This window comes from Saimiri boliviensis, chromosome 14 (genome assembly GCF_048565385.1).
Source record: "Saimiri boliviensis isolate mSaiBol1 chromosome 14, mSaiBol1.pri, whole genome shotgun sequence".
NCBI classification, from domain to species: Eukaryota; Metazoa; Chordata; class Mammalia; order Primates; family Cebidae; genus Saimiri; species Saimiri boliviensis.
In genome coordinates this window covers 17,579,416-17,701,311 of record NC_133462.1, presented here as the reverse complement: position 1 = coordinate 17,701,311, position 121,896 = coordinate 17,579,416, and the positions used below count along the sequence as shown (strand labels likewise).

The window sequence follows — 121,896 nt, the reverse complement described above, 5'->3', positions numbered from 1 at the left end:
CTTTGTTCACTGATTCATCCAGCAAGTACTTGTAACTGTGTACCAGGTACTGATCGAGGCACTCAGGAAGACACAGCTATAAACAAAACAGAGATCCCCAGTCTCCCAGAACTGACATTCTAAGCCTGTGCTGTCCAAAACGGTAGCTCGAAACCTTGTGTAGCTAGTGAGTATTTGAAATGTGACTAGTCCAGGCCAGGTGTGGTGGCTCATGCTTGTCATCCCAGCACTTTGGGAGGCCAAGGCAGGTGGATCACCTGAGGTCAGGAGTTCGAGACCAGCCTAACCAACATGGAGAAAGCCTGTCTTTACTAAAAACACAAAATTTACTGGGCATGGTGGCACATGTCTGTAATCGCAGCTATTTAGTAGGCCAAGGCAGGAGAATCACCTGAACCAGGGAGGCGGAGGTTGCCATAAGCCAAGATCACGCCACTGTATGCCAGCCTGGGCAACAAGAGTGAAACTGCATTTCAAAAAAAAAAAAAAAAAAGAAATGAAAAGAAATGATGTGACTAGTCCAAACTGCGATGTGATTAAGTGTAAAATGCACAGTAAATTTCTTTCTTTCTTTCTTATTATTTAAAGACGGGGTTTCACCATGTTGGTCAGGCTGGTCTTGAACTCCCGATCTCAGGTGATCAGCCCGCCTTGGCCTCCAAAGTACTTGGATTACAGGCCCGAGCCACCAAGAGCAGCCAAATGCATAGCAAATTTCAAAGCTTTACTATACACATACACAAACACAAACATAGAAAGTTTTAAATATCTTAGTAACTTTTTAATATGGATACTTGTTCAAGTGATAATATTTGGGATACATTGGGTTAAATCAGACATATTGCTATTCTTCTTCTTTTTTTTTTAAAGACGGGGTTTCACCATGTTGGTCAGGCTGGTCTTGAACTCCCGACCTCAGGTGATCCGTCCGCCTCGGCCTCCAAAGTGCTTGGATTACAGGTGTGAGCCACTACACCCAACCAGACATATTGTTATTCATGTTAACTTCATTTGTTTCTTTTTAGTTGTTTAAATTGTATCTACTATGAACAATGAAATAAATACATTGTATGTTAGCAAGTGATGCATTATTTGGGGAAAAAAAATCAGGACTGGGTGCGGTGGCTCTTGCCTGTAATCCCAGCACTTTGGGAGGCTGAGGTGGGAGGACTGCTTGAGGTTACGAGTTTGAGACCAGCCTGGGTAACAAAGAGAGACCCCATCTTTACAAAAATGTTAAAAATTAGGGGCATCCATATGGTGACCTCCCGGGAGCAGGGGACCACCAGGTTGCCTAAGGAGGGGTGAACTGGCCCAGGTCGGAAATGGAGCAAGTCAAAACTCCCGTGCTGATCAGCAGTGGGATCACGCCTGTGAATAGCCACTGCACTCCAGCCTGGGCAGCATAGTGAGACCCCTTCTCTTAAAAAAAAAAAAAAAAAAAAGAGGCCAGGTGCGGTGGCTCAAGCCTGTAATCCCAGCACTTTGGGAGGCTGAGGCGGGTAGATCATGAGGTCAAGAGATCGAGAACATCCTGGTCAACATGGTGAAACCCCGTCTCTACTAAAAAAATACAAAAAATTAGCTGGGCATGGTGGCATGTGCCTATAATCCCAGCTACTCGGAAGGCTGAGGCAGGAGAATTGCCTGAACCCAGGAGGCGGAGGTTGCGGTGGGCCGAGATCGCGCCATTGCACACAAGCCTGGGTAACAAGAGCGAAACTCCGTCTCAAAAAAAAAAAAAAAAAAAAAAAAAAAAAAAAAAAAAGAAAGAAAGAAAGAAAGAAATGGGTTTTCACCGTGTTGGTCAGGCTGGTCTCAAACTCCTGACTTCGTGATCTGCCCGCCTCAGCCTCCCAAAGTGCTGGGATTACAGGTGTGAGCCATCGCACCCAGCCCGGACCTTCCTTCAAAAACAAAACAAAACACCCCTGTTCCTCAAGCAAGATGCCAGGCGCACCTGGGTCAGTCCAGACTCCTAACCCGTGTGGTTTAGGAGCATCAAGGAGGAGGGAGGTGTTCCAGGAAAAGGGAACAGCCCCTCTCTGGGCCTTTGCACTGGCTCATCCTGCTTCCTGGAATGCTCTTCCTAATATCACTGCTCTTCCCCTTCCTTCCTTCAGGCCTTTCTGCAGATGTTACCTCAATGAGGCTTTCTCTGACACCCATCTCTAAAACTGCAAAGCACAGGAGTGTGCCACCAAGCCTGGCTAATTTTTCTTTATTTTTTTGGTAGAGTCGGTGTCCCACTATTTTGCCCAGGCCGGTCTCAAACTCCTGGGCAAGCGATCCTCCCACTTTGGCCTCCCAAAGTGTTGGGATTACAGGCATGAACGGCGGGGCGTGAGGAGGGGTGTGGAACCCCTAATCATGATTGGGCCCTGGCACAGTCTCTTCTGCCCACGGCTCCTTAAAGGGGAAGTTGTCCTGTGGGGAGAGGTGGGAGCTGTGTCAGAAGGGCACCAGGTCTCTCCCTCCCTTCCACCTGCAGCCGGAAGGGCAGTCACCTGGGCTCTGGGATGTTCCTTTCTATGCAGCGTCCGCCTGCGGTGCCACTGGTGCAGGGAGGCGCGGGCCTCGGAGCTGAGCCCCCGGGGCGCGCGGTCCGTTTCGGGCTGATAGTGGGCAATGTGGTGCAGCGCCCCAAACCACGTGGTCAGGTAGTACCCGGCTGGGGATAGGAAAGGGAGGTCAGCTTGGCCCTCTCGGCTTCCCTGTCCCAAATCCCCCTGCAGTTTGCCTGCTGTCCCTCCTGCTGCCGAGGGGAGGCTGTTTGGGATCCCGGAGGCCCTGGATCTTTGGGTTCCAGAATTCTGGAGTTGGGGACTCACCCTCTCCGCGCAGCTCGTCTGGATCCAAGAGCTCCATAAGAAACTCCACGTCCAGCTGCGTCTCCCCAATGTCCGGGCTCCAGATGAGTTCCTCGGTCAGCGCCGGCAGGAAGGCGTCGGCCCCCAGAGGATCTGGGAAAGCCCAAGGAAAGGTCCTGAGACGGATGTGGGCGCGCAGACACCTTCCATCCGATCCCCAGGACCGCGAGGGCCCACTGCCCCTTCACCTGTGGGGCACGACAGCGCCTCCTACCAGAATCCCCAGGACCGCGCAGACGCCTCCCACCAACGCTACCCGCTCCCTCCACGTGCGCCTGCACGCCCGCCTCCCGCCCGCCTCCCCTCACCCTCGAGCCGCTCTCCACCACACTACACGTTGACCCCTCCCTTACCTTGGTTCTCGCCCTGAGCCAGGCCCTCGTAGACATCTTTGCACACCTCCAACAGGAGCGCCACCTTGCGACGCGGGGCGCAGGCGGCGTGGAGGTGCGCAAGGCGCGCGTGGATGCGGCTCCGCAAGGCGGGGGCGGGGCCCTGACCCTCAGGCCCCGCCCCCTGTGCTCCCGGAGGCCCCGCCCCCGCCCGCAGGGCTGTCTGTCGCCTCCGCAGCCGCCGCAGCTCCGGCGCTCGGAGCGTGCGGAGTCGCGTCCACAGGGCCGGTTTCAGGGGCTCCAGCACCGCCTGGCACACGGCCGTCTCCAGCGCAGGGCCTGCGAGGGGGTGGGGGACGGGTGAGCGCAGGGCCGCCAAGTTGCTCCGCGTCCAGCCACCCACGCGCTCCACCAACCCACCCTGGCACACTGCTTCCCCTGGCTCTGGTCCCCTGGTCCCCTGCAAGTGTAAACATGGGTGTGAACACGTGTGGAAGAGTGACCCTGGGTGTGAACTTGTGCTCAGGACAAGGGAGTATGGCTGTCACACGTGGGCGATAGAACGCGTGGGATGTGTAGGAAGGGCATGTGGGTGCAGAAGGAAATGTGTGTGCACGTCGATGGAGAGAACATCGCACACTTGAACCCATGGGGGCTCCCTTCCCATCCTCCCATTACCTGGATCTTCATCCTTCTTGGATACCCCAGGACCCTTGCTCCCAGAGACAGCCTGGATGTAGGGGTCCTTTGCCAGGTGATCTTGAAGGTCAATAAGGAGCTGCCGCACATCCTGAAGCAGCTCTGTGGCCGGGTCCCCAGGCCTGTGGGGACCCCCAGAATCCGAGGCGATGCGCAACCGCAGACTTCGGTACTTCCTGGCCACGTAGCTGCTCCGAGCCCTGACCAGAGCTTGGATGTGAATGGTGAGCATGTCCTGGGGGCCTTCCTCTTCAGGGTCCTCCTCCCTTGCTTCCTCTCTTCCTTCAGGATCTTCCTCCTCCTCCAGGAGGCTGGCAAGAGCCGGCCCAGGATGGCCCACTTCTGGGCTGAGCGGGCCTTTCACCCAGGAGACTCCGTGAGGCCCAGGGTTCCTGGGGGCTGGATGTGAGGAGGGCATTGGGTCCCCTAGAACAGGGGCAGCAGCTCCCTCCTCCCTCAGAGGCCCAGCCCCCACCCCCCACCCCAGCTAACCTGGATCGTATCTCTGGGCAGCCTCTGGCTCTATTTCTTGGGGGGTCTGCTCCTTCCCCCAGCCTCTGTGGGTCTCCAGGTAGAGTTGGTTAATAATGGAAAGCACCTTCCCTGGGGTGGCCTGTTGGATGCTGCCGATATGCAGAGGATCTGGGGACAGCAGAAGTGAGAAGGTGTCCTGGGTATCTGAGAGACCAACCCCGGTCCCTTCAGGGCACCAGGAGACTTACTTCCCACCTTCATTGCTGGAGGTGCTAAGGCTTAGCTCCTGGCCCTTCCTCACTCAGACCCAGGAGTTCAGGCCCCCAGTCCCCTCCTCACTTAGGCCCAGGAGTCCGGCCCCCCACTTCCCTCCTCCTCCAATTTCCTCCTCTGTTAGAACCCAGGAATACATGCCTCCATTCCCTCCACCCTCTGGGACTACAAAGTCCAGGCCCCCAGCTCTCTCTAGCTCCCAGTTCTATATTTCCCTCAAACCCAGTAGTCTGGGTCCCGGATCCCCGTTCATTTCCTTGGAGCAAGGAAATCGGCAGGTTGGCTGTGCCCTCCTTTGGAGAACCATGCCTCACCTTGGTGTTCATCTCCAGGCCCTAGAGTGGGAGGAGGCAAGAGCAGGGTTCTGGGCAGAACATCCCTGAGAATAGAGAGGTGGGAGCCACAGTGTCAGTGGGGTGTCTTAGGGAAGGGTCCCCTTTAGTGCCTTGGATGGGTGACCTGTACCTGCTGGCTGATAGAAAGGCCAGGAGATGGGGCAGGTCTGGCATGCAGAGGTTGGAGGAGTCCAGGGTCACACCTGGGGTGGGGGGAGGAAGAAGAAGAAAGTAAACTTGAGTGGTACAGTCCTGTTTCCTGGGACTCTCTTGGTCCCCCATTCCTTCAGAATCTCCGCAGGGACCTTCAGAACAGGGAAGTTCCCACTACTCGGAGTCCCCATCTTTGCTCTTTTTTTTGAGATGTAGTATCACTCTGTCACCTAGGCTGGGTGCAATGGTGCAATCTCAGCTCACTACAACCTCTGCTTCCTGGGTTCAAGCGATTCCCCTGCCTCGCCTCCTGAGTAGCTGGGATTACAGGCGCCCACCACCACGCCCAGATCATTTTTGTATTTTTTTTTTTTTTAAGAGACGGGGTCTCGCTATGTTGCTCAGGCTGGAGTGCAGTGTGCAGTGGCTATTCACAGGCGTGATCCCACTACTGATCAGCACGGTAGTTTTGACCTGCTCCGTTTCCGACCTGGGCCGGTTCACCCCTCCTTAGGCAACCTGATGGTCCCCTGCTGCCGGGAGGTCACCATATTTTGATGCCGAACTTAGTGTGGACACCCAATTGGCATAGTGCACTACAGCCCAGAACTCCTGGGCTCAAGCGATCCTCCCACCTCAGCCTCCTGAGTAGCTGGAACTATAGGCACACACCACTGTGCCTGGCAATTTTTTTTTTTTTTTTTGAGACGGAGTTTCGCTCTTGTTACCCAGGCTGGAGTGCAATGGCGCGATCTCAGCTCACCGCAACCCCTGCCTCCTGGGTTCAGGCAATTCTCCTGCCTCAGCCTCCTGAGTAGGTGGGATTACAGGCACGTGCCACCATGCCCAGCTAATTTTTTTGTATTTTCAGTAGATACGGGGTTTCACCATGTTGACCAGGATGGTCTCGATCTCTCGATCTCGTGATCCACCCGCCTCAGCCTCCCAAAGTGCTGGGATTACAGGCGTGAGCCACCGCGCCCGGCAATTTTTGTATTTTTAGTAGAGACAGGGTTTCACCATGTTGGGCAGGCTGGTCTCGAACTCCTGACCTCATCATCCACCCACCTTGGCCTCCCAAAGTGCTGGGATTACAGGCGTGAGCCACCGCGCCTGACCATCCCATCTTTACTCTTTCATCCCACTTATACCACGAACTAGGATTCGTTCATTAGACAAATACTAATTGAGCCCTTAGTCATTTCCAGGCACTGGAGATACAGTTATCAAAAGGCAGACAAGTTCACTGCCTTCTGGTAGCTTACCTTTTAGCACGGGGCAGAGGGGGGAAAGGCAGAATATAAGTGAGTAAACAGTTGGGGCATGGTGGCTCACGCCTGTAATCCCAGCACGTTGGGAGGCTGAGGTGGGCGGATCACCTGAGGTCAGGAGTTTGAGACCAGCCTAGCCAACATGTTGAAACCCCATCTCTACTAAAAATACAAAAAATTAGACAGGTGTGGGTGGTGGATGCCTATAATCCCAGCTACTCAGGAGGCTGAGGTGGGAGAATCACTTGAACCCAGGAGGCAGAGGTTGAAGTGAATGGAGATTGCACCATTGTACTCCAGTCTGGGTGACAGAGCAAGACTCTGTCTCAAAAAACAAACAAATAAATAACGTAACGTAACATATAAAATAAATAAATAAAAATACAAAAATTAGTCGAGTGTGGTGCTGGACACCTGTAATCTCAGATACTTGGGAGGCGGAGGCAGGAGAATCACTTGAACCTGGGAAGTAGGTAAGCCAAGATTTTACCACTGCACCCCAGCTTGGACCACAAAGTGAGTCTCTGTCTCAAAAAAAAAAAAAAAATGAGTAAACAAAGTGGATATCGTCGGCTGGGCGTGGTGGCTCAAGCTTGTAATCCCAGCACTTTGGGAGGCCGAGGCGGGTGGATCATGAGGTCAAGAGATCGAGACCATCCTGGTCAACATGGTGAAACCCCGTCTCTACTAAAAATACAAAAAAAAATTAGCTGGGCATGGTGGTGCGTGCCTGTAATCCCAGCTACTCAGGAGGCTGAGGCAGGAGAATTGCCTGAACCCAGGAGGCGGAGGTTGCGGTGAGCCGAGATCGCGCCATTGCACTCCAGCCTGGGTAACAAGAGCAAAACTCCGTCTCAAAAAAAACAAAACAAAACAAAACAAACAAACAAACAAAAAAAAAAAACAAAGTGGATATCGTATTGAGTGCCATAAAGGAACTGGACTGACTCAAAGTGACCAAGGGGCTGGGCATGGTGGCTCATGTCTGTAATCCCAGCACTTTGGGAGTCCGAGGTGAGTGGATCACCTGAGGTCAGGACTTTGAGACCAGTCTGGCCAACATGGCAAAACCCGTCTCTTAAAAATACAAAAAACATGGCCAGGTGTGGTGGCTCACACCTGTAATCCCAGCATTTTGGGAGGCTGAGGTGGGCAGATTACGAGGTCCGGAGATCGAGACCATCCTGGTCAATGTGGTAAAACCCTGTCTCTACTAAAAATACAAAAATTAGCTGTGCATGATGGCTCATGCCTGTAATCCCAGCTACTAGGGAGGCTAAGGCAGGAGAATCGCTTGAACCAGGAAGTCGGAGGTTGTGGTGAGCTGAGATCGTGCCACTGCACTCCAGCCTGGTAGCAGAGCAAGACTCCATCTCAAAAACAAATAAACAACAACAACAACAACAAAAAACCCCACCAAAACAAAGCAAACATTGAGTCGGGTGTGGTGGTGTGCACCTGTAATCTCAGCTGCTTGGGAGACTGAGGCATGAGAATTGCTTGAACCTGGGAGGCAGAGGTGGCAATGAATTGAGACTGGGCCGCTGTGTTCTATGCTGAGTGACAGAGTAAGACCTTGTCTCAAAAAAAAAAAAAAAAAAAAGAAAGAAAAAAGAAAAAGAGGCCAGGCGCGGTGGCTCAAGCCTGTAATCCCAGCACTTTGGGAGGCCGAGGCGGGTGGATCACGAGGTCAAGAGATCGAGACCATCCTGGTCAACATAGTGAAACCCCGTCTCTACTAAAAATACTAAAAATTAGCTGGGCATGGTGGCGCGTGCCTGTAATCCCAGCCACTCAGGAGGCTGAGGCAGGAGAATTGCCTGAACCCAGGAGGCGGAGGTTGCGGTGAGCGGAGATCGCGCCATTGCACTCCAGCCTGGGTAACAAGAGCGAAACTCCGTCTCAAAAAAAAAAAAAAAAAAAAAAAAAAGAAAAAGAAAGTGACCAAGGGGCCATCTTTTAACTACGATGGTCAAGAAAGGTTACATTTCTGCAGAGGCCGGAGGATGGAGACCAAAGCGACCCCTCCAGGAGGAGCAGCACGCAGGAAGAACCCACGCAGAGGTCCTGAGGCTGGAACACACTTAGCATGCTAAAGACACACAAAGGAGAACGGTGTGTCAGGGGCAGAGTGAATCGAGAGGGGAGACCCCCTTGCCTCCTTCAATTTCACTTCCTCCCTCCCCCTCTTCCAGATGTAAAGGAGGGTGAAGAAGGAAAAAAAAAATGAAATAAAATATCAAAGAGCTGGGAAAATGACTCCGTCTTTAGTTCCCAGCTTCTCTGCTATCTGTTAACCTTGAAAGAGCTACAATAGTTCTCTCTGCAGGCTAGAGCCTGGCACTGGGTCACGTCCCCACATCTTCACGGACCGGGCTCCCTCCTGGAAACACCTCTGCCAACGAACAGCTTGTTGCTTTTGTCTTATCTCTGTAAGCCCCCTCCCCTGCTGGTCCCCGCTTGCACTGCACATGAATTAGCAAATACATGAAGCCAAAAGATTGTAAGGTTGGACGTCCAGCAAATGGACAATGACATAGTTCCGCCTCAGTTTCCCCTTTAGCATTGTAAGCCTATAAAAGGGGAGAGAAGCTGCAGCTTAAGGAGCTCTGTGAATGAGGCTGTAGCCCCCTGCAGCTCCTGGCTGAATAAAAAGCCACTTCCCTCCTCAGTTCGGTGTTTGAGAGGTTTGTTCTCCGCCGTTCCTGCTTCAGAACGAGGGTCAATAGATGGAGAGACAGGCAGGGGCTAGATCACACGCACAGATCGTGACAAGGACTTTGCATTTGTGTATAAGGATGTTGTATGTTCTTTGCAGGGTTTGAGGCAGGGGTGTTTAACATCTGATTGACATTTTAAAATATGTTCTGCTCAGAATGGATTTCAGGAAGGAAAGGAAGGCAGTTAGGAATATTTATCAGATACTTTGGAAGCAAAGCTGACAGTTTTTATTTTTTATTTCAGGCAGCGTTTCCCTCTGTTGCCACAGCTGGAGTGCAGTGGTGCGATCTCGGCTCACTGCAACCTCCATCTCATGGGTTCAAGCTATTCTCATGCCTCAGCCTCCCAAGTAGCTGGGATTACAGGCGTGCGTCACCAAGCCTGGCTAATATTTATATTTTTAGGAGAGATGGGGTTTCACTATGTTGTCTGGGCTGGCCTCGAACTCCTGGCCTCCAGCGATCCACCCACCTCAACCTCCCAAAGTGCTGGGATTCCAGGTGTGAGCTGCCCCTCAAGTCTAGCTGACAGTTTTTAGTGATCAATTGACTGTGGGCTGGAGACTCAGGGAACGTGCCTTACCTCCAGGAATCTTCTGGATCTGGTAGGTGTTGACTCCTCCTGGTAAAGGTCCTGTCCTCAACACCAGGACCTGGCTGGGGTCACGTCCCGTGACCAAGAAACTCTGGGGGACAGAGACAAAGGCCAGTGTGACAAAGGTGTGCACAGATGCCTGTTCCTTTTGCCTGATTAGCATCGATTTCCCTTATTTTGGGTTCTGCACCCCAAATTTCCTTTAGGGAAACTCCCTACTGTCAGTCCATGAGGGTCGGGCTGATTTCCCCTAAGCCGTTGGGGTAGGCCCAAGACCTGATCTAGCCAGTAGGATTACTGTGCTCTCTGCCCAATGTTTGGTTCAGGAAAGGGTACGTGACTCAAGCTCAGCCAAATGGACATCTTCCACAGGATTCTTTTTTTCTGAGACAGTCTTGATCTGTTGCCCAGGTTGGAGTGCAGTGGCATGGTCTCAGCTCACTGCAGCCTCTGCCTTTTGGGTCCCTATTCAAGCCATTCCCTTGCCTCAGCCTCCCAAGTAGCTGGGATTACAGGCATGTGCCACCATGCCCAGCTAATTTTTGTATTTTTAGTAGATACGGGATTTTACCATGTTGGCCAGGCTGGTCTTGAATTCCTGACCTCGTAATCTGCCCGCCTTGGCCTCCGAAAGTGCTGGGATTACAGGCGCCTGCCACTATGCCTGGCTAATTTTTGTATTTTAAGTAGAGGTGGGATTTCGCCATGTTGGCCAGTCTGGTCTCAAACTCCTGACCTCGTAATCCACCCACCTTGGTCTCTCAAAGTGCTGGGATTACAGGGTGAGCCACTCTGCCCACCCCCACTTAAAAAAAAAATAGAGATAGGGCCTTGCTATGTTGCCCAGGTTGGTCTTGAACTCCTAGCCTTAAGGGATCCTCCCACCTCAACCTCCCAAAGTGCTGGGATTACAGGCATGAGTCGCCACACCTGGTCAGCCATCTGTATTTTCTGAATCACTTGTGAAAACCTTTGTTTTTCCTGTGAAATAAACAGATGCAATTGGTGCCTCCTTCCTTCCTGCCGGGAATGCACACAGGTGCTTGGGCCTGGGGCAGCCCCAGGGCAGCTGTGAGGGAAGTCCGAGAGAATTACAGCTATGCTGGCCTCCATGTCATTGAGCTGCTGATCTAAAGCCAGAATCCGCCTTTTTAGCTATGTTAGGAAGATAAAATGCTCATTTGTTTAATCCACTGTAGGACATGTGTTTGTTATTTTCGGTCCCAAATATCCAAAGTTTCCTGCAGTTGAAAGCGAAGCCAAGAAATCAGATGCAGAGAAATTTACAGAAGTTCTGAAGTCCAGGATCTAGTCCTTCTTGAAACGACTTGTATTTTGTTGTTGTTGTTTGAGACAGGGTCTTGCTGCATCACCCAGGCTGGAGTGCAGTGGCACGATCTCAGCTGACAGCAGCCTCGACCTGCTGACCTCAAGTGATCCTCCCACCTCAGCTTCCTTAGTAGCTGGGACTGTAGGCATGAGCCATCACACCTGGCACACTCGGCCTTTTTGGTCTGACCAGTTTGTGTCGTGTTCATTGCTAGTAACGAGCAGAGTCCTGATCTAGGGTGTTGTGGGAGTCAGGATGGGCCCCCAGCTGTGAGTACTCACCCCCAGTGGCCACAGCCCCACGAGGGCTTCTGCATCCTGGGTATCCAGCTCTGGCACATGCCACACCCCCCATGTTCTCTGCAGGCGAAGAAGTGGCTCTAGGGTGCTCAGGACCCCTAGAGGGGTCCTGTCTGCTTTGTCCACCTGTGATGGGACCAGCCTGGGATGGACAGTGTCCAGGGGGTCAGGGGTCAGAGGTGGGCAGTGGGACATGGAGGTGAGGTCAAAGGTACAGGAAGGGGCAAGGCAGAGGCTTAGAGAGCAGTTCAGCATTCTGTAGTGAGGGAGGTGTTGGATGGAAAGGGTTTCTGGATATAGGGAAGGAGGGTGGAGCCTCAGCCCCAGTAGCCCTCACCTCTCCCCATCTGTGGGGACCTCAGGTGCCTCGTCCTCTGTCTGGGCCATCCTCAGGATGCAGGAAGCCAGTGAGTCATGGCCTGGCCTCTGACAGGGAAGAAGATAAGACTCTCAGAGCTGCTCCAGCCCCTGGGTCATGTTTGAGATACTTAAAATCACTATCAGAGACCAGACCCTGGCCAATCAGAATGGACCCCAGAGGCTGCTTGCTGCTTTTATTTATTTTTTTTGAGATGGAGTCTAGCTCTGTTGCCCCGCTGGAGTGCAATGGTGCAATCTCAGCTCATTGCAACCCCGGCCTCCTGGATTCAAGCCATTCTCCTGCCTCAGCCTCCTGAGTATTTGGGATTACAAGCATGCATCACCATGCCTGGATAATTTTTGTATTTTTAGTAGGGACGAGGTTTCACCATGTTACCCAGGCTGGTCTCAAATTCCTGAACTCAGGTGATCCATCCACTTTGGCCTCCCAAAATGCTGGAATTATAGGCATGAGCCACCGTGCCTGGCCAACAGGGGTTAATTCTTTAGTCCCGGATGGTGGGGAATCTGCGGATCCCAGGAGAGAGGACAGTGGGTCTTGGGGTGTGGGGAGAGGACTCAAAACAACAGCTCTTTATTAAGTGATAGGGAATATTTGAAGATTTTAGCAGCTACGGCAGCTGTGTGAATGTGGACCAGCCCTTGACAAAACGCAGTGCCTGGGAAAGTCCTGGGCGCACAGTAGGCAGTGCATACATCAGCAGGGAAATGCAATCCCCTCCTCCTCCCTTCCCATACCTGGGGTCGGGGGTGGGGACCATTGAATGTCCTCTCCCAGCGCTTTTTTTTTTTTTTTTTTTTGAGACGGAGTTTCGCTCTTGTTACCCAGGCTGGAGTGCAATGGCGCGATCTCGGCTCACCGCAACCTCCGCCTCCTGGGCTCAGGCAATTCTCCTGCCTCAGCCTCCTGAGTAGCCGGGATGACAGGCACGCGCCACCACGCCCAGCTAGTTTTTTGTATTTTTAGTAGAGACGGGGTTTCACCATGTTGACCAGGATGGTCTTGATCTCTCGACCTCGTGATCCACCCGCCTCGGCCTCCCAAAGTGCTGGGATTACAGGCTTGAGCCACCGCGCCCGGCCCCCCAGCGCTTTTTTATGAAACATTTCAGGCCCAGAGAAAAGCTGAAAGGATTGTACAGAAAACATCCATATGCCCACTGCCGAGATGCGGGCATGGACATTTTACTCACTCTGCCTCATCGAACATCTGTCCCTCTCCCTCCATCCACCCATCAGAGCCCAGCTCCGACCCAGGTACAGAGTTCTATGTGGGTTATCACTTGGGGTGGCCACTTGTCCCTGCAGCAATCCCTTTCGTTCCATCCATCCATCTTTCCTTCCATCCACCTACCCACCTGCCCTCCCTCCCTCCCTTCATTCCTCCCTCCCTTCCTTCCTTCCATCTGTCCTTCCTTCCTTTTCTTTCCTTCTATCCATCTATCTTTCCTTCCTTCCTTCCTTCCCATCCATCCAATATTTATTGAATACAGGCTGGAATTAGGTGCCTGTGCCCCAGAGAGAGGGTGATCAACAGGACAGGCCCCTCCCCTCAGGACCTTCCATTCTGGTTTGGGGCAGGTGTAGCATATGGATAACTAGCAGCTAAACAAATACATTAGCCTATTGACCAGAAGCCCAGGGTGTTATTAGGAAGGAGAGAGGTGGGGCGGGGGGAGGTGCAGGTGCGCTGCCCGGGGCCACAGCAGGAAGGAGGGGAGAGGAGGGGAAAGGGAGGCAGATGCCTGCCTGGGTACCGTGGCAGGGGAGGAGGCTGTGGGCAGTGCTGGGCAGGGCTGGGAAGGGGGGCAGCTGCCTGATACCAAAGGGAGGCAGAGGGGCTGAAGATGCCAGATGCTCGGTCCCTGGGGGCCCTACCTGTTCTCGGAGAGGCCTGCAGTGGCAGGAAGTGCAGAGAGGAAGCCGAGCAGGGGAAGAGGCGGGGCTGGGGTATCTGAAGTCAACCTTCCTCCCTCTTTCGGGGGCTCAGGCCTTCAGTGACGGGGCTTAGAGGAAGGGACACTGGCAGGGGTGGGAGTCCAGGGGTCAAAGCCACGAGGGGACCGCCGTGAGGACTCTCTGGTCACCCCTCACTCTGAAGCCCAGAGACTTTCCGGTTCCTCAGTGGCCTGAGATCTAACCCCTCCCTTCAGCGATTTCCCTGGCTGCCGCAGAAGAAGCAGGAGGCCAGACCCAACTGTTAGTTGTTTTTGTTTTTAATTTGTCTCCAACAAGCAATGTCTTGTGGCCACCCAGCATGGGAAGTGGGTCCCGTGTGAAGGGGCCCACCACCCACTTTGGGAGTTGAAGGCAGAGACTCGGCAGCCCGTCTGGCTCAGACTCCCCTAGGCTGGGCGTAGGTTTCATTCGGAGGCCCACACCCCCGTGGGGGTAGGTTAGGTCTGGTTTACTTAGCCACAGGCTCCTGGGGGCAGGAGAGAGAGTGGGGGCCCGAAGCTCCCTGTCCTGGAAGAGTTAGAAGTCGGGGTAGGCCCGGCCCCGCGGGGGTGGTTAATGATTAGTGGAGTGGCTAGAGGTGGTGCGGCTGGTAGACGCCTGTCCAAGCCTTGGTCTCTAGGAGGTGTTAGATTTGCTGGGGTTGGAGGGCAGGGTTGCTGGGACCCCAGTTCGGAGGGGGAGTGGTTAAGAGATCAGGGGGTTGTTCCGAGCTCCCCAGACAAGAACTGCAGGTTAAGAGGGGGCCAGGCCTGGTTGGGGCTCAGCTGTCTCTGAGGGGCTGGCCATCCCGCCTGGGAGCTGCCGCTGTCACTGGGCTTTCTCCCTCTCTGTCGTCCCGGCCTCCTCCTTGGCAGCTGGCGGGGACTTCCCGGGGGAAGCTGAAGCGCTGGGGTTGCGGGCCCCCGCCTCTGACTGGGCTTCGATGACGGCGTGCTCCCTCCGGACAAGGTCCTCCAGCTCCTTCTGCGGGGGGAAAGGTCACATAGGTCAAAGGTCACCGTGCATCATGGGGTCAGAGGACAGATGGGGCTGGGAGAGGGTCTAGGGACGGGGCTCAGGACAGGCTGGGGTCGCCTGGCTCCTCACCTTCCATCCGAGGAGCTCAGCGAGGGCCAGGCAGCCCTGTTCGCAGTCACCCAGCCAGGCCACGTCCCTGCGGTTCAGCAGGAGATCAGCGTTCCCAGGCAGGCTCGCCCCTGCCCACCTCACCCTGTCCCTTCCCGGCTGCCCCGACCCCAGGCGGGGCCTCACCTGTAGGCTTTCTTGGAGTCAAAGTCCATGCCTCCGCCGACGCCCATCATCATCCCCAGGAAAGGGTCCAACTGCCAGGGAGGGGGCGGGGCAGGGGTAGGGAAGAAAGAGCTGAGCGCACAGACTTTTTCTTTTTTTTTTTTTTTAGACGGAGTTTTGCTCTTATTGCCCAGGCTGGAGTGAGTGTAATGGCGTGATCTTGGCTCACTGCAACCTCCGCCTCCTGGATTCAGCTGATTCTCCTGCCTCAACCTCCCGAGTAGCTGGGATTACAGGCATCTGCCGCCACGGCCAGCTAATTTCTCATATTTTTAGTAGAGACGGGGTTTCACTATGTTGGCCAGGCTGGTCTCGAACTCCTGACCTCAGCTGATCCACCCGCCTCAGCCTCCCAAAGTGCTGGGATTACAGGTGTGAGCCACAGCACTGGGCGGACTTTTTTTTTTTTTGAGACCACCTCCCCCGACCCCGCTGCCTCCTCCTCCTCAGGCCCTAGAAACCTGGCCTTCCTGTTCTGGGTTCAGCTGGTTTGAGTTGGAATTCTATCACTTGCTCAAAAGGGTGGTGGATGTCCCAGAGGCCTGGAACCTGACCCCTCTGGATTCTAGAGCCCCAGGGTCTGAGCTGAGGAGTCCAAAGTGCTGGGGTTCCACAGCAGGGGTTCCCTCTGAGGAAGCTGGTGGGAGGGAAGGGGGAGGCAGTGAGGAGGGGGGTGTGAGGAAGGGCTCTTACCTGGCCAGCTTTCTCCTTGTTGATGAGCAGGCGCGGGGTGGAGAGGGGTGCCCTGGGGGGAGGGGGAGCTGAGGGATCAGGGTCTGTCCTGGCCCTGGGTGCCCAGCCACCCTCCCAGCTGCAGCCCCCAACCTACTTGCTGATGAGGGAGGCGAAGGGCTGCACCTGCAGGGAGGTGCCCATGATGATGAGGAGGTCCACCTTCAGGAAGTCCTGCGGGGAGGGGTGAGCTCGGGAGCCTCTGCCCAGGCCGCGCCACCGCTCCCTCCCCTGCCCCCAGCAGCAAACCTCTTTGTGCCCCCTCACAGCCAGGGAGGCAAGCTTTCCCGGGCAGGGCTCAGGCTGCCCCCAAGGGGCCCAGCACAGGGGGAGGTGGGGGTTGGGGGGTAGGGAGGGCGGTGCCATGGGCACTTACCGACTGCATGCATGAGAAGAAACGAGCTGGGAGGCTCTCACCAAAAAAGATGATATCTGAGGCCAAGACAGATGGACAGAGACAGTGACATGGGGAGGAAGAGAGGACAGGTGGGGGCAGGGGCAGACCCGGAGGCTGGGGTGGGAGCTGGGCGCAGTGGGGACCGGCCAGGGACACAGAGCCCACTCTCCCCAGGATGGATCTGGGGCACTGTTTAGAGAGACAGAGGTGGCTAGATGTGTGGGGGTGTGGCCTTTGGGAAGGGGTCAGAGGAAGGAGGGGACCCCCACCCAAATCCACCTGGGCAGGACCCTGGGCCGAGGCTCACCAGGCTTCACCACGCTCTGACAATCCTCACACTTGGGCGTCACCTCTGAGAAGATCTTTCCTGGGTGTGGGGAAGGGGAAGACAGAGAAAGCAGTAAGAGGCTCTGCGGGTCCAACACCCCCACCCCCTCCACTGCTAGTATGAGCACATCTCCGTCACGTGGACATCTCCTGGGGTGTCCACTCTGTTTAGGAAACACCTCTTTTTTTTGAGACAGGTCTCGCTCTGTTGCCCAGGCTGGAGTACAGTGGCACGATCATGGCTCACTGTAACCTCGAACTCCCAGCTTCAAGTGATCTTCCTGCCTCAGCCTCCTGAGTAGCTGGGATTACAGGTGCATGCCAGCATGCCTGGCTGAATTTTCTATTTTGTGTAAAGACAGGGTTTCGCCATGTTGCCCAGGCTGGTCTCAAACTCCTGGGCTCAGGCAAATCTGCCCACCTTGGGCTCCCAAAGTGCTGGGATTACAGGTGTGAGCCACCATACCCAGCCTTTTTAAATTTTTTTTGGGCAATAGAGCGAGACTCTGTCTCAAAACAAAACAAAACAAAACAAAAACAAGCAAGCAAGCATTTCTGTCACTTGCAACCCACTGAATTCTAAGTCATTGGCTCGACTGTCCATTTGTTCATTCAGCACACATTCATAGCGCATTGTTTCCACGTCAGTAGTCGGGAATTTTCTTTACACTGTTTCTGTATGGACAGCATGACACTGTGGGTGCTGCCTGTGACGGCGCTGTCGGTGACACATAACGGGGGGCATAGGAATTGTGCACTGCCCCAGCTGCCCGCAGTTGGGCCATTCAGGACTCCTCGGCCCAGGGGCGCTCAGCTGGCATTTTGTCAGAACAGCCGCACTCCAGAGGCCCTTCTGCAAATGCTGCAGCTGTCCTTATCCAACAGGGACACCAGTGGCTTTGTTAAATCAGCATAAAGAATGTCAGAAGTGGCTTTCCATGAGTGGAATAAGTGGCTTCTTGTTTGTTTGTTTGTTTGTTTTTTGAGATGGAATTTTACTCTTGTTGCCCAAGCTGAAGTGTAGTGGCAGGATCTTGGCTCACTGCAACCTCCACCTCCCAGGTTCAAGCGATTCTCCTGCCTCAGCCTCCCAGGTAGCTGGGATTACAGGCGCATATCACCACGCCTGGCTAATTTTTAGTGTGTTTTTAGTAGAATCAGGGTTTTACCGTGTTAGCCAGGCTGTTCTCGAACTCCTGATTTCAGGTGATCCACCCGCCTCAGGGCCTCCCAAAGTGCTGGGATTCCAGGCGTGAGCCACTGAGCCTGGCCGGAATTAAATGGCTTCTGAATGAGCACAATGGGTGTCCGAAATCATCTCTCTCTGGCATTCAAGAAATGTGAATTGGCTGATTGTTTTTTCTCTATATATTCAGTCCTTATATGAACAGTGATTCTGACTCTAGCAGGCCCTGCAGTCTTTAGGGACGGCCCCAGCCTTCACCCTCACCAGGCCTGGGTCCACCTTCTCACGCTGTACGTCCTGCCACACTGTCCAATATGGTAGATAAAGCCACACACAACGTTTACAATTCAGTCAACATTAAGCGGGACTCAAGAATGGGTGCCCACTGCTTGGAGACCCTGGCCCTGCGCCTGCTGCTGCGGGGTGGCCCGCCCTCGGGATGCCCTCTGGCCTCACCTTTCATCCAGCTGAGCGTGTATTCGCGCCGGCAGCTGGGGCTGACACAGTGCGACGTGTAGAAGGTGCCGTGGGCCTCCACCAGGTCCTCTTGCTCTAGCCCCGCTATTCGCTCCAGGGTGTCTACGTTCTGGAGGGAGAGATGGAGGGAAGAGGGGTCCGGAGTGAGCCGCCGCTTATAGGCCAGAAGGCACAGTGGGCAGTCAAGGCCACAAGAAGCAGTGGGCTGGCGGGGACAGGGGGAGGAGGGAGGGAGGAGAAGCAAGTGGCAGGGCGTATCTGAAGACTCTTCTGTTCATCCCGATGGTGCCACTCGAAGGGTGACAGTCATGGCTGCTTAAAGGCAGAGGCCAGGCTGGACTCACGCCTCTAATCCCAGCACTTTGGGAGACCGAGTGAGAGGATCACTTGAGCCCAGGAGTTCAAGACCAGCCTGAGCAACATAGCAAGATCCCATCTCTACGAAAAGTAAAAAATGTAAAAAACAAAAACAAAACAAAACAAAAAACCAGTGGGGGACCCAAACCTGTCTATGAGGCCAGGCTCATGACCACTCAGCCCATGTGGCTATTTTTTCTGCAATTTTGGGCCATTTGCTCCCATTTTTCAGAAAAAAAAGTTGTTTTGTTAGAGCCAGAAGGCTTATTGCCACCTGTCAGAAATTACTGAAATTAACATAAAATTTACAATGTCTCTGTTGTAAATGGAGCCCCCACAGATGTGGCATCCTTGTGCAGTATGCACCCTGCACAGCCACATGTGGCAGCTTTGGGCAAGCATTAACATAAATGAATCAGGAGGGCTTACTTTTTTTTTTTTTGAGACCAAGTCTCACTCTGTCGCCCAGGCTGGAGTACAGTGGTGCAATCTCAGCTCACTGAAACCTCCAACTCCGAGATTCAAGCGATTTTCCTGCCTCAGCTTCCCAAGTAGCTGGGATTACAGGCACACGCCACCATGACTGGCTAATTTTTGTATTTTTAGTAGAGACAGGGTTTTGCTGTGTTTGCTAGGCTGGTCTTGAACTCCTGATCTTGTGATCAGCCTGCCTCAGCCTCCCAAATTTCTGGTGAGCCATCACGCCTGGCCATGTTTTTCTATTTGAGACAAGGTCTCACTCTGTCACCCAGGCTGTAGTGCAGTGGTACGATTCACTGCAGGCTCCAACTCCTGGGCTCAAGTGGTCCTTCTACCACAGCCTCCACATCTGGCTGATTTTTAAAAATTTTGTAGAGATAGGGTTTCACAGGCCGGGCGCGGTGGCTCAAGCCTGTAATCCCAGCACTTTGGGAGGCCAAGGCGGGTGGATCACGAGGTCAAGAGATCGAGACCATCCTGGTCAACATGGTGAAACCCCGTCTCTACTAAAAATACCAAAAATTAGCTGGGCATGGTGGTGCGTGCCTGTAATCCCAGCTACTCAGGAGGCTGAGACAGGAGAATTGCTTGAACCCAGGAGGTGGCGGTTGCGGTGAGCCGAGATCGCGCCATTGCACTCCAGCCTGGGTAACAAGAGTGAAACTCCGTCTCAAAAAAAAAAAAAAAAAAAAAAAGAGATAGGGTTTCACTATGTTGCCCAGGCTGGTCTAGAACTCCTGGGCTCAAGCAAGCCTCCTGCCTCAGCCTCCCAAACTGCTGGGATTACGGTGTAAGCTACTGTGCCTGGCCCTTCCGTGGCTTTCATCCCTGTCTTCCTCTTCAGTAGCCAGGGGTCTTTCTTAATATGGCCTGTTTCATAGACGGCATAGTCACCTATGTTCTTTTTTTCTGGAGGCAGGGTTTTGCTCTGTCACTCAGATAGAATGTAGTGGTTTGATCACAGTTTACTGCAGCCTTTACCCCCTTGGGCTCAAGCCATCCTCCCACCTCAGCCCACTGAGTAGCTGGAACTACAGGCAAATGGCACCATGCCTGGCTAATTTTCTAATCTTTTAAATTTTTTTTGCAGAGATGGGCAGCGGGGTGGTCTCCCTACGTTGCTCAGGCTGGTCTTGAACTCCTGGGCTCAAACGATCCTCCCACCTCAGCCTCCCAAAGCGTTGGGATTACAGGTGCAACCCACCATGCCCAGCCACTGTTTTATATTTACTTATTTTGAGATGGAATTTCACTCTAGTTGCCCAGGCTGGAGTGCAATGCCGTGATCTTGGCTCACTGCAACTTCTGCCTCCCAGGTTCAAGTGATTGTCCTGCCTCAGCCTCCTGAGCAGCTGGGAACACAGGCAGGCACTACCATGCCCAGCTAAGTTTTGTATTTTCTTTTTTTTTTTTTTTGAGATGGAGTTTTGCTCTTGTTACCCAGGCTGGAGTGCAATGGCGCGATCTTGGCTCACTGCAACCTCCGCCTCCTGGGTTCAGGCAATTCTCCTGCCTCAGCCTCCTGAGTAGCTGGGGTGACAGGCACGTGCCACCATGCTCAGCTAGTTTTTAATTTTTTTTGTATTTTTAGTAGAGATGGGGTTTCACCATGTTGACCAGGATGGTCTCAATTTCTTGACCTAGTGATCCACCCACCTCAGCCTCCCAAAGTGCTGGGATTACAGGCTTGAGCCACCACGCCTGGCCAAGTTTTGTATTTTCAATAGAGACAGGCTTTCACCATGTTGGCCAGGATGGTCTCAATCTCCTGACCTGGTGATCTGCCTGCCTTGGCCTCCCAAAGTGCTGGGATAACAGGCATGAGCCACTGTGCCCAGCTGCTGTTTTAAGACAGTGATACTTTCCATATTTTTTTTATTTTTTATTTTATTTTTAAGAAACAGGGTCTCGCTATGTTGCCCAGGCTGGAATGCAGTGACTATTCACAGGTTGGATCCCACTACTGATCAGCACGTGGGTTTTGACCTGCTCCGTTTCCAACCTGGGCCAGTTCACCCCTCCTTAGGCAACCTGGTGGTCCCCCGCTCCCGGAAAGTCACCATATTGATGCCCAACTTAGTGCGGACACCCGATCGGCATAGCGCACTACAGCCCAGAACTCCTGGGCTCAAGAGATCCTCCCACTTCAGTCTCCCAAGAAGCTGGGATTACAGACACATGCCACCATGCCCAGCGATACTTTCCATATTAAACAGGTGAGAATGTTCTTTTCTACACAGACATTTGCACACCCTCATTTTTCTTTTCTTTTCTTTTTTTTTTTTTTTTTGAGACGGAGTTTCGCTCTTGTTACCCAGGCTGGAGTGCAATGGCGCGATCTCGGCTCACCCGCAACTTCCGCCTCCTGGGTTCAGGCAATTCTCCTGCCTCAGCCTCCTGAGTAGCTGGGATTACAGGCACACACCACCATGCCCAGCTGATTTTTTGTAGTTTTAGTAGAGACGGGGTTTCACCATGTTGACCAGGATGGTCTCGATCTCTTGACCTCGTGATCCACCCGCCTCGGCCTCCCAAAGGCTGAGGAACAGCTGGGAACACAGGCTTGAGCCACCGCGCCCTGCCCACCCTCATTTTTCTTAAAACACCCAGCTGCTTCGGAGCAGCTTTCATTCGGCTTCGAGGAACATTGCTAAGGGAGGTGCTGACAGAGGACACCTTTACCCAGAGATGTATGGTCAAGCATGGCCCAGGGCCAATCTGACAAGTTTCCCAGAGACTCCATGAACAATGGGAAGGGTCTGTTTCCCTTCAAGGGCAGAATGAGTGCTCTGCCTTCCTTGCTCCTACCAGCAACCACCTTCTCTCCAAAGCCTAGACAAGAGTCACTGTCGCTGTTCCTATACGCCTGGTAACTATCCTCCCTCACCCTCTGTTATAAATCCTGGTTTTGCCTTTGGGACTTGACTCAATCTATCCACTGACTTCCTCACCTGTGAGTAAGCAAATGTGCATGCAAATAACTGAACAGCGTGTAAGAGAGCCAAAAGTACGCTCTGTGTTATTCTCTGACAACACTTTAATTTTTTTGAGGCAGGATCTTGCTCTGCTGTCCAGGCTGGAGTGCAGTAGCATGATCCTAGTTCACTGTAGCCTCAAAGTCCTGGGCTTAAGTGATCCTCCTGCCTCAGACTCCCAAGTAGCTGGGACTGTGGGGGTGTGCACTGCCAGGTCTTGCTCTCTCTCCTCTCTCTCTCTTTTTTTTTTTTTTTTTTTTTTGAGATGGAGTTTCACTCTGTTGCCCAGGCTGGAGTGCAGTGGCATGATCCTGGCTCACTGCAATCTCCACCTCCCAGGTTCAAGTGATTCTCCTGCCTCAGCTTCCCGAGTAGGTGGGATTATAGGCATCTACCACCATGCCTGGCTAATTTTTTTTGTAGTTTTAGTAGAGATGAAGTTTCACCATGTTGGCCAGGCTGGTTTTGAACTCCTGACCTCAGGTGATCCACCCACCTCAGCCTCCCACATTGCTGGGAATACAGGTGTGAGCCACCATGCCAGGATCAGGCCTGGTTAATTTAAAAATATTTTTTGTAGAGATGAGATCTCGCTATGTTGCCCAGACTTGATTTTTATTTACTTTTTTTAAAATTATTATTATTTTTTCTGCCGGGTGCGGTGGCTCAAGCCTGTAATCCCAGCACTTTGGGAGGCCGAGGCGGGTGGATCACAAGGTCAAGAGATTGAGACCATCCTGGTCAACATGGTGAAACCCCGTCTCTACTAAAAATACAAAAAAATTAGCTGGGCATGGTGGCGCGTGCCTGTAATCCCAGCTACTCAGGAGGCTGAGGCAGGAGAATTGCCTGAACCCAGGAGGCGGAGGTTGCGGTGAGCCGAGATCGCGCCATTGCACTCCAGCCTGGGTAACAAGAGCGAAACTCCGTCTCAAAAAAAAAAAAAAAAAAAAAATTATTATTATTTTTTTGAGACAGGGTCTCACTCTGTTGCCCAGGCTGGCATACAATGGTGCAATCTTGGCTCAATGCAACCTCCACCTCCAGGCTCAAGCAATTCTCCTGCCTCAGCCTCCTGAGTAGCTGGGATTACAGGCACCTGCCACCATGCCCAGCTAATTTTTGTATTTTTAGTAGAAACAGGGTTTCACCATGTTGGCCAGGCTGGTCTCAAACTCCTGACCTCAGGTGACCCGCCTGCCTCAGTCTCCCAAAGTGCTGGGATGACAGGCATGAGCCACCGCAACCGGCCCAGGCTTGATTTTTAAACCATAGCTCATTTTTTGTCTGGAAACATTGTGCTTCCAACTGAAAAATCATCACTGGCATTGTGACCCCCAGGCCTAAATGGTGCATAGGTGCAGATGGAAGGTGGCACTTCCTCTGGGTGAATGTGGCTGCCCCACATCAAAGCACACAGCTTGGCCCATGGCCCCGGGTTGGCTGTCGCCCTTGGTGAGCCCAGCCTTCTACAGGACACCCAGCTCACTTGCTGCCATTCACAACTTCCTGAGTACATTCTCTGTATAGTTTCAAAAATAAATATGTTCCGCTCAAACAATGCTCTCACTTTTTTATTTCCTCATGGAACTATTTTTAGGCTGAGAAGAGTAAAGTGGTGGTGAGGAGGGCTGGGGTACCCTCCCCAACTGTGACATTTATATTTAAACCTGAAAACAAAAGTGAAGTGCCTACAACAGAATCAGACTAAGCTTTTAAAAAGCATGAAGCGCCGGGCGCGGTGGCTCAAGCCTGTAATCCCAGCACTTTGGGAGGCCGAGGCGGGTGGATCACGAGGTCAAGAGATCGAGACCATCCAGGTCAACACGGTGAAACCCCGTCTCTACTAAAAATACAAAAAATTAGCTGGGCATGGTGGCACATGCCTGTAATCCCAGCTACTCAGGAGGCTGAGGCAGGAGAATTGCCTGAACCCAGGAGGCGGAGGTTGCGGTGAGCCGAGATTGCGCCATTGCACTCCAGCCCGGGTAACAAGAGCGAAACTCCGTCTCAAAAAAAAAAAAAAAAAAAAAAAGCATGAAGCAGGCCAGGCAAGGTGGCTCACGCCTGTAATCCTAGCACTTTGGGAGGCTGAAGCAGGTGGATCACCTGAGGTCAGGAGTTCGGGACCAGCCTGGCCAACGTGGTGAAACCCCATCTCTATTTAAAAAGAAAAAAAAAATACAAAAATTAGCCGGGCATGGTGGTGGGCACCTGTAATCCCAGCTACTTGAGAGGTTGAGGCAGGAGAATTGCTTGAACCCGGGAGGCAGAGGGTGTACTGAGCAGAGATGGCACTATTGTACTCCAGTCTAGGCAACAGAGTAAGACTCTGTCTCCAAAAAAAAAAAGCATGAAGCTGCTATGTAGGTGTGGAGATGGAAAGGTCTTCCAGATAGGAGGTTAAGTTAAAAAAAAAAAAAAAAAAAAGGTCAAGTACAGAACCTCTTGTATAGTATAAATATCATGAATATAATTTATTTTATTTCTTTATTTTTGAGATGGAGTCTCTCTCTGTTGCCCAGGCTGGAGTGCAGTGGCACAATCTTGGCTCACCACAACCTCCGCCTCCTGGGTTCAAGTGATTCTCCTGCCTCAGCCTCCTGAGAAGCTGGGATTACAGGCACGCACCACCACACCCAGATAATTTTTGTATTTTTAGTAGAGGCGGGGTTTCACCATGTTGACCAGGATGGTCTTGGTCTTGATCTCTTGACCTTGTGATCCACCCGCCTTGGCCTCCCAAAGTGCTGGGATTACAGGCATGAGCCACCGTGCCTGGCCACTTAAAAAACAAAAACAAAAACAGGATCCTTCTCCGTCAAGCAGGCTGGAATGCAGTGGTGTGATCACAGTTCACTGCAGCCTCCATCTCCCAGGCTCAAGCAATCTTCCTACCTCAGCCTCCCAATAGCTGGAAGTACAGGCAAGTGCCACCATGCCCAGCTAACTTTTGTATTTTTGGTACAGACAGGATTTCACCACGTTGCCCAGGCTGGTCTCAAACTCCTGAGCTCAAAAGATCTGTGTGCCTGGGATTAGACATGAGCCGCCTTGCCCAGCCAGCAATATGCTATTTTCAGTATGTATGTGTAGTTAAATCCATACATTTAATATCGCGAGTGGCAGAGAGGTGCCTGCGTATTTCACATGGACCCCAGAATAAACTTATGCTGACTTTTGTGTGACCGTGGCTCACTGCTGATGCACTGTCCCGGTTACGGGCATGGGTGTCTGCTTCTGGCAGACTTGGGCAGCGACCATGGTGAGCATCCTGACAGGGTACTTCATCCCAGGCCTCAGTTTCTCATCCTGTCTGGTGAGTTTAATCTTCATTTAACAAATTAGCAATCTTCATTTAACAAATTAGCAACAAACTAACACAGAAACAGAGCTGGGATCTTTCTACTCACCAAGAGGATGAATTTACCACCTTTTTGTGCCTCAGTTTCATCCTCTGTCCAGACTGCCGGGTCCAGCTGGCTCCCTGGTCTATCACGCATCCCAACCTCCAGTAGCCTCCAACCAACTCCTCATGCGCCCCCACCACCATTCCCCACTCTCTTCCCACCAGACGTCTCAGAACCAAGCAGCCAGGGTCAGGCCGCAAGGCCTCAGGTGGTCCTGGGCTCTTTCTCTCACGGCCACAGCCCCTTTATCAGCAAGTTCTGTTGTTCCAGCTTCAAAACAGATTCATAACCTGCCCACTTCTCCCCACTGTGATGGCCACTGCCCTGGCCCAGCCTCCACCCGCTCCTGCTTGGACCATCATGGTCGCCTCCTGTCTGGTCTCTGTAGCTCCCTCCTCACTGCTCCCGCAGTCTGTCTGCACCACCACCAGAGGAGCCTGGGAACACCTGAGTCAGGTCACATCCCTCCATGCTCAGAACCCGCCCATCAGGTCAGGCTCTGTGGCTCACACCTGTAATCCCAGTACTTTGGGAGGCCAAGGTGGGCGGATCACGAGGTCAGGAGTTTGAGACCAGCCTGGCTAATATGGTGAAACCCCATCTCTACTAAAACCATTTTTAAAAAATTAGCCGGGCGTGGTGACATGCACCTGTAGTCCCAGCTACTCAGAGGCTGAGGCAGGAGAATCGCCTGAACCCAGGAGGTGGAGGTTGCAGTGAGCCGAGATTGAACCACCACTCCAGCCTGGGTGACAGAGCGAGACTGTCTCAAAAAACAAAACAAAAACAAAAACGAAACGCACCCATGGCTCCATCTCATTCAGGGTAAAGGCCAAGTCCCTCCCTGCAGCCGGCAAGGCCTTGTAGGATCCTTCTTCGCCACCTCCCTGACCTTGGCTCCTCCACTCTCTCCTGCAATCTCCTTAATGCTCACATCCCGCTGCTCGGCTTCTCTTAACTAGACGAATACAGGCTCACCTCAGCACCTGTGCGCCGGCTGTCCCTTCCCTTTCCGGAACACACTCTTCCCCCAGATAACCCCAAGGCGCTCTCCCTGGCTTCCTACAGCTCTTTGCTTAAACGTCACCTTCTCAGAGAGGCCTCCCCTGACCAAGACACCTGTCCAAACGTTTGAATGGACACTTGTGTCTTGAGAGAAAAATAATATCACACATAGCTTCAAAAGTGCTGAATCCTCACAATTCAAAAAGGAGCAAAGACCACCGTCTGTTCCCGAAAACTGGATCGGTGACAAAAAGCGGCAGGGGTTGAAGAACGTGGTGACAGGTTTGAATAAAATGGTTTCATGAAATATGAGAGCAGAGGCCGGGCGCGGTGGCTCAAGCCTGTAATCCCAGCACTTTGGGAGGCCGAGGCGGGTGGATCACAAGGTTGAGAGATCGAGACCATCCTGGTCAACATGGTGAAACCCCGTCTCTACTAAAAGTGCAAAAAAATTAGCTGGGCATGGTGGCACGTGCCTGTAATCCCAGCTACTCAGGAGGCTGAGGCAGGAGAATTGCCTGAACCCAGGAGGCGGAGGTTGCGGTGAGCCGAGATCGCGCCATTGCACTCCAGCCTGGGTAACAAGGGCGAAACTCCGTCTCAAAAAAAAAAATAAATAAATAAAATAAAAATAAAAAATAAAAAATAAAAAATAAAAAAAAAGAAATATGAGAGCAGAAGATTTTTTCTGCATCTTTATGTAATATATTGTTTTGTTTTGCTTTGTTTTTGTCTGGCTCGGTCACCCAGGATGGAGTACTGGAGTGCAGTGGCATGATCTCGGCTCACTGCAGCCTCTGCCTCCTGGGTTCAAGCAATTCACCTGCCTTAGCCTCCCGAGTAGCTAGGACTACAGGCGCATGCCACCACACTCGGCTAATTTTTGTATTTTCGGTAGAGATGGGGTTTACATCAGCACCCCTATTCCCAAACACATGCACTGTTTCTGATTCCCCTTCTGTGCTCCAGGGGCCCATGACCACCTTATATGCTCTGTATGTGGTGTCTCCATTTTGTCCATCATCTCCCTTCTCCCTGCAATAGGGAATCAACTCAGTGGACATTTACTGTGACAGAAGTTGACAAACAAGGGCCAGCAGGGTCTTGGGGCAGGTGTCATGACATCAACCATAGAAAGCGCTTGGCTTCGAGCGAGCTGTTATCATATCTGAGCCACGTTCTGGAATAAAGGTGACCCTCTGGGCAGAAGGTTTATTCTGAGCCCAGAGTCTCCCTATGTTGCTCAGGCTGGTCTCAAACTCATGGGCTCAAGCGATCTTCTGCCTTGGCCTCCCAAAGTGCCGGCATCACAGGACTCCTCGTCTTGGAAGAAGGAGGCCTCCCCTGCCCTCTGCCTCCCACCAGCCCTGGGCAGGAACACCTGCCTCACCATCCCCAGGTGGGAGCACCTGCCCCACCCGAGAAATCTGGACCTAAAGGGAGTTGTTTCTCCCCCTGGTGGTAGCTTTCAGGGCTGCAGGTGCGGAGAGAAAACACTAGAACACCTATTTATTTTCAGTGTTACCTCTGTTTTATAATTCGAGGTTCTGAGTTATGATCTAGAGCTTGAATGAATACTGCTGTAGTGCACCATCTAATTTTTTTGTTTTTCTTTTCTTTTTTTTTTTTTGAGACACAGTCTCACTCTGTCGCCAAGTTTGGAGTGCAGTGGTGCGATCTCAGCTCACTGCAACTTCTGCCTCCGGAGTTCAAGTGATTCTCCTGCCTCAGCCTCCTGAGTAGCTGGGATCGCAGGTGCGCACCACTGCACCTGGCTAATTTTTGTATTTTTAGTAGAGGCAGGGTTTCACCATGTCGGTCAGGCTGGTCTCAAACTCCTGACCTCGTGATCCACCCACTTTGGCCTCCCAAAGTGCTGAGATTACAGGCATAAGCCACCGTGCCTGGCCACATCATGTAATTTTTATACATATTCATAAAACAGGTAGAGGCAGCAACATTTTGTGGTTGTTTTGATCTGTTTCTTGTTTGAGACAAGGTCTCCCAGGTTGCAGTGCAGTGGCACCGTCACAGCTCACTGCAGTCTTGACTTGCTGAACTCAAGCAATCCCCCCACCTCAGCCTCCTGAGTAGCTGAGACTACAGGCACATGCCACCATGGCCAGTTAATTTTTGTATTTCTTGTAGAGACAAGCTCTCCCTATATTGCCCAGGCTGGTGTCGAACTCCTGGGCTCAAATGATCTCCTGCCTTGGCCTCTCAAAGTGCTGGGGTTACAGGTGTGAGCCACTGTGCCCAGAGCATCAACATTTTTCACTGTTAGGGGTGTGCGACTCCCCTCAAGCCAAAAGCCAACAATGTGAGCCATCCTTGCTTGAATGCCCCAGGGTGAGGCCCTCAGCTAAGTACCTGACATGCACGAGCCATGTTTATAATTGGGTAAAGCATAAAAAAGTATAAAAAGGTGCTCCTGGCCAGGCATGGTGGCTCGTTCCTGTAATCCCAGCACTTTGGGAGGCCAGGGCGGGCGGATCACCAGAGGTCAGGAGTTCGAGACCAGCCTGCCCAACATGGTGAGACCCCATCTCTACTAAAAATACAAAAAATTAGCTGGGCATAGTGGCAGGCACCTGTAATCCCAGCTACTCAGGAGACTGAGGTGGGAGAATTGCTTCACTCTGGGAGGCGGATGTTGCAGTGAGCTGAGTTCGTGCCACTGCACTCCAGCCTAGGCGACAAGAGCAAAACTCCATCTACAAAAAAAAAGGTGCCCCTTCCTTAAGGCACAACATCCACTTGTTGAACGCCTGTTATAGTATATGGATTTTGTTAGATGAAGTCACTTTGGAAACACCTTCAACAATGTGCAATCTGGGCTACCTAGAGTGCACAGAGTCCCCTCAGCCATGGGCTCCTTCCATATCACATATACATAGGATATGCTTGAGAGGAGGTCACTGCCACCGCACTGCAGACCTGAAAGGGCAAAGCTGTCCTGGCCCCCGTTTGACAGAGGGGAAACTGAGGCAGAGAGGACATGACTCACTGCAGGTCACGCAGCAAGGAGGGAGTAGGCCGATCCCTGGCCCCTCATTGCTGGAGTCCCCACACGAGCTCTTGGGCACGCAGCTCTGCTCCTCCTCGGAGGACACGGTGCCCGTTCCACCCAGCCATGCTCTTTCCACGACGCTTGCATCTGCCTACCTGTGTGTAGCAGCGCAGGAGTAGCCCCTTGTCCTTCAGCAGGCGTATGAAGTAGTGACAGATGGTCGGCTGCAGGGAAGAACCACAGCACTGCTGATTATCGTAGGGAACAGCCGCAGGCCACCGTCACGTGCCAGGAACTGTTCAAGGCGCTGCAACTGTTTTACCCCCAGGGAACCATCGCCGCAGCTGTGTTGGGGAGAGACTACCGCCACCCCAGTTCACAGATGAGGAAACTGAAGGACAGGGACGGGGACTGTGTTGCCAAAGTCGCAAGGTAGGTAAGCTGCAAAGCTGCGGTTCACCCCCAGGCAGCCTGGCTGCAGGGCCCCAGGCTCTCAAGCACACCACCAATGCAGCTAAGCCTTGCAGCAGCCCTCTTCGGACAGTACCATGAGCTTCACTTCACGGGAGGCAAATCGGAGGCTCAAGGTCATAAGATGAAGACACGAGGAGCCAGGACTTGAACCCAGGCAGTCTGGGCCCAGCATTCATGTGCCTAATGGCTATATAATATTTGTCTGCAGGGCCCTGGGGGGCTTCCCATGCATATCCTCCCTTTCTGTTTCACCCCCGACAAAAAAAAAAAAAAGATCTCACCTTGAACTGCCTAGGATAGAGTTCCTTGGCAAGGGCGAAGAAGGGTTCTGGATGTTTCTGTAGGAGAGACAGCCAGAGGGCCAGATGCCCCAGGTAGGATGAGCGTTGGAACCAGGCAAGCCCCATCCATCCCCTTCACAGACACCCCTTCCTCGGGGGGCACAAACCTTGAAATAGCTGATCTCGAAGATGGCCTCTGGGTAGGGAAGATGGTACTTCTCTAGGTTGTCATAGAGGCCGGTGGATGGAGAGCGGAAGTCGGGGATGCCCGCGGCTGGGGGAGGAGGGTTGGGGAGCAGTCTGTCTATACTGTACTGACCCTCCCAGGCCAGGGCCCAGACAGGGATCCTCCCTGCCCTTGGGAGGGACTCCCCAATTCCTGGGGGGGTGGCTGCTGGGGGAGGAAGGTACTTACATGTGGAGATTCCAGCTCCCACCAAACAGATGACTTTGCGACCTGGAGGAGAGGAACTTATGCACCGTAGGACACCATTTGCTCAGTCCCTACAATAGCACCACCCATCACAGCCCCTGACACCGTTTACTCTATGCCAGGCCCTGGGGCAAGCATCTCAGAGGCATGATGGGCCTTCCAATCATCTGGAGGAGGATGGTGTTAAGATCTCCATTTTTATAAATGAGAAAACAGGCTGAGATAGGGGAAGAAGCCACACAGTTGACTGTGGAAGAGCCAGCCAGCGGGTAAAGAATCCAATGTTGGGCCGGGCACGGTGGCTCACACCTGTAATTCCAGAACTTTGGGCGGCCTAGGCAGGTGGGTCACCTGAGATCAGGAGTTCGAGACCAGCCTGGCCAACATGGTGAAACCCCATCTCTACTGAAAATACAACATAAGCCTGGCGTGCTGGCGTGCACCTGTAATCCTAGCTACTTGGGAGGCTGAGGCAGGAGAATCACTTGAACCCGGGAGGCAAAGGTTGCAGTGAGCTGCGATTGTGCCATTGCATTCCAGCCTGGGTGACAGAGCAAGACGCCGTCTCAAAAGAAGAAAAAAAAAGAATCCACTGTTGGAAAGTACATCAACTTGGACTTGAGAAAAGGCCAGCTGAGGATAAGAACCTCAGGCTGAGCAGAAATGGCTGGTGGCTGGTGAGTAGCCACAGGGCCATAGTACGTTGGCATCTGCCCGTCAGCTGACAGGCACAAGTGTGACATGCTGTGCGTCAGGTGCCTCAGGAGGCAAATCAGAGGCTCAAAGTCATAGGACGAAGACAAGAGGAACCAGGACTTGAACCCAGGCAGTCTGGGCCCAGCACCCATGGACTTAATGGCTACATAATATTTGTCTGCAACTTACGTCCTCCCTGTCCAAGGGAGGAGAGAAAAGGTGAACAGAGCACAAAGCCTGCCGCAGCTTCAGCCCTGAGCTTCGACTCTGAGATGCCATCAGGTCAGTCCTGGTTGAATCCAGTGGTGGCTATATGTGACCTGATTCAGGGGACCTGGGTTCACATCCTGGCTCTGCCACTTGGCAGCTGTTTGACCCTGCACTGAGTCACAACCTTTCTGTGCCTCCATTTCCTCTTCTGTCCAGATCACTCCCATAATGATCTCACCGGTATAATGTGAAGATTAAATTTTTAATTTTTTTTTTTTTTTTGAGACGGAGTTTTGCTCTTGTTACCCAGGCTGGAGTGCAATGGCGCGATCTCGGCTCACCGCAACCTCCGCCTCCTGGGTTCAGGCAATTCTCCTGCCTCAGCCTCCTGAGTAGCTGGGATTACAGGCACGTGCCACCATGCCCAGCTAAATTTTTTGTATTTTTAGTAGAGGCGGGGTTTCACCATGTTGACCAGGATGGTCTCGATCTCTTGACCTCGTGATCCACCCACCTCGGCCTCCCAAAGTGCTGGGATTACAGGCTTGAGCCACCGCACCCGGCCAAATTTTTAATATTTTTTATACTTTTTTTTTTTTTTTTTTCAGAGACGGGGTCTCGCTATGTTGCCCAGGCTGGAGTGCAGTGGCTATTTACAGGTGTGATCCCACTACTGATCAGCACGGGAGTTTTGACCGGCTCCGTTTCCTACCTGGGTCGATTCACCCTTCCTTAGGCAACCTGGTGGTCCCTCGCTCCCAGGAGGTCACCACATAGATGCCGAACTTAACTTAGTGTGGACACCCGATGGGCATAGTGCACTACAGCCCAGAACTCCTGGACTGAAGCGATCTTCCCACTTCAGCTTCCTGAGTAGCTGGGACTACAGGCACGCGCCACCGCGCCTGGTATGAAGATCTCAGTTCCTGGCAAATAGTGAAGTCTCAACTAAGTGCTTAAAAAGAAATTTTTAGGGCTGGGCGTGGTGGCTCAAGCCTGTAATCCCAGCACTTTGGGAGGCCAAGGCGGGTGGATCACAAGGTCAAGAGATTGGGACCATCCTGGTCAACATGGTGAAACCCCGTCTCTACTTAAAATACAAAAAATTAGCTGGGCATGGTGACACGTGCTTGTAATCCCAGCTACTCAGGAGGCTGAGGCAGGAGAATTGTTTGAACCCAGGAAGCGAAGGTTGTGGTGAGCCGAGATCGCGCCATTGCACTCCAGCCTGGGTAACAAGAGCGAAACTCCGTCTCAAAAAAACCCCCAAATTTTTAGAGAGGTGAGGTGAGGGTTGCAGCCTCACCTTTTAATTTCTGTAGAGAAGGGTTCTTGCTTGTTGCCCAGGCTGGTCTTGACCTCCTGGCCTCAAGCTTTCTTCCTGCTTTCAGCCTCCCAAAGTGCTGGGATTACAGGCCTGAACCACCATACCTGGCCTCAATGAATTATGATTCGTCTGGGCTCAGTGGCTCATACCTATAATCCCAGCACTTTGGGAGGCTGAGGTGGGCAGATCACCTGAGGTTGGGAGTTCGAGACCAGCCTGAGCAAACATGGAGAAATCCTGTCTCTACTAAAAATACAAAATTAGCTGGGCGTGGTGGCGCGTGCCTGTAATCCCAGCTACTCAGGAGGCTGAGGCAGGAGAATTGCCTGAACCCAGGAGGTGGAGGTTGTGGTGAGCCGAGATCGTGCCATTACACTCCAGCCTGGGCAAGGAGAGCGAAACTCTGTCTCAATTAAAAAAAAAACGTTATTATTCAACTATTCATTATTATCTCCTCACGGGCACCGTCATGAGCCAGTTTCCCCAGAATCCAGGTGCAGGAGGGTGTGAGGAAGAAATGCTTTGTAGCCACTGCCTGTGTTGTCTTTGGGGCCTGCCCATGCTAAAAGATGGCTGCAGACAGCTGCTCGCCTGCCGCAGGAGAGGGAGGCTCAGGGCAGCGGGCCTAGCTGCCCGAAGAGGGGGATGGCAGCAGCTGGAGGACAGGGACGCTGGAGAAGACGTCCTCAATAAAAGGCTGTTCAGGACCCTCAAAGGGTTGATTGTTCTAGTCGAGGACCGCTGAGGGCCTGGTTTCTCAGACTTTGGTGACCTCAACTCATGGCAAGAAATAGAAATTTCAGGCCGGGTGGGATGGTTCATGCCTGTAATCCTAGCACTTTGGGAGGCGGAGGCGGGCAGATTGCCTGAGCTCAGGAGTTTGAAACCAGCCTGGGCAATACAGCGAAACCCCGTCCCTACTAAAATACAAAAAATTAGGGCCGGGCACAGTGGCTCAGGCCTGTAATCCCAGCACTTTGGGAGGTCAAGGAGGGCGGATCACCTGAGGTCAGGAGTTCGAGACCAGCCTGACCAACATGGGGAAACCCCGTCTCTATTAAAAATACAAAATTAGCCGGTTGTGGTGGTGCATGCCTGTAATCCCAGCTACTCGGGAGGCTGAGGCAGGAGAATTGCTTAAACCTGGGAGGTGGAGGTTGTGAGTGAGCTGACATCATGCCACTGCACAATACAGTCTGGGCAACAGGAGCAAAACTCTGTCTTAAAAAAAAAAAAAAAAAGGCCAGGCGCGGTGGCTCAAGCTTGTAATCCCAGCACTTTGGGAGGCCGAGGCGGGTGGATCACGAGGTCGAGAGATCGAGACCATCCTGGTCAACATGGTGAAACCCCGTCTCTACTAAAAATACAAAAAATGAGCTGGGCATGGTGGCACGTGCCTGTAATCCCAGCTACTCAGGAGGCTGAGGCAGGAGAATTGCCTGAACCCAGGAGGTGGAGGTTGCGGTGAGCCGAGATCGCGCCATTGCACTCCAGCCTGGGTAACAAGAGAGAAACTCCGTCTCAAAAAAAAAAAAAAAAAAAAAAAAAAAAAAAAAAATTAGCCAGCTGTGGTGGTGGGCACCTGTAGTCCCAGCTACTCGGGAGGCTGAGGCAGGGGAATTGCTTGAATGCATGAGGCAGAGGTTGCAGTGAGCTGAGATTGTGCCACTGCACCCCAGCCTAGGTGACAGAGAGAGACTCCATCTCAAAATAAAAAAAGAAATATAAATTTCATGGTGACCCAGAAAGTGAACACCTATCCACCACATCTGAAACAAGCTTCCTGTAATAATAACCACAGCAAATCCTGCCACAGTTCTCACTATGTTCCAGTCCTGCTTTAAGCACTTGCATTTTTATTAATTCATTTTTTTAAATTGTATTGCTTTTTTTTTTTTAGCGTCAGGGTCTCACTGTGTTGCTCAGGTTACAGTACAGTGGTCTCATCATAGCTCACTGCAGTCTCCAACTCCTGGGCTCAATCTCCCTGTCTCAGCCTCCTGAGTAGCTGGGACTACAGGCGAGGCCACCACATCTGCCTTTTTTTTTTTTTCTCGTAGAGATGGGGGTCTCACTATGTTGCCCAGGTGGGTCTTGAATGCTTGGCCTTGGGTTATCCTCCCACGATGGCCTCCCAAAGTGCTGAGAATACATGCATGAGTCACTGCACCTGGTCTTATATTAATTTATTTAGCCCCCCAATAACCTTATGAGTTAGAAACTATAATCATCCTCATTTTATGAAACAGGCCTGGCCAATCAGAGCACAGTAATTCACTGAGCAATGGAGAGGCAACCCAGTTCTGGCCAATCAGAGGCACAGGGGCAGGCATGTGACTCAACCTGGGCCAATGGGAGCCAATCTCTGCTGTTTGAACTACTGGGAAAAGGTGCTCTCTCCATGGCAGCTCCTAGGCTGGTGGAATCTGCATTTGAAGCTGCCAGTGGTTACCTTTACCCCAACATGAGAAAAACAGCATCACAGAGAGTTATAATTTATTTTTATTTATTTATTTCTTTGAGACGGAGCCTCATTCTGTCACCCAGGCTGCAATGCAGTGTCACGATCTCGGCTCACAGCAACCTCCGCCTCCCGGGTTCAAGCAATTCTCTGCCTTCCAAATAGCTGGGATTACAGGCGCCTGCCACCATGCCCGGCTAATTTTTGTATTGTAGAGATGGGGTTTCACCATCTTGGGCAGGCTGCTCTTGAACTCTTGACCTCATGATCCACCCGCCTCAGCCTCCCAAAGTGCTGAGATTACAGGCATGAGCCACCCAGCCCGGCTGAGAATTATGATTTTTAACAAAGTGGAAGCACCTGGACCCAGCTGTGCTTCAAGCTGGATTACAGAGCCAACACACTCCTTTTTGGCTTAAGCCAGTTCCAGTTGGGTTTCAAGGTACTTGTAAAGAAAAGGTTTTGGCCAGCCGGGCGCGGTGGCTCAAGCCTGTAATCCCAGCACTTTGGGAGGCCGAGGCGGGTGGATCACGAGGTCGAGAGATCGAGACCATCCTGGTCAACATGGTGAAACCCCGTCTCTACTAAAAATACAAAAAATTAGCTGGGCATGGTGGCACGTGCCTGTAATCCCAGATACTCAGGAGGCTGAGGCAAGAGAATTGCTTGAACCCAGGAGGCGGAGGTTGCAGTGAGCCAAGATCGCGCCATTGCACTCCAGCCTGGGTAACAAGAGCGAAACTCCGTCTCAAAAAAAAAAAAAAAAAAAAGAAAAAGAAAAGGTTTTGGCCTGGTGTGGTGGCTTATGCCTGTAATCCTAGCAAGTTGGGAGGGTGAGGTGGGTGTATCACAAGGTCAGGAGTTCAAGACCAGCCTGGCCAATATAGTGAAACCCTGTCTCTACTAAAAATACAAAAATTAACTGAGCATGGTGGTGGGTGCCTGTAGTCCCTAGCTGCTCAGGAGGCTGAAGCAGGAGAATTGCTTGAACCCAGGAGGCAGAGGTCGCAGTGAGCCGAAGATCACGCCATTGCACTCCGGTCTGGGTGACAGAGGGAGACTCCAACTCAATAAATAAATAAGTAAGTCAGTAAGTAAATAAATACATGTTTGAATCAATGGTTCAAATGGCTGGGGATGGGAGGTCACATGGGTTCAGGAGCCACAGAAAGTGGCCCAATCCTGACAGGGGACTCACAGCGTTCGCTCTGCATGTACCGGACTACCCCTTCCAAGGTCAGCTCGTCCAGCAGACGTTCCTTCTGGCTGCCCAGGCTGAGCGTCTGGGTGAAGAAGTTCCGCAGGAAGTCCACTGACCACAAAGAAGAGAGAAAGCGTCATGATAGGCATTCAGCTGGGGGCATGGATGTCTCCAGCACCCTGGTCCCAGTCCTGGGGTCCCCGGCCTCTCCACATCTAAAGGCAAGAGGCCCAGCCCAGCCAGGGCCTCCAGGAGCCTGCTCTAGCACTGGTACCCAACCCACTGCTACATGCTTTCAGTGTCACTCCTGATGGAGTTGAGAGGTATCACCCAAAACCCTGCCCTAAAATCCCCCCACACCCCAGAACCCCACTGCCTGTCCCCCAAGGAAGATACTCACTGTCTGGTTCTCCACCAGTGGCTCCGTTCTCAGTGTCTGAATCTGAGTCCTGGAAGGGGTGGGGTGGGGTAGCCAGGCCCCAGAGGTGAGATTAGGGAGGGGAGAGAGGGGTTGATACTAGGTTTGGGCAGGAGGCTGTGGCAGGACGGCAGCCTGAGGAAGTGCGGGATGGTGGAGAGACAGCGCTGGAGCTAGCTCAAGGGCTGTGGGACAGGCTGCCTGGGTGGGAGTCCTGGTCGTGCTAGTCCCCAGGAACAGGACCTCATGCAAGTGACTTAACTTTTCTCTCTCTTTTTTTTTTTGAGACAGGGTCTCGCTCTGTGGCCCAGGCTGGAGTGCAGTGGCGCAATCACAGCTCGATGCAGCCTCAACCTCCCAAGCTCAAGGGATCCTCCCAAGCTCAAGGGATCCTCTCACCTCAGCTTCCCAAGTAGCTGGAACCACAGGCACATGCTATCATATCCTGCTAATTTTTTCTTTCTTTCTTTCTTTTTTGAAGAGGCGAGGTGTCTCTGTGTTGTCCAGGCTAGCCTTGAACTCCTAGGCTCAAGTGAGTCTCCTGCCTCAGCCTCCCAAAGTGCTAGGATTCCAGGCGCGAGCCACTGTACCTGGCAGGGACTTTGATTTTCTAAGTCTGGCTGTCCCTCACCTTGGAAAGGGAGCTGGGGTGCTGGGTATGGCACCAGGAGCCGGGGGGCGGGGGTGCTCCAAAAGTGCTGGCTATTGCTGTTAATATTACCACAGCCTGGGGTCCTCCCTTTGTCCCCTGGTCCCCTGGAGTGTGGGCCTGCTACCCCTTCCCAGCAGCCCTGGGGCCCTCTGAATAATGTCCCAAGTCACTCTGAAAATGGTTCCAATGCAAAGCCTCGGTGCTCATTGCAAGGACCTACACCCCCCCACCACCCCACTTGAGAACCCAAACACCTCTTGAAGCCTCCCCTCAGCCCAGCTCCAGAGTGGCAGGTCTCTGGGACTCTGTCCGGGGCCTCTCTGCTTTCTCTTTCCACTTGCCCAGGGCTACCTGCCCCATCCATGCCAATGGCCTCTGCCTCCTCACTCATGATACCATCTCTCTGCCCCCAGATCTGGGGTTCCATGGCCTCCTGGACACCCTGCCCTAGGTACCCCCCAGACTCTCACTCCTACCATGTCTCAAACTGGCCTTGACATCTCCCTCAAACCCATCCTCCTCCCAGGCCACAGCTCAACACGATCGTACTGTCCCCCAGTCTGCCAGCTGTTTCCTGCGCCTGCCTCCCTCCTCATCCTCCTGCCACAGCCCTTCAGCTCCAGAGCATGGAGCCAGCTAAGGGTCTGCCTGCTAACCCCCTTTTCCTCACTGGGGCTCCACCTGGTCTAGCCTGTCCTCTTCTCCAGGGGTCCTACCTCAGCCTCCTCACCCAGCTTCCCACCCTCGGTCTCCACCTCATCCACCCTGCTGCCCTGCACGGGAGGCTGTCTGGGTCAGCCCGCTCCTCTCCACTTCAAAGACCCTTCTCTGTGGCTTCTCTAGTCTTCCCAGATATCTATGGAATTGCCAGGATGTCCACAAGGGCAGGGACTTTGTCTGCATGTTCACCACTGAATGCCCAGCACTGAGAACAGGGCCTAGCTCCCGGCAGGACCTCTAGAACCCTCCACCACGGAATGAATGCCTGCTTCAGGCTGGGCCACAGCTGGGCCCTGCCATGGATTTTACCAAAATGCAGTTCAGACCAAGCCACCCCCTCAAACAACCCCCCTTCCCCGGCCTTCCCCGGCCACTCATTGCCTTGTGTCCAAGCTTTTTTTGAATAAGACCCTCCCTTCCAAACACAGGACAATTTTTTAAAATTGCTTTTTAAAATTGCACAACCTCAGCTGCGCACGGCGGCTCATGCCTGTCATTCCAACACTCTGCAAGGCTGAGGCAGGAAGACTGCTTGGGGCCAGGAGTTCAAGACCAGCCTAGGTAATACAGTGAGACCCTGTCTCTATTTAAAGAGAGAGAGAATGAGAGACAGAGAGACAAAGAGAAAGAGAGATTGGACAACCTCTGCGAAACCTTGACCATACTCGCGTATACTTCAGTAATGTATAACTCAGGGCCTTTGCCTTGTAATTGCCCAAGCTCACCGTTATGAAGATAACCATTGTTGGCTGGGCGTGGTGGCTCACGCCTGTAATCTAAGCACTTTGGAGGCCAAGGCAGGTGGATCACCTGAGGTCGGGAGCTCCAGACCAGCCTGACCAACATGGTAAAAACCCGTCTTAAAAAAAAAAAAAAAAGATAACCATTGTTAACTACGCCTAATGGTAATTACTCCAGTTTTCTCTGTATAAATTGAATTATTTTTACAGGAATAGGTCATAGAATCATGCAACATCTTGAGTTTTCTGCAGAACAATATACTACAGGCCCATCCCATTAAAAAAAATTTTTTTTGGGGGGTCAAATGGAATTTCAAAAAAAAAAAAATTTCTTTTTTTTAAAAAGAGACAGTGGGCTGGGTGCGGTGTCAGTCTGTAATCCCAGAAATTTGGGAGGCAGAAGTGGGAGGATCACAAGGTCAAGAGTTCAAGGCCAGCCTGACCAACACGGTGAAACCCCATCTCTACTAAAAATACAAAAATTAGCCAGAAGTGGTTCCACGAACCTGTAATCCCAGCTACCTGGGAAGCTAAGGCAGGAAAATCTCTTGAACCCAGGAGGCAGAGGTTGCAGTGAGTCGAGAGTATGCCATTGCATTCCAGCCTGGGCAACAGAGCAAGACTCTGTCTCAAAAAAAAAAAAAAAAAAAAAAAAAATAGACAGCATCCTGTTACGTTGCCCAGGCTGCTCTCGAATTCCTGGGCTCAAGTGATCCTCCTGACTCCCAAAGTGTTGGGATTACAGGTGTGAGCCACTGTGCCTGGCCTCACCTCATTTTTCACAGCAGCTGCATAGTGCTGGATTGTATGGATGAACCATAGTTCATTTAACCCATCCACTGACAGCCATTTGGACTATTTCCAGTTTGGCCCTGTGACGGACAATGCTGCATTTTACATCTCTCTCTTTGGGACTGAGGCTCCCTTTTCACATTCAACCTTTTTCTCTGACAGTGGTGGTGCTTTGGGGGCCAGGCGAGTGACTTGCCACAGTCTAACAGGAGGCTGTTATACCCTCAGCATGGCTCCACTGTGCATTTGTGAGGTATTCTGATGCCCACTTCTGCACCGCCCCCCCCATCTGAAAGGCAATCTCGGGGTTGTGGGTGGGCTGGCACTCTTTCAGGCTGTACACAGTGAGGCTCTGTGGAGGGCCTGTGCCCAGCATGTGCCTGCAGCTTGGCCTAAGGGAGAGCTGGAGGTGCTGGCAGGTGCCTTCAAGCTCCCATGAGACTGCCTGCCCACCTCTCCTGGCAGCTGCTGGCAGGCAGTGCACCCAGCGCTGGGGGACTCAAACCCTTCCTTTTTTAATTTTAATTTTTATTTTTTGAGATAGAGTCTCGGGCCGGGCGCGGTGGCTCACGCCTGTAATCCCAGCACTTTGGGAGGCCGAGGCGGGTGGATCACGAGGTCAAGAGATTGAGACCATCCTGGTCAACATGGTGAAACCCCGTCTCTACTAAAAATACAAAAATTAGCTGGGCATGGTGGCGCGTGCCTGTAATCCCAGCTACTCAGGAGGCTGAGGCAGGAAAATTGCCTGAACCCAGGAGGTGGAGGTTGCGGTGAGCCGAGATCGCGCCATTGCACTCCAGCCTGGGTAACAAGAGCGAAACTCCGTCTCAAAAAAAAAAAAAAAAAAAAAAAAAAAAAAAAGAGACAGAGTCTCTCTCTGCCACCAGGTGCCAGGCTGGAGTGCAGCGGAGTGATCTCGGCACACTGCAACCTCCGCCTCCCAGGTTCAAGCAATTCTCCTGCCTCACCGCCTCTTGAGTAGCTGGGACTACAGGCACGCACCACCACACCCAGATAAGTTTTGTATTTTTTAGTAGAGATGGGGTTTCACCATGTCGGCCGGGATGGTCGCAATCTCTTGACCTCAAGTGATCTGCCTGCCTTGGCCTCCCAAAGTGCTGGGATTACAGGTGTGAGCCACCGTGCCCGGCCTCAAACCCTTCCTTACTCCTGTTGCCTAGGGACAGAGGATAAGTGACTTAAAAACTCTGCCTCAAATTCTGCATCTGTAAAATGGCCACGATAGACATTTTTCTTCACAGGGATGCCAGGAACATGAAATGAGATGAGGCACGTTTGTGACTAAACAGTGCCCAGCCTAAGTAAGCTGTCAGTCAATGCTAAACACGACTATCACAAGCTGACCACCACCAGCCGCCCAATTACGGAACACACCATCACACTCCTTCCTGGCCCCAGGTCTTTGCACAAGCTGTATCTGCTGTGTGGACCACCATTTCTCACCTTGTCTCAGAAAATTCTAAGTCACTCTTCACTTATGCTGTGTCTGACAGCTAGACCAGCCTGCAGACTCCTCCAGGGACTGGTCTGGGTGGAATCTTCTTTGACCCAGAGTTTTCTCTGTGCTCCCACAGTGCCCTGAGTTTCTTTCTATTTATTCCCCCCACCCTTTTTTTTTTTTTTTTTTTTTTTTTTGAGACAGGGTCTTGTTCTGTCACCCAGGTTGGAGTGTAGTGTCACAATCATGGCACACCGTGGCCTCAACCTCCTGGGCTTAAATCCTCCCCCACTCAGCCTCCTGAGTAGCTGGTACTACAGGCATGAAACACTGCACATGGCTAATTTCTAAATTTTTTGTAGAGATGGGGGCCACTTATGTTGGCCAGACTGGTCTGAAACTCCTGAGTTCAAGCGATCCTCCTACCTCAGACTCGCAAAGTAATGGAATTACAAGCATGAGCCACTGTGTCTGGCCCTGAGTTACTTATTTTCTTTCTTTTTTACTTCTTTTTTAATTAATTAATTAATTAATTAATTAATTTTTATTTTTATTTTTTGTGAGACGGAGTTTCGCTCTTGTTACCCAGGCTGGAGTGCAATAGCGCGATCTCAGCTCACTGCAACCTCCGCCCCCTGGGTTCAGGCAATTCTCCTGCCTCAGCCTCCTGAGTAGCTGGGATTACAGGCACGCGCCACCATGCCCAGCTAATTTTTTGTATTTTTAGTAGAGACGGGGTTTCACCATGTTGACCAGGATGGTCTCGATCTGTCGACCTCGTGATCCACCCGCCTCGGCCTCCCAAAGTGCTGGGATTACAGGCTTGAGCCACCATGCCCGGCCTTTTTTTTTTTTTTTTTTTTTTAATTTTATTTTTTATTTTTTTTTGAGACGGAGTTTCGCTCTTGTTACCCAGGCTGGAGTTTAATGGCGCGATCTCGGCTCACTGCAACCTCGGCCTCCTGGGTTCAGGCAATTCTCCTGCCTCAGCCTCCAGAGTAGCTGGGATTACAGGCACGCGCCACCATGCCCAGCTAATTTTTTGCAACTTTAGTAGAGACGGGGTTTCACCATGTTGACCAGGATGGTCTCGATCTCTTGACCTCGTGATCGACCCGCCTCGGCCTCCCAAAGTGCTGGGATTACAGGCTTGAGCCACCGCGCCTGGCCCTTTTTTACTTCTTAGAGAAAGGGTCTTGCTCTTTCACGCAGGCTGGAGTGCAGTTATGCAATCATGGCTCACTGTAGCCTCAAACTCCTGGACTCAAGTGACCCTCATGCCTCAGCCTCCTGAGTTATTAGGATTACAGGTATAAGCCACTGCACCTGCCTCCTCCGCCCCTACCCCGAGTTCCTTTCATCATCACGCTGTGAGATCATTTTTCCCATTGCTTGTCCATGAGATCTGTGTGTTCCAAGACCAGATGGGACACCTGTCTCTTCCAGGCCCAGGACAAATTTGGTTCAGAAGGGATGGCAGGCAGTGGCAAGGAAGGAGGCGAGTTTGGGAGGGCAGGCCTGGACTGGAGACTGCAAACTTCTGTGACAATCCCCAGAATCTGCCTTTCCCCAGAAAGCTGCATTGGGTGGCGTGAGGATTGGGACAATGAGCCAAGGGCCCTGGGGTGACTGTCTCTCCTTTGCCACCTCCCCCCAGCACGGGATGTGGAACAAGTCCATGTCTCTCCTCCCCTCCACCATTTCCCCCATCTCACCTGAGCCTCCTGCACCTTCCCTGCCTGGGTCTCCAGAGGGTGAGAGGCTGGGGGAGGGGAGCAGAGGTGGTTACAGTGGGGAGAACGATTAAGGGGGGAATACAAGGGTTCAAATTGTCAGTGAGGGGCAAGTACACCCACCAACCTAGTTACACTGGGACGGGGTGGGGGTAAAACTGAAGCAGAGGGAAGGCAGGGACGGGAGAAAAGATTATCCGCATGCAATGTGATGCCCGGACAGGGGATTAGTGAGGGGCAGAGAGGCTGGGGAGGTTTAGCAGGACAGGGAGAAGTAGGGGCTTTTGCCCAGGCTGGTCTTGAACTCCTGGGCTCAAGCAATCCAACCACCTTGGCCTCCCAAAGTACTGGGATTACAGGCATGAGCCATTGTGTCTGGCCCTGACTTCCTTTGTTTTTTACTTTTTAGAGAAAGGGTCTGGCTCATGTCACCCCGGCTGGAATGCAATGGTGCGATCACAGCTCACTGCAGCCTCAAACTCCTGGGCTCAAGCGATCCTCCTACCTCCTGCCTAGGGGATTCAGGGTATGAAGGAGCACTCAGGAGGAGTTAGGAAGGACACGGCAGTGTGTGAGTGTGTGTGCGGGAGGGTTAGATGTACAAGGCAGAGGGAAGTTTAGAAAGGAAGGGAGAAGGGAGGGGACGCTTCGGCTGGGAGGCAGGTTTGGGAGGGAGGTGCAGTGGTGCAGTGGAGGCGGTAAGGTTGGGAGAGGCGTGGATGCGAAGGGAAGCCATAGGAGGGGACAACAGGGGTCCCTCAGCATCCTCCGGTTGCCTCTAACAATCAGGTACCCTTAGCAACAGGGACCGCGGCAACTTAGGTTCTTTGCAGCGAGGGTCCTTAGCAACCAAGATGCGAAAAACACGCCATTATTGGCAACTTGGCAAGCGGATGTGGTAAACCAACCCTGAACACCCTGCGACCCAGAAACCCACCAGCCTAGCGATACAGATCGCTTAGCAACAGCCCTCAGAATCCCGCTCCCCGAAGCGCTCCCTACTTCCCGCCCCGCCGCGGCCGCCCTCGGGCCCCGGGGCCTGCAGCCTTCAAGCTAGGCCCCGGCGCGGCCCGACCCTCCCACCCGGGTCCCCGACTCACGGTCTGGCTCTGCCATGGGCGCGGTGCTGAAGCCCTCGTGGCTGTCACCGATCGCTCTGTCCCGTCACCAACCACTGTGTCCCGTCACCGACTGCTCTGTCCTGTCACCGACTGCTCTGTCCCGTGACGGCACCAGAAATGGGAGTGGCCGGGATAGGGCTTGGAACTACAACTCCCAGTAGCCATTGCGGCCGCAGCCGCGCTTTCGAACAACAGCCAGAGCGTCCCAGTCTTAGGTAAGACAGCGCGCGAGAGCCGGACTACGAGTCCCAGAAGGCGCGGCGTCAGCAGCCATGTTGGTAAAGGGCGCCCGGAAAATGTAGAAACGGCTAGTGAGTCGTAGTCCTCCCAAATGCTCTGATTGGTCGGGATACGGTACAAGGGCAGGCGCGAGCGATTCAGCATATTATCATTGGATGAATCAGGGGGCGTGGTGGGGAATTTCCCGCAGGGCGGAAGCGCCAGAAGTCCCGGCAAAGGCCAGTTACAGGCGAGCTACTGCGGGGGCCCCTGAGGTGGCGGGGGCCATGGCTGGGGTCGCGTGCTTGGGAAAAGCTGCCGACGCAGATGAATGGTGCGACAGCGGCCTAGGCTCCCTGGGTCCGGACGCAGCGGCCCCCGGAGGACCGGGCTTGGGCGCGGAGCTGGGCCCGGGGCTGTCGTGGGCGCCCCTCGTCTTCGGCTACGTCACTGAGGATGGGGACACGTGAGTGAACCTTAGGCTGCCAAACGGAGCCCTAGGACCCGGCGTCTGATTCCTCATTAGTCTCTGATCCCTGAGGCTTCCTAACCTCCTACTCCTAAATCTGATTTCCGATGCTGAACTTCCTGACCTGTAACCCCTGAGTCCTAACTTTTAACAAAACCAATCTTCTATCCAGCTGTGATCCTAACCCAATCATTTCAGACCTTCCTTCCTTGAACTATGATTCTCAGCTCCTGAAATCCATTCTATCCACGGATACCCAAACCCCACTCCAGTCCTGAGGCTTTTGTTAGAACTGTGGCTTCTCCTGACTTCGAACCTCCAAATATAATCTTTGATTCTGATTTCCGAAATTAATACTTGGTCCCTGACTCTAAGACCTTGTCTTCTGAGCAGTGTTCTTCAAGTCTTAAAGTCAAAGAGTGAGAACGTAAGTTTTTCTATGTTGAATTCCTAACTGAAGTAGAAAAATAGGAAAAGAAAAAAGAAGAATGTAAGCTCCATGAAACCAAGGATTCATCTGTTAAACAAATATTCTTTACACATTACCACATTCCAGGCTTCGTTTTAGGTGCTAGTGATAAAGGTAGTGAACAAAACAGACAAAAACTAAAGTCCTTGTGAAGGAGACGTTTTATTTTAGTGGGGCTAAATAAACAGATTGATAAGACAGCAAGGAAGGAAAGAAACAAAGAAAGAAACACATGCAGAAAGAAAGAAACCAAGTAAGAGAAGGAAAGAAAGTCACAGGTTGTCAGTACTCTGGAGAAAAATAAAGCAGGAAAATGAGGCAATAGATAAACAAGATAGGAGCATTTCAGGCAGAAGGAACTGAATTGCAAAGGCCCAGATGAGGGACTGTACTGGGTTTTTTTGTGTTGTGTTTACTGCCGTATGCCCAGTGATGCAAGCAGTGCCTGACCCAGGAAGCACTTAATAAATACTGATCTTACCAAAGAACCAGCTTTAGGTTTATTAATTTTCATTAATTAATTTGGTTTCATTAATTTTTAGTTTTTAATTGGTCTTTGATTCTTAGCTCACTCCAAAGTGTGAACTACTGCACCCGGCCAACAACTCTGTTTTGTACTCTGTCCTGTGACTCTCACAAGCCTGGTCTCTACAGACTCTTCCTCCATGTCCATCTCCTGACCTCAGACAACCTGATGGGCTCTGCTTGGGGTCCCCTCTCTCAACCGTGGCTCTCAAGATCATAAGCTGTGGTAGTCAAGTGTAGGGCCCACCTCATGTTTGCTGTCTTTTAGGGGCCACTGTGATTCATTGCATGACGTCCAGCATCTTCAACACTGTTGCTTCATATACCGTATTTCGTCTGATTTTTCTTTGCTTCTTGTGGGAGGGAAGTCTGGTCCATGTTACTTCATTTTGGGCAGAAGTGGAAATCCCACTGAATAAACATTGTTGATTCCACAAATTTGCTGATGAAACTCTGACCTCTCTGACCCTCCCAGATAGCTGACAGTGGGTTCCAGAACTGTGGTCCCAAAGCCTAGCATACAGTAGGCACCCCCTGTTTGTTGAATGAAGGAATGCAAGAGGACTTGAATTTTGCCCTCTGACCCCAGTCTTTGTCCCCAGGGCACTGCATTTGGCTGTGATTCATCAGCATGAACCCTTCCTGGATTTTCTTCTAGGCTTCTCAGCCGGCACTGAATACATGGACCTGCAGAATGACCTAGGCCAGGTGAGCCACGAGGGGACGGAGTAGGGGTTGGGGTCTGGGGTTCCCAGTGTGACTCCCTACTGCCTGTCCTCTGCTTCTGCAGACGGCCCTGCACCTGGCAGCCATCCTGGGGGAGGCATCCACGGTGGAGAAGCTGTATGCAGCAGGCGCTGGGCTGTGCGTGGCAGAGCGCGGGGGCCACACGGCGCTGCACCTGGCCTGCCGTGTGGGGGCACATGCCTGTGCCCGTGCCCTGCTTCAGCCCCGTCCCCGGCGGCCCAGGGAAGCCCTGGACACCTACCGCGCTCAGGGCCTGGACCATAATCCCGACACCAACCATACCCCTGTCGCCTTGTACCCCGATTCCAACTTGGAGAAGGAAGAAGAGGAGAGTGAGGAGGACTGGAAGCTACAGCTGGAGGCTGAAAACTACGAGGGTGAGGGTCGCCACCAGGGAAGGACTGAGCTCCCAGGCTAGCACCTGGCCCTGGGCTCTCTTCCCTGATTCCAGACCGAACTCCTTGGGAAATCACACCTAGGCTTCAGGAACCCAGGCATCGGGACCAGGGACGTCCACTCAGGGCCCAGATGATTGACAATTGGATGTGTAGGACCCAGGATTCCCACTTGGAGGCCCCAGATCACTTGGGACGCAGACCTGGCACTCACAGACCTAGAGCTGCCAGGATCCGGTTGCTGGGCCCCTGGGCTCCCCACCTGCAGGGTGTATTCAAGCTGGGATCCCTACCCCACCTAGGACCAGGGAATGCAGAGCTCAGACCCTCTGGGAAACTCTGGCACCCCAGGTTCCCAGCGATGGGCAGCAGGGACAGCCCTCCTCTGCCTCATGGGAAAAAGGAGTCACCTGCCCACAGCCTGGCATCCAAGTTTCTGCTCCCTCACGTATAAGCCTGCCCACCTGGTGCCAGACCAGATGGACTGAGGTCATTCAGGACCCAGTGTTCAGGGCCTGCTTCTCACCCCCAGATCACGCCTTTTTCAGCTACTTGGTAGTACCCTTTTTTTTTTTTTTTTTTTTTGAGATGGAGTCTCACTCTCGACCAGGCTGGAGTGCAGTGGTGTGATCTCAGCTCACTGCACCCTCCACCTCCTGCGTTCAAGCAATTATCCTGCCTCAGCCTCCCGAGTAGCTGGGACTATAGGCGCCCGCCACCACACCTGGCTAATTTTTTGTATTTACTAGAGATGGCGTTTCACTATGTTGGCCAGGATGGTCTCAATCTCCTGACCTCGTGATCTTCCCGCTTTGGCCTCTCAAAGTCCTGGGATTGCAGGCGTGAGCCAGCGTACCAGCTCAGGTCCTTTGTGAAATAAGAGCAGAGACTTAGGTCTTCTGGCCCCCAAATCCAGACTCCCCCATCCACAGACCCCAAGCTCTTCACCTCTGGGCCCCAGGTTCTCAAAGACCAGGCTCCAGCACTTGCTGGCAAGCTCAGGCCATCTGACACAGACATTTAGGACCCAGGTACCTCTCTGACATACCCCAAGATTCAGGAACCAGCCCCACACCTGATCACCCTCAGGCCACATGGCCCTCCCCCAGGATCAAAGCATGGGGGACCCCTCACCCCGTCATCTGATGCGTCACTCTGTCCCCAGGCCACACCCCACTCCACGTGGCCGTTATCCACAAAGATGCGGAGATGGTCCAGCTGCTCCGAGACGCCGGAGCTGACCTCAACAAACCGGTGAGCCCCACCCTGGGGGAAGCTGCTGTCATCGAGAGGGGGCTGGCCCCCTCCTCGGGCCCTCTGACCCTTCTGCTCTACCCCCACAGGAGCCCACGTGTGGCCGGACCCCCCTGCACTTGGCAGTGGAGGCTCAGGCGGCCGATGTGCTGGAGCTTCTCCTGGGGGCAGGTGCCAACCCTGCTGCCCGCATGTACGGTGGCCGCACCCCCCTGGGCAGCGCCACGCTCCGGCCCAACCCCATCCTTGCCCGCCTCCTCCGTCAACACGGAGCCCCTGAGCCTGAGGACGAGGACGACAAACCCGGCCTCTGCAGCAGCAGTAGCGACAGCGACAGCGACAGCGGAGACGAGGGCGTGAGTCAGGAGGCGAGACAGGGCCGCCCAGCTGGGGGGTCAGGGTAGACCGGCAGGCAGGAATCGGGAGAAGATAATTAGGCGCACATGGAAACCCACCTCGGGCTGCTGCTGCTGGAGAACTCAGGCAGGTGGCAGCGCCTGTGACGTGGGGCACTAGTCAGGAGAGACCTGGATGGGGAGGTGGGAAGAGCTTGGGCAGAAGTGGCTGAAAAGCTAAGGTGGTGACAAAAGTAGAACTCAGCCAGAGTTGGAGAAAAGGCCTTGGTCGTAGTGATTGGTGAACACAGGCGGGGGTGGGTGGCAGCGTCGGAGCTGGAGAATTCAGGCTATGAAAAGACAGTCTTGGGTGGCAGTGATTTGAACACCAGCAGTGGTGGGGCAGGACCCAAGCCAGCGGCGGGGAGAGAGGCAGTCAGAGAACCCAGCAATACAGACCTGACCTTGGGCAAGGCGCGGAGCTGAATGATGGGCATGCAGTAATTTGGGTAAAGGCGGAGGGAAGGGGTGGAGGAGGGCCGCCTCAGTTGCCGGAATGCTGGAGTGTCGGCTGGGCTAGAGCTCAGACTATAGAAGTAAATTTGAAAATGGAGTTCTGGGGCCGGGCGCGGTGGCTCAAGCCTGTAATCCCAGCACTTTGGGAGGCCGAGGCGGGTGGATCATGAGGTCGAGAGATCAAGACCAGCCCGGTCAACATGGTGAAACCCCGTCTCTACTAAAAATACAAAAAATTAGCTGGGCATGGTGGCACGTGCCTGTAATCCCAGCTACTCGGGAGGCTGAGGCAGGAGAATTGCCTGAACCCAGGAGGCGGAGGTTGCGGTGAGCCGAGATCGCGCCATTGCACTCCAGCCTGCGTAACAAGAGCGAAACTCCGTCTCAAAAAAAAAAAAAAAAAGAAAAAAAAAAAAGAAAATGGAGTTCTGGCTAGGCACAGTGGCTCATGCCTGTAATCCCAGCACACTGGGAAGCCCAGGCAGGTGGATCCCCTGGGGTCAGGAGTTCAAGACCAGCCTGACCAACATGGTGAAACCCCATCTCTACTAACAATACAAAAATTAGCTGGGCATGGTGGCGGGCACCTGTAATCCCAGATACTTGAGAGGCTGAGACAGGAGATTTGCTTGAACCCGGGAGGCAGAAGTTGGGAGTGAATCTAGATCGCGCCGTTGCACTCCAGCCTGGGCAGCAGAGAGACTCCATCTCAAAAAGAAAAGAAGAAAAAAGAAAAGAAAGGAAAATGGAGTTCTGAGAGCTAGGAAACAAGCCAGGAGCAGGGGAATTTGGGCTTTGGGGCAAGACACAATTCTTAGGCTGCTCTGTGAAGACATCTGAGCTCCTCTGCCTGGTCCCCTTTGCCCCCAGGATGAATACGACGACATTGTGGTTCACAGCGGCCGCAGCCAAACCCAGTTGCCTCCCACCCCAGCCTCGAAACCTCTTCCTGACGACCCTGGCCCCGTCTGATTGATTTGATTGTTAATATAATTTCCAATTTAATAAATAAAACCCCGATTCTGAAAACCAGAAACCAGACTGATCTCGTCTTCCCGGTCCTCCAGGTCCTTCTGGGGCCCATCCTTGTCACATCACAGAGGCAGGGTGCGTTTCTTTGTGCTTTATTTACTCAGAAGGGTTGGAGTGGGAATGCATGGGTGTGGGGGTGCTTCCTGAGTCAGGGCTGACCCCAGCCCCCTGCCCAACTCGGATGTGGTTCCAAGGCACGCCCATCTTCTCCCCTGCTCCAGTAGGGGTGTTGTGGGGTGCTAGGAGAGGTGGAGGCTTCAGGGTCAACAGACCTAAGCCACAGGGTGTGTCGGGAGGAAGGAAGGCACGAGGCGGGGGTCAGCCCTCCCTCCTGAGCTGCTCCCCCAGCGTCTCCGTTACCTTCTTCAGTTCATCTCTCAAGTGCTCCAGCCGCTCCACCTCCTGTTCCTGGTGGGGTCAGAAAGGCGGTGGTCAGCACCCACCTTCAAAGACAGGCCACCTCAGTCACTGTGAACGTGGGCCACGTCGGTTCTCACAGTGGCAGCCAGCAGCAGTCGTTCTGATCACCGTGGACCGTGATGGTGACCATGCTGACTGCCATAACCCTGGAAGAGCAGTAGTGGCTAATGTGACCACAGCCAACAGCAGCATCATGGGACTGGCAAAGGTGCCTGGCATGAGTGCTTGCAATGTACTAGCACTTTATTTTTATTTTTTTAATTAAAAAATTAATATAAAAAATGTAATACAGGGCCAGGCGTGGTGGCTCAAGCCTGTAATCCCAGCACTTTGGGAGGCTGAGGCGGGTGGATCACGAGGTCAAGAGATCGAGACCATCCTGGTCAACATGGTGAAACCCCGTCTCTACTGAAAATACAAAAAAATTAGCTGGGCATGGTGGCGCGTGCCTGTAATCCCAGCTACTCAGGAGGCTGAGGCAGGAGAATTGCCTGAACCCAGGAGGCGGAGGTCGCAGTGAGCCAAGATCACACCATTGCACTCCAGCCTGGGTAACAAGAGTGAAACTCCGTCTCAAAAAAAAAAAAAAAAAAAAAAAAAAAAGACTTTGCTCTGTAGCCCAGGTTGGGAGTGTAGTGGCACAATCATGGCTCACTGCAGCCTCAACCTCCCGGCTTCAAGCAAGCCTACCACCTCAGCTTCCTGCAAGCTGGGACCACAGGCGTGTGCCACCATGCCTGGCTAATTTTTTAAATTATTTGTAGGGTCAGCGTTTCACTGTGTTGCCCAGGCTGGTTTCCAACTCCTGGCCTCTACGAGTCCTCCCACCTTGACCTCCCAAAGGATTACCCCTCCCTAGGATTACAGGCATGAGCCACCATGCCCAGCCTGTGATGATACTTCGGTTACTGCCACCAATCATGGAGTTACCTTGTCTTCCATGACCCAGCAGTGGTGTCTGTCACCTAGTGAAGCAGGCACAGCGGCCACTTTCATGATGGCCCACTTGCTAGTGATGCTGCCTTGCTTCTATGCAGTGATGGCACCATCTTGGCTGCCACAGCCCCTTACCGTATATGGAAGTTGCTACCCAGCCCTGGGGTCGGCCTCGGTCACTGTGATCCACTCGTGATGGATCTGGTGGTGTATGGCCAACATTGGTGGCTGCTGAGTGGTAACTCCACTGACCATCTGGTCAACCCTCCCTCCACACTGTCTTGGTGCTCCTCCATCATCCCCTACTCACCTCCCTCTCCAAAGCCGCCTCCTCCTCCTCCTGCCTGGGCTCAGCCTCCGACTGCTGGTGGTGGTGGCGGTGGCGTGGCGAGTCCTCGTGCCTCTCTCCTCCGCCCTTCTCGGCCCCCTGCCACAGGCTGTGGTCCCCGCCCAGCACTTGCACCCCCTGCTCCTCTGCCTGGAACTGGGCCGTCTCTTCATCGCTGGCCTTCTCTGCCACCCGCTTCTTGAGGTCCCCTCCATTCTCTAGATGGTGCTGCCACAGGTGACTGAAGGTCTCCATGGGCCCCTTCTTCCTCTCCCCCTTCTCCTCTTCCATCTTCTCCACCTCCTCCTCGTCCTCCTCCCGGTGGAGCTGGCGGTGCCCTTGCTCTCGGATGGCTTGTTCCTGGACCTCGGACCTCTGGGTCCTCTCTGCTATCTCCTCCTCTTCCTCATCCCTCACCTCCTGGCTGGACCTTGTCTTCCCAGCCTCCTGCTTCTTGAAATCCCCAAACAGCAGGCCTTTCTCCTCGGTGGATGTGCAGCCGTGGGGCTCTGTCCCGCACATCTCTGGCAGAAAGGGAAAGGATGCTCTCTAAGCATCCAACTGGGGCTGGGCATGCAGGCTCAGGCCTGTAATCTCAGGAGACCAAGGTGGCCGATCACCTGAGGTCAGGAGTTCAAACTGGGAAACTGAGGCCTTGAAGAGTTCTGGGCCCTGCCTGAGGTCTCACAGGGGGGCTGCCCAGACTGGAAGGGGAGAGTCCCAGTTCATTCCGCCCAGGAGGGGACATGCTCTGCCCCACCTGGTCCTTCTGCTGGGAGCCACAAGGGTGGAGCTGGTGGCCGGGCTCTGGCAGGTGTGAATGGTCGGCAGTGCCCCACTGGCCCAAGCAAAAGGGCTGTGGGAATGAGGACCCCTTCCCTCCAGGAACCCCAGGCAGGAGGGCACGTGGGGCACCTGGGCAGGACCCTGGGTGGGGTGGGGTGAGGTCCGATGGGGCCTCCTTACCTTTGTGGAGAAGAGCCGTGCAGGGTCCTCTCTGGACCTGGCCTACGGTCAGCACCTGTGTGACCACCTCTGCCAGACAGCGGGTCAGCTGGGGGGCAGGGGTGCTAGGTCAGAGGGAAGGTTGAGGGGAGGGGGGATGGGGAGGAGGAGAATGGCTGGTTTGAGGGCAATGGGGAACATGGGCAGGCTGTGCTGGGAGGGCAGGGCCCAGCTAGGTGAGGCAGGGCAAGGGCTCCACACTCCTCACCTCCTCCTTGGAGGGTCTTGGTGCCAAGGGAGCAGTGGTGGCTGTGGAGAAAGGAGGCTGGTGCTGGGCTCGGGCGCCCTGGCTGTTGTCCCCGGTACTGCCCCTAGCTCCATGGGCGTCCCGATCCCCACACATACCCCCTCATCCCACCTGGTAGGTGCACCGTCCCAGCTGGAGGCTTGCCCCCGAAGCCTCTGCTGGGTGCATAGCCTGGCCCCGGCCACCCGAGTCCCTGCTCCTGGGCTCCTTACGGGTCCTGCACTCACCTGCTCCCAGCAGAAGCGGCAGCAGCAGCAGGGAGGCAAGCCCACGGCACAGCATGGTGGGCGTCCAACGGGTCCACAGAGCTGTGTGGACCGGGACTGCAGCGCCTTATAACCCACGCGGGCCCGAAGGGAGGAAGTGATGTCATCGCCACCCCCTCCCCGCCTGCGGCGAGGCGACATCTGCGAGGCGGTTGCCTGCCTGAGACCCTCAATTATTCATGAGGCCCCTGGCCCTACATGCGCTCCCCTTGAGGCTTCCAGCCAGGAGCGCAGCGGTGAAGGGCTGGGGGCCCACCCCCTTTTTTTTTTTTGAGACAGGGTCTGGCTCTGTCACCCAGGCTGGAGTGCGGTGGCGCAATCACTTGCTCACTGCAGGCTCCTGAGCTCAACTGATGTCCTACCTCAGCCTCCCGAGTAGCTGGGACCACAGACATGCACCACCGCGTCTGGCTAATAATGATTAGTTTTCACAGAGGCACAGTCTCACTTTGTTGGCCAGAATGGTCTCAAACTCCTGGTCTCAAGTGATCCTCTTTCTTGGGGCTCCCAAAGTGCTGGGGGTACAGGTGTGAGTTGCCACGCCCCACCTGGGAGGGTCTGTTTCCAGAGCAGCAGGGTCTGGTACACCTGCTCTCCACGCTGACTGGTGGACCTGGTTGGGGACCCAGAGTCAGCCACGCACAGATGGACCTCAAGCAACTCCTTCCCTTCCTGGCCCTGTTTTCTCATCCACAGAGTTTTTTTTTTTTTTTTTTTGAGATGAAGTCTTACTCTGTTGCCCAGGCTAGAGTGCAGTGGCGTGATCTGGGCTCACTGTAACCCCCGCCTCCCAGGTTCAAGCGGTTCTCCTGCCTCAGCCTCCTGAGTAGCTGTGATTACAGAGAGGGAGACAATGCAAATGTCTGACTCGGGAAGGAATTTGGAGTTTCAACAGCAAGGCAGGTCGGGTGGACCAAGCAAGACAGACGGGCTGAAGAGGAAGGTGGAGTGGCTCAGGTGGGGTCTTAGGAGCCTCAGAGTCCACTTTGCCCTTTTACTGAGATGAAGCTACAGGAGGCCTCTGAGCAGGGGTGGGACACCCAACTGAGGTGCTCACAGGTCCCTCTGTCTGTGGCAAGGACAAGGACAGAGAGCAGGGAGCCAGTGTGGAGGCTTCCAGGGCTAGCCAAGAGGGAGAGATCGAAGGACGAGGCCACGTGGGGTCAGTCGGGAGAGAGCAGTGGGCAGATTCTGGAAATATTTTTTGAGACGGAGTCTTGCTCTGTCATCAAGGCTGGAGTGCAGCGGCGTGATCTTAGTTCACTGCAACCCCTGCCTCCCGGGTTCAAGAATTCTGCCTCAGCCTAGCTGGGATTATGGGTGCGTGCCACCATGCCCAGCTCATTTTTGTATTTTTAGTAGAGATGAGGTTTCACTATGTTGGCCAGGCTGGCCTCAGACTCCTGATCTCAAGTAGTCAGCCCGCCTCAGCCTCCCAAAGTGCTGGGATTACAGGTGTGAGCCAAGACACCTGACCAGATTCTGGAAACATCTGAAGGCAGTGCTGCCGGGATTGCTCATGAAGTGGATGTGGATATGAGAAAAAAGTCGAGGCTGACCTGAAGGGTCGTGGCCTGGGCAGCTGGGAAAATGTCCTGGGATGGGCATGCCTGGAGAGGAACGGGCGTAGGCAAAGCGATCAGAGGACCAGGTGGCTTCGCTGAGTTTGCGATGCCTGCTGCGCCCCTATCTGGAGCTACGGAAGGGACAGCAGCATGGGGAACTGGAGACTGAGGAGAGGGGTGAAGCTGTCCTTCCCCCTGGGGTCAGCTCGAAGGAACCCTTGCCGGGTGACTGTTCCGCCTTGTCCTAGAGGAAGCAGAGAATTCGGCCTCCTCTCAGCTCCCCTGGTGGCCCCCGCGCCAGCCTCCATGCGTGCTTCCAGGTGGCTAGGCACTCCCAGCCATGGTCCTCACAGCCACAGAGGACAGCACCTCCGAGCGCTCACCCAGCAGCTCCTGGAAAGCCGGGCATCTCCCTCGCTCACAGATCCACAGAGGGCTTCGTCCTGACCATTTATTGGGGACTTTTTGGTCAGCACTGTGGGAGGGAAGGAGGGAAGGAGGGAAGGAGGGATGGAGGCCTCTTCCTCTGCTTCTCCCATCCCTGGAACCGTAAAGCCCAGATGTCCTGCTTGCCACGGGGACCCTCAATGATAACAGGGTCAGTGACTGACTCTGAGGCACAGGGATGGAGGACAGGTCGACCCGGGGTCCAGGGGCCCAGGTGTGGAGCTGACAGGAGGATCGCAGGTATCAGGATGGGCTCGGGAACACAGGTCCCAGGTGTCTGAGATCTCCTGAGCTCCAGGAAGCAGTGACACCCCCAAGGACTGCCATGGGTGGGTTCTCAGCTTGCAGCAGGCTGGCCAGGGAGACCAGGCTTCCGGGGCTGGTTGGGGCCGATGTACTGGAGAGGCACGTGGGTGGGGGCCGTGATCCGATCAGTGCCGAGGTAGGGCTGGAGGGCGGGCGGCACAAGCACCGAGCCGTCCTGGGGACAGAGCAGGCCTCAGGATGCTGCAGAGGCCCCACTCCTCCCCCACGCTGAGTGGCCTCTCTGCGTGGGACCCTCGACCCCTCACCTTTTGCTGGTTACTCTCCAGGAGTGCGATGAGGAGGCGAGGGACAGCACAGGCAGTGGCGTTCACCTGTGAGACAGCCGTGCTCGGAACCAGCCGCCCAGCCCACCCCACCCCAAGCCCGGCCAGGGGAGGGGCCCAGGTGGGTGGGTCTAGGGTGACAGGCTGAGGGCGAGGGCGCAAGGGCAGGAGGCTGTGCGGGTCTCACCGTGTGGGCGAACTGCAGCTCCCCAGCTTCAGTCTGGAACATGATGTGGAGGCGGCGGCTCTGGAAGTCCGTGCAGTTGGAAGCACTGGTGACCTGGGGTGGGGGGTGGCAGGCTGAGCAGATCAGGGATGGGGGCAGGTCCATCCTCCTTCCCACCCCGCATGTCCAGTGGCTCGGGGCTCACCTCTCCAAAGCAGCCACGGCCTGGCATCCAGGCCTCAATGTCAAACTTGCGGTAGGCGGGGAGGCCCAGTTCCTGGGTGGGCATGTCCAGGACCCTGCAGCCAAGGTCAAAGGCGTGGTGAAGGTCAGCGGGTGAGAGGAGGAGCAGGGAGAAGGAATGGAAGCAATGGAAGAGAAGGCAGCCAAAAAGCAGGAAAAGGCCCAGGAGTTCGAGACCAGCCTGGGCAACATAGGGAGACCTCATCTATTCAAAAAACAACAAACAAAATATATAAAGAGGAGGCGATGATAGGGAAAGGAGAGTCGTGAGGCCAGGGGTGGTGACGGAGAAGGTGGCATACAGAACAGGAGGCACGAAAGAGGCTGATGGGGAAGGAAAGGCACGTGGCAGGGTCTACCGGCTGTTCACAGTGGCCATTTGCACCTTCGAACATTCTTTTTTTTTTTTTTTTTTTTGAGACGGAGTTTCGCTCTTGTTACCCAGGCTGGAGTGCAATGGCACGGTCTCGGCTCACCGCAACCTCCGCCTCCTGGGTTCAGGCAATTCTCCTGCCTCAGCCTCCTGAGTAGCTGGGATTACAGGCACACGCCACCACGCCCAGCTAATTTTTAGTATTTTTAGTAGAGACGGGGTTTCACCATGTTGACCAGGATGGTCTCGATCTCTCGACCTCGTGATCCACCCGCCTCAGCCTCCCAAAGTGCTGGGATTACAGGCTTGAGCCACCGCGCCCGGCTGTTTTTTTTTTTTTTTGAGATGGAGTTTCACTCTCGTTGCCCAGGCCGGAGTGAGTGTAATGGCATGATCTCGGCTCACTGCAACCTCCGCCTCCTGGGTTCAAGTTATTCTCCTGCCTCAGCCTCCAAAGTAGCTAGGATTACAGGTATGTGCCCCACCACTCCTGGCTAATTTTGTATTTTTAGTAGAGACGAGGTTTCTCCATGTTGGTCAGGCTGGTCTTGAACTCCTGACCTTAGGTGATCCTCCTGCCTCGACCTCCCAAACTGCTGGGATTAGGGGAATGAGCCACCACGTCCATCCTACATTTCCAGTTTTTTTTACAATGGGTCACCCAGAAAAGCAGCCCACATTTTTCAGCCTCTCCCGAAAGCTGCGTGTCCCTGACAGGGTGAGAGGAAGTGGGGCTTGCAACCTCTGGCTTCTCCCGTTCCCAGCCCCGCTTCCCATTGGGTGGTGAAAAAGCTGCACAGATAAGACAGATGAGGCAGAGGCCCAGGGAGCGGGGGCAGGCAGCAGGAGGAAAGGGGCCTGGGTCTCCACCCTGGGGCACCCTGTGTTACTCTCGCTTCTGTTTTTTTTTTTTTTTTTTTTTTTTTGAGACGGAGTTTCGCCCTTGTTACCCAGGCTGGAGTGCAATGGCGCGATCTCGGCTCACCGCAACCTCCGCCTCCTGGGTTCAGGCAATTCTCCTGCCTCAGCCTCCTGAGTAGCTGGGATTACAGGCACGCGCCACCATGCCCAGCTAATGATTTTTGTATTTTTAGTAGAGACGGGGTTTCACCATGTTGACCAGGATGGTCTCGATCTCTCGACCTCGTGATCCACCCGCCTCGGCCTCCCAAAGTGCTGGGATTACAGGGTTGAGCCACCGCGCCCGGCCTTCTCGCTTCTGTTAATCCCATGACAGACCACAGGCTCACCGGCACACAAACCGGAATCCTGTCTATGCCCCTGTAATCCTTGTACAGGAAAACGGGGGCAACGTGAGGGCTGGAGAGGTGGTTCGAGACCAAGCAGCAGCTGGCCAGCCCCTCGTCCCTCCCTGCCCCACCCCAGCCATCCCGGGGCCCCCAGCCCCTCTCCACACCGGAAGTGCAAACCCAGCTCTGTCAAGATCTCCATCTGAAGGGCCAGGAACTCCTCCAGCAGCTGTGAGCTCTGCTCCAGCCCGGGGCCTGTCACCCCAAACATCTCCACCTGAGACAGAGGGCAAGGGAGTCAGGAGGCTCTGAGCTGTTGGGGTGACCCCCCCACCCCAGCCCCGCTTAGGCGCCGTGACACCAGCCTTGGTGAAGTGGTGGACTCGATACAGCCCCCGGGGGTCCTTTCCCGTGTTTGTCTCTGCCCGGTAGCAGGTGCTGGAACAAACCATCCTGGCAGAGAGCAGGGGAGGTCGGGTCAAGGCGGGCAGAGTAAATGTCACAGGTAGGGTCACGGTCTGAGGAAACCAGGTGTTACCTGACTGGCAGGTCCCTGAAGGCCACGCTGTGGTCCATGAAGTAGCCTGGGAAGAGAAGGGGACCACAGGGTGAGCCAGGGCTGCCAGTGCCCCAAGGACGCCTTTGTGAGAATAAGAGACACTCCCGGCTGGTGGGTGAAACCCCAGGTCAAGGCATGGGGCTCGACTGTCACTGCACAGTTGTGCAGTAAACAACCTACACAACCGTACATGTTGGCCCTGGGGCTGCTGAGCTGCTCTAGGCAGGGCGCCACCCCCAGCCGCCCCTGGATGCTCCCAGTTGTCCTCCCACATCGCCCCTGCTCCTCCCCCAGTGCCCACCCAGGTGCTCACCTGCAAGCCCCACCTCTGATGTTCCAGCCAGGTTGAGATCTTCGAAGCGGGAGGGGTCGATATTGTAAATTTGGGATGGGTTGGCATTTGGTGTCATCCCGCAGCCTTCCTGGGGGAGGAGGCCAGGCCACAGGGGTCAGGGTAAGCCCAGCCTCTCCCGTTTTACAGTCACAACCCCAGCTCCTCCCCTGGACACATCTGGAGTCGCCCTGGCCTTCCTGGTATGGCCTGGACCCCTCAACTCAGCCCCAGGGAGGTCTCCTCAGGTCTCCCTGCCTCAGGCACCCGCAACAGGACCTGACACCCACGTGGCCGAGGGGAGCGGGGTGGCCTCACTCACAAACACTGCTCCTCGGAGAAGGTCTGGCACCGTCATGGGGGTGAAGCCCTGTTCAGGAGAGAGGGTGAGTGAGCAGAGCTGGCACTCCCACCAGATGCCAAGCTCAGCCCCAAAGAAGGGGTGCTGCAAAGTGAGCCAGTGGCTTCCAAAGCCCTTCCTCCTCAGATGAAACTGAGGCAGGGGCTGGCGCAGTGGCTCACAGCTGTAATCCCAGCACTTTGGGAGGCCGAGGCGGGCAGATACCTTGAGGCCAGGAGTCTGAGATCAGCCTGGCCAACATGGCAAAACCCCATCTCTACTAAAAATACAACAGTTAGCCAGCATGGAGATTGTGCCACTACACTCCAGCCTGGGTGACAGAGCGAGACTCCATCAAAAAGACAAAAAATATTAGCTGGCATGGTGGCACGTGCCTGTAATCCCAGCTACTTGGGAGGCTGAGGCAGGAGAATCGCTGGAACCCAAGAGGTCGAGGTTGCAGTCAGCCAAGACTGTGGCCCTGTACTCCAGTCTGAGTGACAGAGCGAGACTCCGTCTCAAAAAAAAAAAAAGTACAGATCTGGCCAAGCCCTCGCCTGCTTAAAAGCCTCCCATGGTGTCCTAGTACCCTCTGGAAATGTCTGAGTCCCTCACCATGACCAATGCTCCATGCAAGCAGCCCCTGCCGTGTTTTTTTTTTTTTTTTTGAGACGGAGTTTTGCTCTTGTCACCCAGGCTGGAGTGCAATGGCGCGATCTCGGCTCACCGCAACCTCCACCTCCTGGGTTCAGGCAATTCTCCTGCCTCAGCCTCCTGAGTAGCTGGGATTACAGGCACGCGCCACCATGCCCAGCTAATTTTTTGTATTTTTAGTAGAGACGGGGTTTCACCATGTTGACCAAGTTGGTCTCGATCTCTTGACCTTGTGATCCACCCGCCTCGGCCTCCCAAAGTGCTGGGATTACAGGCTTGAGCCACCGCGCCCGGCCCCTGCCGTGTTTTAATGCACGCTGTGATTCCCAGATCACCACACAAGCAGGCAATGAGGTGCAGGGGGTACCAAGCACAGCCTCGAGGCCCAGCTGCAGACTGGCTGTGGGACCGTGGGCTAGGTACCTTCCCCTCTGGACCTCGATCCTCTCTCTGAAGTGGGGATGGTGACGGCACCCACTTGATGAAGTTGTCACAAGGGCTAAATGTGTCAGTGATACACGTGAAGCTCTGAGAGCAGTGACTAGGGCGGAGCAGTGACCCCATCGCCCTCTGAGGCTCAGCTTCGATGCCACCCCCTCCAGGCAGCCCTCCTATCTTGGCCCATACCCGGTGGAGAAGTTTGTTGAATGTGAAGTTGACCAGGCCGTGCTGCAGGAGGGCCCCAGCCCCTCGTAGGTAATAGGAACGGTGGCCAGACACGTGGGACAGGCGCCTGGGAGACAGACAGACAGGTGGGTGTGCACATGGGCCAGGCTGGCAGGGAACGTGGGGACACAAACAGCTGGGGGAAGAAGCCCAGCTGCTGGGTGGGGCTGGGGCATCAAAGATTCATGGCATTTCCACATCTCACGCTGAAGCCAAAGGGACAGGAGCGGCCACCAGCTGTCGGGGTGCCTGCGGCTGGGATGGGGTGCTGGGAGCCGGGAGAGGGGCTCACTTCTGACGGATGATGTCGAGTTTCTCGCCGATTTCCAGGTGGCCCCGGGGTTGGAAGGAGAAAGCTAGATGTGGGTGAAAAGCACCGGTGTAAGCGGGGCAGAGAGGGACGCAGCTGAGATAAAGGCTTCCAGAGACGGGAGGGAGGAGGGGCGGTGAGAGAAAGGAAGGGAAGGGCAGGAGGAGAGAAGGAGAAGGGAGAGGAGGGCAGGGAAAGAGAGGAGAGGGAGCGAGCGAAGCGGGGGAGGGAGAGAAAAGCAGCGACAGGGAGAGGAAATGAGACGGAAGCAGGGGGGATAAGAGGGGGCGGGGTGGGGAAGGCAGAGTCTGAAACAGAGGAGAGAGGCCGCAGGAGGAAGGGAGGAGGAGGATCAGAGAGAAGGACACACAGAGTCCGGGAAGAAAAGCCCTGGAGACAGGGACCAAAGCAAGGGGGTCAGAGAGAGACAGACAGACAGACACAGATATACACAGACACACAGGTAACACAGCTACAGACACAATCACACACACAGATACACACAGACACACAGATAGACACACACATAGACATACAGATATAGTCACATACACGGATACACATACACACACATATACACAGACACAGACACCATCACACACATAGACACACAGACACAGGCACACACAGATATACAGACACACACACAGATATACACAGATACAGCTACACACAGATACACAGAAAGACACAGAAACACGGACACGTACAGATGCACGGACACACAGATATAAACACAGACACACAGATATACACACACAGATACCGATGACACACAGATACACACAGGACACACAATACGCACACACACGATGCATACCCACAACACAGGGTGGGTCTGCCCAATGGTGAGGGAGAAAGAATGGAAACCCAAGGACCACCTCTCAGGGGCAGCTCAAGCCTGGTCAAGGGGAGCCACCTCCTGTAGTACCAGGAGTTCTCCAGGCTCCAGCCACATTCCCAGACTGTGGGGGCCCCCAAGCCCAGACTCCAGATCCCCCATACCCCAAGGCTCGTCAGCTCCCAGGCCTGGGGTGTGGCCCACCTGGCTTGTCTCCGACCACGTGGAGCACTCGAGCCTGGCTCTCATCCCCGACGGGCTGCAGGGAGACAGCAGCAGTCACAGGAAGGTGGGCCTGGGTGGGCCCCTCGCCTCCCTGCCACCCGGCCTGGCGCTCACCACGTCTGGGTGGGTCTGGTTGGGCAGCCTCAGCGCCTGCAGGTAGAACTCCTCTTCAAGCTGGGCCTCCCTGGGGTACAGGGGAACAAGCTCCTTCCGGATCTCCCGGCCGCGTGCCCGCAGACTCTGGTACTGGGGGTCCTGGGGGCAGCGCGGGTGGGGTCAGGACTCCCTCAACCAGTGTGACCTTGATCCTGATTGGCAGAGCCCCGGGGGTGGACATTCATGTCTCTTCTTAGGCCCAGCATCCTGAATGTCTTTGCAAAAACTTCCCTCACCACCCCACGGCAGATTCTTGGGGACAAAGAATCAGGCCTGGCCAACTGGAACGTTCTATTGCCTTGGCCACAATGACTGGCTCGGAGACAGGCACCCGACGCCAGCTGAACTCATGAGAATCAGCCCCAGGACTTTAACTGGAGCTAGCAGGAAAGTGTGCTTCACTTTGCCTCCCACTTACACAAGGGGAGAAAGATGGCCTGGGAATGCGAGAAACGCAGGACCAAACATGGAGCCAGTGCCTGGATCCAGCCGCACCTGAAGCCGCTTTTAGTTTCATGTATCAATACGGCCTATCCCCACCCCCCACCCCCCCACCCCCACCCCCCAACTGCCTTAAACCTGTTTGAGTTGTTTTCCGTTACTTACAATAGTGGAATGGTGACTGGCAGAGTATCCTCCCTGCCCACCCCCCACCCTGGACAGGACATCAGCTCCCCACAGTACCTGCTGCACTTCACCATGGTCTCGGTTTGCCTGCCAGGAAAGAGACAGGGTGGGTGATTAGGCTGATGCAGTTGAGGGTGGGGAAGAGAAAAAAGGAAGGGTGAAAGGTCAAACAAGGCCAGAGGATCCTAGTCTCCTGCTCTGTCAGTGCCTCAGTTTCTCTATTGGTGACGCTACAGAGACAAGATAATTAACAGTAATCACAGCTGCAGCTGTGCTGCCTCCACGCCAGGCTCCGTGTATAGAGCTCTCCATGACCCGAGTTCTTCACAATCCACTCTAGGAGGCAGGCATTCATGCAAACCCCGAGACATGGTTTTGCTCTGTGTCCCCACCCAAATCTTATCTCAAATTGTAATTCTACCTGTTGAGGAAGGGACCTGGTGGGAGGTGATCGGATCCTGGGGGTGGCGTCCCCCATGCTGTTCTCGTGACAGTGAGTTCTCACAAGATCTCATGATTTCAAAGTGTTTGGCAGTTACCCCGACTAGCTCTCTCTGGCCGCCCTGTGGAAGGGAAAGTGCCTTGCTTCCCCTTCGCCTTCCACCACGACTGTAAGTTTCCAGAGGCCTCCCAGCCACGTGCACCTGTGAGTCCATTAAACCTCTTTTCTTTGTAAATTACCCACTTTTAGGTATTCTCTACAGCAGTGTGAAGATGGGGCTGGGAGTGGTGGCTCACAACTGTAATCCCAGCACTTTGGGAGGCTGAGGCAGGCAGATCACCTGAGATCTGGAGTTTGAGAACAGCCTGACCAACATGGAGAAACCCCATCTCTACTAAAAATACAAAATTAGCCAGGTGTGGTGGCACATGCCTGTCATCCCAACTACTCGGGAGGCTGAGGCAGGAGAATCACTTGAACCTGGGAGGCGGAGGTTGCAGCGAGCTGAGATTGTGCCACTGTACTCTAGTCTGGGCGACAGAGCAAGACTGTCTCAAAAAGAAAGAAAACAGACTAATATACTCTGTAGATACGAAAATGGGGCCTTGGAGAGGCATTTGAGGCCCTCCAACCAAGGGCCCTCGACGTTCTGAAACTTCCATGATCCTAAGCAGCTGAGGGAAGTGGACAGCCTGGGTCTGAATATTGGGCACCTACCTCTGCGAGCCTTTGGGCAAACCTCTGCCCCCCTGAGCCTCAGTATCCCCATCTGTGAAGTGGGATGGTAACAGGACCCCCTGGCAGGGCTGTCGTGCAGCTTCCCTGAAAAGATGAGTTAGCCCTCAAAAGACATCAGACGACCCACTGCGTTGCTTTCACTGGCTGTCGGTGACGCACACAGCCTGAGGCTTGCAAACCAACCGCCTGGGTGCAAACCCTGCCTCTCCCACTTCCTGGCTGTGAGCCTTAGGGACTTTTTTGGGTTGTTTTTTCTTTGAGACAGGGTCTTGCTCTATTGCCCAGGCTGGAGTGTGATGGTGTGATCACACAGTTTGAGGCTGACTGCAGCCTCAAACTCTTGGACTCAAGTCATCTTCCTGCCTCGGCCTCTAGAGTAGCTGGGACTGCAGGCGCATGCCCCGATACCTGGCCACTTAGGCCCATTTTAATGTCTTAGGGCCTTACTTTTTCCCAGCTATAAAACTGGGTTTGTACTGTTCTTGTGTCAGAGGTTGCTGATTAAGAGTATGGAAGCCGGGCGCGGTGGCTCAAGCCTGTAATCCCAGCACTTTGGGAGGCAGAGGCGGGTGGATCACGAGGTCGAGAGATCGAGACCATCCTGGTCAACATGGTGAAACCCCGTCTCTACTAAAAATACAAAAAATTAGCTGGGCATGGTGGCACGTGCCTGTAATCCCAGCTACTCAGGAGGCTGAGGCAGGAGAATTGCCTGAGCCCAGGAGGCGGAGGTTGCGGTGAGCCAAGATCGCGCCATTGCACTCCAGGCTGGGCAACAAGAGCGAAACTCCGTCTCAAAAAAAAAAAAAAGAGTATGGAAAGCACCTGGCATGGTGCACAGCAATTTCTACACAAGGTCTGCTTTTCTCATGACTGTTTTAAAGCCCGCTGTTGCAGATGCTTTTGGTTACCTAACCCAAGATCCTTCCTTCCAGGCCGGGCACAGTGGCCTGGAATCCCAGCACTTTGGGAGGTCAAGGCAGGTAGATCACCTGGGGTCATGAGTTCAAGACCAGCCTGGCCAACATGGTGAAACCCTGTCTCTAATAAAAATGCAAAATTAGCCAGGCGTCGTAGCGCATCTCTGTAATCCCAGCTACTTGGGAGGGTGAGGCAGGAGAATCAGTTGAACGTGGGAGGCAGAGGGTATAGCAAGCCACCGCACTCTGGCCTGAGCGACAGAGGGAGACTCTGTCTCAAAAAAAATAAATAAAAATAAAATAAAGATCCTGGCTGGGAGGCCAAGGCAGGCGGATCACCTGAGGTCGGGAGTTCGAGACCAGCCTGGCCAACATGGAGAAACCAGTCTCTACTAAAATTACAAAATTAGCCAGGTGTGGTGGGGCACACCTGCAATCCCAGCTACTTGGGAGGGTGAGGCAGGAGAATTGCTTGAATTCAGGAGATGGAGGTTGCGGTGAACTGAGATTGTGCTGTGGTACTCTAGCCTGGGCAAAAAGAGACAAACTCCATCTCAAAAAAAAAAAAAAAAAAAAAAAAAAAGATCCCTTCTCTCTGCTTCCCCACAGAACTCTGACTCAGTTCACCCTTCCCTGGCAGCTGCAGTTTGGGGGACATGGGCCCCACCTATGCTGGCGGCCTGAGCAACTGCAGTGGGGTGGGGCTCTGGGCCGGGGGACACGCGGGGACTCTGTTGGATGCTTCAGGAAAGGTGTCCTTGCTCCTGAAGAAGGAGCTCAAGCCAGAGAAGTCCCTGTCTCCTCCCCCACTGGCACAGTCACGTGAGGAGACGCTGGACTACAGCAGCCATCTGGAAACCCTGATGGGGAAACTGAGGAAAGATCAGTGCAATGACGTTGCCGGTGCAGAGAAGAGGAAAGTGCCTGGGCTGGGGATGCTGGAAGAGCCACTAATCAATCAATCCTAGGGATGCCAGCGTCCTGCACAGTGTGCTACGTGAAGAAATGCAAGTCCACGTTGTTCACGCTATTTATTAATTTATTCATTTATTTACAGACAGATTCTGACTCTGTTGCCCGGGCTGGAGTGCAATGGCGTGATCTCGGCTCACTGCAACCTCCACCTCCTGGGTTCAAGCCATTCTCCTGTTTCAGCCTCCCAAGTAGCTGGGATTACAGGTGCCCGCCACCACGCCAGCTCATTTTTGTATTTTTAGTAGAGGTGGGGTTTCACCATGTTACCCAGACTGGTCTCAAACACCTGACCTCAGAGGATCCTTCAACCTAGGCCTCCCGAGTAGTTGGGATTACAAGCGTGAGCCACTGCGCCAGCCTGTTCAAGCTCTTTAAATTGAGTTTCCTGTTACCTGTGTCAACAGACATGCTCGCAGCCACTCCCCACCCACTCAGGGCCCCACGCTCACCAGTAGGGCCTGCACTGCCTTCGTCACGGCTGCCTTCTCTTCCTCCAGGCTCCGGATCTGTTCCCGCAGCTGCCTCAGCTCCTGCCATGTTGAGATCTGGGTGGACATAAGAGGGAAGGAGGTGAGCAGTCACTGATCCTGCCCTTCTCTCTGGAGCCCACTGGACACCTGGACCTGTGGCGGGGTGAGGCAGAGATCCCTACCCAGCCCTCAGAGGCCATCTTGCCCTCTTCCCCTTCAGTATTGGAACGCCCTGAGGTTCAGCTGGCCACACAGCTGCCCAGAATTAAGACACACTGGCTGAGTGTAGTGGCTCACACCTGTACTCCTAGCACTTTGGGAGGCTGAGGTGGGCGGATCACTTGAGGTCAGGAGTTGGAGACCGGCCTGGCCGACACGGTGAAACCCCATTTCTACCAAAAACACAAAAATTAGGTGGGTGTGGTGGCACGTGCCTGTCATCCAGCTACACGGGAGGCTGAGGCGGGAGAATCGCTCGAACCTGGGAGGCGAATGAAGGGCGTAGTGAGCCGAGATCTCACCACTGCTGGAGCCTGGGGAACAGGAGCAAAACTGCATCTCAAAAATAAAAAATATTTATCTTTTACTAAACTGTAAACTCAGGTCACGAGAGGGCACAGTGGGGTAGTTACGATCATGGAGTCTGGGTGTGGTGGCTCACGCCTATAATCTCAGAATTTGGGGAGGCTAAGGCGGGAGGATCACTTGGGCACAGGAGTTCAAGACCAGCCTGGGCGACATAGCATGTTCCTGTCTCTACAAAAAATACAAAAGCTTAGCTGGGTGTGGTGGTATCTGCCTGTAGTCTCAGCTACATGGGAGGCGGAGATGGGAGGATTGCTTGAGCCCAGGAGTTCAAAGTTGCAGTGAGCTATAACTGTACCACTGTCCTCCATCCTGGGTGACAGAACAAGACCCTGTCTCTTAAAAAAAAAAAAAAAAAAGTGGATTCTGGAGCCAGGAAACGCAGGCAAAAATTCCCACTCTGGCCAGGCGCGGTGGCTCAAGCCTGTAATCCCAGTGCTTTGGGAGGCTGAGGCAGGCGGATCACGAGGTCAAGAGATTGAGACCATCCTGGCCAACATGGTAAAACCCTGTCTCTACTAAAAATACAAAAATTAGCTAGGCATGGTCCCATGCCTAGCTAATTAGCTATATAGCCTGTAGTCCCAGCTACTCGGGAGGCTGAGGCAGGAGAATTGCTTGAATCCGGGAGGTGGAGGTTACAGTGAGCAAAGATTGTGCCACTGCACTGCAGCCTGGGGCCTGGTGACAGAGGGAGACTGTCTCAAAAAATAAAATAAAATAAAATAAAATAAAATCCCACTCTGTCACTTTCCAGTTGCATGACCTAGCGCAAGTGAATTAGCTTCTCGGGGTCTTAGTTTTCTCTCTGACAAAATAGGGGAAATAATGGCAATTACTTCATAGAGTTATTGTGAAAATTAAATGAGGTTAAAGTGTATAAAGCACTTCAAACAGGCCGGTACGGGAGTCCAAGAGAGGACTGGGAAAACATGGGACCCCACCATCCCTAACACCTCACCACAGAGATATGGTGAACCTGGTTCTAATTCCCGCACCCCCACTTTTTTTTTTTTTTTTTTTTTTTTTTAAGACCGAATCTTGCTCTGTTGCCAGGCTGGAGTGCAGTGGTGCGATCTTGGCTCACTGCAACCTCCTACTCCCTGGTTCAAGTAATCCTCCTGCCTCAGCCTCCTGACTAGCTGGGATTACAGGCACTTGCCAGTACACCCAGTTATTTTTTTTTTTTGTATTTTTAGTAGAGACAAGGGTTCATCATATTGGGCAGGATGGTCTCGATCTCTTGACCTTGTGATTCTCCTGCCTCAGCCTCCCAAAGTGCTGGGATTGTAGGTGTGTGCCTGGCCTCTAATTCCCTTTTGTAAGTGCTAGCAATTGTATTATTATTCACCGCACATTTGCAACATCTGGAACACTGGAACATACAGTTGCACCTTAAATGTCAATTTAATAAAACCATTCATTAATGGATTCATTCATTCATTCATTCAATAACCCTATTTAACTGCCTGCTGCGTGTGGGGGAGGTGTAGAACTCTCCCTAAATCTCTCTCCAAAGGCAAATGCTCCAACACATCCCAGCCCCGACCCCGTGCGATTCACACTCGGCTCCCCATTTTCGTGTGTGTGTGTGTGTGTGTGTGTGTGCGCGCGCGCGCTGAGATGGAGTCTCTCACTGTTGCAGGGGCTGGAGGGCAATGGCGTGATCTCGGCTCACTGCAACCTCTGTCCCCCCGGGTTCAAGCGATTTTCCTGCTTCAGCCTCCCGAGTAGCTGGGATTACAGGTGCCTGCCACTACGCCCAGCTAATTTGTTGTATTTTCTTTTCTTTTCTTTTTTTTTTTTTTTTTGAGACGGAGTTTCGCTCTTGTTACCCAGGCTGGAGTGCAATGGCGCGATCTCGGCTCACCGCAACCTCCGCCTCCTGGGTTCAGGCAATTCTCCTGCCTCAGCCTCCTGAGTAGCTGGGATTACAGGCACGAGCCACCACGCCCAGCTAATTTTTTTTTTGTATTTTTAGTAGAGACGGGGTTTCACCATGTTGACCAGGATGGTCTCGATCTCTCGACCTCGTGATCCACCCGCCTCGGCCTCCCAAAGTGCTGGGATTACAGGCTTGAGCCACCGCGCCCGGCTGTATTTTCAATAGAGATGGGGCTTCACTATGTTGGCCAGGCTAGTCTCAAACTCCTGACTTCGTGATCCGCCCGCTTCGGCTTCCCAAAGTGCTGGGATTACAGGCGTGAGACACCGCGCCCGGCCTCCCTTCGTGGTCTTAGGGTAAGGCTGGCATGACATTGGAGAACGGAGGACAGTGCCACACAGCAAGGTCCTAGAGGACAGTAGGTAGGTACCCAGCGAGCAGTATGAAACAGGCACATAATGGGTATCTAGGACACAGTAGGCATTTTTGGCACAGAGTAAGGCCTCAGCCCTCATTGGACAACTGGCACATAAGGGGTGCCATGCACAAGACGTTGGCTCAACTTGGGAAGGAACTAAAATTCCTGCAATAAGTTCGCCCCCTGCTGGAGCGCATCTTGTAAATCCAATTCTCCCAAAAAGCAAACCACTGTTTCCCGCCGGGCGGCGCAGGCGCACTCACGATCGCGGGCAGGTCCGCCGAGCGCAGCACCCCCTTGCGGAGCTCCAGAGCGCGTGCGGCCTCTTCTGGGCTTGCGCAGAGCAGCTCTATGTCCAGCCGAGGGAGTTCGCTGTAGCCCTCGCGCGCATGCTCGTACAAGAGGTTCCGGTTTCGTTTCTCTGTAGAGAAACTTCTCCTTGGACTGTGGTTGGAGATGCAGCCTTCCCGGGGCCGGAGTCCCCGACGAGTCAACAAAGGCCACAAGCGCCGCGCCACGGACGCAGCCATCTTGGACCAGGGACAGGGCGGCACTTCGTCCCGCCTACTCCGCGTTTAGACCAATTGTAAAGCAAGTACTCTGGTTCGGGACGAGCAAATCATATCCTGAGGGAAGTTGACCGAGATAGAGTCCGTCGTCGCCCAATCGCCGTCTGTGTCCCGCCTCTTCGGTGACGCGAAGGCGAAACCAGCCAATCCCTGCACGGATAGCGCCCGGAAGAGGCTAGAGGTAGGTTTCAGCGTGTCCGCGACCTCACCGCTGGAGCCCCTTGAGGTCGGTGGCATCTTGGGGTCCTCCAAATCTACCAGGCTCTCTCCCCAGTTTCCCACTTCCTCTTATGTGCGGGCGAGAGTGGCTGGGTCCTCAGAGACCACTCAGAGCGAGGCTAAATTTACGGAGGGACTTTGTGTTAGCAGCATGAGAGGTTGTGGTTAGCCCTAAAGAGGGACTTCCTTTGATTTAACCCAGAAGGTCCTGAGAGCGGATCGGGGACCATTTGGGGAGCGGCCACATCTCCCTCCTTTCTGAGTCTCTTATCCCCTACCACAGGGACGGCCCAGGCGGCAGGATGTCCTGGTCTGGCCTTCTCCGTGGCCTCAACACGTCCCTAACTTGTGGTAAGTGGGGGACTCGGGCTTCAGGGACGAGGCTAGAGAATGAGGGTTACTCACTCTGAGTTATTGTGTGTCTCCGCCGGAGCCCCGAGGGAACCCGGGGATGGAAAAACACGGTGGGGTTTGGCGGAACAAGGGCTGCTAGAGCAAGAGGTTGGAAGCAGCTGCATGGAGGGCTACTGCGTGTCAAGCGGGGTTTGCGTCAATTTTATTATTTAAGCTCTCCCTCTGTCGCCCAGGCTGGAGTGCAGCGGTGTGATCACAGCTCACTGCAATCTCGACCTCCCGGCTTCAAGTGATCTTCCTGTCTTAGCCTCCCAAATAGCTGGGACCACAGGCCTGCAGAACCACAACCAGCTAATTTATTTATTTATTTATTTTTTTTTGGTAGAGACGGAGGTCTCCCTATGTTGCCCAGTCTGTTCTTAACTCCTGAGCTCAAGTGATCCCTCCACAGCCTCTCAAAGCGCTAGGATAACATGCGTGACCCACTGAGCCTATTATTATTTTAAACAGCATCAAAAGTAATGCTTCCTGGCCGGGCACAGTGGCTCAAACCTGTAATCCCAGCACTTTGGGAGGCTGAGGTGGATGGATCACCTGAGGTCAGGAGTTTGAGACCAGCCTGACTAACACGGTGAAACCCCATCTCTACTAAAATTACAAACATTAGCCGAGTGTGGTGGCGGGTATCTGTAGTCCCACCTACTCCACAGGCAGAGACAGGAGAATTGCTTGAACCCAGGACGCAGAGGTTGCAGTGAGCCGAGATCACGCCGTTCAACTCCAGCCTGGGTAACAGAGCTAGACTGTCTCAAAAAGGTTCCTTGAAGAATAAAATGAGTTAATTCACGTAAAATGCTTAAAAGAGAAGCTGACGCGTGGTGGTTAGTAAATGTTAGCTAGTATTACTTTGATCTGTAAATACCGCTAGACATGAATAAATGCATCTTTGTCAAGTGCCTGAAACAATGCTTAGAACACCAAAATTGAGTTGCCGCTGTGTAAGATCTGTTCTCTGGGATGATCACCCCTTTTGGCCCTCTCCAGGCCTAGCCTTGGTTCCCCGGCTCTGGGCCACCTGCTCCATGGCTACCCTGAACCAGATGCACCGGCTGGGGCCTCCCAAGCGGCCGCCTCGGAAGCTGGGCCCCACGGAAGGCCGGCCGCAGCTGAAGGGTGTGGTCCTGCGCACGTTCACCCGCAAGCCCAAGAAGCCCAACTCTGCCAATCGGAAGTGCTGCCGCGTGCGGCTCAGCACGGGCCGCGAGGCTGTCTGCTTCATCCCCGGGGAGGGCCACACCCTGCAGGAGCACCACATTGTCCTCGTGCAGGGCGGCCGCACGCAGGACCTGCCAGGTGTCAAGCTCACCGTTGTGCGTGGCAAGTATGACTGTGGCCACGTGCAGAAGAAGAAGTGAGCGCTGGGGACCCAATGGGCTGGGCACCTATGCAGAACATGAACCTTCCGCTCCGGGCTGCAGCAGGGTCCCCGGATGCTGGCTCTTGCGCCTCTGGAGGCAGCCAATCTTGGATTCAAAGCCTGGCTCTGCCTCTTCCATCAGGACCACTATTAAACCATAGGAATCCTGGGGGTGCAAAGGGTGCCATTGTGTGCACACCCTTGGCTCCTGTGTTTAGAGGGGTGGCCTGAGGGGCCTTTTCTGCTGGGACAGACACTGTACTGCCCTCTGCTGGGAAGGGGTTTTAATAAACAGATCCTGGCGCTCCTGAAGTGAATCCCTTGTGGAGTATCTGCCTTCCATGTGGCTGTGGCAAGGGACGTGTCTGACATTAAGTTTACTCCTCCAGAAAATAGCTCCTTTGGTGGTATCTCCTCTGTTTGGTTTGGCAAAGATTAAATTCGATGCTCTAGTGCATAACACACAGAGCGCTACTCTTTTTTTTTTTTATTTTTTCCATTTTTTAAGACAAAGTCTTGCTCTTTCTCTAAAAAAAAAGCTCCAGCCTTGACTTCCTGGGCTCAATCGATCCTCCTGCTTCAGCCTCCTGAGTATCTGGGACCACAGGTGTGTGCCACCACACCTGGCTTATTTTTCCATTTCTTTTTTTTTTTTTTTTTTTTTTTTTTTTTTTTTTAGACGGAGTTTCGCTCTTGTTACCCAGGCTGGAGTGCAATGGCGCGATCTCGGCTCACCGCAACCTCCGCCTCCTGGGTTTAGGCAATTCTCCTGCCTCAGCCTCCTGAGTAGCTGGGATTACAGGCACACGTCACCATGCCCCGCTGATTTTTTGTATTTTTAGTAGAGACGGGGTTTCACCATGTCGACCAGGATGGTCTCGAACTCTCGACCTTGTGATCCACCCGCCTCGGCCTCCCAAAGTGCTGGGATTACAGGCTTGAGCCACCGCGCCCGGCTTATTTTTCCATTTCTTAAGAGTGGGAATCTGGCTTTGACATTCAGGCTGGTCATGAACTCTTGGCCTCCAGAGATCCTTCCACCTTGGCCTCCCAAAATGCTGGATTACACACGTGAGCCACCATGGCCAGCCAGTGGAATTGTTTTTATATTATTATCAGTCTGACACACCTGGGCTCAAATCCCGGCTCCCTGTCGTAATTGCTATGAGACCTGGCTATGTTAGTTCCCACTATGGACCTCAGTTTCCTCCCTTAGAAAATGGCACTGATGGTAATACTGATTGTACATGATCACGTGTTTGGCCATATAAGATTTAAGATATGAAAAAAAAAAAAAAAGATTTAAGATGTGGGGGCGGGGTACGGTGGCTTGCCTGTAATCCCAACACTTTGGAAGGCTGATCACCTGAGGTCAGGAGTTTGAGAGCAGCCTGGCCAACATGACAAAACCCCATCTCTACTAAAAATACAGTAATTACCCAGGTGTGGTGACATGTGCCTGTAATCCCAGCTACTGGAGAGGCTGAGGCAGGAGAATCGCTTGAACCTGGGAGGTGGAGGTTGCAGTGAGCTGAGATCTGTATCAATGCACTGCAGCCTGGGTGACAGAACGAGACTCTATCTCAAAAAAGAAAAAAAAGAGGTGGAAACTGTACCATTGGGCTCTGGAGCCCAGCGCTGATCCAAGCCCCGCCTCCCCTACTTACTGGTTGGGTAACCTTGGGCAGGCATTTACACTCTGAGCCTGGACCAAAGGTGCTGACCAGGGTGCATGCCTGAGAGCTGTTCGGTGCCTCATAGCCGTCTCCGCGTTCTGCACAGCGCCCGGCACACAGCCTCCCGAGGGTCTCCTGATTGTAAAACGGGAGGCCACAAGGTCTTTTAGGATCAGAGTTGGTGGTGGACAAGTGCACTGATTACAGATCAAAATCGCCCATCCCCTTGTATTTAGCACCAGTTTTATTGAGCTAGTTTGTTGGCCATGCCTAGCTGGGAAATAGAGAAGTAAAGGGAGATGCTTTTCCTCATGGCACGCCTTGCTCCAGGAGTCCATACAGGAGTGTGGCGAAAAGGAAGTGTTACCTGGCAGGAAGCTGCCCCTCAAAGCAAGGGCAGGAGGTGGGGGTGGGTGACTTGGCCTCTGATAGAATTCTGGAATTCTGATGAGAGAGGTGCCAGCCTGGCCCAAACAGGAGATGCTGATGGGCAGTGCTGGCCACGTTGCACAGCGATGGTCAGTCACCCAGCCCCGTGGCGGGATCCCAGAGACCACCCCAAACAGCAGAGGACCCTGTTGGTCTCAAGGACAGACTGGCTGACCTCTGCTCCCGGCCAGTGATCGTTACCCCAAAAACATGCTGGCAGATCTCTGCTCCCTGCATCAGCGGCTTTCCCCCTCTCTTACAAATCCTGGTTTAGCCTTTGTCTTATGACTGAGTCCACCGAGATCCTTGCAGGAGACAATTTGCAGGCAAAAGAACTAAATGTCTCTTTCCTGACACCTCCATCCTGGGAAGCTGAGGAAGCTGTGAGCAGCCTGGTTTGTCACATAGCATGACGGCTACCACGCTGAAGCAGTAGGAAGCGGGTTCATGGAAGGTGTGCTGAGAACCAGCTACATGCCCCCTCTACTGTCTCTGGGTATCCTCTGGCTTCTGGCCACAAGGTTGGTCTTTTTTTTTTTTTTTTTTTTTTATAGGGTCTTACTCTCTTGCCCATGCTGGAGTGCAGTGGTGAAATCACAGCTCACTGCAGCCTTGATCTCCTGGACTCAGGCAATCCTCCCACCCAAGCCTCCCAAGTAGCTGGGATGACAGGTGACACCACCATGCCTGGCTAATTTTTTAAAAATTATTTGTGGAGACAGCGTCTCACTGTGTTGCCCAGGCTAGTCTTGAACTCCTGGGCTCCAGTGATCCTCCCACCTCGGCCTCCTGAAGTGCTGGGATTCCACAGGCGTGAGCCACCGCACCCAGCTGCAAGGCTGGTCTTGACTGATGACTTCCAGCAGACAGTAGTCCGGTCACTAGGACAGACGGATCCTGACCCTCACACTGGAGTGGGTCACAAGAGCACCATAGTGCCCCACCCAGGAACGCGTGTCTCTCCCGTACTGCTCAAAAGATACGTATCGGATGCCCTTGCCAAAGTTGGTGAAGACGTGGGAGACCTGCAGGGGGAAGGGGAGTGAGAGGGTGAGGGCCTGCGGCCCCCTTTCTCTTCCTCCACCTCAACAGAGGCAAAGGCTCTGAGATGGGGGCATGCCTGGAGCTGCCTGAGGGGAGGAGCAGGAGAAGGGGTCATGGAAGTGATGGGCAGATAACAGCCTTGTGGGCCACAGGAGGACTTTGGCTTTTTCTTTTTATTTTCTTTTGCAATTTAAAAAAGTCGAGATAAAATTTTCATAGAACAAAGTTCACCATTTTATATATTTATTTATTTTTTGCGACAGAGTCTCGCTCTGTCACCCAGGCTGGAGTGCAGTGCCATGATCTCGGCTCACTGCAACCTCTGCCTCCGGGTTCAAGAGATTCTCCTGCCTCACTCTCCCCAGTAGCTGGGATTACAGGCACCTACTACCGTGCTCAGCTGATTTTTGTATTTTTAGTAGAGACAGGGTTTCACTATGTTGGCCAGGCTGGTCTCGAACTCCTGACCTCAGGTGATCCGCCCACCTTGGCCTCCCGAAGGAATTACAGGCATGAGCCACTATGCCCGGCCAAGCTGTCACTTCCAAGTCCTCCCTCCCCCAGCCTCTGGCAGTCACTAATCTCCTTAGTGTATATTTCATATATGTGGAATCATAAAGTATTTGTCATTTCACATCTGGCCTCTTTCACTCAGCTTAATGTTTGCAAAGTTTACTTACATTGCAGCATGAACTGGTGCTTCATTTTCCTTGGCTGCATAATTCTGGCTTTTACCGTGAGATATAGCCACAGGAGTGTTACAAGAAGGGAGACTTGTGATCTGACTCATTATGATTATTATTTTGAGTTGGGGTTCCAGTCTGTTGCCCTGGCTGGAGTGCAGTGGCAAGATCATAGCTCACTGCAGCCTCCACCAACTGGGCTCAAACCATCCTCCCACCTCAGCCTTCTGAGTAGCTGAGACTACAGCTACAGGCACAAGTCACCATGCCCATCTAATTTTTAGTTTCTTTGTAGAGATGGGGGTCTCACTGTATTGCCCAGGCTGGTCCTAAACTCCTGGCCTCAAGTTGTTCTCCCACCTTGGCCTTCCAAAGTTGTGGGAGTACAGATAAGAGCCACTGTGCCCAGCCAAAATATTTACTTTGGTAACTGAAGTGTGAGGATCAAGACAGCATTGGCAGCTGGGCGTGATGGCTCACACCTGTAATCCCAGCACTTTGGGAGGCTCAGGTGGGTGGCTCACCTGAGGTCAGGAATTTGAGACCAGCCTGGCCAACATGGTGAAACCCTATCTGTACTAAAAATACAAAAATTAGCTGGGCGTGGTGGTAGACGCCTATAATCCCAGCTACTTGGGAGGCTGAGGCTGGAGAATCGTTTGAGTCCAGGATGTGGGGGTTGCAGTGAGCTAAGATCGCTCCATTGCACTCCAACCTGGGCGATAGGCCAAGTCTCTGCCTCAAAAAAAAAAAAAAAAAAAAAGCCGGGCGCGGTGGCTCAAGCCTGTAATCCCAGCACTTTGGGAGGCCGAGGCGGGTGGATCACGAGGTCAAGAGATCGAAACCATCCTGGTCAACATGGTGAAACCCCGTCTCTACTAAAAATACTAAAAATTAGCTGGGCATGGTGGCGTGTGCCTGTAATCCCAGCTACTCAGGAGGCTGAGGCAGGAGAATTGCCTGAACCCAGGAGACGGAGGTTGCGGTGAGCCGAGATCGCGCCATTGCACTCCAGCCTGGGCAACAAGAGCGAAACTCCGTCTCAAAAAAAAAAAAAAAAAAAAAAAAGTATAGGGACCAGACTGGGCTTGAATCCAGCTCTGCACTGGGACAGTCACATAACCTCCCTGTGCCTCCATTTCCTCAGCTCTAGAATGCAGATAGGAATTTGCTTCAGCACTGCATTTCCAGCACCTAGAGCAGTGCCCAGCACACAGTAGATACTCAATAAGTGTTTGTTGAACATTAAAGTGTTGTGCTAATGAAATGAATCAATATGTAAACCTCTTGACACAGGGCTTGGGATGTAAGAAGGACTCAGTAACTCTTAGCTGTTAGGATGATAGATTTCTGACAGCGAGAGAGCTGAGAAAGGAAACCGAGCAGGTGAGAGCCTGGGTGTGTGTGCCTTTAGCGGGTTAGCGGGGAGGTGGAAGGCAGTCTGGACCCACCTGTCGGCAGCCCCTCTCAGTCCACTGAAGGACCGGGTTGGGTGAGGCTGAGAACTTGACCACTTCGTTTTCGTACACGTCCAGAAGGCGGACTCGGAGCCGATAGACGCAGCCGCAGTTCTCTCGGGCGCCCCACCTGCCAGGCGGCAGTCAGCGTCTATGCCCCCGCCACCCAGTCAGCTCTCTGGGTTGCGGTCTGGGAGGCTGAGGGCTGGGCCTTCCTGCATCTTGATGAGGGTCCTGCACATCTGAACCACATTTGGAGACGTCCTAGCCTGGGAACCTCTAGGGGATGAGCCTTGGTGGTCCTGGGGTGGAGCCAGAACCTGGAGGAGGAGCCTGGGTTGTTCTGGGGTGGAGCCAGAACCTGGGAGAGGAGTTTGGGTGGTCCTGGGGTGGGGCCAGAGCCTGCAGGAGGAGCCTGGGTAGTCCAGGGGTGGAGCCAGAACCTGGGGGAGGAACCTGGGTGGTCCTGGGGTGGAGCCAGAGCCTGGGAGAGGAGCCTGGGTAGTCCAGGGGTGGAGCCAGAATCTGGGGGAGGAGCCTGGGTGGTCCTGGGGTGGAGCCAGAACCTGGGAGAGGAGCCTGGGTAGTCCAGGGGTGGAGCCAGAACCTGGGGGAGGAGCCTGGGTGGTCCTGGGGTGGAGCCAGAGCCTGGGAGAGGAGCCTGGGTGGTCCTGGGGTGGAGCCAGAACCTGGGGGAGGAGCCTGGGTGGTCCTGGGGTGGAGCCAGAACCTGGGGGAGGAGCCTAGGTGATCCTGGGGTGGAGCCAGAGCCTGGGGGCGGAGCCTGGGTGGTCCTGGGGTTGATTCTGGAGGCTTTGGGGTGGGTAGTTGGGGGACAGGAAAGGATGCTCTAGGGAAGAACCCCAATACAGGTAGGTGCCTCATGACTTCAAGGAGGAGCCAGCGCCCCAGGAAAGAGACTAGATTTTCTGTGGAGGAGCCACAGCCTGAAGGAGGAGCTGGAATGCTTTGGGGCAGAACCTGGGTGCTCTGGGAAGAAGGCATTCATCCTAAGCCCGAAGGCTCTGAAGCCAGCTCTGTCCCAACCATGCTCCCTGAGCCTCAGCTCACAGGGAACTGTGCCCTCACCACTTTGGAGGCCCTGGGCATCCACGAGGGGGCCGGAGGAGGTGTCTTGTTTCAGTGGGGTATCAAGCCAGTCAGTGGCCCCCTGTGGACCACCCCAGCTTGCTGGAAAAAGGGTGAGCAGGAGGGCAGAGTGGGGGTTCTGGCTTCACCAAGGCTCTACCCTCCCTGGTTCTGCATCACTTTCCCTCTCTCAGCCTCATCACAGAGGGTGCGCAGTGACAGCCACTACCCACGGGGTTGATGAGGTGGGAAATAAGCCTGTGCTGCAGAGCCGCTGCCAAGCCTGCTGCTGCTCCCAGGGCAGGGTGCCGCTCCTCACTTACCAGTCAGCCACACAGATCTCAATCTGGGCGCTGTCCAGCAGCTCCTGCCACACCCCCTCCATCACCAAGTCCACAAGCTGCCTCTTGAAGCACCATCTGGGAAGGAGAGATGGCAGGGGGCGGGGCAAACAGTCCTGGCATTCAAGTCACAGTCAGAAACCACCTCCTCCAAGAAGCCTCCCTTGATAACCCTCTCTAATACAGCCCTCAGGGTTTGCTCTAGCAGACTTGAAGATATATGATGGCTATACATCTCTCCTTGGCCTCTCGGATCCCCTCTGCCATTCTCCACCCTGCTCCGGGCTCCAGGCAGCTGACCTCTGTGAAGGCCTTCCTTCCCCTCATCTTTGTCCCTGCAGCCTCCTCCTCCTCATTTATAGCGAGTACATGTTCTTATGCTAAGGACAGCAAATAAAGTAGGAATCAGGAAGCATCCCCAGGACTAAGGTTAATCAGAAGAGAACATGGGGCCGGGCATGGTGGCTCACGCCTGTGATCCCAGCACTTTGGGAGGCCTAGGTGGGTGGATCACTTGAGGTCAGGAAATCGAAACCAGCCTGGCCAACATAGGAGGATGGTTTGAGCCCAGTTGGTCGAGGCTGCAGTGACCTATGATCTTGCTACTGCACTCCAGTCAGGGCAACAGACTGAGACCCTAACTCAATTGTAATAATAAGACGTCAGATCACAAGTCTCCCTGCTTGGAACGCCCCTGTGGCTACATCTCACAGTAAAAGCCAAAGTTATGCAGCCACACGCACCCAGTCTCTCGCCTGCTCGGTTTCTCTTCTCAGCTCTGTTGCTACTGCATGTCTATAATCATCACAGCCATGTAGGACATGAGTACAAATGAAGGCCACATACTAGACATGTGAGCAGGGAGCTCTGCAGCCTCCTAAAGTGTGGGTCAGTTTCTTATTTATTTATTTAGCCCGGGTCTAAAGCCAGACGGCCTGGATGGCCTGGTCTCTGTCACTCATTGCTTCCTGTTGGATCAGCCAATGGGACGCTCCAGCAGGGGATGGAAGTGAAGGAGGTGACTAAAATCAGGGTGTTTATCCCCTTAGGTCCTTCCCAAGGGACTGCCGTGTCCCTCAGGAAAAGGCACAGCTCCCCAGAACTCCCTCCTCCTGTTTCAGAAACTGTTTCCTCTCCTCACCTCTAGTAGTCTAGGGCGGTATGTTCCTTCCCTAACTATTACTAGGTCAGGGGTTCCTCTCCTCAAGTTAGAATGTGCCGTAATAACAAAAATAGTACAGTATTGGTGGAAGGACAGGTAAGTTGACCAATGGAACAGAACAGAGTGCCAGAAACTGGCCCAGCACAGGCCGGGCGCGGTGGCTCAAGCCTGTAATCCCAGCACTTTGGGAGGCCAAGGCGGGTGGATCACAAGGTCAAGAGATCGAGACCATCCTGGTCAACATGATGAAACCCCATCTCTACTAAAAATACAAAAAATTAGCTGGGCATGGTGGTGCACGCCTGTAGTCCCAGCTACTCGGGAGGCTGAGGCAGGAGAATCGCTTGAACCCAGGAGGCGGAGGTTGCGGTGAGCCGAGATTGCGCCATTGCATTCCAGCCTGGGTAACAAGAGCGAAACTCTGCCTCAAAAAAATAAATAAATAAATAAATAAGAAACTGGCCCAGCACAATGGCTCAGGCCTGTAATCCCAGCACTTTGAGAGGCCGAGGCAGGCAGATCACCTGAGGTCAGGAGTTCGAGACCAGCCTGGCCGATATGGTGAAACCTCTTCTCTACAAAAAATATAAAAATTAGCCAGGTATGGTAGCACACCCCTGTAGTCCCAGCTACTCGGGAGGCTAAGGCAGGAGAATCACTCAAAGCCAGAAGGCAGAGGCTGCAGTGAGTCAAGTTGCACCACTGTACTCCAGCCTGGGCCACAAAATGAGACTCTGTCTCAAAAACAACAAACAAAAAACAAACCAGAGTGCCAGGGACAGAGCTAGGTATGCAGAGTAACTTCATAAACCGTAGAGATGGCATTATCATTCCATGGAGAACACAGATTTTTCTCATTTTTTTTTCTTTTGAGTCAAGGTCTTATTCTGTCACCAGGCTGGAGTGCAGTGGCATGATCCTAGCCCACTGCAAGCTCGAACTCCTGGGTTCAAGAGATTGTCCCACCTCAGCCTCCCAAAGTGCTGGGATTATAGGCGTGAGCCACCATGCCTGGCCTTCAGTTTCCCATTATAAAGTAGGAGCAATAATAGCATCTATGTCACAGGGTTGTTGCCAGAGTTATAGGTAAAGTGTCTAGTATAGAGCAACCCCTTGTGGAGGCAAAACTGACTCCATCTTGGATGCTAATCTGCCATGTTCACTTTTTTTCTGAAACAGAGTCTCTGTCACACAGGCTGGAGTGCAGTGGTGTGATCTCGGCTCACTGCAGCATTTGCCTCCTGTGTTCAAGTGATTCTTCAGCCTCAGCCTCCCAAGTAACTATAGGTGCATGCCACCAGGCCTGGCTAATTTTTGTCTTTTTAGTAGAGATGGGGTCTTGCCATGTTGCCCAGGCTGGTCTCAAACTCCTGACCTCAAGTGATCCACCCACCTAGGCCTCCCAAAGTGCTGGGATCACAGGCGTGAGCCACTGTGCCCGGCCCTATGTTCTCTTCTGATTAACCTCAATCCTGGGGATGCTTCCTGATTCCTACTTTATTTACCGTCCTTAGCATAAGAGCATGTACTTGCTATAAATCCAGCCCTTAGATCAAAGCAACCTGATGTCAGCTCACCGTGGTCTGTGACGCACAGAGCGTTCTGGCCTGTTTTAGAGGGCTGCCTTTGTTTGTTTTGTTTTTGGATTGTAGGGTCTCCCTCTGTCACCCAGGCTGGAGTGCAGTAGAGCAATCACAACTCGCCATAGCCTCAACCTCCTGGCCTCAAGTGAACCTCCTGCCTCAGCCTCTGAAGTAGCTGGGATTATAGGTGTGTGCCACCATGCCCAGCTAATTTTTGTGTTGTTTATAGAGGCGAGTTTTTGCCATGTTGCCCAGGCTGGTCTTGAACTCCTGGACTCAAGTGATCTGCCCGACTAGGCCTCCCAAAGTATGGGGATTACAGGCTTGAGCCACCACGCCTGGCCCTTTTTAATTGTTTATAGAATGAGTACACCCTTTCCCTATGGCATAGAAGCCCTGGGTCTGAGGAGGAACAGTGCCGAGATTTCCCTGTCTTCCTTTGGCCCAAGACTATGCTTCTGTCTGTAAGTTCCCCAATTATTCACCCTTTACTGGCAAGCTGGATTTGTCTGCCTCTTTCTGTGGTTTCTCCACTCCTGCGTTTTGCATAGACACCCCTTTCATGAAACACCCCCTGAAAATGTCTGTTGCATTGTTGTTTTACTGTTTGCGTTTAACATCTCTCCCACCTCTACATCTAAAACGTAAGTGAAAACACCCTGTCTTTCTTTTTTAGAGACAGGGTCTCCCTCTGTTGCCCAGGCTGGAGTGCGGTGTTGTGATATTGGCTCACTGAAACCTCTGCCCTGCCTCCCGGGTTCAAGCAATTCTCCTGCCTCAGCCTCCTGAGTAGCTGGGATTACAGGCACCCACCACCATGCCTGGCTACTTTTTTTTTTTTTTTTTTTTTGAGACGGAGTTTCGCTCTTGTTACCCAGGCTGGAGTGCAATGGCGTGATCTCGGCTCACCGCAACCTCCGCCTCCTGGGTTCAGGCAATTCTCCTGCCTCAGCCTCCTGAGTAGCTGGGATTACAGGCACGTGCTACCATGCCCAGCTAATATTTTGTATTTTTAGTAGAGACGGGGTTTCACCATGTTGACCAGGATGGTCTCGATCTCTCGACCTCGTGATCCACCCGCCTCGGCCTCCCAAAGTGCTGGGATTACAAGCTTGAGCCACCGCGCCCGGCCTACTTTTTGTGTTTTTAATAGAGATGGGGTTTCCCTCTGTTGGCCAGGCTGGTCTTGAACTCCTGATGTAAAGTGATCTGCCCACCTTGGCCTCCCAAAGTGCTGGGATTACCACCACCGTGCCCAGCCTCAAACCCTGTCTTTAGATCAAAGCAATCTTGCTGCTGTCTCACAAACTGCAGGCGATGAAGCACAGAGCATTGTTGCCTGCAGTTGCCAACCCTCCTGATTTTTCCTTGTATCTCTGGCGTATAAAACAGTATCCTCAACAAATATTTGTTGATTGATGGAATGAATCAATGAATAAATGAACGGGGGAAGGAGAGAGAGCGAAGGTGAGGATGAGGACAGTGTCAGGGGTAGGGTCCCTTTCTCTCTTTGTGGCCCTTACCCCAGGGATCAGGGCCACTCACTTGGGCCACTCACTCGAAAGAGGTCACGAAGCAGGTCTGCGAAGGAGCCCCAGGCACCAGCGTGAGGTTCTTCTCTATGGCCCAGCCACTCCCGCCGTGCCCCACCTCCCAGCCTCTGAAGCCCTCTGTGGAAAAACAAGAGTTAAACAGAAGATTCGTCTGCCAGCCTGCCCAGGAGAGACCCCGCGACCACCCAGCTTGTGCCGTCCACCAGCCTCTCCCTCTCGCGCTCCAGTCCTCCCTAGCTTCTCCTAATGACTCCTCCTCCCATTAACTTGTATTCCTGGTCCTACCCCACACTTGCGACTCAGCTTCTCCTCAGCTTCCCTTACTTCCTCTTTCTTCTTCAGTCCTGCTCTTGATTGTGTGTGTGTGAAAGAAAGGAGAGAGAGAGACACACACACACAGAGAGGGAGAGACAGGGTCTCACTCTGTCACCCAGGCTGGAATGCAGTGGCTCCATCATAGCTCACTGCAGCCTCAAACTCCTGGGCTCAAGCGATCCTCCCATATCAGCCTCCGGAGTGGCTAGGACCACAGGTGCATGCCACCACATCTGGCTAATTTTTTCGTTTTTTTTTTTTGAAACAAAGTTTTTCGCTCTTGTTGCCCAGGCTGGAGTGCAATGGCATGATCTCAGCTCATGGCTTCAAGCAATTCTCCTGTCTCAGCCTCCTGCATAGCTGGAATTACAGGTTTGCACCACCATGTTCGGCTAATTTTGTATTTTTAGTAGAGATGGGATTTCACCATGTTGGTCAGGCTGGTCTCAAATTCCTGACCTCAGGTGATCCACCGGCCTCAGCCTCCCAAAGTGCTGGGATTACAGGCGTGAGCCACTGCACCTAGCCTAATTTTTAAATTTTTTAGAGACAGAGTTTCACTTTGTTGCCCAGGCTGGTCTTGAACTCCTGGCCTCAAGCAGTCCTCCCACCATAGCCTCCCAAAATGCTGGGATTACAGGTGTGAGCTACCGCATCCCCCCACCCCCTTTTTGTTTTTTGAGACAGAGTCTCGTTCTATCACCCAGGCGGGAGTGAGTGGCGCAATCTCGGCTCCCTGCCACATCTGCCTCCTGGGTTCAAATAATTCTCTTAACTCAGCCTCCCAAGTAGCTGGGATTACGGGCACACACCACCACGCCCGTTTTTTGGTATTTTTAGTAGAGACGGGGTGGGGGGAGGTGTCTCACCATACTGGCCAGGCTGAGCTCGAACTCCTGACCTCGTGATCCACTCGCCTCGGTCTTGTAAAGTGTTGGGATTACAGGCGTAAGCCTCCGCGACGGCCTTTTTTTTTTTTGAGACAAAAGTCTTGCTCTGTCACCCAGGCTGTAGTGCAATGGCACTATCACAGCTCACTGTAACCTCGAACTCCTGGTCTTAAGCGATTCTCCTGCCTTGGCCTCCCAAAGTGTTGCCATTCCCACCGCAGCTGGCTATGGTCCTGTTCTGCATGCCCTCTGCATATCAAACTACTCGCTTTCTCCCCTGGCCCAACCACGGTCTTTCTGCCTTGCCCCGCCCACTCATTCTCTAGCCCCGCCCACTGGTCCTCCAGCGGTCCCGCTCATTGGCTACACCTCTCCAAGACTCTGTCCAGGCCCCGCCCCTGGCTCGCTCATCCCGGCCCCGCCCACCCACTCAGCCTCCTGGGCCCCACCCCCGACACTCACGTTCCCCGCAGGAGTTGAAGATGAGGTTGCGGCCGAAGGGCGCGCGCACACAGTACCGTGCCAGGGCGCACAGCGGAAACTCCTCCTCCTCGTCCTCGTTGCTGGGTAGGCAGCGCTGGACCACTGCGTAGAGTGCGCGGCCCTCGGCACTGCGGTCGCGGGCCAGCTGCAGCAGCCACACTGTGGGCCCGTCCACCACGTCGCGCCAGGCGCGGCACACTGGGCGGCATCGTGTGACTAAGGCGCGTGGTGGCACGTGGCTCAGCACCTGCACCAGCAGCTCCGGGGGCAGCGCGTCCAGGGCCAGGGGTGGGTCCGCTGGCAGCCGTGGCTGCCGCCGCGAGGGCCGGGCGCCCATCTCCAGCAGTTGGCGTCCTGCAGGTCAAGAAGGGTCGGTAGGCGGGTCAGCGCAGCCAGGCCATCCCCTTCCTACCTTCCCTCCCGGGGCGCAAGGCCTCTGCATGCAGCTGGAGAGACCCCATTAGGTCCATGGGCAGCTAGGGACCCAGTTCCCTCTCTGATCCTGGGCATCTCCGCATCTTTCACGCTTAGGCAAAAGACCCTTGGCCTGACTCTGACCCCATCAGGATCGCTGATCACGGCTTCCGTCTGGCGTGCACTTGCGTCAGGCTAAGCGCTTTATGCATAAGACCATAGCAAACTGGAGACTTGTCACAGTGAAACGGCACAAGAACTAGCAGAACTAACCCCATTTTTGCTTAAGGGGACTTTACTCATTCCTGCACAAAGGCTAGGATAATTTTAGAGCGCTTAGATAATATGCAAAACCAGCAATCATGTAGTTTTTAAAACTAACTCTGGGATTAAAGAAGTATGTTAACAACTATGTTTTGGCAAAGATTTATAGGAGCACTGTGACCACTGCAGACATCTAGGTGCCAGCCAGGGTCCGAGGAGATTGGTGATTTCTTTGTCACCTTAGAACCTCGGTCAACCTCGGACCCTCGGATCCTAGCTGGCACCCAGATGTCTTCAGTGGTCATCTTATTTTTATTATGTGTTTACGGAGCTGGAAACGGACTATAGCCTCTACCTCCTGGGCTCAAGTGATCCTTCTGCTTCAGCCTACCAAGTAGCTGGGACTCTAGGTGCATGCTACCATGCCCAGCTAGTTTTAAATTTTTATTTAATTTTTTTGTTTTTTTTTTTGAGGTGGAGTTTCGCTCTTGTTACCCAGGCTGGAGTGCAATGGCACGATCTTGGCTCAACGCAACCTCCGCCTCCTGGGTTCAGGCAATTCTCCTGCCTCAGCCTCCTGAGTAGCTGGGATTACAGGCATGCGCCACCATGCCCAGCTAATTTTTTGTATTTTTAGTAGAGACGGGGTTTCACCATGTTGACGAGGATGGTCTCAATCTCTTGACCTCGTGATCCACCCGCCTCGGCCTCCCAAAGTGCTGGGATTACAGGCTTGAGCCACCGTGCCTGGCCTAAATTTTATTTAATTTTTATAGAGACGGGGGTCTCTCACTACATTGCCCTGGCCGGTCTTGTAATCGTGGGCTCAAGTGATCCTCCTGCCTCAGCCTCCCAAAGTGCTGGGATTGGTGCGAGCCACTTCGCCTGGCTTGTTGGTCACCTCTTAATCACAATGCCCTTTTCTTCCCTCTGCCCTTACTATAAAAAAATAAAAATTTCATCTGATTTAAGATGGTACTTTAGGATGATAGTCCACTATGTTCTCTGTTTGCTGGCTCTCTGAATAAACTTGCTTTTCCTCCCACTAACTCATCTCTCTTGAGCTTGGCTTTCTTTTCTGTTTTTTTTTTTTCTTTTTTGAAACTGAGTCTTGCTCTGTTGCCCAGGCTGGAGTGCAGTGGTACAATCTTGGCTCACTGTGACCTCTGTCTCCTGGGTTCAAGTGATTCTCCTGCCTCAGCCTCCCAGGTAGCTGGAATTACAGGTGTGTGCCACCACACCCAGCCAGTCATTTTTGTAGTAGAGATGGTGTTTCACCTTGTTGGCCAGGCTGGTCTCGAACTACTGACCTCAAGTGATCCGCTTGTCTCGGCCTCCCAAAGTGCTGGGATTTCAAGTACAAGCCACCACACCTGGCCTTAGTTTGGCTTTTGAGTGGTGAGTGGCCAAACCTAGGCTGGGTTACAGACCCACAGGGAAAAGCACTGCAGAAGAAACCATTTCCACCCCATCCCCCAATCTGTTCCAACTCTTGCGGCCTTTGGAACCCATGACTTATTTTTAGCAAAATCTCTTCTTGCCTCAGTTACTTCTCTGAATATTGCTACAACCTTCTTGCTGTAACTGGAACCCAGCTCTCCTGTGGAACTCCCAAGTGAGAGGTCTCGGTGCTCCTGGGAGCTGCTTCCTGACCGTCTCGCTCCATACTCCCCCAAACCCCCAGTGCTGAATCTCAACGCTACTCTGCCTCATGCGTCATCTGCTGACCCAGATCATGACTCCTCTCTTCTCCCTAATTTTAGCTCTGGGCTGGTGGCCACTCATGCTGCTCTTAGCATCATTCTCAGTGATTTCCATAACCAGATAGATTGTTCTTCTGCAGCCCCAACCTCTCTGTTCCCTGACCTCCCTCTAGTGACTTTATCCTTTCCCCAACCCCTCCTGCTCAGGGTCAGGCCCAGACCTTGTCCCAGTAACATCAGCCTCTTCAGAACCTCAGTTTCACGTATTCACTCTCTATCCATCACTTCCTCTTTCCACCTCATTCCCTCCAGTGCCTGGCTCCAATGATCCTTCCAGTGTGCTATGATCGCCCATCCCTTGTCCATTTCATTTTGTACTGCCCCTCACCTCCCATGCCCTCATTTCTTCCTTAGCCAGCTTCAATTCCATGCTTAATCATTAAAAACATTCTTGACCTGGCATGCTGGCTCATGCCTGTAATCCCAGCGCTTCGAGAGGGGAAGGTGGGAGAAATGCTTGAGGCCAGGAATTTGAGATCAGCCTGGGAAACATAACGAGACTCCATCTGTACAAAAAATAAAATAATTAGCCAGGTGTGGTGGTGCACACCTGTAGTCCCAGATACTCCAGAGGTTAAAGTGGGACAATCACTTGAGCCCAGGAGGTGGAGGCTGCAGTGAGCTGATTGTGCCACTGCACTCTAGCCTGGGCAACAAAGCGAGACCCTGTCTCTAAATAAAATAAAAAGAGTGGCAAAAAAAAGTGGGGCTGTAGCTAGAAGGGGATGTGAGGTCAAGAGAAGGTTTGGGCTGTGTGCAGTGGCTCACGACTGAAATCCTAGCATGTTGGGAGGCCGAGGCGGGTGGATCACTTGAGGTCAGGAGTTCATGACCAGCCTGGCCACCACGGTGAAACCCCGTCTCTACCAAAAAATACAAAAATTAGATGGGCATGGTGGTACACACCTGTAATCCCAGCTACTTGGGAAGGTTGAGGCAGGAGAATTGCTTTAACCTGGAAGGCTGAGACCACGCCACTGTACTCCAGCCTGGGTGGCAGAGTGAGACCCTGTCTCAAAATAAAAAACAAAAAAGAGAGGGTTTGTTTTGAGACGGGAGACAGGACACTGTGTGGGGAGACAGGACATCCAGTGCTTTGGGGGAACTAAATGAGCAGCAGGGAGAGGTGAGAGCCAGGGACCAGGGCTGGAAGTGGGTGGAAAGGTGGGAGCAGGTGATGGGACAGTTACAGTGGGAAAACGGGTGTGGACACGAGTGCAGGTAGGTGGTGGAGGTGGGGGCGGCTGTGGAAGTTCGCTTCTCATCTCTTGCATTTTCTCTGCAAAATAAGAAGCCAAGAGAGTGAAAGGGGAGGAGGAGGTGTTGGAAAGGATTAGGGAGAAGTGGAAAGGTGTGAATTAAATGTCTAGAAGAGAGGAGGAAGGAGGGGATCAGAGAAATGTCATATGGCTGCCAGGCAGCATTGGGGTCTGCCTGAGGGTCAAGTTCACAGACTTGACGTTAGCCTGACCAGGGCACTGTGTTGTTCCTTAGCTCCCTTGGGCTGTGTGGGTGTAAGCACAGGAGAGGAAGGCTGGATTTAACCGGGGTCTCATGCAGGAGGAAGCCAAAGGGGGCAAGGGTGTGTGCAGAGAACGTGGTATTTTTTATTTATTTATTTTTTTGAGATGCAGTCTTACTCTGTCGTCCAGGCTCAAGTGCAATGGCTCAGTCTTGGCTCATTGCAACCTCCACCTCCCAGGTTCAAGTGATTCTCCTGCCTCTGCCTCCCAAGTAGCTGGGATTACAGATGCGTGCCACCATGCCTGGCTAACTTTTGTATTTTTACTAGAGATGGGGTTTCACCAGGTTGCCCAGGCTAGTCTTGAACTCTTGAGCTCAAAGGATCCTGCTGCCTTGGCCTCTCAAAGTGCTGGGATTATAGGTGTGAGCCACTGTGCCTGACTCCACCTCCACTTCTTGCTATAAATTATATGACCAATGGCTAGTCACTTAATCTCTCTATGCCTCAGTTTCCCTTTCTGAAAATGAAGCTTTTTTTTTTTTTTTGAGATGGAGTTTCGCTCTTGTTACCCAGGCTGGAGTGCAATGGCACGATCCCGGCTCACCGCAACCTCCACCTCCTGGGTTCAGGCAATTCTCCTGCCTCAGCCTCCTGAGTAGCTGGGATTACAGGCATGCGCCACCATGCCCAGCTAATTTTTTGTATTTTTAGTAGAGACGGGGTTTCACCATGTTGACCAGGTTGGTCTCGATCTCTCGACCTCGTGATCCACCCACCTCAGCCTCCCAAAGTGCTGGGATTACAGGCTTGAGCCACCGTGCCCGGCAAAATGGGGCTGTTAATGGTGCCTCTTTCATAGGGCCATTGTGAGAATGAAATGAGTATTTTAAAGCACTTAGGAAAAGCCCCTACAGGCTCCTAAGTAATAGTATTTTATATTAGCCTGGGAGCAGTGGCTCATAGCTGTAATACCAACACTTTGGGAGGCTTAGGCAGGCGGATCAGTTGAGGTCAGGAGTTCAAGACGAGCCTGGGCAACATGGTGAAACCCCATCGCTACAAAAAAATATGAAAATTAGCCAGGCATGGTGGTGGGCGCCTGTAACCTCTGCTACTCGGGAGGTTGAGGCAGGAGAATCACTTGAACCTGGGAGGTGGAGGTTGCAGTGACCTGAGATCGCACCTCTGCACCCCAGCCTGGACTCCATCTCAAAAAAAAAAAAGATAATGTCAGGACTTTTTGCTATATTCATGGACTACTTGCCTGACACAGGCTTATTTCTTTTTTTCTTTTTTTTTTTTTAACTAAAACCTTAATTTGTTTAAAAAGGACAATAGCTGATATCAATTGAGCACTTCCTGGGTACATGCAGATAACAAGCATTAGATCATTAAAGCCTCTTAACCAAGGGCACCCTCAAAGGAGAGTTTTGCCCATTAAACAAGATGATGGGATTCACAGCTGATCCAGCTTAAATGCTCAGCACAGTGACTTAATAAGGGCCAATAAATGCCACGAAATGAAAATGTCACAGCTGTCAGCCGGGCATGGTGGCTCTTGCCTATAATCCCAGCACATTGGAAGGCTGAGGCAGGTGGATCACTGGAGGTCAGGAGTTCAAGACCAGCCTGGCCAACATGGTAAAACCCTGTCTCTACTAAAAATACAAAAATTAGCCAGGTGTGGTGACAGGCACATGTAATCCCAGCTACTCTGGAGGCTGAGGCAGGAGAATCGCTTGAACCCGGGAGACAGAGGTTTCAGTGAGCCAAGATCATGCCACTGCACTCCTGCCTGGGCGACAGAGTGAGATTCTGCTTCAAATAATAATAATAATAAAATAGTTGCTGTCACTTTTAAAAAATGATGTGTCATAATAATGGCAACTAGCATAATTTAGTGCTTAATGTTAATTTTTCTTTTTTTTGAGAAGGAGTCTCACTCTGTTGCCCAGGCTGGAGTGTAATGTCACGATCTTGGCTCAATGCAACCTCCACCTCCCAGCTTCAAGTGATTCTCCTGCCTCAGCCTCCTGAGTAGCTGGGATTACAGGCATGTGCCACCATGCCCGGCTAATTTTTTGTATTTTTAGTAGAGACGGGGTTTCACCATGTTGGTCAGGCTGATCTTGAACTCCCGACCTTGTGGTCCGCCCGTCTTGGCCTCCCAAAGTGCTGGGATTACAGGCATGAGCCACCACACCCGGCCATTAATTTTTTTAAATATTAATTTTCTTCTGAGCAGCCTAGGGAAGATAGAAAAAAGAAAAAAATAAAAAATATATATCAAAAGTGTTAATTTTCACAGCTGTGAGCCACTATGCCCAGCCCCTGACATCAATTTCTACTGCAGAAAGAATGAAGTTATGGAGGCAGACTTTACAAAGACCACGCTGTATTTTTCTCCAGGTGATTATGAGTTGTATTAATAGTTCACTGAGGCCTGGTGCTTGAACCTGGGAGGCAGAGGTTGTGGTGAGCCGAGATCATGCCACTGCACTCCAGCCTGGGCAACAAGAGTAAAGCTCTGTCTCAAAAAGAAAAAAAAAAAAGGAAGGAGAAGAGAAACACGAAAAGCGGCTCAACAGTCAAAGACAGGTTTATTTTGGAGAATAAACCTGAGAAGGGCTTCTGGCTGATACTACCTGCTTCCAGGGTTTTTGGGAGTGTGTGTGTTTGGAGGAATGTTACTGGCAGTCAAAGTGACCGGGAAATGCTACTGGTACTCAGCTACTCGGGAGGGACCCAGGTGTGGGGAACACTCCCGTGTGAGACCCCTAAAAGGCGTGAGTCTCACTATACGGTGAGTTTGATCCCAAACACAGTTTCCTACTGGAGGCAGTCGAGCTATCCGGAAACATAGGAACTGAAAGATGAATGATCAGTTTCTAATATCAACCACAATATCGTTTGGGCCTAAAACTATGCGTTGCTGCTAGACCAAGTAACCCCCTACCAGCAACCGGTTCCTGCTATGACCTTTTTATGACTTTAAGAATAAGTTTTAACCTTTACTTACCTAACTGCCTTGTACCCTAGATAATGGTTTAACTGTTGATATTTGCAAGGAAAAATGCCACCGTAAGGGATGGCTTGGATTCCTGACTCAGAGATTCCTGAATAATGTTTTGATATAAACAAGTCTCCTGAATAATGTTTTGATATAAACAAGCTTTGTGATTGTAGAAAATTTTGTTACTTTTTACAACCATTGATCACATATCTGACTTCTCTATTGTATAGGCCATGTGAGGCATACATTTACATTCCTCTTACTATGACGTAGATCAAAGCCAAGAAATTGTATTTATTCCTGGCATTTGAAAAATAAAATTTGCTGTTTAGGCACAGCCTATCAGCCCTCCAGACGCCTCGCTTTCTCTCTCTCTGTCTTTATTATTTTCTCAGGCGCACTCCCTCTTCCAGGTATTGGGACCCTCTTGCAGGTCGAGAGACCCCCGGGCAGACGTGCCTACCCGTCCCGGACGGTCCACGACACCCAGGATGCTATAGTAGACCATATTTTCCAAAAGTGGCTATGATAACATTTCCTTTTTTTTTTTTTGAGACGGAGTTTCGCTCTTGTTACCCAGGCTGGAGTGCAATGGCGCGATCTCGGCTCACCGCAACCTCCGCCTCCTGGGTTCAGGCAATTCTCCTGCCTCAGCCTCCTGAGCAGCTGGGATTACAGGCACGCACCACCATGCCCAGCTAATTTTTTGTATTTTTAGTAGAGACGGGGTTTCACCATGTTGACCAGGATGGTCTCGATCTCTTGACCTCGTGATCCACCCGCCTCGGCCTCCCAAAGTGCTGGGATTACAGGCTTGAGCCACTGCGCCCGGCAACATTTCCTATCTGACATGCTCTTTCAGCTCACTACTGCTCACGAAGCTGTGGGGTCCACATTCCTCCCTGGGCACTGGGCAGGCCTTTGTGACTCCCTCAACTTTCAGAGCACTGCAGAAGTGACATTGATAAGGGATTTCATTCCCTCTCTCTCTGTTGCCTGGTTGGAGGGCAGTGATGTGATTATGGCTCACTGCAGCCTCAAACTCCTGCGCTCAAGTGATCCTCCCAACTCAGCCTCCTGAGTGGCTGGGACAGCAGACACATGCCACCATGCCCAGCTAAGTTCTGTAATTCTTTTCTAGAGACTGGGGTTGGGGGGGTCTCCCTATGTTGCCCAGGCTGGTCTCAAGTAATCCTGTTGCCTCGGCCTCCCAACGTGCTGGGATTACAGGTGAGAGCCATGTGCCCCACCTGCTAAGCGATTTGAGTCTGGATCACAGAGTATGTAGCCTTTTCCTGACTTTCTTTTTTTTTTTGAGACGGAGTTTCGCTCTTGTTACCCAGGCTGGAGTGCAATGGCGCGATCTCGGCTCACCGCAACCTCCGCCTCCCGGGTTCAGGCAATTCTCCTGCCTCAGCCTCCCAGGTAGCTGGGATTACAGGCACGCACCACCATGCCCAGCTAATGTTTTGCATTTTTAGTAGAGACAGGGTTTCACCATGTTGACCAGGATGGTCTCGATCTCTTGACCTCGTGATCCACCCACCTCGGCCTCCCAAAGTGCTGGGATTACAGGCTTGAGCCACCGCGCCTGGCCTCTGACTGTCTTTCTAATATGTGCTTTTGGAGCACAGTCAGTCCTGTGGTGTGCTGCCAAATGTTAACAACCAGCTCTCTAGGGCAGGAAAAAGAGCTTGGCTTTATAGCGTATGTTGCTTTCTGTGGACTTTTTTTTTTTTTTTTTTTAGACAGAGTCCCGCTCTGTTGCCCAGGCTGGAGTGCAATGGCCTGATCTCGGTTCTCTGCAACCACCGCCTCTAGGGATCAAGTGATTCTCCTGCCTCAGTCTCCCGCGTAGCTGGGATTACAGGTGCCCCCCACTATGCCCGGCTAAACTTTTTATTTTTACAAAATTTTAGAGATGGAGTTTTGCCATGTTCACCAGACTGGTCTTAAACTCCTGACCTCAGGTAATCTACCCACCTAGCCCCTACAAAGTGCTGGGATTACAGAGTGAGCCACCAGGCTGGCTTTTTTTATTTTATTTTTTATTTATTTTATTTTTTAGACAGAATCCTCCTCCGCCATCCAGGCTGAAGTGCAGTGGTACAATCTCGGCTTACTGCAACCTCCACCTCCTAGGTTCAAAAGATGCTTGTGCTTCAGCCTCCCAAGTAGCTGGAATTACATGCATGTGCCATCACGCCCATCTTGAGTTTTGTACTTTTAGTACATACATAGTTTCACCATGCTAAATTTTGTATTTTTAGGAGAGATGAAGTTTTGCCATGTTGGCCAGGCTGGTCTCGAACTCCTGAGCTCAGGTGATCCACTGGCCTTGGCCTTCCAATCCCCTATTGGGATTAGGGCGTGAGCCATTGTGCCCAGCCTCTTTCTGTGGTTTAAGAAAGCAGCGCACTGTAGCTTATGGCAAGCTACTGATCTGAGGTCCCTGAACTGTGGAGCTGAAATGGATGGGAAAGAGATGTGCACAATCAGCTTGAACCACGCAAGCCTGCTCCAGCACACCGCTGCCTGAACCGCTGCCCGTCTGGCTGCCTTTGAAGTCACGATGCTGGAGAGGCTGTGTGAAGACAGAAATGCCTGGGAGGAGCCAGATGTTCCAGCTCCCAGCTGTGTGAGTTTCCCCATCCCAGGTGCTAGACAGTGAGGAAGCCTCAGATGACCGAGCCCCAGCCACCATCTGACAGCAATGGCATAAGAGCTCCTAAGTGAGGACCGCTTTGCTGAACCCAGGCAGTCCCCAGAGCCGGAACACATAATAAAATAATAATTATTGTTTTTTAAGTCACCATGTCTTCAGGGGTCTGTTAAGTAGCACTAGCTGAAAGTAATAATGGGCTGGGCACGGTGGTTCACGCCTGTAATCCCAGCACTTTGGGAGGCTGAGGCAGGTGGATCACTTGAGCTCAGGAATTCAAGACCAGCCTAGCCGGGCGCGGTGGCTCAAGCCTGTAATCCCAGCACTTTGGGAGGCCAAGGCGGGTGGACCACGAGGTCAAGAGATCGAGACCATCCTGGTCAACATGGTGAAACCCCGTCTCTACTAAAAATACAAAAAAAAAAACTAGCTGGGCGTGGTGGTGCATGCCTGTAATCCCAGCTACTTAGGAGGCTGAGGCAGGAGAATTGCCTGAGCCCAGGAGGCGGAGGTTGCGGTGAGCCGAGATCGTGCCATTGCACTCCAGCCTGGGTAACAAGAGCGAAACTCCGTCTCAAAAAAAAAAAAAAAAAAAAAAAAAAAATTTGTTGAGCATGGTAGCAGGTGCCTGTAATCCCATCTACTTGGGAGGCTGAAGCAGGATTGCTTGAACCAGAAAGTGGAGGTTACAGTGAGCTGAGATCGTGTCACTGTACTCCAGCCTGAGCAGTAGAGTGAGACTCCATCTAAACAACAACAACAAACAAATAAACAAACAAACAAAAACAAAGCCTGGCACAGTGGCTCAGGCCTGTAATCCCAGCACTTTGGGATGCCAAGGCAGGCTGATCACCTGAGGTCGGGAGCTCAAGACCAGCCTGATCAACATGGAGAAACCATGTTTCTACTAAAAATGCAAAATTAGCCAGGCATGGTGGCGCATGCCTGTAATCCCAGCTACTCGGGAGGCTGAGGCAGGAGAATCGCTTGAACTTGGGAGGTGGAAGTTGCAGTGAGCTGAGATCACACTATTGCACTCCAGCCTGGGCAACAAGAGTGAAACTCCATCTCAATTAAAAAAAAGAAAGAAGGCCGGGCGCGGTGGCTCAAGCCTGTAATCCCAGCACTTTGGGAGGCCGAGGCGGGTGGATCACGAGGTCAAGAGATCGAGACCATCCTGGTCAACATGGTGAAACCCCGTCTCTACTAAAAATACAAAAAAGTAGCTGCGCATGGTGGCACACGCCTGTAATCCGAGCTACTCAGGAGGCTGAGGCAGGAGAATTGCCTGAACCCAGGAGGCGGAGGTTGCGGTGAGCCGAGATCACGCCATTGCACTCCAGCCTGGGTAACAAGAGCGAAACTCCGTCTTGAAAGAAAGAAAGAAAAAAGAAAAAGAAAGGAATAATGCATTGCATGGGAACAGACCACCAAGAGCATTTCAATAAGAAACAATAGGTGCCTCAAATGTAGAGGCAGACAGGCCTGAATTTAAATTCTGGCTCTACCCATTTCCTATCTGTGTGAACTGGGGCAAAACAAAATATTTATCTCCTTTGAGCTTAGTCAACGTAATTCAGGAATAGCATCTTTTTTTTTTTTTCAATCCTCCAAGACATCTGAAGGATCATGTTTTAAAAAACACTTTTTTTTTTTTTTAAAGACAAGTTCTTGGCTGGACGAAGTCGCTCATGCCTGTAATCCCAGCAATTTGGGAGGCCGAGGTGGGTGGATCGTTTGAGGTCAGGAGTTTGAGACCAGCCTGACCAACACAATAAAACCCTCATCTCCACTACAAATACAAAAATTAGCCTGACCTGGTGGTGTGTCCCTATAGTCCTAGCTACTCGGGAGGCTGAGGTATGAGAATCGCTTGAACCTGGAAGGCGGAGGTTGTAGTGAGCTGAGATGGCACCATTGCACTCCAGCCTGGGCAACAAGAGTGAAACTCCATCTCAAAAAAAAAAAAAAAAAAAAAAAAGAGGGAAAAAGAAAAAGAAATCTGTAGCTGAATCATTTGCATCTTGAGACTGTGATCATTTCACAGTAATTTCACTTCATGATGATACGTGTTTTAAATGACAACAAAGATTACCTACCAAGATCATTTCAGATGGTGTTAAAATTTCAAACTGTAGCCAGGCACAGTGGCACACACCTGTCGTCCTAGCTACTCAGGAGGGTTCCCTGATCCCAGGAACTCGAGGCTGCAGTGAGCTATAACGGCACCACTGCACTCCAGCCTTGGCAACAGTGACACCTCGAGTCAAAAGGAAAATCAAACTGAGCAGAGGTATACTTATTTAGAAAGCATTTTATATTTGTTTCTTGATCTGAGGGTGGGCTACATTTGCCTTCATGTGTACATAGTCAACAGGCTGTGCAATTTGTGCACTTTTTTTTTTTTCTTTTTTTTTAGACAGTGTCTTGCTCTGTCGCCTAGTCTGGAGTGCAATGGCACAATCTCGGCTCACTGCAATCTCCACCTCCCTGGTTCAAACAATTCCCCTGCCTCAGACCTCCCGGGTAGCTGGGATTACAGGCACAGGCCACCATGCCCGGCTAATTTTTTTTGCATTTTTAGTAGAGATGGGATTTCACCACACTGGACAAGTTGGTCTCCAAATCCTGATCTTGTGATCCGCCTGCCTCAGCCTCCCAAAGTGCTGGGATTACAGGTGAGAGCCACTGTGCCCAGGCAAGTTTTACACTTTTTATAAAAGGCTTGCTAAAAATGGGCTGCGTCCCGTGGTTCACGCCTGGCATCCCAGCACTTTAGGAGTCCAAGGTGGGAGGATCGCTTGAGCCCAGCAGTTTGAGACCAGCCTGGGCAACACAGTAAGACCTCATCTCGACAAAAAAATAAACATTAAAAAATTAGCTGGGCCAGGTGTGGTGGCTCATGCCTGTAATCCCAGCACTTTGGGAGGCCAAGGCAGGTGGATCACCTGAGGTCAGAAGTTCGAGACCAGGGGCCGGGCGCAGTGGCTCAAGCCTGTAATCCCAGCACTTTGGGAGGCCGAGGCGGGTGGATCACGAGGTCAAGAGATCGAGACCATCCTGGTCAACATGGTGAAACCCCGTCTCTACTAAAAATACAAAAAATTAGCTGGGCATGGTGGTGTGTGCCTGTAATCCCAGCTACTCAGGAGGCTGAGGCAGGAGAATCGCCTGAACCCAGGAGGCGGAGGTTGCGGTGAGCCGAGATCGCGCCATTGCACTCCAGCCTGGGTAAGGAGCGAAACTCTGTCTCAAAAAAAAAAAAAAAAGAAGTTCGAGACCATCTGGCCAACAGGGTGAAACCCTGTTCTTTACTAAAAATACAAAAATTAGTTGGGTGTGGTGGCATCTGCCTGTAATCCCAGCTACTTGAGAGGCTGAGACAGAAGAATCACTTGAACCTTGGAGGTGGAGGTTGCAGTGAGCTGAGATTGCGCCATTGTAAGACTCTATGTCAGATTTTTTAAAAAAAGTTAGCTGGAACTGGCGGTGTGCACTTGTAGTCCCAGATACTCAGGAGGCCGAGGTGAGAGGATCACTTGCGGCCAGGAGTTCGAGCTATGACTGCACTACTGCACTCCAGCCTGGGTGACAGAGTGAGACTCTATCTCCAAAACCAAAAACAAACACAAAACACCACCACCAGCAACAAAACAGAACACACACCAAAAACCCCAACATTGGCTAAAAATGATTAAAGCAAGAAACACAGAGCTACTAGTCCATGGAAGGGAACAAAAAGATGTCCAAAAACTTTCCTCAAAGCCATCAAACAAAAGATGGGACTATTTTAAAATATAAGCATCTGTGAAAATGATTAAGAGTTAGCTTTTAAGTATCTCCTTAGCAGATTCTCAAATTGTATAGTTTTTTTGAGGCCAGAGACCTTTTTATATTGCCTGGAAAATTCTGCACAAAAAATACCTCTGTGAATCATGATACCAGTTTGTTTTTGGTTCATCCAGAGTATACTTTTGCTGGACTATATTTATAATAAGCCATTTTTTTTTTTTTTTTTTTTTTTATGGCTCTGGACTGGGATCTGCTATGCAGTCCTCACTTAGGGAACTCATGCCTCTGCCGTCAGATGGTGGATGGGCTGGGTCATCTGAGGCTTCTTCCATCCTAGTCTAGCAGCTGAAGTGGAGAGACTCCAACAGCTGGCGCTCCTTAGACATTCTATTTTCACGTGGTCTGTCCAGCTAAAATGTGTACTTTTGAAAATAAACCAAATAATGCAGCTTTTTTTGAGACAGAATCTTGCTCTGTTGCCCAGGCTGCAGTGCAGTGGCATGATCACAGCTTACTGCAACCTCCGCCTCCCGGGTTCAAGTGATTCTCCTGCCTCAGCCTTCCTAGGAACTGGGATTACAGGTGAACGCTACCATACCAGGCTGATTTTTTGTATTTTTAGTAGAGATGGGTTTTCACCATGTTGGCCAGTCTGGTCTCCAACTCCTGACCTCAAGTGATCCTCCCGCCTCGGCCTTCCAAAGTGCTGGGATCACGGGCGTGAGGTACTGTGCATGGCCCCAATAATAGACTTTCATCTTCAAGGTTCATTGTATTGAACGGGTTCTACTACCACAGCAGCCTCAATAAGCTGTCTTCATTTTATAAAGTATTGTTTTTACGTTATTAATTTTATTACTTTTCATTAATTGTATCTGTTTTAAATGTAGCAATTTTATTTCAATTGATTTTAAATCTCTTGTGTGTGTGTGTGTGTGTGTGTGTGTGTGTGTGTGAGATGGAGTCTTACTCTGTCACCCGGGCTGGAGTGCAATAGCGTGATCTCAGCTCACTGCAATCTCTTCCTCCCGAGTTCAAACAATCCTCCCACCTCAGCTTCCCAAGAAGCTGGGCTTACAGTTGTGTGCCACCACATCCAGCTATTTTTTGTATTTTCAGTACAGATAGGGTTTCACATGTTGGCCAGGCTGGTCTTGAACTCCTGACCTTAAGTAATCCTCCTACCTTGGCCTCCCAAAGTGCTGGGTTTACAGGCCTGAGCCACCACACCCGGCCTTAATTCATTTTTATTAATTTTATTAACATCTTTGGAATTTTTATTTTTCTTTTTAAATTTTAATTCTTCTTCCTTTCTTCTTCAGAACTTTTATTTTTCTTTTTAAATTCTTCTTCTTCTTTGTTTTTTTGAGAGGGAGTATCGCTCTGTCACCCAGGCTGGAGTGCAGTGGCGTGATCTCAGGTCACTGCAACCTCCGCTTCCCAGGCTCAAGCAATTCTCTACAGGTGTGCGCCACCACACCCGGCTAATTTCTGCATTTTTAAAAGGGACAGGGTTTCACCATGTTGGTCAGGCTGGTCTCGAACTCCTGAGGTCAAGTGATCCACTTGCCTCGACCTCCCAACGTGCTGGGATTACAGGCATGAACCATGAACTACTGCGCCCGGCTGCTTTCTGTTACTATAAATTTGATTTTTCTTTTCTTTCTTTCTTTTTTTTAAATAAAGACAAGGTTTCATCCTGTTGGTCAGGCTGGTCTTGAACTCCCGACCTCAGGTGATCCGCCCACCTTGGCCTCCAAAGTGCTTGGATTACAGGTGTGAGCCACCAGGCCCGGCCTCGATTTTTCTTTTCTGTAATTTCATGTAAATGGAATCATATAGCGTGCCAGTTATTAATCTACGACATATTGTTTTAAGCGAAAGTGGAGTTTGGTTCTAGCCCACCCAGGGACAATGTTAAAGAGAAAAAAGGGGGGGGGCAGGGGCGGCCGCGGGGGCTCACGCCTGCACTCCACCTGGACAAGAGCGAAACTCCGTCTGAAAAAAGGAAAAAAAAAAAAAAAAATTTTGGCCCTTTAAATCTTTTTCCTTTGCTGACTGACACGATGCGAAATTTTTTCAGTAGAGGGCGCCGGAGAGACACTGCAGGAGGAAAGGGTTTGGCTTCGTTTCCAGACTTGGCTCCTGCAGGGCAGTTACTCCTGCAGGGAGCACGCTTCTCCAGTCTCCGACTCCCACGTGCGTGTGATTTCTTTATGTCAGGAAGTTTCTCTGGCACATGGCTCCTGAAACATGGCAGTCAGCAGCACCCACCTCAGCCGAGACACTTCCCTGTACCCTGCTTTCCCCAGCATCCTACTGAATGGACTTCTTTGCATTCCATTGGGCCGCACCAAGAGTTGCCTGTGTCCTTCGTTGAGCTATGGCCAAGAATACACCAGCAAGGTCACAGTCTCAGCCTGGGCCTCTCATCTTTCTCGGTTATCTTAGGCTTAGGAGGAGTGGCTGCTCCTTGTATCTGCTATTTCTGTTTTAAATATATATATATAATTTTAAGATAGAGACAGGATCTTACTATATTGCCCAGGCTGGTCTCCAGCTCCTGGGCTCAAGCGATCCTCCCACCTTGGCGTCCTAAAGTGCTAGGATTACAGGGGATTACAGGTAGGAACCACTGGGCCCGACTATGTAGCTGCTATTTCTACTTTCTTTTTTGAGTTGGAGTCTCACTCTGTTGCTGTTGCCCAGGCTGGAGTGCAGTGGCACGATCTTGGCTCACTGCAACCTCTGCCTCCTGGGTTCAAGTGATTCTCCTACCTCAGCCTCCCGAGTAGCTGGGATTACAAGCATGAGCCACCACACCTGGCTAATTTTGGGATTTTTATGAGAGACAAGGTTTCACTATGTTGACCAGGCTAGTCTTGAACTCCTGACTTCAGGCAATCTGCTTGCCTCAGCCTCTCAAAGTGCTAGAATTAACAGGCGTGGGCCACTGCGCCCAGCCTCAACATTCTTTTTATTTACTTATTTCTTTATTCATTCATTCATTTGAGATGCAGTCTTACTCTGTCACCCAGGCTGGAGTGCAGTGGCGTGATCTTAGCTCACTGCAACCTCTACTCCTGGGTTCAAGTGATTCTCCTGCCTCAGCCTTCCAAGTAGCTGGGAATATAGCCATGTGCTATCACGCCTGACTAATTTTTGTATTTTTAGTTGAGATGGGGTTTCACCATGTTGGTCAGGCTGGTCTTGCACTCCTGACCTCAGGTGATCTAACTGCCTTAGCTTCTCAAAGTGCTGGGATAGGTGTGAGCCACTATGCCTGGCCAGCATTCTTTTTAAATAAATAAATAAATAATGTGTGTGTGTGGAGACGGGGTCTCACTATGTTGCCCAGGTTGGTCTGCAACTCCTGGCCTGAAGTGATTCTCCCGCCTCAGCCTCCCAAAGTGCGGGGATTACAGGCCTGAGCCACTAAGTCTGGCCTCAGCGTTCTTAATCATTTCTGAACAAGTGGCCTTGCCTTTTCATTTTGCAATGGGCCCTGCAAATTATGCAGCTAGTCCTGGGAACATTTAGGTTTGCAAAGATGTTCTAAACAGAACAAGAACAGGATACTATAAAAGGAAGAATGTCCACAAGAAGAAAAAGAAATTCAAAGAAATGAATTGGATGAGTTACTAAGAAAAATGCTTCTTTCAAAAGGGAAAAAATTAAAGCTATGAGAAACTCTAGGAAAAACATAAAACTGTATCTATGTTACAGCCATTCGATGAAGTTCACTAAAAAGGAATCCTTTTGACCTGGAGGCTAGGGGCATTCTCTTTACATTGGCTTTACCTATGGGTTTTCATGGGAAAAGGGCTCTTCAACAAATGCTGCTGGGACAAGTGGAAATCTATATGCAAAAAGATGGATTTAGACCATTACCTCATACCAGAATCAACTTGAAATTAATCATACATCTAAATTTAAGAATTAAAACGATAAAACTTTGAGAAGAAAACAGGAGAAAATCTCATGATCTTGCGTTAAGCAGAGATTTTTTAGATCCAACACCAAAACTATGATTCATAAAAGAAAAAATGGATAAATTAGACATTATCATAAGTGAAAACTTTTACACTTGCACATTATAGATATGATAAAGGACTTGCATATAGAATATATAAAGAACTCTTAAAATTCAATGAGATAAACCAGTTAAAAAGTGGACAAAAGGCTGGGAGCAGTGGCTGACGCCTAGAATCCCAGCACTTTGGGAGGCCAAGGTGGGTGTGAAGGACTATGTTAACTTCTCTTCCCGGGTCCACAAGGGGCGTGGTTTCAAAGGCAAGAACTCCCCAGCATCATGCATCCATCCACCTCCCCATCCGGAAGCCTAGAGTTCTTATGTCTAACTTTCTCAGGCTAGAGGGCTAGGTAAAATTCCAGGTGAGCTTCCTTTGTTCAGAAAGCCCGCCAAAAGCCCTGGAGGGAGGGACTCTGTTGTGGTCCCAAGCAACCAATCTGGGATCAGAGTCAAACATCAATCACTCCAGAGGAAAAGAACATGAATGGGGCAGGTATAACTTCAAAGTTAAAACCCCACTGCCCCTTGCCTGTGTGGACTTTTTCTCCAGATCCCCTCCCATGGCAGCGTGGGAGCTGTCTCTGCCTCTCTACCTGTGTGGATTTTCCTCTCTGGGATTCCCTCCCACAACAGCATGGGAGCTCTCTCTACTTCTCTCTCTTTCTCTCTCTGCAAAACTCTTTGGGTCCCACATTTCCTTAACCGGTAGGTTCACCGTGGCCAGGGCCTCTCTCCCATTCCTGCGGCAAGGGAGCCCAAGAGCCTCGGGCACATTAAATGGAGGGGGGAGCTGAGCTCCGTCCCATCCTGCAACCTGGTTACAGGTGGATCATCTGAGGTCAAGAGTTCGCGACCAGCCTGGCCAACATGGTGAAACCCCGTCTCTACTAAAGATACAAAAATTAGTCTGTAATCCCAGCTACATGGATGCCAAGAGAATCTCTTCAACCTCGGTGGCGGATGCTGGAGTGAGCTGAAATCACGCCATTGCATTCCAACCTGGGCAATAAGAGTAAAACTTTATCTCAAAAAAAAAGGACAAAAGATTTGAGCAGATATTTCACCAAAGAACATACACAGATGAGTAATGAGCACATGAAGTGATGCTCCACATCATTAGTCATTAGGAAAATGCTCATTTTTTTTGAGATTGGGTCTTGCTCTATTGCTCCAGCTGGAGTGTGGTGGCATGATCTTGGCTCACTGCAGCCTCAACCCCCTGGGCTCAAGTGATCCTCCCACCTCAGCCTCCCCAGTAGCTGGGACTACAGATGCACCCACTACAACAGGCAGCTAATTTTAAAATATTCTGTAGAGATGGAGTCTCCCTGTATTGCCCAGGCTGGTCTTGAACTCCTGGAATCAAGGGATCCTCCTGCCTTGACCTCTCAAAGTGCTGGGATTATGGGTGTGAGCCACCATGTCCACCTGGGAAATGCCAATTAAATTCACAAAGAGACACCACTTCACACCCACTACCCTGGCTATTATTCAAACTGACAATGCTGACAGGTGTAGTCAAGGACATGAAGAAACTGGAACCCTCAGACTTCACTGGTTGGGATATAAAATGTACAGCCACCTTGGAAAACCGTTAGACAGTTTCTTTAAAAGTTGAAGCCAGGCAAGCCGGGCGCGGTGGCTCAAGCCTGTAATCCCAGCACTTTGGGAGGCCGAGGCGGGTGGATCACGAGGTCAAGAGATCAAGACCATCCTGGTCAACATGGTGAAACTGTCTCTACTACAAATACAAAAAATTAGCTGGGCACAGTGGCACGTGCCTGTCATCCCAGCTACTCAGGAGGCTGAGGCAGGAGAATTGCCTGAACCCAGGAGGTGGAGGTTGCGGTGAGCTGAGATTGCGCCATTGCACTCCAGCCTGGGTAACAAGAGAGAAACTCCGTCTCAAAAAAAAAAAAAAAAAGTTGAAGCCAGGCATGGCAGCTCGCGTCTGTAATCGCAGCGCTTTGGGAGGCCTGAGGTCAGGAGTTGGAGACCAGCCTGGCCAACATGGTGAAACCCTGTTTCTACTGAAAACACAAAAATGAGCCAGGCATGGTGCTGGATGCCTGTAATCTCAGCTACTCGGGAAGCTGAGGCAGGAGAATCGCTTGACCCTGGGAGGAGGAGGTTGCAGTGAGCCAAGATTGCACCACTGCACTCCAGCCTGGGTGACACAGCAAGACTCTGTCTCAAAAACAAAGAAACAAAAATATGTAGTGGCTCACACTTGTAATCTGAGGACTTTGGGAAGCCGAGGCAGAAGGATCACCTGAGTCCAGGAGTTCCAGGCTACAGTGAACTATGAATGCACCACCACACTCCAGCTTGGGTGACAGAATAAGACCCTGTCTCTAAAAAATAAAAAAAAAATTTTTAAGTTAAGCTTGGTGTGGTGGCTCATGCCTGTAATAGCAGTTCTTTGAGAGGCCAAGGTGGGTGGATCACTTGAGGTCAGGAGTTCAAGACCAGCCTGACCAACATGGAGAAACCCCATCTCTACTAAAAATATAAAATTGGCTGGGCGTGGTGGCGCATGCCTGTAACCCCAAGCACTTGGGAGGCTGAGGCAGGAGAATAGCTTGAACCCAGGGGGCGGAGGTTGCAGTAAGCCGAGATCATGCCATTGCACTCCAGCCTGGGCAACAGAGTGAAACTCCGTCTCAAAAAAAAAAAAAAAAAAGTTGGCCGGGCGCGGTGGCTCAAGCCTGTAATCCCAGCACTTTGGGAGGCCGAGGCGGGTGGATCACGAGGTCAAGAGATAGAGACCATCCTGGTCAACATGGTGAAAGCCCGTCTCTACTAAAAATACAAAAAAAAAAAAAAAAAAAAATTAGCTGGGCATGGTGGCGCGTGCCTGTAGTCCCAGCTACTCAGGAGGCTGAGGCAGGAGAATTGCCTGAACCCAGGAGGCGGAGGTTGCGGTGAGCCGAGATTGCGCCATTGCACTCCAGCCTGGGTAACAAGAGCGAAACTCCGTCTCAAAAAAAAAAAAATTTTTTTAAACAAACTTACATGAGATCCAGCAATTCTATGACAAGATTATCCAAGAGAAATGAAAACATACCTCCTTCCTCCATGCAAACACTCACACGTGAGCGTTCACAGCAGCGTTATACATTTGGAAACACTCCAAATGTCTATCAGCTGGTGAATGGGTAAATCAAATGTGCCAATAGAAACTTCCACAAAAAAGAATATTGTTCAGCAATAAAAAGGAATAAACATGCGATAGTATGAAAAAACCCAAAGCAATATGCTACATCAAAGAGGCCAGACGCAAAAGGCCACATATTATATGAAGTACTTCTATGAAATGACCAGAAAAGACAGATCTGTTTGATCAGAAAGGAGACCAGTAGTTGCCTGGGGCTAGGCTGGGAACAGAGTGACTGCAAATAGGCACAAGGGATATTTTGGGGGTGATGAAGACGCTTTTTGTCACGGTGGTGATGGTTGCACAACTCTATAATAAAGTCACTAAAAACTACGAAGTTGTCCACTTTCAAAGGGCTGAATTTTTTGGTATGTAAATTATACCTCAAAAAAGCGGCTTTCAAAAAACACTGCAAACTTTGCAGTTAAAGCGTACAGGGCTTAAATATGGAAACAGAACAGACTGTAGATGTTTCCACCTTGACAATGTAAAGGCAAATGTACATCTGGGTGCGATGGCTCACGCCTGTAATCCTGGCACTTTGGGAGGCTGAGATCGGATGATCGCTTGAGCCCACGAGTTCAAGACAAGCCTGGGCAACACAGTGAGACCCTCTCCGCCCCCATCTCTATACAAAAAATTAGCAGGCATGGCGGTAGGTGTGTGGAGTCCTAGTTATTTGAGAGGCTGAGGTGGAAGGATCTCTTGAGCCCAGAAGCTGAGGTTACAGTGAGCCAAGATCCTGCCACGGCACTCCAGCCCAGGTGACAGAGTGAGAACCTGTCTCAAAAAAGAAAAGAAAAGAAAAGAGCAAACAAAACAGCGCAATGCAATTCACTAAAAATACTATCAAAGAGAACTCCCATACATTCCTGGTGGAATCCATTTGGAATCACTTTGGAAACTGTTGGACATTTTTTTTTTTTTTTTTTTTTTTTTTTTGAGTCTCATTCTGTTGTCCAGGCCGAAGTGCAGTGGCGTGATCTCAGCTCACTGCAACCTCCGCCTTTCAGGTTCAACTGATTCTTGTGCCTCAGTCCCCCAAGTAGCTGGAATTATAGGCATGTGCCACCATGCCCAGCTAATTTTTGTATTTTTATAGAGACAGGGTTTCACCATGTTGGCCAGGCTGGTCTTGAACTCCTGACCTCAAATGATCTGCCCACCTTGGCCTCTCAAAGTACTGAGATTATAGGCATAAGCCACCGTGCCCAGCCCATTGGACATTTTTTACTGAAGTAAAAATGAAAGTTTTCCTGTCCCATGACCCAGCAACTCCATCCCAGAGCCAGGAAACATGCAAGAACACTCATGGTGGTATTGTTCCTGACAGCTTCAGACTGGAAATGTCCCAGATGCCCGTCCACTGTAGCACATTAATAAGATGGACTACTACATGGCACAATAATATAAATAATACAAATATTACAAATGATACACATACAATATAAGGAATAAGCCACAAGTACCCGGAACATGAATGATTATGAAAAGAAAGAAGGCCGGGCGCGGTGGCTCAAGCCTGTAATCCCAGCACTTTGGGAGGCTGAGGCGGGTGGATCACGAGGTCGAGAGATCGAGACCATCCTGGTCAACATGGTGAAACCCCGTCTCTACTAAAAATACAAAACATTAGCTGGGCATGGTGGTGCTTCCCTGTAATCCCAGCTACTGAGGAGGCTGAGGCAGGAGAATTGCTTGAACCCAGGAGGCGGAGGTTGCGGTGAGCCGAGATCGCGCCATTGCACTCCAGCCTGGGTAACAAGAGCGAAACGCCATCTCAAAAAAAAAAAAAAAAAAGAAAAGAAAGAAAAACATTTTGTTTTTGAGACAGGGTCTCCCTGTGTTGCCCAGGCTGGAGTGCATTGGTGCAATCATAGCTCCCTGTAGTCTCCATCTCCTGCACTAAATCGATCCTCTTGCCTCAGTCTCCTCTACAACTGGGACCACAGGCACACACCACCATGCCCAGCTAAGTTTTGTATTTTTAGTAGAGATGGGGTTTCACCATGTTGGCCAGGCTGGTCTCGAACTCCTGACCTCAAATGATCTGCCCACCTCAGCCTCCCAAAGTGCTGGGATTATAGGCATGAGCCACTGCGCCCGACCCTTTCTCTCTGTGTGTGTGAGGATGGCCCCTCCGCAAGATGGGAAATGTGCAGGCCTACATCTCTCATCCACAGTCTGCATGTTCCAAAGCTCAGAAAACCAAAAGCTTTTCCCAGACCCACTTGGTGGCAGGAGCTGACTTGAGCTGAGCTGTCATAAGGTTTGCTGTAGTCTTTGGCTGTCCCTGCACTTCACTGAAGGCATATTAGTGTTTGATAACACAAATGCTCCTCAGCCCTACTAGGGGTCTAACGTAACATATCAAATGGGCTCTGTACGACTTGCTTAATATTCAAAGTGTAGGCTGAGCCCGGTGGCTCTCACCTGTAATCCAGCACTTTGGGAGGCCGAGGTGAGCGGATCACTTGAGGTCAGGAGTTCAAGACCAGCCTGGTCAACATGGTGAAACCTCATCTCTCTTAAAATACAAAAATTAGCTGGGCATGGTGGTGCGTGCCTAGAATCCCAGGTATTTGGGAGGCTGAAGCAGGAGGATGGCTTGAACCTGAGAGGTGGAGGACAGAGTGAGCAGAGATGGGGCCACCGCACTCCAGCCTCGGTGACAGAGGAGACTCCATCTCAAAAAAAAAAAAAAAAAAAAAGGCCGGGCGCGGTGGCTCAAGCCTGTAATCCCAGCACTTTGGGAGGCCGAGGCGGGTGGATCACGAGGTCGAGAGATCGAGACCATCCTGGTCAACATGGTGAAACCCCGTCTCTACTAAAAATACAAAAAAAAAAAAAAAAAAAAAAAAAAAAAAGTTCAAAGTCTAGATTCCCAAATGCATCTGGTTCCAAGAATTTTGGATCAGAGGTGATGGACCTCTAATAACCCCTGTCCCCCACGGTTGTGGGGAAATTTCATGAGATGAGGGCCTGGCCCTTGACAAACGTTTGCTGCCACTGTGAGGAGTTGCTATGATTAGCACCGAACGCCCAGCTATGGGATGGAGGAGTTCACGTGGGCACCTCCATCTGCTGCGACCAGAGACTAGAAGAATGTGGGATTAAGGACAGGCGTGCTTAGGAAATAACAAAGCAAAACACAGCAGGACAAAAACTGAACCTCTGGCATGATCGTTCGATGAATTTTCAAAATGAAAAAGAAAATACCAAGTTCCAAATCTATCCCTAGAAAAAGAGCGGTGACTGGGCATGGTGGCTCAAGCCTGTTATCCCAGCACTTTGGGAAGCCAAGGCAGGAGGATGGCTTGAGCCCAAGAGTTTGAGACCAGTCTGGGTAACATACAAACAATATTAAAAAAATCAGCCAGGCGGGGCGGTGTACGCTTGCGGTCCCAGCTACTCGGGAGGCTGAGGTGGGAGGATCACTTGAGCCTAGGAAGCTGAGGCTGCAGTGAGCTGAGACTGTGCCACTGCACTCCTGCCTGGGTGGGAGTGAGATCTTGTCTCAATTAAAAAAAAAAAGAAAAGAAAGGAAAAGAAACAGAAAAAGGAAGGAGCCAGGTGCACAAGTTATGTTAACAGTGTTAGTCGTAGGTGAACAGGCTATGATAGTTAAGGAAGCGCCTTCACAAAATACTAACAGCTACTGTTAACTGAGCGCTTATTTTGCTCCAGGCATGTGGGAAGTGCTTTGAACTCACAGAAGCTTCAAACCACTCCACGAAGAAGGCACATGGGGAAACTGAGGCTTGGAGGAGGGAAGCAACGTGTGCATAGTCATCGAGCAAAGAAGCAACAGAGCCATGTCAAAACACAAAATTACAACGAACTTTGTTACAGATCTAATGGGCTTTTAGTCAAGATTCCTGAATGAAGAGCCTCCATCCCACAAAACAGACTGAGACCCCCACTGGGTAGTAAGAGAATGGCGGGTTTTGTAAAGTGGGACCAAGGAAAAAGAATAATAGAAACAAAACAAAACAAAATAAAAGTTAGGCTGGGGGCAGTGGCTCACGCCTGGAATCCCAGCACTTTGGGAGGCCAAGGCAGGTTGGGCACCTGAGGTCAGGGGTTCGAGACCAGCCTGGCCAACATGGTGAAACCCCATCTCTACTAAAAATACAAAAATTAGCTGGGTGTGGTGGTTGTGTGTGCCTGTAGTCCCAGCTACTCGGGAGGCTGAGGCAGGAGAATCGCTTGAACCCTGGAGATCAAGCCTGCAGTGAGCTGTGATGATACCACTGCACTGCAGCCTGGATGACAGAGTGAGACCCCATCTCAAAGGTTAAAAAAAAAAACCTGCGGGTATTGGAATTCTGGTATACAGGACTCCATAGTTTGTGCTACAGTATACATGTCTTCTGTCTCTTTGTTTCAAAATGATCTTACTTTATTTCCCCCCAATTTTTATGGTGAAATTTCATTATATAGACAAGTTGAAAGAGTAATCAAATGAACATTACTATATGCTCCACGTTTTGCCATATTTGTGCTCTCTCTCTCTCTTTTTCTTGGACGGAGTTTCACTCTTGTCACCCAGGTTGGAGTGCAATGGCGTGATCTCAGTTCACTACAACCTCCACCTCCCAGGTTCAAGTGATTCTCCTGCCTCAGCCTCCTGAGTAGCTGGGATTATAGGTACCTGCCATCATATCCTGCTAAATTTTGTATTTTTGTAGAGATGGGGTTTCAGCATGTTGGCCAGGCTAGTTTCAAACTCCTGACCTCAGGTCATCCAGCCTCAGCCTCCCAAAGTGCTGGGATTACAGGCATAAATCACTGCACCAGGCAGTGTTGATGAACTACTCTTCAATACTTCCTGATGAATCGCCTAAGAATAAGGGCAACCTATGGGTTTACAAGGTGATCCTTCTTAACACCATAAAGAGAAATCCATTCTGCCATCAATACCCACTCTGTGAACAATTTCCCTGTCTCTAGCGGGTCTTCTGTGGCTATTTCCTCCTAACAAGATCCCCACCGAGGCTCAAACACCACTGGGGGTGGTCAAGTCTCACTCATCTCTTTTAATCTGAAACACTGCCTTTTCCATTTTTCCCAAAGAGATTGTATTACTTTTTTTTTTTTTTTTTTGAGATGGAGTTTCGCTCTTGTTACCCAGGCTGGAGTGCAATGGCGCGATCTCGGCTCACCGCAACCTCCGCCTCCTGGGTTCAGGCAATTCTCCTGCCTCAGCCTCCTGAGTAGCTGGGATTACAGGCACGTGCCACCATGCCCAGCTAATTTTTTGTATTTTTAGTAGAGACGGGGTTTCACCATGTTGACCACGATGGTCTCGATCTCTCGACCTCGTGATCCACCCGCCTCGGCCTCCCAAAGTGCTGGGATTACAGGCTTGAGCCACCACGCCCGGCGATTGTATTACTCTTATCACAGAAAAAAATTAATGCAAACTTTTCTATTTGATTTGTAAGCCATATATAGAACTTGACTGGAATTGGAGAAATGAACATTTACACAAATACAAAAATGTTACTTTAAAAAGATATCTTTTTGTCTGGGTGCCAGTGGCTCACACCGGTAATCCCAGGACTTCTGATGGCGGAGACAGGCGGATGGCTTGAGCCCAGGTATTTGAGACCAGCCTGAGCAACATGGCAAAACCCCATATCCACAAAAAATACAAAAATTAGTGGGTTTTGGGGGTGTGTGCCTGGGGCCCCAGTTACTCAGGAGGCTGAGGTGGGAGGATCTCTTGATCCCAGGAGGTCAAAACTGTAGTGAGTCATGATCACAACCCTGCACTCCAGCCTGGGCAACATATATATAACATATATGATATATATATATATATATATATATATATATACATATATATATATATATATATATATATATATATATATATTTTGAGATGGAGTCTTGCTCTTGTCACCTAGGCTGGAGTGCAGTGGCGCGTTCTAGGCTCACTGTAACCTCTGCTTCAAGCGATTCTCCTGCCTCAGCTTCCTGAGTAGTTGGGATTATAGGTGCCTGCCACCATGCCAGGCTAATTTTTGTACTTTTAGTAGAGATGGGGTTTCATGTTGGCCAGGCTGGTCTCCAACTCCTGACCTCAGGTGATCCTCCCACCTCAGCCTCCCAAAGTGCTGGGATTACAGGGGTGAGCCACTGCGCCTGGCCTAAAAAGAAGCCCCTTAGCCAAGCCTTACAAAAAGAGAGTCAACAGATACTAGGTATACTTCATGGAACAATCAATACAAGTTTTTAAAAAGTATTTAATGTTAGAAAGTACCCAATAGAGAAGTTAAAAGTAACGCCCTGACTGTACGGGAGGTGATTCTATAGAGTGGAGGAGAACCACGGAGATGATGAAAATTGTCTCCTGTTTTAACAAGGGACCCAGGGATGACTCGTCTAAAAGTCGATGAAATTAATAATTCAAAAATCTGCTTTAAAGATTTGGCAATAGACACCAAAGGAATCAAAGGAATCAAAAGTGGAAAAAGTTAAAAACGAGGCAGCAGCGATCGTGAGTTACTTTTTGCCGTTTTTGAACAGTAATGTAATTACAAAAAAAATGTATTTGGCCGACAGGGGTTGGGGGCGGCGGTGAGGGAGAGGTTGAAAGGCGTGTTGTTTTCCATGCAAAGCCGTCTTCTACGTGTCTGAGTGTCGTGTGTTACTGGAACATTTTAGAAGTTATTATTTAGTTTACAACTAGACGCGTACTATTTGTCTTTCAAACTGTGGAGTAAACAGACGCTGTCTAAAGTTGAAGAGGCCATAAACAGAGCTCTAGAACAAATCGCTAACACTGCAAAAGTAACACAGCAGCCTAACATTTAAATCGAGAGTTGCGGCTGCGGCGAAACACAGAATGTGCCCAAGTTGCTAAATCAAGAAACCGCCCTCCGAGGCTTCTGATTCACTGATTCTGCGAAGGGACTGCAGGCCAGAAGACAGAAAATCCAGCAACGATAAAAAGCGGCCTAGCCTTCCCCGGGCTGTGGCGCCCACGTGGAGGTTTGCAGCGTTTGGCAGGGGTTTTGGATGGTGGCCTCCGCGGACGAGCGCAGGGGTGGAGAGGCCTGGGCGTTCGAACACCTACTTTCAAAGCAAAGCCCTTCCAGATTTAGGGCTTTCTAACGCGCATTTGTATAACTTTGGGTTTATAAGAGCCTCAGGCCGCGGGAGGGCCCGGGGAAGGGACGCTGCGGGTTACGGGACTCCCAGGGAGCCGCCCCTCCGGGCAGGGCCTGGGGCGGGAATCCTTCCCGGGGCGCCCAGGCTGCAGGCGAGAACGGGACTGACGCTTGGCTCCCGACCTCGGTTCCCTACCTGTCCCGGCGCTCACCTGGCGGCCTGCTCGGAGGCGGCAGCGGCGGGCTAAGCTCCCCTTCCCCACTTTGCTCTGGGAGGCAGTCGGGGGGCTCCCCGGGATTGGCGTGGCCCAGGGAGCCCCGGGACCGGCCGTCTGGGCGGTCGGTCCTCTCCTGGGGCGTGGCGGCTGCAGCCCGGCGCCGGGGGCGGCGACTCTGAGATCCCGCGGGCGGGTGCCCCTCCTCCGGCGGCGAGGCGGGGCGGGGGGGAGCGAGCGAGGGCGGGCCGGCGGGGCACCTGGCAGGGCTGCGGGCGCCGAGGGGGAAGGGACGGGGAGGGGCGCCAGCCCGCGGCACCAGATCCCGGGCCCGCCCTGGGAGAGCCGCCTCCTCTGAGCGGACGAATTCCAGGTCCCCAAGCCCCCCAACCCGCGGGGGGACTGGTCCTAGCTCCCCTCCCCCCATCCACGTCCCGTTCCCTCCTGGTTCTGGCCCCTGCCCGCGGCCGCCTCCACCATTCACAACATAGATGGGATCGTGCACAGGTCCACGGCTGGTAAACCGCTTAGCTGTGATCCCGACCCAGGGCCTGATGCGAAACCCTTGGATCGAAGTCCCTGGCCACGGGGATTTTCTTGTATTTACATTGCTTCCCAGGGCTAGATTCTCAGAAGCCCGGGCCTGGTCTGAAATTCAGCCCCTCCACCGCACACACTGTCTGCAGCAATGACAGACCTGTGCCCTCCCACCCTAGGCCTCCCTCGTCCTCCCCATGCCCCCAGCTAGAGACAACGGAATTAATCCGGAGGTTCAGTATCGGTCAGGACGGGGCCACGACCCGTTTTCTCCGTTCACCTCCCTTGGGTCTTTCCAGTCCCTTCTGATTTCCCCAGATTGCACCAGGGACCTCAAGGTGGCTGATCTCAGACACCCCAGAGCTCGTTTTCTGGACGCCAGGCCTCGCCCACGTTTGGAAATCATTCTCCAGGCCCACTGGCTCGTATCTGCCACGGTGCTAAATGCATGATCTCCTCATGGACGCCTCTCCTGAGAAACTGAAGTCCAGACACCTGGTCTATTGCACGCAGTCCAAGTCGCTAGCTTGGGGTGGGCGGGGACCACGCAGCCGGAGAGCCTGGATTCCCCAAGGCCCCCTTCCCCTGGAAACCTCCGCCGGGCCCCACAGCGCCATCGTGAGGACGGCGTGAGACTCTGCGTGTGCAGCGCGGAGCAGTGCCGGGCTCAGAGCCAACGCTAATTTGACTACTATTATATTATTTGTACCAACCTCCTTTGAAAGCATTTTCTGCTGTAGGTTGTAAAATTACTGTATTATTGGTAGGGTTTTTAGCACAGATCCACACGCAGTTCCTTATGTGAAAGGCGTAGGCCTTCATTTGTTTTGCATTCCGGATTTTGGGGGGTTTATTTATTTTTTATTTTATTTTATTTTTTATTATTTATTTATTTATTTTTTTGAGACGGAGTTTCGCTCTTGTTACCCAGGCTGGAGTGCAATGGCGCGATCTCGGCTCACCGCAACCTCCGCCTCCTGGGTTCAGACAATTCTCCTGCCTCAGCCTCCTGAGTAGCTGGGATTACAGGCACGCGCCACCACGCCCAGCTAATTTTTTGTATTTTTAGTAGAGACGGGGTTTCACCATGTTGACCAGGATGATCTCGATCTCTTGACCTTGTGATCCACCCGCCTCGGCCTCCCAAAGTGCTGGGATTACAGGCTTGAGCCACCGCACCCGGCTATTTTATTTTATTTTTTGTGTGTGACGGAGTCTCGCTCTGTCGCCCAGGCTGGAGTGCCGTGGCACGATCTCGGCCCACTGCAACCTTCGCCTTCCGGATTCAAGTAATTCTTCCTGCCTCAGCCTCGTGAGTAGCTGGGATTACAGGTACCCACCACCATGTCCAGCTAATTTTTGTATTTTTTATTAGAGATGGAGTTTCGCCACGTTGGTAAAGCTGGTCTCAAACTCCTGACCTCAGGTGATCCTTCCGCCTTGACCTCCCAAAGTGCTGGGATTACAGGTGTGAGTCACCGGGCCTGGCCAGACCTAAATTTTGAACCTAAATTTAATAATGAGAAAATAGGTAGGGCCTGGTGACTCATGCCTGTAATCCCAGCTCTTTGGGAAGCAGAGGTGGGAGAATCACTTCATCCCAGGAGTTCGAGACCAGAGTCCCTATTTCGGCAAAAAAAAAAAAAAAAAAAAAATTAGCCAGGTGTGCTGGTACACACCTATAGACTCAGCCATTAATACTTGTGAGGATGAGATGGGAGGATTGCTTGAGCCCACGAAGTCGAGGTTACAGTGATCTATGATCGCATCGCTGCATTGCAGCCTGGACAACAGAGCAAGACTCTGTCTCAAAAAAAAAAAAAAATGGAAATCATCTTGCATTGAGAATGGGGGTATCCCCAGTTGGCCAGGACACTTCAAAAAGTCAACAGACAAACAATTACAAAAGAGCCGGGTACAGTGGCATGTGCCTGTAGTCCCAGCCACTCGGGAGGCTGAGGATGGGGGATCACTTGAGTCCAGGAGTTCTGGGCTGTAGTGTGCTATGCCAATCGGTGTCCACACTAAGTTCAGCATCAATATGGTGACCTCCTGGGAGCAGGGACCACCAGGTTGCCTAGGGAGGGGTGAACCGGCCCAGGTCGGAAATGGAGCAGGTCAAAACTCCGTGCTGATCAGTAGTGGGATCGTGCCTGTGAATAGCCACTGCACTCCAGCCTGGGCAACATAGTGAGACCCCATCTCTAAAAAATAATAATTATTATTATTATAAAAGAAACCAAAGAGATCTTAACAACCAAATATTGTAGTTGCATCTTGATTGGGTCCTGAATTAGCTGTTGATTTTGGGTCCCATTGCTCAGTGCTGATTTTTCTCTTCCTATTTGGTCAGCTTTGCTTGTCTCTTGACTTTCCCAAACAAGGGATGAGGCTGGTGTCTGTAGGTGACAGGGGTGTGCTTCCTGTTCTAAATATCTGAGTTTTTCCACTAGCTTGGGCCTATGTTAGAGCATGAATGGGAGCTTTGTGTCTGGGGCAGGGGACTTGCCAACAGGCTGGTCTCACTTGTGGATGGAGAAGGGTCCAAGAGCCCTACTTCCAGCTGCTCCTCCCCTCTGCCCGAAGTGCCAGGGTAGGGCTGGCTGCCTTTTTTTTTTTTTTTCATTTCAGATGCCAGCATCTACTGTAGTTACCACCTCAGGCTGTCAGAATTGGATCTCTTTAGGGGACCACCCTTCAGTTCTTGCTTTTCCTATACTTGAATGTTGTGTGGCCCGTTCCCTGGGGAGGAGGGTGAAGAGAGGGCACAGGAAGCTCAGACAGACAAACAGACTCTCATCTGAGCCCATCTTCTCTGCCTTTTTTTTTTTTTGAGTCAGGGTCTTGCCCTGTCACTCAGGCTGGAGTGCAGTGGTGTGATCTCCCCAGTTCAAGCCACTCTCCTGAGTAGCTGGACTATGGCACTGTATTTGTTGCAGAGATGGGGTTTTGCCATGTTGCCCAGGCTGGTCTTGAACTTCTGACTCCAAGACATCCTCCCACTTCGATCTCACAAAGTGCTGGGATTATAGGCATGTGCCACCAGGCCTGGCTCATTTAATAAATTTTGATGATCTTTCCATATCACTACATAGGGAGCTTCCTTTTTTTTAGTTCATTTTATTATTTATTATTATTATTTTTGAGACAGAGTCTTGCTCTGTTGCCCAGGCTGAAGTGCAGTGGTGTGATCTCACCTCACTGCAATCTCTGCCTCCCAGGCTCAAGCGATTCTTGTGCCTCAGCCACCTGAGTAGCTGGGATTACAGGTGCCCACCACCATGCCTGGATAATTTTTGTATTTTTAGCAGAGACAGGTTTTGCCATGTTGGCCAGGCTGGTCTTGAACTCCTGGGCTCAACTGATCCGCCTGCCTCGGCCTCCGAAAGTCTGGAATTATAGGCGAGAGCCACCACGCCCATCCACAAGTAGCAATTTTTCCATGCTGCTCAATTCTCAGACATTCAGGGGCTTGCGTGTGTAAGGACAGGAATACTAACTAATCTTTGTTCTTTGATAAAAATCATTAAACAGTTATTCCTCTAAATCTTCCTCCAAACCAGATTTCCCTAATCATTTCAACATTCCTTCCAAATGCCATTGCTTAAACCCTTCACAAATCTAATGTCAGATGCTTGCAAATGTTGTAAATACCTTAACAAATAGACAAAGCAATTGTGTGCTATTATAATGATTACAAAACTAATGCATACTTGTGCCGACAGATGTCACCAGTGTGCTAACACCCATGGATTTGAACTTGCTTCTTTTTTTTTTTTTTTTTTTTTTTGAGACGGAGTCTCCCTCTGTCGCTAGGCTGGAGTGCAGTGGCATGATCTCCGCTCACTGCAACCTCCTCCTCCTCCTGGGTTCAAGTGATTCTCCTGCCTCAGTCTCCTGAGTAGCAGGGACTACAGACATGCACCACCATGCCCAGCTAATTTTTGTATTTTTAGTAGAGATGGGGTTTCACCATGTTGGCCAAGATGGTCTCTATCTCTTGACCTCATGATCTGTCCACCTTGGCCTCCGGAAGTGCTGGGATTACAGGTGTGAGCCACTGGACCTGGCTTGAACTTGTTTCTTTTTTTTTTTTTTTTTTTTTTTTTTTTTTTTTTTTTTTGAGATGGAGTTTCGCTCTTGTTGCCCAGGCTGGAGTGCAATGGCGCGATCTCGGCTCACCGCAACCTCCGCCTCCTGGGTTCAGGCAATTCTCCTGCCTCAGCCTCCTGAGTAGCTGGGATTACAGGCACGCGCCACCACGCCAAGCTAATGTTTTGTATTTTTAGTAGAGACGGGGTTTCACCATGTTGACCAGGATGGTCTCGATCTCTTAACCTCGTGATCCACCCGCCTCAGCCTCCCAAAGTGCTGGGATTACAGGCTTGAGCCACCGCACCCGGCGTTTCTTTATTATTATCATTACAAAAAGTGGTCCGGGTGCGATGGCTCATGTCTGTAATCCCAGCACTTTGGGAGGCCGAGGTGGGTGGATCATATGAGGTCAGGAGTTAGAGACCAGCCTGGCCAACATGGTGAAAACCCATCTCTACTAAAAATACAAACTTTAGCCAGACATGGTGGCGCGTGCCTGTAGTCCCAGCCACTCGGGGAGGGCGAGGCAGAAGAATCGCTTGAACCTGGGAGGTTGCAGTGAGCCAAGATTGCACCACTGCACTCCAGCCTGGGCGACGAGAGTGAAACTCCGTTCACACCCCCCTCCCCCGCCGCCAAAAAAACCCCTGGAATTGTTTATTTTTCATTTATTTATTTATTTATTTATTTATTTATTTTTTGAGACGGAGTTTCGCTCTTGTTACCCAGGCTGGAGTGCAATGGCGCGATCTCGGCTCACCACAACCTCCGCCTCCTGGGTTCAGGCAATTCTCCTGCCTCAGCCTCCTGAGTAGCTGGGATTACAGGCACACGCCACCATGCCCAGCTAATTTTTTGTATTTTTAGTAGAGACGGGGTTTCACCATGTTGACCAGGATGGTCTCGATCTCTCGACCTCGTGATCCACCCGCCTCGGCCTCCCAAAGTGCTGGGATTACAGGCTTGAGCCACCGCGCCCGGCCATTTATTTATTTTTGAGACAGGTTCTGGCTCTGTTATCCAGGCTGGGGCGTAGTGTCAGGATCACAGCTCACTGCAGCCTTGATCTCCTGGGCTCAAGTGATCCTCCCACCTCAGCCCCAAGTAGCTGGGACTACAGGGGGCATGCCATCACACCCAGCTAATTTCTGTATTTTTTGTAGAGATGGGACTTGGCCGTGCTGCCCAGGCTGGTCTCGAACTCATGAGCTCAAGCGATCCACCCGCTTCAGCCTCCCAAAATGCTGGGATTACAGGCACAAGCCACCGTGCCTGACCTTGTTTCTTTATTATTGCTATTCTAGTGTTTAGGCTCCTTTCCTGCAGGGAGTGTGTTTTGACTCGCCCAGTGTAAAGAGCCTTGGTTACCGTCTGAGACGTGCTGAGGTTTCAGCTGTAGATCCGAGTCAGTTTCAGGAAGGCTGATGATTCAGGACCGGCAGCGAGGCCCGGGGAGCTTCCAGCAGGGCAGCCCACTGAATGTGGGTGTTACTCAGAGCCGGGCCACGTGCTTGGATCTGAGCAGGAAGGGAGGTTTTATTTATGGTCCTGGTCGTGCTTTCCCTCAGAGTCACATTTGTTCCTGGTGTCTCCTCACATGGTGCAGGCTGATGTGCCTACTCTGCAGCTCTTTCTGCTGAGCAAGGCCTGTTTCTACCCAGTTAAATCTGAAGCCTTCCATCACAATAAAACCCAAACTGTCATTCCCATCCACCATGATGCCAATCTGATGTGTTATCAAATGTTTACATCGCTGGGCACGGTGGCTCATGCCTGGAATCCTAGTGCTTTGGGAGGCTGCAGGATCTCTTGAAACCAGGAGTTCAAGACCAGCCCGTGCAACCTCCATCTCTACAGAAAATTTAAAAATTAGGTGGTTATGGTGGTTCGTGGCTGTGGTTCTAACTACTTGGGAGGCTGGGGCAGGAGGATCGCCTGAGCCCGGGAGATCAAGGCTGTGGTGAGCTGTGATCTCACCACTACACGCCAGCCTGAGTGACAGAGCGAGACCCTGTCTGAAAACAAACAAAAAAAGTTTATATCTTGCCGGGCGTGGTGGCTCAAGCCTGTAATCCCAGCACTTTGGGAGGTCGAGGCGGGTGGATCACGAGATCAAGAGATCGAGACCATCCTGGTCAACATAGTGAAACCCCGTCTCTACTAAAAATACAAAAAATTAGCTGGGCATGGTGGCGTGTGCCTGTAATCCCAGCTACTCAGGAGGCTGAGGCAGGAGAATTGCCTGAACCCAGGAGGCGGAGGTTGCAGTGAGCCGAGATTGCACCATTGCACTCCAGCCTGAGTAACAAGAGCGAAACTCCATCTCAAAAAAAAAAAAAAAAAGTTTATATCTTTGCCTATCTAAGAAGTGAAAATAGAACGAAGAAAAGGTATTGCCCTGGTATCTTCCCTGGCATTTCTCCTAAGGTGAGGACGTTGGCCATCTTTTCATGTGTTTCATGAACCACTTGCATTTCTTTCTCCATAATTTGTTTGTTAATCACCTTTGCCTATTTTTCTGCACTTACTGGTTAGGTGTTGTGTTTTAAAAATGGTGCAATGGGCCGGGTGCAGTGGCTCATGCCTGTAATCTCAGCACTTTGGGAGGCTGAGGCAGGAAGATCACTTGAGCTCAGGAGTTCGAGACTAGCCTGGCCAACATGGTGAAACCCTGTTTCTACTAAAAATATAAAAATTAGGCCTGGTGCGGTGGCTCACACCTGTAATCCCAGCACTTCGGGAAGCCAAGGTGGGTGGATTACGAGCTTAGGAGTTTGAGACCAGCCTGGCCAACATAGTGAAACCCCATCTGTACTAAAAATACAGAAAGTAGCTGGGCATGGCAGAGCGTACCTATAATCAGAGCTACTTGGGAGGCTAAGGCAGGAGAATTGCTTGAACCCAGGAGGCGGAGGTTGCAGTGAGCCAAGATCATGTCACTGCACTCCAGCCTGAGCAACAGAGCAAGATTGTGTCTCGTAAATAAATATGAAAAAATAAAAATATAAATACAAAAATTAGCCTGACATGGTGGCGCATGCCTGTAGTCCCAGCTACCTGGGATGCTGAGGTACAAGGATCACTTGAACTTGGAAGGTGGGGGCTGCAGCCAGCTGAGATCCCACCACTGCACTCCAGCCTGGGTGACAAAGTGAGATTCTGTCTCATATAAAAAAAAAAAAAGGCACAATGATTGCAAACAGTGAAAAATCAGTGGCTGCCACTTACAAACCTAACTTTCCAGCCTCTGGAGAGATGGCTCATGCTACAGGGCACGTGTCTCACAGTCCCTCCCCTTGTGCAGTGCACAGCCCAGGCCTATCATCCATCACGTTAATAACCTGGCCTGTGGTTGTCTGTGGTGGTGAGGCAATCAAATCCCTAGGCAGATAGGGTGGGTCCCCAGTGAAACCCCACTTTCAAGCCAAAGACAGTTTTAAGCCTGAAGGCCAAGCTACAAGTCTTGAATAAATCCACGGACCAGATTGCGAACTTGTCTTCCCGTCTGGTGCACTTTCCTCTGATTCCTCCCCATCCTTCACCTGTTTTACACAAACGTAAACTTCCCTAATTGTTTGTTTGTTTTGAGACAGAGTCTCACTCTTCGCCCAGGCTGGAGGACAGTGGTGTAATCTCAGCTCACTACAACTTCTGCCTCCTGGGTTCAAGCGATTCTCCTGCCTCAGCCTCACAAGTATCTGAGATTATAGGCACCTGCTACCACACCGGGTTAATTTTTGTATTTTTAGTAGAGACGGGGTTTTACCATATTGGCCTGGTCTCAAACTCCTGATCTTGTGATCCACCTGCCTTGGCCTCCCAAAGGGCTAGAATTCCAGGCATGAGCCACTGCTCCCAACCCCGAATTGGTTTTTTACACTGTCACGCCCATCTTTGAGTAGTGTCTTTGTTTTAGCCTTTTTTGCATACTCACAAACCGATCAGCATGCACTCCCCCATTCTAAGTCCATAAAAGCCTCAGATCCAGCCACACGGAGGGAGAGACCACCTGACTTAGGGTGACGGACTACCCTCACATCCCCTCTCTGCTGAGAGCTGTTAGGTCACTTAATAATACAACTCTTCTCCATTCTCCACCCTTCTCACCCGTCAATTGTCAGCGTGATCTCATTCTTCTTGGACATGGGACAAGAACTTGAGACCCTGCTGAATGTGGGTACAAAGAAAGCAGTAGCACCATAGCTTCCCAAGACTAGTGCCTAGAGGCCACCCTATGCAACAGAAAGCAGTGGCAGGGCCAAGCCAGCCCCAGAGCCACAGGCCAGAGGGGGTCAACATGACAGAGCTGCTAACATGCCCCCATTCATCAAGCTGTGGAGGGACTAACAGACTGTTAGCATGCTGTAACACCCCCTATGGGGCTTCAGGGTCATGAGCTTCCCTGTTCCCTGCTACCATGTTCTCCTTGTCTGAACACTGGATTCCACAGTGGGAGTCGCTTGCAACACATCTGGTCCAGCCCCAAGCCCTGCTTGGAGCCTGCCCGTGTCACTGCTTGCAGGGGCCAGTGGGACCCCACACTTGCTGACTCACACACCCCCTCCTGCCAGGTCACAGTGGCTGTGGGATCCATGCTGGAGTGCAAGCCAGGTGTGGCCAGGCAGGCTGAGTGGGCAGGGTGCCTTCTGTAACAAACCTGGAGCAGTTCAAGGCCTGGGCAGTAGGGTTGCTAGCCAGAGGTCTCTAAAACATGAAAAATAAACAATTCTACTGTTTTGAGAGGGGGTGGGTGGAATTTCACTCTTGTCACCCAGGCTGGAGTACAAAAATGGTAGAGGTCTCTGGCCGGCAACATGGCTGAGAAAAATCCTGCGTCTGTAGCAGCTCCTGGGATGACCCTCTTGAAGCACTCAGCCAAGAGCCTGGGCCTGCAGACTCCTGCATTATGAGCCCTTAGAAGACAAAAGAAATGTTCAAAACAGAGCTGTCCAGCCTTGCCTTAGTGATGGCTGCCAAAGGACCCAGTTATCAATTAGAAATACATCTGCACTGGGAAGATGCGCATAGTTGGAGGGCAGAAACTTACAAATTAAAACACATTCCAGATAGAGGAAAGTCTTCTGAACAAAAAAGGAAACTTGCGAGG

At 52.0% G+C, this 121,896-nt stretch overlaps 7 protein-coding genes across 18 annotated transcripts; 2 read left to right on the top strand and 5 right to left on the bottom strand.

Moving 5' to 3' along the window:
• Window positions 1-759: 759 nt before the first annotated feature.
• RINL (Ras and Rab interactor like) lies at window positions 760-13,836 on the bottom strand. Of its 5 annotated transcripts, XM_074386380.1 has the most exons (12): window positions 13,611-13,836; window positions 11,689-11,777; window positions 11,334-11,493; window positions 9,711-9,813; window positions 5,114-5,186; window positions 4,963-5,027; window positions 4,394-4,543; window positions 3,881-4,300; window positions 3,224-3,541; window positions 2,832-2,963; window positions 2,508-2,671; window positions 760-2,427 (listed from the first exon to the last, which is right to left on the bottom strand). In XM_074386380.1, exons 2-12 carry the CDS (start codon window positions 11,736-11,738, stop codon window positions 2,365-2,367), a joined length of 1,698 nt encoding a protein of 565 aa, XP_074242481.1. In that variant the 5' UTR covers window positions 11,739-11,777; window positions 13,611-13,836; the 3' UTR covers window positions 760-2,364. The 5 variants fall into 5 exon arrangements, with proteins under 5 accessions (XP_074242481.1, XP_074242480.1, XP_010329253.2 ...); XM_074386379.1 differs by having other exon boundaries at window positions 760-2,671; XM_010330951.3 differs by lacking the exon at window positions 13,611-13,836 and having other exon boundaries at window positions 11,334-13,046.
• A 96-nt stretch (window positions 13,837-13,932) lies between these two features.
• Window positions 13,933-44,201, bottom strand: SIRT2 (sirtuin 2). Of its 2 annotated transcripts, XM_003943122.4 has the most exons (16): window positions 44,038-44,201; window positions 42,920-42,966; window positions 36,821-36,869; window positions 36,418-36,531; window positions 30,508-30,549; window positions 30,260-30,366; window positions 30,093-30,149; window positions 29,493-29,561; window positions 18,080-18,209; window positions 16,418-16,477; window positions 16,090-16,145; window positions 15,811-15,887; window positions 15,675-15,726; window positions 14,943-15,013; window positions 14,778-14,844; window positions 13,933-14,654 (listed from the first exon to the last, which is right to left on the bottom strand). In XM_003943122.4, exons 1-16 carry the CDS (start codon window positions 44,051-44,053, stop codon window positions 14,499-14,501), a joined length of 1,170 nt encoding a protein of 389 aa, XP_003943171.2. In that variant the 5' UTR covers window positions 44,054-44,201; the 3' UTR covers window positions 13,933-14,498. The 2 variants fall into 2 exon arrangements, with proteins under 2 accessions (XP_003943171.2, XP_003943170.2); XM_003943121.4 differs by lacking the exon at window positions 42,920-42,966 and having other exon boundaries at window positions 44,038-44,200.
• Window positions 44,202-44,457: 256 nt separating this feature from the next.
• On the top strand, window positions 44,458-50,023 carry NFKBIB (NFKB inhibitor beta). Its single transcript, XM_039466795.2, has 6 exons — window positions 44,458-44,743; window positions 46,343-46,448; window positions 46,531-46,864; window positions 48,048-48,136; window positions 48,226-48,492; window positions 49,858-50,023. Exons 1-6 carry the CDS (start codon window positions 44,565-44,567, stop codon window positions 49,957-49,959), a joined length of 1,077 nt encoding a protein of 358 aa, XP_039322729.2. The 5' UTR covers window positions 44,458-44,564; the 3' UTR covers window positions 49,960-50,023.
• A 72-nt stretch (window positions 50,024-50,095) lies between these two features.
• Window positions 50,096-55,126, bottom strand: CCER2 (coiled-coil glutamate rich protein 2). 4 transcript variants are annotated; one of them, XM_010330956.3, is made up of 5 exons: window positions 53,183-53,318; window positions 52,917-52,957; window positions 52,670-52,757; window positions 51,686-52,227; window positions 50,096-50,427 (listed from the first exon to the last, which is right to left on the bottom strand). In XM_010330956.3, the coding sequence occupies exons 1-5, from the start codon at window positions 53,235-53,237 to the stop codon at window positions 50,338-50,340; spliced, it is 816 nt and encodes a 271-aa protein (XP_010329258.2). In that variant the 5' UTR covers window positions 53,238-53,318; the 3' UTR covers window positions 50,096-50,337. The 4 variants fall into 4 exon arrangements, with proteins under 4 accessions (XP_010329258.2, XP_074242483.1, XP_074242484.1 ...); XM_074386384.1 differs by lacking the exon at window positions 52,917-52,957 and adding an exon at window positions 50,517-50,585 and having other exon boundaries at window positions 50,363-50,427; window positions 53,183-55,126; XM_074386382.1 differs by lacking the exon at window positions 52,917-52,957 and having other exon boundaries at window positions 53,183-55,126.
• A 97-nt stretch (window positions 55,127-55,223) lies between these two features.
• On the bottom strand, window positions 55,224-69,612 carry SARS2 (seryl-tRNA synthetase 2, mitochondrial). 2 transcript variants are annotated; one of them, XM_003943119.4, is made up of 17 exons: window positions 69,261-69,612; window positions 66,089-66,184; window positions 62,622-62,651; window positions 62,356-62,432; window positions 61,896-61,965; window positions 61,761-61,815; window positions 60,698-60,761; window positions 60,367-60,472; window positions 59,068-59,115; window positions 58,728-58,836; window positions 58,394-58,439; window positions 58,221-58,308; window positions 58,023-58,132; window positions 56,195-56,288; window positions 56,011-56,103; window positions 55,806-55,871; window positions 55,224-55,714 (listed from the first exon to the last, which is right to left on the bottom strand). In XM_003943119.4, exons 1-17 carry the CDS (start codon window positions 69,525-69,527, stop codon window positions 55,571-55,573), a joined length of 1,563 nt encoding a protein of 520 aa, XP_003943168.1. In that variant the 5' UTR covers window positions 69,528-69,612; the 3' UTR covers window positions 55,224-55,570. The 2 variants fall into 2 exon arrangements, with proteins under 2 accessions (XP_003943168.1, XP_003943166.1); XM_003943117.3 differs by lacking the exon at window positions 62,356-62,432 and having other exon boundaries at window positions 61,896-62,036.
• Window positions 69,613-69,643: 31 nt separating this feature from the next.
• On the top strand, window positions 69,644-71,868 carry MRPS12 (mitochondrial ribosomal protein S12). The gene is made up of 3 exons (XM_010330952.3): window positions 69,644-69,747; window positions 70,069-70,136; window positions 71,184-71,868. The coding sequence occupies exons 2-3, from the start codon at window positions 70,088-70,090 to the stop codon at window positions 71,552-71,554; spliced, it is 420 nt and encodes a 139-aa protein (XP_010329254.1). The 5' UTR covers window positions 69,644-69,747; window positions 70,069-70,087; the 3' UTR covers window positions 71,555-71,868.
• A 1,480-nt stretch (window positions 71,869-73,348) lies between these two features.
• Window positions 73,349-112,366, bottom strand: FBXO17 (F-box protein 17). Of its 3 annotated transcripts, none has more exons than XM_039466803.2 (6): window positions 112,155-112,311; window positions 84,241-84,615; window positions 82,579-82,690; window positions 78,258-78,353; window positions 76,840-76,975; window positions 73,349-74,686 (listed from the first exon to the last, which is right to left on the bottom strand). In XM_039466803.2, the coding sequence occupies exons 2-6, from the start codon at window positions 84,596-84,598 to the stop codon at window positions 74,543-74,545; spliced, it is 846 nt and encodes a 281-aa protein (XP_039322737.1). In that variant the 5' UTR covers window positions 84,599-84,615; window positions 112,155-112,311; the 3' UTR covers window positions 73,349-74,542. The 3 variants fall into 3 exon arrangements, with proteins under 3 accessions (XP_039322737.1, XP_074242490.1, XP_074242489.1); XM_074386389.1 differs by having other exon boundaries at window positions 74,452-74,686; window positions 112,139-112,366; XM_074386388.1 differs by lacking the exon at window positions 73,349-74,686 and having other exon boundaries at window positions 76,886-77,165; window positions 112,155-112,230.
• Between the last annotated feature and the right edge of the window lie 9,530 nt (window positions 112,367-121,896).

Excerpts from the sequence above, each read along its gene's own strand:
- RINL (XM_074386378.1), bottom strand. The coding sequence starts at position 11,606 with ATGCTGAACTGCTCTCTAAGCCTCTGCCTTGCCCCTTCCTGTACCTTT. Across the intron at positions 9,814-11,333 it reads TGGGGCTGTGGCCACTGGGG|AGTTTCTTGGTCACGGGACG; the intron begins GTGAGTACTCAC and ends TCTGTCCCCCAG. Across the intron at positions 3,542-3,880 it reads CAAGAAGGATGAAGATCCAG|GCCCTGCGCTGGAGACGGCC; the intron begins GTAATGGGAGGA and ends ACCCCCTCGCAG.
- SIRT2 (XM_003943122.4), bottom strand. Across the intron at positions 15,727-15,810 it reads TTCGCCTCCCTCATCAGCAA|GGCACCCCTCTCCACCCCGC; the intron begins GTAGGTTGGGGG and ends CCCTCCCCCCAG. Across the intron at positions 14,845-14,942 it reads GACTCCAAGAAAGCCTACAG|GGACGTGGCCTGGCTGGGTG; the intron begins GTGAGGCCCCGC and ends GCTGAACCGCAG.
- NFKBIB (XM_039466795.2), top strand. The coding sequence starts at position 44,565 with ATGGCTGGGGTCGCGTGCTTGGGAAAAGCTGCCGACGCAGATGAATGG. Across the intron at positions 48,137-48,225 it reads GAGCTGACCTCAACAAACCG|GAGCCCACGTGTGGCCGGAC; the intron begins GTGAGCCCCACC and ends CTACCCCCACAG. Across the intron at positions 48,493-49,857 it reads GCGACAGCGGAGACGAGGGC|GATGAATACGACGACATTGT; the intron begins GTGAGTCAGGAG and ends CTTTGCCCCCAG.
- CCER2 (XM_074386382.1), bottom strand. The coding sequence starts at position 53,362 with ATGTCGCCTCGCCGCAGGCGGGGAGGGGGTGGCGATGACATCACTTCC. Across the intron at positions 52,758-53,182 it reads GCCGCTTCTGCTGGGAGCAG|CTGACCCGCTGTCTGGCAGA; the intron begins GTGAGTGCAGGA and ends CCTGCCCCCCAG. Across the intron at positions 50,428-51,685 it reads AGGCGGCTTTGGAGAGGGAG|GAACAGGAGGTGGAGCGGCT; the intron begins GTGAGTAGGGGA and ends TGACCCCACCAG.
- SARS2 (XM_003943119.4), bottom strand. The coding sequence starts at position 69,527 with ATGGCTGCGTCCGTGGCGCGGCGCTTGTGGCCTTTGTTGACTCGTCGG. Across the intron at positions 66,185-69,260 it reads CGGCGGACCTGCCCGCGATC|ATCTCAACATGGCAGGAGCT; the intron begins GTGAGTGCGCCT and ends ATGTCCACCCAG. Across the intron at positions 58,837-59,067 it reads TTCTCCGAGGAGCAGTGTTT|GAAGGCTGCGGGATGACACC; the intron begins GTGAGTGAGGCC and ends CTCCTCCCCCAG.
- MRPS12 (XM_010330952.3), top strand. The coding sequence starts at position 70,088 with ATGTCCTGGTCTGGCCTTCTCCGTGGCCTCAACACGTCCCTAACTTGT. Across the intron at positions 70,137-71,183 it reads CAACACGTCCCTAACTTGTG|GCCTAGCCTTGGTTCCCCGG; the intron begins GTAAGTGGGGGA and ends GGCCCTCTCCAG.
- FBXO17 (XM_074386389.1), bottom strand. The coding sequence starts at position 84,598 with ATGGGCGCCCGGCCCTCGCGGCGGCAGCCACGGCTGCCAGCGGACCCA. Across the intron at positions 78,354-82,578 it reads TGCTTCGTGACCTCTTTCGA|ATGGTGCTTCAAGAGGCAGC; the intron begins GTGAGTGGCCCA and ends TCTCCTTCCCAG. Across the intron at positions 76,976-78,257 it reads GAGATCTGTGTGGCTGACTG|GTGGGGCGCCCGAGAGAACT; the intron begins GTAAGTGAGGAG and ends GCCGCCTGGCAG.